General features: G+C 46.1%; 2 protein-coding genes across 3 annotated transcripts; both read right to left on the bottom strand.

Moving 5' to 3' along the window:
• Positions 1–30,781: 30,781 nt before the first annotated feature.
• On the bottom strand, positions 30,782–86,155 carry LOC144753138 (Golgi integral membrane protein 4-like). Of its 2 annotated transcripts, XM_078640916.1 has the most exons (6): positions 85,908–86,155; positions 72,942–73,016; positions 50,384–50,433; positions 44,530–44,583; positions 41,316–41,466; positions 30,782–31,293 (listed from the first exon to the last, which is right to left on the bottom strand). In XM_078640916.1, the coding sequence occupies exons 1-6, from the start codon at positions 86,095–86,097 to the stop codon at positions 31,187–31,189; spliced, it is 627 nt and encodes a 208-aa protein (XP_078497042.1). In that variant the 5' UTR covers positions 86,098–86,155; the 3' UTR covers positions 30,782–31,186. The 2 variants fall into 2 exon arrangements, with proteins under 2 accessions (XP_078497042.1, XP_078497043.1); XM_078640917.1 differs by lacking the exon at positions 44,530–44,583.
• A 50,410-nt stretch (positions 86,156–136,565) lies between these two features.
• On the bottom strand, positions 136,566–137,543 carry LOC144752463 (G-protein coupled receptor family C group 6 member A-like). Its single transcript, XM_078640386.1, has one exon. The coding sequence runs from the start codon at positions 137,541–137,543 to the stop codon at positions 136,566–136,568; it is 978 nt and encodes a 325-aa protein (XP_078496512.1).
• Between the last annotated feature and the right edge of the window lie 6,636 nt (positions 137,544–144,179).

The raw sequence follows: 144,179 nt of genomic DNA, 5'->3' as shown, positions 1-144,179 counted from the left end.
GTATCCCTGACCCTTTACTTACTTCCTGCCTCACAGTGCCCGGCTCGGCCTGGCTCTGCCTGCCAGTCTGCCAAGAGTATGTTATGATTCTAGTTATCAGTCCAGCCCTCCTTCTCTGCATTCCTAAGCTACTGAATCGCATCAATAGTTTCCGTCACAGTCTAGCTTTTATGTCTCCATGTAAGAGAAATACTGTATTAATGGTCATTTAATATTCCTCAACACGCACTACATGTAGAATAATGCATGCACCAGTCTTAGAGTCTGTTAGCCTTTACCCTGATAACTTTTAGTTTCTATCAACATGTTCTCTAAACATCAGATACTAGATAGTGTTTAGGTACATGTCGCTCTGACTCTCCAGACTTTAGTCTCTCCTTCTAGCGCAGAAGTCATAGCCCCCAGCTTCTCCCTAGTAATACGTCATTGCCAGCTTGCGCGCACCACTAGGTTAGAGGTCCCGGCTCCTTAGGTAGCCCCCTCCATGTTTCCGCCCCATTTATGACATATTCTGTTACGTTTACATCACATGTCTATGTTCACGCCTCTCGTTACACCTACTTTCTGCCTTATCTTTCGCGACTGCTACAGGCCCTGCCCACTGCTACGCCTACTGTATGTACTGCAATGTATTTTGTTTAACTATATATGTTTGTGCACTGTTATTAAAAGTTGCTAGCCATCCCAGATCTTGCCCGTGCAGGTTGTCCTGTTCCTGTCCTTTATGCTGTATTAAACCTGCAAACTCCAGCTACCTCGAATCTTGACTCTTATTTATTGAGCTATCTGTTATTGTATATCTAGTCAAAAATAGAGGTATTATTTATTTATTTACCACATAATGGCGCCCGAATAGGGACTTGCCCTTTCCCCACGCGCCGGAGAAGCCACGCAAGCCCCCTGATCCTCTGCAGTCGTGACGGAACCATCCTGCGCAGTGGCAGATATTTCTGCTTAAAGGATCCCTCAGGCCCACGGAGGAGACGGAGGTTGCGGTCCAGCATCCAGACGAGGCGGTGGAGGAACGCGGCGAGTCCCGACCAGAGCCCAAGCCGAGAGTCCAAGGTCCGAGGTATCCGGAGGCCCACCCGTAACTGAAGTCCGAAGTTCGTAGTCCGTCGTCGTAGCAGTCCAGTCCAGTCCGAGGCCTTCCGTTCTTGCTGCCCGGTGAGTACCGTTGCTGGGGTAGTATCTAGACAGGGTCAATTGCATTGTCTCTGGTCCGTGGGTTTGGGTACACAGATCCAACACGAAGTGTCCACTTAGGTGGATGCGGGTCCTGACGTGTCTCTTTATGAGACCGGTAAGTTTCGTACTGTTTTAGCAGTGCATCTAGTTTCTGTTCTAGTCCGTTCTGTTCTCGAGAAATTCATGTATTCTGTTTTCAGTATTCCAGGTAGTATTTTGTCCGAACTGTTATCCTAAATGTCATTCATGTATTTTAATGTCGTGGTATGAAAGTGGTGTTTCTTCAGTAATTATCGTGTTTATTGTGTATTGTATTGTGTCTAGACTCCAGCCCAGTCATGCCATTGTTTTCCAAGTTACGTCAGTTAAAAACTAGAAAAGGTCTGTTAGAAGAAGCAGTTCCTGTCCCGCCTAGGGACAGTCCAGGTCATTTTATGTATCAAAAGCATGGCATAAGTGCCATATTGTATCTAGATTTATGGGTGGAGTACACCAAGGAATTAGAAGAAAAGTATAGATGGCCCGTATCAGGTACGTGGGATGCCGAGTGCATCATGCGAGTAGAAGAAGCATTATGGAAAAAGAAAGCCAGACAGTCACAGAAAGATGCCATCGAGTTATGGCGCAAAGAATCTCATAAAAGAACCGAAAAAGAAATCAGAAAGTCAGAATTAAGTAGAGAATCCTCAGAAAGAGCCCAAGAAAGGGAACTAATCGAGATAGGTGAACGAGTTAAAACCGAACAGTCAGACAGACAGAGAAATGCCCTTATTAAGGGTATGTACCCTCTTCTTGCCGAGGGCTTGCCAAAAGCAACCCCGGAAGCATCCAGTAGTTTTCCACCACCCTTAGTTCCGACCAAGCTACGTCACAAACCGACCGCAGCTGATATTTTTCTCTCGTCCTATTTGGACGACACAGTTCCAGAATATGCAAATCCTGTACCACCAGCTCCTGTAAATAATGTAATTCATGGTCCTCCAGTCACCGGGGCACCTGTTACAGTACCTGTTACGGTACCCCCGGTCCAGCCCGTAGTACAAATTCCTGCCACATCAGCCACTCTGCCGGCACGAAGAGTATCAGTCGACAATTCCAGTATGGGGGCCGCGGGAGGAGGTCCTCCTGGTACCCCGCCGCCAAGTAAACGTCTAGGGGTAGTCGAGTTACATGAACGTGCATTACAGCGTACGCCCAAATATCAGTCCATTGCAGAAATCAGGCGAGCTCTTACTGAATGCTGTTATGATCCAGTCCCAGGCGAGGATAGTATGGTTATATATTCCGTACGTATAAGGCAGGTGTCCGAGTATTTGGTCACCCTACCGAATATGAAAGAAGATCTAGACAGAATGTATCGTTTCATTCGTACAGGACAAGATCCAGAAAGTATTGCTGAAGTCATGTCTCACAGAAAATCTGAGATCCAGTTCATGCTATTAAAGTTTCTGATCAATTGTTTAATACGGGAACAAGATTCCCCGACTAAAGATCCGACCGAAATGAAAATTCTGACAAAGTGGAGTGATAATGTAGCCGAGGGTAAGCACAAGACACTCAATAGTATAGAGAGTATGTACAAGAGAATACGTAAAGAAATAATAAGGTTACACGAACAACGCAAAGAAGCTCTAGGAAGCGAGAAAGAAAATGACTCTCCTACTGAAGAGGTAGACGACGAGAATACCGCCAGAATAGCGTATGTAGGTAAATCTAGATTTCCAGACCGACATTTACGCCTAGAACACAAGAAAGTCTTTCATCTTCCAGCACCAGAACAAGGCTCTCTAGAACAAGTATTTCAAGCTACCGATGAAATTCTGAAATCACGAATCGGTTATAGTGAGTTAAGTACTATGCATGAACAAGAACTAGCCCGATCAGCAGTCCGATGGATTACTGATTCTACCACTTTTCCAGACGAAATAGTGGCACAAATGTTTCTGAAACTGCCCCCAGCCGAGCAGCGACTGGTGGGTATGTATATGATCCAGCACCTCATTACTCTGTATGAGGGTCAACATTCTGATCCAGGTCCGTTACATGATGTCCTGAACGAGTTACTCCAGTATAGATGGAAAGGTTTAGGTACCGATTTAATTAGTGTCATTCTAGAACAGCGCCATAAATATAGAACGTTTTTGAACCCACATTTTGTTCATGTCTCACCTCCAGAAAGTAAACCGTTTTATATAGACAGACAGAATCCGTTACGAGAAGTACACCCAGTTAGGACAGCGGGTGGTGAAATGCAACGAGTATTTGTTTACACCCCAGTTACAAAGATGGAACTCTTAGAGATGAAGAAATTAATTCCCTGTCACGACAAAGATCCAGCAGGGTTCCACCGAGAATTAAAAGACATGCTCCGTATGGGAGAATACACGTATCCAGATATTATTAAAATGTTAAAAGTCCTGTTGCCTGCGGGCATATATGAAAAACTCAAGGAAAAAGATTGGGAGGTGGGAGAGAAAAAGATCGATTGGACAGCTCTAGAAGCTGAAGACAAGATACGAGTACCAGGTACCGGTCTTGGAGACAAATGTAAAGAATTACCAGAATTATTAATACAAGTTTTACCTAGGTTATTAGCCACTAAAAAGGAAGACTGGGATGCGATCTCAGCCTGTAAACAGAAACAAGACGAAGACACTAGTGATTTTTATTCCAGATTCGAGAAATGTTTTATAATAAACAGTGGTTTAAAGACGAGTAGTGAGTCATACCCTCATCTTTTTGTTACTAAATTAGTCGAGAATTCAAGCCCACAAGTTAAAAATCGAGTTTTGAAAGTCGAAAGTACATGGCAAGCTAGTACTCCGTCCCAGATGTTACAGATGCTTCAGTACCACCAGAATAGAATCAGGGAAGAGCAAGAACACGAGAGAAGACGTATGAAAGACACGAAAATGAAAGTACTAGTTGCACAATCTGTTCCACAAGACAGTCAGAAGAGGGGTCCGAATCAAGCCAGTCATCCTGCAGTTCCCGTTAAAGGGACCTGCAATTATTGTAAACAACCAGGTCATTTTATAAACGAATGTGCAGTTCTGAAACACAATATAGCCACCGGTAAAACTAAAGAAAGACCACGTCCGCCTAGACAAGAACAAGTTTCACAGACTTCTAAGCCACAGAATGCACAACAGACAGTTACAGCACCGCAGCCTATCGCTGCAACACAGCATGTTACACAACAGATGTACCAGTATGCACAGTCCGAGTATCCAGAGTATCAAGCGTATTCATGAAACAGCCTAGAGAGGGAGGTAGGCTTGCCTCTCATCGAGATTCCTGTAGATCAAGAGGGTCCCTATGTTCATAGTCAAGTATTAGGGAAAGACAGAAAGTTTCTGATTGATACAGGGGCAAGTAGGACGACTATTAGTCATGACGAGGTTCCAGGGGCTCCGCTCTCAGGCTCTAGAAATGTTTCCATTGGATTTTCCGGAAAGCCTATTGTAAACGAGATATCAAAGCCAGTTACTCTAGAAGTTGGTCCATTGTCCCGAACTACTGACCTATTACTTACGAAATCATGTCCAGAAAATTTGTTAGGCATTAAGACATTGAAAGAATTAGGTGCAGTTATATGTTGTTCCCCAGAGGGAATACGTTTGTTTTTACGTGACTTCAAGGGTCACTATGTTTTACGAGATTTTGATCCGAGATTGTCTAATGTTCCGCAGCATCTATGGGCGCAAGGTCCAACTGATGTTGGTTTTATGCAAATCACACCCCATCGTGTGACTCTCAAGCAAGGTATAGTCCTGCCACGAATCAGACAGTACAGATTGCCACCTGAGGCTGTAGCAGCCTTATCCAAAATTATTGACGAGCTCATGGCTCAAGGAGTTGTTGTAGAAACTGACTCCAATGTATGTAATTCTCCTATCGTTCCAGTCATGAAACGTACTGATCCAAATGCACCCCCAGTGTATCGATTAGTGATCGATCTTCGAGAACTTAATAAATGTATTATTCCCCAGTACCCAGTTGTTCCAGATATCTCATCTCTGTTGACAGCTATTGATCCTGAGGCAATATTCTTTACCGTAATCGACCTCAAGAATGCATTTTTCAGTGTTCCAATTCATCCAGACAGCCAGTACCTTTTCGGTTTTTGTTTAAATGGAAGGAGCTATAAATTTACACGAGCTCCTCAAGGTTTCACAGAAAGTCCTAGTATTTACAGTCAAGCACTTAAGAGACAATTAGACAATATTCACATGCCAACTGACACTGCCCTGCTCCAGTATGTCGATGATCTACTGATCACAGCCCGTTCTGAACGAGATTGCGAGCGAGCATCACTTACGGTCTTGTATTTCCTAGCCGAGATGGGGCACAAGGTGTCCCCTTCGAAGCTTCAATTCTGTGTCCAGCAAGTGATCGACTTAGGCCACTTACTGTCCAAGTGGGGTAGGCAGTTGACACCCGACCGTATCCAGTTAATAGCGAGTCTTCCTCAGCCCAAGACCCAGAAGGAGGTACGTGATTTTATCGGCCTCACTTCTTATTGCCGACAATGGATTCCTCAGTATGCATTTCTAGCCAAGCCACTGATACAGTTAACGACACAGGAGGCAGCCGTATCGACTGTTCTCCCTTGGACATCTGAACATACACTTAGTTTTAATGAGCTAAAGAAAGCCTTATGCCAAGCACCTGTTCTAGCTACACCAAACTACAGTAAGCCTTTTACACTTTTTGTCACAGAACGTGATGGTACAGCATTATCTGTTCTCACACAAGATCAAGCAGGACAATACAAGCCCTGTGCTTATTTTTCGAGCACATTAGATCCAGTAGCCCAGGCTCTGCCTGCGTGCCTCAAGTCAGTTGCAGCCACAGCACTAGCTATCAGACAAAGTGATTCCATAGTATTAGGACACTCCTTGACAGTACAAGTTCCACACTCCGTGGAAGTTCTTTTAAACCGAACACAGACTCAACACTTGACAATTGCACGTTTGACAGGTTATGAATTGACACTGTTCCAGCCACACATAGAAATCAGACGCTGCAACATTCTAAATCCTGCTACACTGTTACCGTCAGTTACTTCAAATCCTGCCACACATGACTGTGTGGAAGTAGTTAACACCATGACCAAGCCAAGACAAGATCTGACAGATATTCCATTACCAGATCCTGACCTGACACTTTATGTGGATGGTTCATGTATGAGAACGAGTACAGGAGAACTAGTAGCCGCGTATGCAGTGACTACTGACACTGAAGTTATTGAAACACACCGTATTGACACCCTGTCCGCCCAAGCAGCAGAGCTAGTCGCTCTGACTCAAGCCTGCATACACGCCAAGAACCTGAAAGTTAATATTTACACAGATTCACGTTACGCATTCGGAGTTGTACACGACTTTGGAGTGCTCTGGCAAGAGAGAGGTTTTATGACTTCTCATGGAACCAAGATTCAGCATGGTTTCCTTATTCAAGCTCTGTTAGATGCAATACATTTACCGACAGCTATCGCTATCATGAAGTGCAAAGCACATACGAAAGTTACAGACATTATTTCTCAAGGAAATGATCTAGCAGATCGAACAGCCAAGCTCACAGCTCAGACTCCAGACACTCCAGTTAGCAAGACACCGACATCCACTCTAGAACAGACTACTTGTATGACAGTTAAGGACCCTACTCAAGATGTCATAGACATCCAGTTACATGCTACTCCCGAAGAAATCAAGAAATGGTCCGAACAAGGAGTGGTCCAGACAGATCAGGGATGGTTGACGAAGGGAAAAGCCACATGGTTTCTCCCCGACTCTATGGTTCAAGTCATTATCAATACCGCACATAGTCCAGCACATTTAGGAGAAAAAGCTATGTTAGACAGTATCCAGAACATTTGGTTCAACAAGCATTTACGAGCTGCAGCCAAGCAGAAAGTCCGTACCTGTATGATATGTTGCCAGTTCAATCCAGGTAAAAGTGTCCCGGTGGAACAAGGTGGATTCCAGCCCCCTGACCACCCTTTTGAGGTCCTCCAGATGGATTACATTCAGATGGAGCGATGTCGAGGTTTCAAGTATGTCCTTGTAGTTGTATGCGCTTTGTCCAGGTGGACAGAAGCATATCCAGTCCCAGATTACACAGCCACGACCACTGCCAAGCAGTTGGTTCGTGAATTCTTCCCCCGCTATGGACTCCCTAGGGTCGTGTATTCTGATAACGGCCAGCCATTCTCATCTGAACTCATGAAGCATGTTTCCCTTTTGTTAGGGTACCAGTGGAAGTTCCATTGTGTACGCCATCCTGAAGCAGCAGGTCTCGTAGAGAGACATAACCAGACCCTAAAAATCCGCATCGCCAAAATATGTAAAGAGAAAGGTGTGGACTGGCTAGTAGCTCTGTCAGTTGCCCTATTTTATATGCGCATGGTCGCACATTCCAGATCAGGTCTGTCCCCTTATGAGGTCGTATTCGGCCGCCCCCCGAACATGTGGGGTACACCTAGACCCCGAAGTATTACAGATGTTTCCAGTAATATGCTGACAGATTACCTAGCTTCCTTGATGTCTGCCCTACACTCTTGTCGTTCACAGGTTGCCGCTGCATTTCCCGACAATACTGAAGTCAAGCCACACGAGATCCTTCCCGGCACCCTGGTTTTAATCCGGAATTTTGATCGTTCAAGTCCGCTGGAGCCTCGCTGGAAGGAGCCGAAGTTAGTCCTTTTGACCACCCGTACTGCCGTCAAGTTGGAAGGCAGGAAGGGGTGGGTGCACCTGTCACATGTCAAGAAATTTCACGGACTCCGACTAAAAACTGTTTCCAAGAACATTTCCAAGGATTGTCAAGATTTTAAGGACTGCCAAGATACTATTCTTAAGGACTGTCCCGCAAATGACATTGATACCAAGCCCTCCCTGTTAGAGAAAACTCCGCAGCAGGAGTATAAAAGTAAGCTCCGGTCTAGTAAAATAAGTCAGCCAGTTTAATTGTCTAAGTCCTCCCCTAGGTGAAACGGTTAGACAGGTTTCTGACATGTATGAGATAGACCCCCATAGTGAGAGAGTTAGTCAAAACTCAATCCGATGTATCGTTTTTCTAAGTTTCATATTATTTTTAAGCTTGATGGTTACCTGCACAAGTTATGCATTTCATTTATGTTTTCCAATTTCTCATGTAAATATGTTTTCTAATGCTACAGTAGAGCACACGTTTAGTGATCTGCCTCCTCATGAACTATCTTATCGTCTTGCTATGCGCAACAATTCATTTATCCGTATGTTACATTATTCACACCAGACCAGCAATGCCACTAATTGTTGGGTGTGTGGTCGACTCCCCCCTTTCCAGACACCGAAGGGAGTTCTGCCACTGTTTCCTTATCCGTTTTCACATAATGGTTCATGTGGAGCCTGGTCCACGTTAACGTTATCCTCAACAGATATGTCCTTTCTGAACAGTACATGTTTTCCAGACAAGCAAGGTCTTCCCCACAGAACAGGGTTAGATCTAGAAAATGAAGTTTATAATTTAGGTAATTATTCTTCGAATTTCATGGTCCTGAATGTTCAGTCTGATCCTACTCCAGACTTACCTGCTATTTCAGTACTACCAGTCAAAGGCGAATTATGTGTTAGAAATAATGGTTCCGTACATGTAGGACACAGTGATTGTACTACTATTGTCAAGTATAGTGACAGTGGGAAATCTATTTTCAAAGCCTCACGTCATTCTTATTTTGTTTGTGGTCAGACCGCATATGTTCGTCTGCCCCTCGATTGGGAGGGAACCTGTTATATTGCCTTCCTACTGCCACCAGTTTTCCTAGCCCCATCTGATTATCATAGAAACACACATCTAGTACACATTAGACATAGAAGGGAGATCGAGTCCCCAATTGTCGATCAAACTGAAACTGCTCTAGAACAGTATACAGATTTCAATAAAGGATTCTTCTTCTTTATAGGCCCTATCCAAAATAGTAAGCTAATCCGTAGGTTAACCAGAACCCTTGAAGCAGTAGTGAATGAGACTGCCTCTGCTCTAGGTAACTTAACCGAAGAGCAATCTGCTATGAGATTTGTTGTGCTCCAAAATCGTCTCGTTCTTGACGTCATACTGGCCGATAGAGGAGGAGCATGTAGAGTCATCGGATCAAGTTGCTGCATTTTTATTCCTAATAACGCGCCGTCTGTTTATTCAGCTATAACCAGACTTCATAAAATTGCCCATCAGTTACACCAGAATCCAGGCACCTGGACATGGTCCGGTTGGCTCTGGAGTATTATATCTGCCTGGGGATGGAAAGTATTGTCATTTCTAGGTATTGCAGTAACGATCATATTCAGTTGCTGCCTCTGTATACAATGTGGCCCTGCGATTTGCGGCATTTGTGCTACATCCTGTATTCCAAGTCCCCGTCCTAAGTCCCGTTCCAAGACAATTCGAGACGAGCAAATGATACTGTATGAAATGATAGATGGTATCATGAATATAGATGTTTCCTGATGGAAACGAAGTGACAAGGAGGGAATGTGGAAAAGTAAATTTTGCCATGTTCTGTGCCCCTACGTGTTCCCCATCTTATGTTATGTGTGCATGATTAATATGCATATGTATTCCCATGATCGATTAAAGACGCAATTACAGTCGTGTCCATCTCTAGTATGCCAGTTTCCAGTTCTCGTGAAAGCTACGAGTATTAGGCCTATGTAAAGTTATGTTGCCACGTTTCACAGTGTGCACGTTATTTCATTGTAAAGTCCCCGTTTCTAGGCCTCAAAAGGGCCCGGACTCAGATTCAGCTCCTGTCTTCTGAACCCTCTTCTAGGAGCGATACAGCCCCCACCTGTATCCCTGACCCTTTACTTACTTCCTGCCTCACAGTGCCCGGCTCGGCCTGGCTCTGCCTGCCAGTCTGCCAAGAGTATGTTATGATTCTAGTTATCAGTCCAGCCCTCCTTCTCTGCATTCCTAAGCTACTGAATCGCATCAATAGTTTCCGTCACAGTCTAGCTTTTATGTCTCCATGTAAGAGAAATACTGTATTAATGGTCATTTAATATTCCTCAACACGCACTACATGTAGAATAATGCATGCACCAGTCTTAGAGTCTGTTAGCCTTTACCCTGATAACTTTTAGTTTCTATCAACATGTTCTCTAAACATCAGATACTAGATAGTGTTTAGGTACATGTCGCTCTGACTCTCCAGACTTTAGTCTCTCCTTCTAGCGCAGAAGTCATAGCCCCCAGCTTCTCCCTAGTAATACGTCATTGCCAGCTTGCGCGCACCACTAGGTTAGAGGTCCCGGCTCCTTAGGTAGCCCCCTCCATGTTTCCGCCCCATTTATGACATATTCTGTTACGTTTACATCACATGTCTATGTTCACGCCTCTCGTTACACCTACTTTCTGCCTTATCTTTCGCGACTGCTACAGGCCCTGCCCACTGCTACGCCTACTGTATGTACTGCAATGTATTTTGTTTAACTATATATGTTTGTGCACTGTTATTAAAAGTTGCTAGCCATCCCAGATCTTGCTCGTGCAGGTTGTCCTGTTCCTGTCCTTTATGCTGTATTAAACCTACAAACTCCAGCTACCTCGAATCTTGACTCTTATTTATTGAGCTATCTGTTATTGTATATCTAGTCAAAAATAGAGGTATTATTTATTTATTTACCACAATTACATGAACAAGAAAAAATATTTTTGAACATGGCAGAGAAAAGAAGGGAGAGTTTCCAAAGAAAGGCAAATGACAAAAGACAGAAAACCCCAAAATGGGCTGAGGACATGGAAAGCACCTCAAATGGCGGGGGAGGGCCTGCTTTGTTGCCGGATTTCGAAAAGAAAGGGAAACTCTGTCTTCATCGCGAGAAGACTAGTTATTATAATAACATTTTCATTGGTTCCAGTCAATGTGAAAACAATTATAAGGTAATTGGAGGTTGGGGTTTCAAAAATGGGTCAGAACCTGTGTTTCCCGGAATTTATTATGTATGTGGAAACAAGGCTTATTTCAAATTGCCGGATCACTGGTATGGAAGCTGCTATTTTGGCATTGTTTTCCCCAAAATATACCACGTGAATGAAATTGCTGGAAGCAATGAAAACACTAATGGCTTAGTGCGTAGTAAAAGAGAAAGCGTAGGAGAAATAATGGGTAGTATTTTTAGTGCACTGATACCTGGAGTGGGAGTGGTTCTGAACACTCACAGAATTTGCAAATTATCCACAATAGTGGATGTGTTGTCTACTGACACGGCTCATGGATTTCTGCTGGTCAATACCGAGATGGTTGCGATCAGATCAATGGTTTTGCAGAACAGACTTGCTCTTGACACCTTATTAGCAAAAGAGGGCGGAGTCTGCCGGATGTTGAAGGCGCAACATTGTTGCACTTACATTCCGGACAAAAGTGTACAACTCAAAAGGTATGTGAAAAACATTACTAATTTGGAAAAGGAACTTAAACCACTCGAGGTTGACAGTGCCTGGAAGAGACTGGTTGATGGTCTCTCCAATGTAGGTCATTGGTTTGCTAGCTTAGGTAAGAGCTTATTGTTTAAGGTACTGATGCCAATTGGAGTGATAGGGTTTATCTTATTTCTCATATTCGTCTGTTGCAAATGTCGCAAACACACAAAGAAGTACCAAGTGAATGCGAGAGGAGTGAAACGGAGTGCGGATGAGCTTGAATTGGAAGAAATGAATAATCAGATTTACAAAAGGGTGAAAAATTCTCACCCTACCAAAAACGAGAAAGAGAAACTGAATCGCCTATTGGAAGAGATTGAGATGTACAAAGTGTGAGAAAAAAGTTGGCATCTGGTTCCATTATTTTTGTGATGATAGTAAATATCATCAAAGAGGGGATTGATAGAGCAAGGTTTCGCATCGCGACTTGCTCGAGTCATGAACCTCGAATCTGTTGTAACCCCATAAACAAATTGTACGTGTTACTAATCTCTTTTATTTTGATATACATGTATATTAGTGAAGCTTGCCTAGGTGTTTTACTAATACGAATAACCCTTGTCTTTAAACATGGACGCTGCTCGAAATTTGATTCTGCGCATGCGTTAGACATAATCACGTGACATGACGCAGTCACAGCTTGGAGGGAAAGGGTGCGCATGCGTAATAGCCATAAAATGGCTGCGCTTTGTAATAACGAGGTGAAGCTTGCACCGCTGCTCTTGTGATTTTGTCTGTTGCACTTACCCTTAATTGCATAGTATAGTTTTATGATGATAAACCTGAAGTGTGAGATCATGACATGTAATACATTCATTCATTTCTATGTTTTAATTTGTTTTCGCTTACTTTTCATGTACCATGGTAAACGGGGGGTCCAACTGGGTCGAGAGCCATCTTGAGGGTCCTTTCTGCGCATGACCGCGCAGCCCAGGCAGCAGTAGCCTTGAGCGGTGGAACTCAGCCAGCTGGCAGTCACAGACAAGATGCTCCTGAGAACGCCACCTCTGACCCAGGAGGATAGAGAAATTGTGTTCCTAACTTGTTACAATGATATTATTCTTATTGTATTCTGCATATTCTCTCATGGGAACCCCAATCTTGCTAGGCGGTCCCTTAGAATGCAAAATAGGACTTGAATAAGTCTGTTCTGATTGGTGTGTTAACCCACCCTATCTTAGGACCAATCGAAATTGGGGATTCTGACACTTTGCAACATTTGGGGGTGGTACACTGACCCAAAAAGAGTATATCTAGCCTAGGTTTAGCTATAGAATTCGTCCGACTTGTCCGAATAGCTGACCTGTCACTGACCCAACGCACTCAATAGGTGACTGAATATACAGAGCGCTGCGGAGCACTCTGTCCGAATTTGACCATAGACTAAGGTTTTACTAAACCTTAAGTGCTGGCGGAGCACTTTGCTGGGGAGTTCGCTAACCCAATCGGGGTTCCGACTGATAGCTGCAGAGAGGGTGGAGCGCAAGCGTTGCTTCCGAACTGCGGGTGCTGGTCGTATCCTGGTGGTCCTGTCCTGATCCTAATCTGGGTTTCCTGTCCTGTCCTGGGGTGTCCATTCTGCACCTGCTGTCATATTGATGACTGCTATTCCTTGGGGTATTTCCTGTCCTTAACTGACCCGTGGCCAGGGTTGGTTTTCACACCAGTCTAGGTAAATATCTTGCCGAAAACTCTAAAACTGCACCTTTCTATTTTCTGTCTTTGCTTCAATAAAGACATACCTTTGCATATGATAATTTTCCATGCTTTTCCGCAACCATTGCATATCATAAAGTTATTTGCATTTAATTTCATAGCGTGTTCCTATGTTACCCTACCTTTTAGAAATCATTTTCTCCATTGCAGTTTGCAATTTCCTGATGTGGTCTATAATTTTCTCTTATAACATTAACTGAAGTACTCTACTAGAGTTATAACGTGTTTCACTTTTCACCCTTACTATAGCTATTTAGGATTCCTAATTTCCCTTTTATATTCATGAAAACTGTTTCCATAGTATAAATTCTGACTATTGACTGTTTTTACTGTAAACATTATGATTTTCCAAAACTGAATTCTAGATAAAATTCTTAAAACTTCCCAGTTGTCCGTGGTCAATTGATGATATATCAAAGTAATTTTATGTTGGGTTTTGTATTCTGCTGCCTTTCCTTTTACAGCTAGCTCCCTGACCCATCGTGGTCATAGGTACCCATAACGGTGGATGGTAAGTCGGGTACACTGGAAATAATCGAAAGGGACTCATGATTATTGGTAGTGGATTGAAAGGTCATCTGATCAAATGTGTATGATGAATTGGAGTATATGGGCCCGAAAACATAAGTGGTGAAATTATTGGTCGGGTGACCTGCGATCTTTATCAGTAATTTTCTGGTAGCGCAGAGGATGGTTAGGGAATAGCTAAAGGTTAGGTAGGACTAGTTAAGATTAGCTAAGTTGGATGCTGCTAATGAGAGTAGGCAATTCGGGTGATCTGATCACTCACTTGAAATGTTTGCTTTTGAAAAATCATGAAATGTTTTAAAATAATTTTTCTTGTTATTATACTGTTATATGTATTAATCCAATCGTTTGTAAACCGTTTATTGTGTTGTTGGAAATCCCCGGGGAATTAAATAGTGAGTGGTGAATAGAATCCACTTGCTTTGAGGTCACTGGCTTTCAAGGAAAGTTGGTGCGGGTTAGGCAGAACTGGAAGCACTAACAAGGGTTTTCTGAATGCATGATTGAATAAATGTTAGTAACGAGGTTCATTGGCAAAATTCCTATTGTGGCATAACGTAGTGAGGGTCACACCGGAAGAGTAGCAGGTTCATCGGAGCTTGGGTGAAAGCAAAGGGGCTCGCTGGTGAAACTTTAGGCTTAGATATATCCCAGAAAGGTGGATGAGTCTAGGGAAGTAGCAGGTGCTCCAATGCTAGTGTGAAGGGTAGGCAGAAGAGATCCACCCATAGTGTGTGAAAAGTAAATGGAAGTAGTTTACTTGCAGTAAAACAAAAGCTTTCCTGTCTAGACACTTGAGCACAGTGGCGAATGTGTATTCGTTGTTAAATAACCAAGCACTAGCACTTTAGAAAGAAAGAAAGTTTCCGTTACCTTGTAAAGGAGGGAGTCAGGCGCGAAGCTGCTCTGACGTCACTCTTTGCCGCGCTGGGATTGGTAGACGCAGCGGGTGTGTAGCTGAGCTGGAATTGTAAAGGAGGGGTGAGTGCCAAAGCGTGAGAGCTGCCTCGCGAAAAGGCCGCGCACCCATTGGTCGAAATTATTTGAAATCGTGCATTTCATTGGTCGCACGAGAATAAAAGACGCACTTGGATTGGAAGTGATTTTATAAACAAAGTCACTCGTAGAAATCGTATGTGGCATTCGTATAGACCGCATACCAGACCTGATCCACGGCATATGGGATTTGAGAACGATCAGTGGAAAGGTGTTAAAAACGACATTATGTACGGAAATAAGAGAAAATTGTCTCTTGTAAATAAAGTGAAGAATTATTTCAAAAAGGACAAGCCGATTAAAACTAGAGAAGGTGTTGTCATACCGCCACCCAACACTCCTGCATCTTTTATGATGTTTGATAAAGGGTACAACACATGTGTATGGTTGGAAAATTGGGCGGAATACACGAAAGATGACGGAGTATTGGCTTTTCCGTTAGAGGGTACCTTTAACAGTAGGATTCTATTCAATCTAAGAACCCGAATGAATGACTTACATCCCAGACCTAGGTTAACGCAGTATGAAGCACTAGAGGAATGGGAAATTGAGGCTTTTGAAAGAGATAAGCCCCGAATGGATAAAGGGTTAACTAAATTTTATCCAAAATTGAAGCAGGAAGCCCGAGCCAAAAAGATGAAACAGTGGAGACAGAATATGATTGTAGAAGGATTGTTTCCCATGATGCCAGCAGGTGGTCCTCCTGGGGGGGAGAAGAAAACAGAAAAGTGCAAACATTGGGTACCTATTGGAGAGTCGGATGATGAATTATTAGATGACCTGTTTATGAGAAGTCCGCCTCCTTATAATGAAAGAAATAGACCTTCCAGTGAGGGGGATAATTCCCGAAGACTTCATCTCCATGATGAGGCCCGATCTGCCAGTGTAGGAGGGGGTTGCCCCATACCTCCTTATACCGAGAGTTTGGGTCCCGTAGATACAAGAGATATTTATCCAAGAATACCAGCTAGTGGGGATGCAAGATACTCCAGTGAAAGCGATTTTTCCCCGAGACCTCCCTACGAGGGTGAGGCGAGACCATCAGGTTCAGGAATGCCGTTCTTACAGCCTCTATATGAAAGAGAACCAAGGTCCCTAGGTACAGGAAGTTTGTTCCCAGGACCTAATTATGGTGAAGGACCAAGTGAGACCCATCCCACTGCCCCGAGTTATGCTCCCACTCTGACCCCGCAGGTGTTACATGACAAATCCTTAGAGAGATTATTGGAAGAAAAGGAGCGAGAAGTTCTAGCAAAGCAGAGAGCTGAGATAATTCAGAAAATTTCCCAGTTAAATACCAGTCCTGAAGCATTGACAAACCCAGTAACAATCGGACCCGTGGTTCCGTTGTATGGGGACCGACACGAAAGTCCAAAACCTCCAGTCATTACCCCAGTCATAGCCCAGCCAAGACCAGAACCCTTAATCGTAGATGAACAGACAAGCGAGTGCGAGTCTGAAGTCTCACTAATGGATCTGCCCAATAGAAATACAGGGAAAAGGATGCAGAAAAGACATAATCCTTTTAATACGAGGGAGATTCAAATGGAATCGACTTCGGGTACTAGAAGTGTCACCTTGGTTACACCTGAGGAAATCGAAAGATGGAGCCAAGAATTAGAGAAACAAACTCCGCAGACGAAACCTTTAGATCTCTACAAACTGAGAGTAGAAATAGAAGAATTAATGGCAGGAAATGTAGGATTAGACAGATTAAATACCTACCATGAAGAAGAGCTGCTGTTTATTTGCAAAAGTCTTACCCGAAATGCCCGAGTACTTCATGAAAAATTGATAGATACTGCTGCTAGCATGGGAATAGATATTTCAAAATCAAAACCCTTGCAGAAACCATACAGAGCAGAATTTTCAGACAAAGATTTGGAAAACCTGAATATATCAGGGAAAAAGGCACAGGTCAAGGAACTATTGACAGTGTTAGAGAAATGGGGAGACGTAGAAAGATGGAAAGCAAGGTGGGCCCGAAAGAAAGATGAGGCCAGGTCTAAGCAGGTAACCCCAGAATTCGTTTTAAAAGAGGCAGACAAACCAGAACAGTTATGCCCTATGCGCGAAGTGCCAGGAGGAAAATATGTACATGTTCCATGGTCCAGACAGGATTATTGTGTCCTTTACTAATGACTTCCCGAAATTAAGAGAGAAGCCTGTGGATTGGTACCGGCAGGTAGAAAGATTTGTAAAGGTGCAAAAATGCTTGTGGAAGGACCTGGATGGGTTCTTCGACATAGTGGTCCCTGTAGATCTGTGGACTGAGTGTAAAATAGCCATAGGTTGGCCTAGTGAGGAATACCCGAGGGACTCAGCAACAGGAGAACCCTCTAAGGAAGTGATGAAAAAATATGATCAGGTAATTCAGCATCTAAAGCTAAAAGTGCCCGCAAAGGAAACTGATTGGACCAAGATAGATAGAACCACGCAGGAAAGGGACGAGACTGTGCATTCCTTTTATGAAAGGCTGTTGCAGGTGTTCAAAACGTACAGTGGTATAGATAACATCGAAATGAAGGACATGACGCATTTCATTTACAGGTTTGTAAACGGTTTAAGACCCGAAATTTGTCAGTGGATAAAAGATAACAAAATCTGTTGGCAGTCCAAGAAAATGGACGAGGTCCTACGGTACGCAAAGTACTGTGAGGACGAGATGGCAGAAAAAAAGAAGGCCCTGAAGGAGAAAGTGATGTGGGCTCAAGTAAAGCTCGCAGAACAGCAGGAAAAAGAATTGAATAAGTTAAATAAAACTACTCAGAACCAAGGCCCTGGGGGTGGGGGTGGAGGAAAGCCCCGAGCAAAAATGAGCAGAGAGGAAGCCAAAAAGAAATTTCCCTGCCACCAGTGCGGGGAAATTGGACATTGGAGAGATGAGTGTCCGTATTTACAGCCTGATAATACCCAAACCCCTGATTTAACTCCACAGACGCAGAATGAAAAGCCAAGAAAGACCCAGCAGCAGGTAAAAACTATTCAAATACCCCGAGCGCCAAAGCCCACTTTTAAGGGAAAATCACCGCAGGGAGATGATGTAGAGATCTGGGGGGGCAATGAGAACAGAAATGCAGCAACTTCGCAATATTTGTTAAGTGACACCTTTTTCTGTGACGACGAGTGCTGACGGGGCCTGAGAGGGGAGGACAAGGAGTGTGTACTTGGTGCCTCCTTGCCGGTAGACCAGTCAGGGCCATACATTGAAGGAAAGGTTGATGGAAATGATGTCACCTTTCTGTTGGACACTGGTGCTACCCGTTCTACTGTGAGAACAGCAGACGTTCCAAACCTACCCCTCTCGGGAGAAGCAATCCAAGTAGTGGGTGTATCTAATCAATTGATTAGTACCCCCGTTACCGAGCCCATGGAGATATCAATAGGGAACTTCAAAGAAATGCACAGATTTGTCGTCTGTGATACCAGTCCAGTGAACTTACTGGGACGTGATTTGCTGTGCAAAATGAACTGCACTATCTTTTGCACACCAAAGGGCGTTGAGATTCAAACCCCAGATGAAGATGGTATTTACAAGCTAATGTTAGTCAGACCTATACAGGACTTACCTGAAGAACTCCAACAGACAGTGAAACCAGAAGTATGGGACTTTACAGGAAAGGATGTAGGATTAATGGCCAATGTAGACCCAATACAAATAGCCATAAAAGAAAATGCAGCTTACCCCAATACTAAGCCTTACAGAATGAGTGCCGAAGTGAGAGCAGGAGTTGCCATTGAAATACAGAAATTGTTAGAAGCAAACATCATACAAGAGGTGATGAGCAGCCCATGTAATTCTCCCATAATTGGAATCAAGAAACCTAGTGGCAAGTACAGAGTAGTGCAGGACCTGAGAAAGGTAAATAAAATTGTGGTTCCTTGCTGTCCTATTGTCTCAAACCCCGCAGTGATCCTGTATCAGATTCCCTGGGATGCTGAATGGTTCACCGTGATAGATCTATGTCACGCATTCTTTTCAATCCCATTGCATCCAGACAGCAAATTTATTTTCTCATTTGCTTTCAACAGTCACGTGTACGTTTGGAACAGGGTCCCCCAAGGGTACACAGAAAGCCCCTCTATCTTTAATCAGATCTTGAAAAAATGCCTTGAATCTTTAGTCTTACCTAGAAAGTCTGTTTTGGTGCAATACATTGACGACCTCTTGGTGGCGTCCAAAAGTCACAGGGATTGCGTGATTGACACCATTGCCCTACTGAATCACCTAAGTGAAAAGGGACATAAAGTGGCCCCTGAGAAATTGCAGTTCTGTTCAAAGTCAGTGAAATATCTGGGGCACCAGATAGAAAAGGGAATCAGAAAAGTGACCTCAGAAAGAGTTAGAATAATTCAGAAGATGCAGTTACCCCGTACTCAGAAAGAAGTCAGAATGTTCCTTGGAGTTGTAGGTTACTGCAGGCAATGGATTGTGGGATTCGCAGTCCATGCAAAGCCTTTGATAAAAATGACAAAGAAAGGAGCACCGGACCCTGTGGAATGGGATGATGAAAGCTTAACAGCATTTACTAAATTACGGGATTGTCTGTGTACAGCCCCTGCTTTGGGAATGCCTGATTATTCCAAGGAGTTTGCTCTATTCTGTGACACACAAGACAATTGTGCATTGTCGGTCCTAACTCAGGAACATGGCTTGACTAGACGCCCAGTGGCATATTTCTCTGCCACTTTGGATCCAGTGGCTGCTGGATTACCTGGATGTTTGAAAGCAGTGGCTGCAACATGCACAAGTTTAGAACAGAGTGAATCTATTGTCATGGGACATCCTGTAACTGTGTATGTTCCACACGCAGTTGTGATTTTACTAACGAGAACCAAGACTCAGTATCTCACCCCTAGTCGGCTGACTAAATACGAGAGGATTCTCGTGGGTGCTGCAAATGTGGCCATCACTCGGTGTAATATACTGAACCCAGCCACTCTACTCCCTGACTCAATGGTTTTAGAAGACCAGGGAGAGAACGAGCATGACTGCATTGACCTGACAGAATTCAGTACTAAACCCCGCCCAGACATTAAAGAAACACCCTTGCCTGTACATGATGAGGAATGGTTTGTGGATGGTTCATGCATGAGACACGAACTTGTAGGCCTAAGTGCTGCCTACGCTGTGGTTGCGTTAGACAAAGTTAAAGAAGCATCCTGGTTATTTGGAGTAAAGTCTGCACAAGTAGCCGAACTAATTGCCTTGATACGAGCTTGCAAATTGGGAAAAGACCAAAGAATAACAGTGTATACTGACAGCCAGTACTATTATGGGGTTGTGCATGACTTTGGCCAATTATGGCAACAAAGAGAATTCCTGACTTCATCAGGTACTCCCATTAGGAATGGAAAGGTTATACAAGACCTTCTAGAGGCAATCCAATTACCAAAAGACTTGGCAGTGGTCAAATGTGTTGCTCATAAAAGGGGCCTTGACCCTGTGTCATTGGGAAATGATTTTGCTGATCGAGTGGCAAAACAATGTGCTATGGATCGCATGTCAATAAATATTAAACTAGGAGGGACTGGAAACAGCTGCCAACTTATGATGTTTGAAGAAGTGCCTACCTGGGATGAAGTGAGAGAATGGCAGCATGCTGTGCCCTGGGAAGAGAAAGAGAAGTGGAAGGAACTTGGTTGTCGACCAAGACGTGAGGATGGTGTCATTGTAAGCCCAGATGGTATGCCTGTGTTACCTAGAAACCTGCTTGCCCCTATGGCCAGACTGATACATGAAGGATCACACATTGGTAGGGATGCCATGGTTCTGGTATTTCAACAGACCTGGTACAACCCGAAATTCAGGAAGGTAGCAGAATCCTTTTGCCAGAGGTGCATGACGTGTCAACAGTTTAACGCTGGCAAAAGAACAGTAGTTGAACTGGGGAAAATTGGGAAGTCAGGGGGTCCCTTTGTGAGAATACAAATTGACTTTATCACCATGCCACGCTGCGAGGGAAAAAGATATGTCCTTGTCATTGTCTGCCTATTTTCAAAATGGGTGGAAGCATACCCTGTCCCACAGAGTGATGCCTTAACAGTAGCCAAATTGTTACTACGAGAATTGATACCTAGGTTCGGGGTGCCAGTCACTATTGAATCAGATAGAGGCGGACATTTTCAGAATGAGGTGATGGACCAACTCTGTAAAGCATTTGGAATCACACAAAAGTTGCACTGTGCACATCGTCCAGAGGCTTCTGGAGTGGTAGAGCAAATAAATGGCACTATAAAATCGAGGTTGGCCAAAATGTGTGACTCAACTGGAATGAATTGGATTACTGCCTTGCCTCTTGTTCTGATGGGACTCCGAAGTATTCCAGATCGGAGAACAGGCCTGAGCCCCCATGAAATCTTGATGGGAAGAGTGATGAGACAAGCATGGGTACCGGGAAACAAACTGTCAAGCATTTCTGATGATTTGGTACTTGAGTACTGCAGGCAACTGGGTGACCAAGTGCGTTCTATCTCTCGCCAGATTGGGGAAGACGCCGTCGCCAACCCGACAACTCCAGTTCACAAATTGGTTCCAGGTGACTGGGTTAGAATAAAGAAGCACACTCGTTCGAGTTGCCTTGCACCGAGGTGGGGAGAAAAACGCCAAGTAATACTGGTAACCACGACAGCAGTGAAGTGTGCAGGCATTCCCAGGTGGATCCATGCCAGCCATACTCAAAAGGTAATTCCAGACAAGGAGCGTGGAGCTGAAGGTTGTCCAGCTGAGGGTCCTGCAGACGTTGGTCCGGAAGTAGCTGATGACGAGCAACCGAGCACCAGCCAAGATGATTGGATACCTATAATCGATCTCATTGAAGACCCAATCAGAACAAGAGAGCGAATATACGAAGATAGAGAGTGGAATAGAGAGGTCGAGATAGGCAAAGGCGAAGACCCTCAGATCACTGAGATTCACATCAAATCTGAGGACGAAGAGGGAGGTCAGACAGGGACAGAACAAGTGATCGATACTCCTCCACTGACTCCTGAAATTGAAAAGGGACAGACTAGAACTAGTACAAAAGTTCGAGCAGAAGAAAATCAAGAGATCGAAGTGCTTGAACAGGATCAGATAGAACTAGAAAAACGTGTTCAGGACACAGACACAGAGACATTTGAAAGCCAAAACCAAAATTCACCTGAACCAGGCCAGCTTAGTAACCAGGCAGAAGAAATAGATACAAGACCTGGGACTAGTAAGACAGGAAGGGAAGAGACAGAGGAAGTGCCACAAACGAATGAAAACAAAAGAGCATTAGAAGAAAGTCAACTGACAGTGCCAACCAAAAGACTCAAGAAAAAGAAAAATATCGAACCAAGATACATTAAGAGACTAAGATTGAGAATAAAAACCGTAGAAGAGAAACTTGCTGACAGAAGAAAAAGCATACGAATAGCAGAGCAAACTGGAGAAAGCTCCAAAAGAAGGAGTGATCGAATAAAAAGACTGAATGAAAAATAACAGGATCCTGAATGGACATACCTGATTCTGGAAAATTTGGAGGATCTTGATATTACTGACGAAAGCGACGGGGAACCGATTGCTGATTACTCTGCAGAGGAAGAGGACGAACCGCCGTGAAATTGCTCAGCATAAAGATACCTGGGCAAGGCCACAAAGAGGGGTTGAAAACTTCTTCTGAGCCAAAATGTCTGATTCAAGCATGAGTGGTAGACCTAGCCGCAGTTGTTGCAAAACGTGCTGCAAAGTATGTATATGTAGTATAGTTATAGTTATATTAGTTTGGATAGGACTAACAGTTTTCATTCCTTTTATGGTAAGCAAAAACACTAATATTGACCCTACTCAGACTACTGACACTGAAGAACTGACAACACGAAGTGTAGAAAGACGTGAAAAAGCACTCAGACAAACTAAACGAGACTTAGAAGCATCAGATGAGGAAGGACTACATTATCATGGAGATAAGAACCAGACTCATTTAAATGTTTTCGCAAACTTGTTAGTGCATTATGTAGAAACTATGGAAATAGAAGATTGCTATGTCTGCATGAAGCTACCTACTTCTGTAGCTGAAGGCGTGACTTATCATCACCTACCTCTGACTTATGGAATTTCCTGTAGCATTTTAGCAAGCTTATTTTATAAAAGAGGACCATTACAGTATTACTATTCTAATTCAGACGTGATATTTTCTGAACTTCCCATACGTGGAAACTTGAATCCTGTACATACTAAAAGTGACGTTACACGGTATATGGGAGAATACTTTCTGACTATAGGTACCATAGACTTAAATGAAGCACACAGAGACAACTTGACCTGTTCATTACATGAACAAGAAACAATATTTTTGAACATGGCAGAGAAAAGAAGGGAGAGTTTCCAAAGAAAGGCAAATGACAAAAGACAGAAAACCCCAAAATGGGCTGAGGACATGGAAAGCACCTCAAATGGCGGGGCAGGGCCTGCTTTGTTGCCGGATTTCGAAAAGAAAGGGAAACTCTGTCTTCATCGCGAGAAGACTAGTTATTATAATAACATTTTCATTGTTTCCAGTCAATGTGAACACAATTACAAGGTAATTGGAGGTTGGGGTTTCAAAAATGGGTCAGAACCTGTGTTTCCCGGAATTTATTATGTATGTGGAAACAAGGCTTATTTCAAATTGCCGGATCACTGGTATGGAAGCTGCTATTTTGGCATTGTTTTCCAGAAAATATACCACGTGAATGAAATTGCTGGAAGCAATGAAAACACTAATGGCTTAGTGCGTAGTAAAAGAGAAAGCGTAGGAGAAATAATGGGTAGTATTTTTAGTGCACTGATACCTGGAGTGGGAGTGGTTCTGAACACTCACAGAATTTGCAAATTATCCACAATAATGGATGTGTTGTCTACTGACACAGCTCATGGATTTCTGCTGGTCAATACCGAGATGGTTGCGATCAGATCAATGGTTTTGCAGAACAGACTTGCTCTTGACACCTTATTAGCAAAAGAGGGCGGAGTCTGCCGGATGTTGAAGGCGCAACATTGTTGCACTTACATTCCGGACAAAAGTGTACAACTCAAAAGGTATGTGAAAAACATTACTAATTTGGAAAAGGAACTTAAACCACTCGAGGTTGACAGTGCCTGGAAGAGACTGGTTGATGGTCTCTCCAATGTAGGTCATTGGTTTGCTAGCTTAGGTAAGAGCTTATTGTTTAAGGTACTGATGCCAATTGGAGTGATAGGGTTTATCTTATTTCTCATATTCGTCTGTTGCAAATGTCGCAAACACACAAAGAAGTACCAAGTGAATGCGAGAGGAGTGAAACGGAGTGCGGATGAGCTTGAATTGGAAGAAATTAATAATCAGATTCACAAAAGGGTGAAAAATTCTCACCCTACCAAAAACGAGAAAGAGAAACTGAATCGCCTATTGGAAGAGATTGAGATGTACAAAGTGTGAGAAAAAAGCTGGCATCTGGTTCCATTATTTTTGTGATGATAGTAAATATCATCAAAGAGGGGATTGATAGAGCAAGGTTTCGCATCGCGACTTGCTCGAGTCATGAACCTCGAATCTGTTGTAACCCCATAAACAAATTGTACGTGTTACTAATCTCTTTTATTTTGATATACATGTATATTAGTGAAGCTTGCCTATGTGTTTTACTAATACGAATAACCCTTGTCTTTAAACATGGACGCTGCTCGAAATTTGATTCTGCGCATGCGTTAGACATAATCACGTGACATGACGCAGTCACAGCTTGGAGGGAAAGGGTGCGCATGCGTAATAGCCATAAAATGGCTGCGCTTTGTAATAACGAGGTGAAGCTTGCACCGCTGCTCTTGTGATTTTGTCTGTTGCACTTACCCTTAATTGCATAGTATAGTTTTATGATGATAAACCTGAAGTGTGAGATCATGACATGTAATACATTCATTCATTTCTATGTTTTAATTTGTTTTCGCTTACTTTTCATGTACCATGGTAAACGGGGGGTCCAACTGGGTCGAGAGCCATCTTGAGGGTCCTTTCTGCGCATGACCGCGCAGCCCAGGCAGCAGTAGCCTTGAGCGGTGGAACTCAGCCAGCTGGCAGTCACAGACAAGATGCTCCTGAGAACGCCACCTCTGACCCAGGAGGATAGAGAAATTGTGTTCCTAACTTGTTACAATGATATTATTCCTATTGTATTCTGCATATTCTCTCATGGGAACCCCAATCTTGCTAGGTGGTCCCTTAGAATGCAAAATAGGACTTGAATAAATCTGTTCTGATTGGTGTGTTAACCCACCCTACCTTAGGACCAATCGAAATTGGGGATTCTGACACTTTGCAACATTTGGGGGTGGTACACTGACCCAAAAGAGTATATCTAGCCTAGGTTTAGCTATAGAATTCGTCCGACTTGTCCGAATAGCTGACCTGTCACTGACCCAACGCACTCAATAGGTGACTGAATATACAGAGCGTTGCGGAGCACTCTGTCCGAATTTGACCATAGACTAAGGTTTTACTAAACCTTAAGTGCTGGCGGAGCACTTTGCTGGGGAGTTCGCTAACCCAATCGGGGTTCCGACTGAAAGCTGCAGAGAGGGTGGAGCGCAGGCGTTGCTTCCGAACTGCGGGTGCTGGTCGTATCCTGGTGGTCCTGTCCTGATCCTAATCTGGGTTTCCTGTCCTGTCCTGGGGTGTCCATTCTGCACCTGCTGTCCCATTGATGACTGCTATTCCTTGGGGTATTTCCTGTCCTTAACTGACCCGTGGCCAGGGTTGGTTTTCACACCAGTCTAGGTAAATATCTTGCCGAAAACTCTAAAACTGCACCTTTCTATTTTCTGTCTTTGCTTCAATAAAGACATACCTTTGCATATGATAATTTTCCATGCTTTTCCGCAACCATTGCATATCATAAAGTTATTTGCATTTAATTTCATAGCGTGTTCCTATGTTACCCTACCTTTTAGAAATCATTTTCTCCATTGCAGTTTGCAATTTCCTGATGTGGTCTATAATTTTCTCTTATAACATTAACTGAAGTACTCTACTAGAGTTATAACGTGTTTCACTTTTCACCCTTACTATAGCTATTTAGGATTCCTAATTTCCCTTTTATATTCATGAAAACTGTTTCCATAGTATAAATTCTGACTATTGACTGTTTTTACTGTAAACATTATGATTTTCCAAAACTGAATTCTAGATAAAATTCTTAAAACTTCCCAGTTGTCCGTGGTCATTTGATGATATATCAAAGTAATTTTATGTTGGGTTTTGTATTCTGCTGCCTTTCCTTTTACAGCTAGCTCCCTGACCCATCGTGGTCATAGGTACCCGTAACGGTGGATGGTAAGTCGGGTACACTGGAAATAATCGAAAGGGACTCATGATTATTGGTAGTGGATTGTAAGGTCATCTGATCAAATGTGTATGATGAATTGGAGTATATGGGCCCGAAAACATAAGTGGTGAAATTATTGGTCGGGTGACCTGCGATCTCTATCAGTTTCACATAAATCTCTCTCAACCATCAGTAGATACCCCATTCATCTGCAACAGGGGAAAGGCCAGCACAAGAAGCATAATGTGCAAAAGTTGTGACTTGTGCGGTTGCACAGAAATATAACAGAATGGAAAAAAGCTTTTTTAGACAACATCAGCCTTGTGGCAAACACTTCCCCAAATGTGGCTTAAGTCTTCCTCCCCATAGCAGCTATTCGCCGAGAGCAAACTTCGGAAAGAGAACATCTCCCAATTAGCTGACTTACAACCTTAGTTGGTTTGTGTCACACTGTTGCCCTCTTTTTTTTTTAGGTATGCACATGAAGGGGGAGTAGAAAGGGATTTTAGTGCAGATAAATTACAAGCAAGGTCCGACACTGGTCTGAGGGAGGCCTCATCTACAGTGGGTCACAGCCACCTTTTAGCTTGATACTAGCAACTGGGCTGGCACCTGCTTACTGGCCACTATGAGGCTAATTCTATTTGAAAACCGCCTAAACCCAAAGGTATCCAGGGGCAGGCACAAAGTCCAGCTCCGTGTAAGCAAAACTAGAAGAGAATAGTTTTTAGGCATTTTCTAAACTTCTCTGTACACATGGCAGTCCTTAGAAAAACCAAACCCCACACCATTATAGTGCCCTTAGTCAAAGAAAGCGAAGACCATGAATATTATAGGGCTTCAGGGCCCGAGTAATGAATAGTTGGTTCCTAGAAAACCATCAGAGGCGTTAGCAAAGCCACAGCACAGACTGCCACCCATCTTTACACGCACAGTTAATAGATTAGTCCAACTGAGTAATTTAAATCTCTTGGACTATTAAGTCCGATAAGAAGTCTAAAGAGCTGGGAGGACAACTATGGTATGAGAGATTTGATGCTACTACTTTAACAGTTAAAAGTATCTGAAAATCCTCTTTTTACCTGGTGCTGTTTGCATGTTTCTACGGACTCCAGCTTTCGTAATCTAAGGATCTGACACAAACGTTGTGAGAGCTCTCGCTTCAGAATGTGTGTAAATCTTGCCTCTGCTGAGAGACCAGACGCACCCCCATAAGAGGACACTGCAGATGTCACTGTCTTTTCAACATTGGGCAAGATATCTATTGGCCAACCGGATAATCACCATGCCTGAATGACTTGTGACTAAAACTTTAAGCTTTACATCATCTCCCTGGTGGCCGACTGTTCAGATGTGACACACATAATAGGTGTATTTGTAGGGCGCTCATTCACTCCAGAGGAGGTCTCCAAGTGCTACTGAGAGTAAAGGAATATTTGTTACCCAACTCACTGGTACTCATTTTATCAAACTTGGAAGGATGAATGGCTGAGATGAAGGGCTGGGATTTCTTCTTGACAAGGTCCTGTAGAGGATTTATTTGTCTAATGAGTGGCAAGCCTTGGCCCATAGTTCAGAGCTGACTGGTAGTGTTCCTCAAAAATAAATAAAGCATTTCTAGCTTTTGCCTTGAGTAAACCTTTAACTGAATTTGTTCATTCATTTGTTCTGCCAGGCTGAAAAGCAAATGTGCTGCTAGACAACATGGCTAAAAGACATTCACAATAACAAGGCTAATAGCTCAGGCATTGCAGCGACCTATTAGCGTTGCCGATGCTTGTTGGTTCTGTTGTCACCCAAGACCTTTTGTATTTCCATTCAAGATTTCGTAAGGAATACATAGATAAGCATTCGTACACACAGGGACTTTCAGTCAGCCGTCCTCATTCATTGGTCTGTTTTATTATCAATCACATTTTGCTTCTGCCCACCACAGCTTACAACAGACCAATGGGTCAGCACACTTCAACCATTGGCTCCCCTCACTTTGAATGACAGCATTTTTTCCTGTGTACAATGTGCACATCTGCAACAAAAGTAGCCTACGTCAGTGCCATGTACTAGAGAACCAAAGTGTCAAAGAAATTATTTTACCCTTTTAGGTTTTTATTTCCTTTTTTTTGTTGATGTATAAATCTATACTCGGTAAAAATTCTCACCATAAAAGAATACATTTTATACAATTATACATTACTTTTTGTTAAAAAAAGAAAAAAAAAAAAAAAAAAGAAGTAAAAAACATTGGGTAAAACCTAGCAACGATAAAATTCCCTTATTAAAAAGTGAAGGCTGCACATTATACAGTACATTGGATGATTATTATGAGGGCCCAACCAAAACATCCTTATCAGTACACTATTGCGTGATGATTAGAATGACTTCAAAAGCCACACCAATCATCAACATAACGTCCTGTCAATAGGGGCCTGCTAGCTATTTGGCGGGGAAGACTGTTGCTTCATCCTCCTAATACGAGTCAACCATGCACTACTCAGATATTTAGCCACCCCGCATACCATGGCAGGGGAAGACAGGTCAGTGGAGAGAACTCGTAGGGCCATTCTATGGCACCTTAAACCCAACCCCATGCATACTGGTTTCAACCAAACCTTCCTGGCAACTTTATAAGCGGGGCAGGCAAAAAGTAAATGCGCCACGGACTCCTTTGGAGCCGCACACCCGGGGCAGGGGCGCGGAGGACCACCAACATTAGTCCACCGAGGTGAACTCGTGCACCGGAAGGGTCCCATACCTGAGTTTTAAATAAAGGGCTCTATCCAGAGGCTTGGCTATGAGGTCGAGGAAGGGTTCCAACTTCCTAGACCATTTAAACTCTAAGAACCGCTCTGTGAGTAAACCCCCAACCCCACTGCGTATTGCCTCTGCCTGAACCCAGTCCCAATATAACTTCTTAATCACCGGTTTGGGGGGTGGCATTTGACTCGCCCACACATCCCTCAGGCCCAATTGCACCACCAACTGCCTCACGTTGCTCAACCACCCGATCTAGTTTCCGATGTCGAGCAAAATTAGTTCATCCAGCACAGCAGCATAGTTGGCGAGCTCCCTGGTCCTTCGCAACCGAACCCAAAACAATAAAGGGCGCAGCCGCACTAGATCTTTAAAGGATCGCCTGCCCAGATCCAGCCGCAAAGGAATAAGCGGGGTAGAAACAGGGAGAGCCACCAAGTCCCTCAGAAACTTGTTTTCCGCTGCAACTAGCTCTGAAACATTTTCAAACCCCCACAGCTCAGAGCCCTATAGTGCGGCCGGGAAAATCTGGCCCGCATAGATTGCCATGACCGGTGCCACAGGTTTACTCATTGACTCCCGATGCTCTCTCAAGGTCACCCCTGACACTCTTTTATGGCTGAGTAACATTTTAGCTAGGTGGTCCTTCCAATTCATCCGACTATTTACCCGCACCCCCAAATAGTCGAATGAATCTACCAACTCCAAGGGTGCCCCATTGAGCGTAAAATTATTTCTAAATCTTTTGGAGGGTGAAAGAGCCATGAGCTTAGTTTTCGAGGTGTTAATGGTAAGTCCTCTATCTGTGCAAAAGGTGTTGAATCGGTTCAGAAGCTTTTGGAGTCCCACCGGGGATTTAGAGATCAGTATGGTGTCGTCCGCGAAGATTAGAGTGGGGATTCTTTCCCCCGCCAGGGATGGTGCATCCGCCTCTTCCTCTCTCAGATGATCCACCACTCCATTCACAAACAGAGAGAAGAGGGTCGGTGCCATGACACATCCCTGGCGTACTCCCCTCCTCACGGGCACCCTATCTGTCAGCTGTCCCTGGGTGCCCTCATCCATTTTAATCTTTACTTCACAGGGAACCGGTAGCCTCACAGACATCTTAAAACGAGTTTGGTTATAATTTACCACTAGCATGCCACACCAAAATGCACAACGTGTTAGTTTCTTGAAAGAAACGATAAATAGAATACTAAACTATTGCAAATGAAACAATCCTTGGCAGAGCCAGACATACTAGCGTTGCCAACTACACTTCAAAACAAAATTCGAATTGGGAAGAAATAGTTTCAGGCCGAACTTCAGGAAACTGCGCCAAAGTGCACAGAGCGCTTCAGAAAGTGATGTGGAGAGCAAAGGGTTTGTGTTCTTCACGCCAATGCGCATGGAAGGTCGCCAAGGTAAGAATACATTTCCAGTTTTTGAATCCTTGTTATTCTTTCTTTTTGCTGTTGGCAGGTGAAAAACGCTCTCCATCCTTCTAAAATAAGAACTAGGCTGCCCTACCAAAGCGTGTAGCGCCTGTTATTGTTCCTTGGATCCTAGGGGACTCCAGAGTACTAGGAAACACTTGTGACCAGCATTGCCTGTGTCCTCTACCAGCCTAGAAGCTGGGGTTCTATGGTGCAGCTCGTTGAAATGTCAAGAAGCTCTTCCTGGGATAAGACTCTGCAGCCAGAGAACCCTTAGAACCTAATTTAGAGTTTGAAACTCAGATACAGTTTACACAATCAAAACGTACAATTACAGGACAGTTCAGTCAATGTTAAATCTTTTTTTTAATGAATTTCATTATTATTTACATTAAGATCAAACAGTAATGTGGTAACACACAAGTCACAATACCTGCAACAAGGGGCTTTAGTGTTCATCATTCATATATTAGACTCTCGCTAGTACTTGCAACAAAATATAGTCTCAGGCTCAGAAGACATTAGGCAGAATTTATTTTATCAAATCTTCCACGGATATTTTAACAATCCTTCAAAGAAGGTATAGTCCGAAGTTCCCAGCTGGAAGGTGCCATGTTGGAAGGTGGTCATTTTGGCCATAATGAGACGGAACATCCTGGTATGACCGGTCAGAGCAGGTTTGTATAGAACTAGCCCAACACCTTGGTCAGACCTACAAACTTCAGATCTGGCTGGTATAGGAAACCTTTTTTGCAAAGTCAACAAAGGGCTGCTAGTTTCTGAAGTCCCAAAGAGACACCAGCTTGTGCAGATATGTGCCTTCATCTGCAGGCCACACAGCTTACCTGGGCACTGTGCAGCTTAGAGCGGACCTCTTCATGTGCATTGCGAAGAACCATACTTTCTTCTATTAGTTTCGATATCATATCTGTCAGAGAAGGAGGGAAAAGCAGAGTCAAATTCAACAACTTTGGGAGCAACATGATCTCAAAACGTTCTGGCACCTGAGCAAAGATTGTTATGGGATACCTCAAAACAACTTCCCACATAAGCCCAAACCCTTTCTTCTAAATGTTAACATCCCTCTAAAAAAACTGAATTCAATATTCAATCTGCTCCTTTCTAAGCGCCATCATTGTGAGCAAATAAGAGTAACAAGGTGAAGAAGGATACAATGATTGGTCCTTGGTCACACAATCTGTTAAAGAGGAGGAAGCGGGGGAACTGAAAATGGGTTTGCTCATTTGAAAGCGGATCCATTATGAACTGTCCAGCATCCTCTAAACAGCATCCTCACTCTGGGGATGCAATGTAGTGATGGTCTCTTTGTAAATTGTGGGCCGACTATGCTGAGCCCGAAGCCTGGTCCAGTCTCATAAAGCAGATGTTTAGGTCCACAATTTCATTAGCTTATGTGCTGGAGGAGACATTTGTCCTGTAACAACCCCTGAATATTCAACTAAAGATTGGGCAGCATCCTTAACGTATTTTCAAAGAATCCTTGTTCATGAAATCTGGGAAGCAGCCTCTAGGCCTGTTCATTCACTTTACTGCCTCACTACATAGAGGAGGGCTGTGATTTGTCTGAATTGCACTTTAAATGTAGGACAGTTGCTGCCATAGCAACTCCCCAGAGTGAGTGCTTTCCGGGGATCCAACTGGTGTAGACAATGCTCCTCTGCACAGCACAGTTCTGGAGAAAGAACAATTTCCTAATGCCCATGGAAACACAAGGCAGCCTTTGGAAACCCCCAACCCATGCCTCACAACCAATCTCAATGGGAATATTTAGGGGTTGTCTCTCTCGATGAATATTCTGACGTAGGATGCTCTGGTCTCTGGCTCATTAAAGATCCAAATTTTCCTAATCTTGTCTGCATGTTTTTGAAATAAAGTGCCTTAATAATGATGCAGAAAACACACAGGTCAGGACAATGGCAACCCCTCAGAAGACAGGTGGTACATGATTCTCTCTCGCTAAGTGCATGTGAGGGTTTCCTAATGTCTTTGATAGAGCACCACTGCACCTTCAGCCTTGAGGAGACTGGCCCAGATCAAAGACCTTCTACAGAAATAGGAGTATCTGATACAGGTCATAATTACATGGCTTCATTCCACCATCCCTGCATCCCGTTTAGAATGTCATGCAACAATGACTACAAGTTTTTAAGGTGGAGGACCATGTAGGCGCCCATTCAGGTCTGGTTAAACTACTAGACATACATACATGTTGGAGACACAGGTCTATAGTTTTAGGCATCAGTTAGCCTGAGAAATTGGACATCTTAATGCTGTCTCTTTCAGAGCTATAATCATCCCATTCAACTCCCTCACAATTCTACCAGAATAAGTGGGGCCTTTTGCCTCCTGATATTTTCCAGAACATCAGGAATCAAGGGTAATGCCAGAAATCTACATCTCTGAAAAGAGAGGAGGTAACTTTTGCATTAGTTCACAAATATTGAAAAAGACAAGGAGTAACAGAAGAGGACTAGAAAAGGACTGATCAGTTCTGCCCAGGAACAGATGTGCATTACTCAGTCACAGAGGGCTCTGGACTTGGTGTTTCGCTTCATAATGCATCGTCCAAGCTCCACCTCACACCATATGAGACCTGCGGCATCCACTGTCAGAAAAATGGAGCTAGGAGACACAGTGGAACCCCTTTGGCCAGTTGTCCTGGTGCTACAAACCATTTTAAAGTCTGTTGGCTTTTAAGCGAACCCAGAATCACTGCATCAAAGAGCTGAGAGTGCGGACTCCAGTGTTGGAGGTGTGTCTCACTAAATACAACAGTTTTAGTCTGGCCCAAGGCATGACAACTACTGAAGCAGATAACCGAGCAACACAAAATCCCATCTGTCAATCATTCAATATCGAATGAAAAGAACCAACTGGGCCACTAACAATGTCTTCTTGAACAAGACACCATTCAATGGCTGCAGCAGAGTGCTATTGAAGGAGGTGCAATAGCTGCTGCTGCATCAATCAGTATGGCCAAATCTCTGGAAGGAAAACTAGTTCCATGCCCATCCTGAAGTGAACCCAATGAGTAATAGATAATTGCATGGGTTCATGTGGGGTTTGTCTCTGTGAATCAAAAACCCATGGATTCACCACACATCCCTAAGATTCCGCCTTAAAAGGACAGGTGGCAGTTCCCTGGCCTACATGGCTGCGGTGGCTAGGAACACACTCCCATTTGACTTACGCAGTTTGCAAGATCCCAAGCAATTTAGAGACTCAAAACTTTTCTCTTTAACTATCTTTCTCTCCTTTTTGCTGAATTTTTACTCTGCTCTTCCTCTCTAGGGCTCAGTCCGGGACACTCATTGATTAGCTGTGCACGCTACAAACCTCAATATCTTAGTATAACACATCGCAAACCTCAGTTGTAAATGTTTGCGTCCATGCAATGGTGTCTGAATATGCTATACAGTTGTCTAGGTGTGGTTGGGCTTCAATTCCCCTGACATGAAGGAGCCACATCAGAAGTGCCACAACGTTTGATTCGAATGTCTAGATATCCATGGATGCTAAAATGCAGAAATATTTGGTAATCATTTCTTGTGAGCATATGTACAGAGACATCCTCTAAGTCTAGGGGAAATCAAAATTCTCCCTCCCTCCGCAACCCCCCCCCCAAAAAAAAACCATCAATTTAAGTTGCTTTAAAGTCTCCATCTTGAAATACAGTCTGCACAATCAGGTGGACCTTTTTGAGGTCGAGGAGCACAAAGAATCACCCTAGTGCCTTCCGGGCCAGAATCACTCATGAGCAAACATTCTTTCTGCTGGTTTAAAGCAATGTCAATCATTTTCAGAAGATCCTGGGTCTTCTATTTGGTTGCACCTGTTTGACAATGTACACTACAGAGCAGCCCTTTCCATTTTGTCCCTGTGGCACATCTGAAAATTATTCCACTTACACAACCATTTTCTCTGAAGCATACTCAGTGGGGGTTTCTGAGGGGGCAAAGCAATATATTTCATAACGGAGTTTGGTAAATTTCTATTTCTTTACTGATTCTTGAGCAGATCTGAAATATTGTGGCTAATTGGTTTTCCTTCATTTAGATGTGTTTTTTGGATGGGGAACAGCTGTTAGTTTAAAATAAATATTCATGAGAATGTCTGTTATTCGAAAAGCACTGTATCGAAAGGTCACATTTAGGTAGATAAAGATGATTTCCCAGGAAGGCGGTGAGACTCCATCTGCTTTTTATATGCCCTCCAACTTCAAGTCTAATCAGGCTAATGGAGGATACACTTTAAAGGACAGCATCTGCTTACTCCAAATGACTGAGTTTGGACATGAACTAGAATACTGTATCTTATCCAAATCCCTCTACTTATACATTTATTCTTGTGACAGGATGCTTGAAATATGTTGAAAAGGAGGCTCAAATTATATTTTAAGTTGCCATGACTGCTGTTACTTTGACGTTCATGAGCTGAATTGAGGATCTTTCCATGACAATAATATGAGTAAAGCAGGCACTACTGGCATATCTTTCTTCCTAATGTATTTCCTCATTGGACAAGGGGGTCCAACTCTTTTTCCTCCTTTTGTGGGTATCATACACTGGAGAAAACCTGGATAAAGAGAAGAGGTCATTGAATTGGGAAAAAGTGGAAAAGATCTGTAAATGCTTATTTTTCCAATTTGGCCTTTTTTTGGGCCACCTAGAATTTAGGAAGGAATCATTCATGAGGCTTTAAGCTGTTCCTTTTAAATGGCTGCAGAAAAGTTGTTTCAGTTTCCTCTCCCTCATCTTATGAAGTATTCAAGTCTCTCTTGTATTTCTCTCCATGATCCATCATCTCCCAAAAACACAAACCAAGAGAAGATTCCTAGAACTGCTAGTTTTTATATGTTCAGGAGAAAACAACAATTAGTGTCCAGCTAGATTTAGACTGTTGTCCTAATGTTGTACTTTGAGCATGCATTAAGAAATATATAGCTTTCCTAGTTAGTGACTGTACTTTAAGACTACTAGCGGAAAGGACATAGTGTGTAAAGTGAATTCTGTAGTGGCCACTGCACATTGGTTGTCTTGAGACAACCCTAAGATATCAAGGCCACCAGATTATCTCTTTGTCTCCTTTGCAAGAGAGAGAAAGGAAAATCTTGGGAACGTGCCAAAGCAGCTGCAGAATACACTTCTTCCAAATATACTGGGAGTGATTGCTAGTGCTCTACACTTTTTGCCATCTCAGGCCAGCACTTGACTAGTAAGTCCAATTAAGTCTGGAAAACTCAGTTGAACAGCATTCTATTGCTTTTCAGTGCACAGTGTAATGCCATGAAACACAACACCTAACTCAGCAAATTGTGATCAAAGTGCTCCTAGACAGATTCTACCACGCACACCATTGCACCATGGGCTTCATATTATCATCACATTACTTAAACTTCCGAGGTACCTAGCCATAGTCGATGATGAAGAGCCATAGGCGCAAAACGCTTTGAGCACGCAATGAGTGTACTTACAAAATCAGCTTTAAAACATCAATTGAACCAAGCACTGTTACAATAACTTAACTACAGTTCTGAGCATTAATAACGAGTAGTTCTTTTTAGAACAACTCTGTACATCTTCAGAGGTTCAATGACATGTTTGATCGGACAAAAGAAACAGGATTATCTCTTTTTAATGCCACTGCCATGGAAGAGGGGTCCCTTAACAGGGCATATTCACAATATTAAAAAGGCTGCGTGGTATAATAGGCAAGTGGGGAGCCAGTTGTGTTGTGTTGCTCTCTCCGTTATGAATCGAAAGGGGTGAGGCGGAAGAGAAAGAAAGATCAGGTAATGAGGGTTGGAAAAGCAGACTATTTTCTATGCATGATGTTGATGAATGGCTATCTGCATGCAGGAGCGTACCCCCATGCTTCAAATAGCCTGGTTAGGGTGCCTTCAGAGACCCAGATTGGATGATGCTCACTTTATCCGACACATTGTGAACATGTGATTTTGCAAAAGTTTGTGGAGGTAACCAGTGTTTGTTTACAATGAAGACAAGTAGAAAGAGCTAAAACACAGATGTCAAGCTGAATAAATTTTTTCTCCAGTGATGCTAATAAGGAGGAATGTGAACACATGCAGTATGGAACGTGTCCTACAATCCTCAATACTGCTGCCAGACAAGACATTACCTCTAGAACGTTAAAGACCAACCTGCCCCCGTCTGCATGTCTACATTGTCCTGATGAGCTAAGAACGGACCAGTAGGCAGTGACGTGAAGCAATGGCGATTGGTTATTGATTAAAGAGCCTGATAAGTGCAACAATACTAATAAAAACAATAAGTGTTCAAGAGACTTAAAACATACTTTAAGACAGAGGAGGAGAATTACCAAACATGGCCGGATAGTTTAGGACTACCATAAACCCATCAGACTAATCTCAAACACTTTCTCCCCAGCAAAACGACAAAAAGATTAACTAATACAAGTTTAACACTGTATTGAATCAAAAGCCATCTTAGAATAAGCACAACTAAGAGTCACACCTGAGCAACAAACAAAAAAGCATATGTGTCTCTCTCTGAGAAGACCTCTTTTAAAGACACCCTGGCAGGGGTAGAGGCTTAATGCTTATGGACATTTAACACAGTCAACCATTGCATAGTCACAAACACACTACAAAACATAGACAACAATGGGTTAGCTCTAAAATGTATCTCCAACTTCCTTTACAACAGAACTTAACTAGCCTGTGGGCTACCTTTCTACTGAAAAATAAAATCGAGTACAGATGCAAGGTTCCACTGGGTCCCTTCTATTTTTCAACATAAGATTGATAACTTTGGCCACTCTAGTCAAATGCCTCAACCTCATTTTCGAAACTATGCAGAAGGTACTCACATTATGATAAAATCTACAGCAATCCCAGAGAAAACTCCAACAGCCTCAGCACTTGAAACTAAACCCCCTAAGACAAAAACAAATTACGTTTTACAAAAAGCGGCGGCCGGCATAAATCGGAAGTAGGGGGCAGGAGGGGGGAGGGGGGTTTTGATGGGGGGTGTTAAAAAAGGAAAAAGAAAAAAATCTACCTTCTCATCGCTTCCTCTCCACGTCTCACTTCCGTAGTCCCTCGCCCGGTCTGAACAGGAAGCACAACCAGGCTCACAGTCAGCCAATCACAGTGCTCACACGCTGACTCGGAGCCTGAGCATGTTCTCCAAGCAGGCTGTAAGGCATGACTGTGTGGCCGGCCCAAGAGGGTCGGCCTAACAATCATGCGCACTTAGGAGGGTGCTACCACTCCTCCCCTGCTCTGTGAGGAGAACAGCCCCGTAAAGCTGCCAGAAGCAGGACAAAATAAAACTATATAATGAGAGTTATCATTTTATTTTCCCTTTCTTTCACTGCTAAAAAGCAGTGAGGCGACGCTCCTCTGCCTTAGCAGAAGAGCAGCCACTGTATTCAAAGCTCTAAAAGTCAGCGTACCTTTCATGAGGCTGCTTACAGACGAAACCCTGTCCTGGCTCCCAAATACAGTAAAAATCCAAGTTGTCCACATGCTTTCAGAACTCATCCGCATAGCTGACGCCAACTCTACAAGCTGCATTTCCTCCACCTCAAAAGACACCACTACATTCATGAATAGACTATAAAAATGGCACTACTTGCATACCACATTTTCACACTTCAACAGAAGCAACCTACACCAGCAACCCTACTCCTACATGTCAAGAAAATATGTCGCCCAGAAACTATGCTCCAACCATTAACCACCATTAGCCACCGTATGAAAAAAGAATCACATTTAAAGCTTTACATGCAATACAATAATGGCCACGGTTTCCTATACACACAAACTAACTGAATACCTGAAAGTTTGAATAGTAAAATGCACAGAAGTCACACTCAAATGATCTAACTTCAGGTAATCATTAACAGAAGGTACATCAGTCTCAGCAACAACCCCCTTCCCGTAACATCAAGAAAATGTCAGACTACCTCGCCATAAGTAAACTACTGACAACACTGCTATTCAAACACAAATATCTAGACCAAACAAAGAATAATTGCCTACCTCCAACTTACACCAGCACCTACACAAAATTTCTGCTGGAAACACACCACCCAAGACCAACAAAAGCACCACAGAGACAACCACTTGTACACGCACTATACAATCTCACACTAACATGATCACTACATCTCTTCAGACAGTAGCAACCAGGCAGATCCACACTACAACAACGCCTACAAACAGTTCAATTTCTCCTTTTCCACAGGCCGAAAGTTCTACAAGTGCAACTACTCACTGGCACTCACAAGGCAACTGCATTCGGAAAATACACTGATAAATATACCCTTACCAATACCACTCAGACAACCACATACCCCACCACATGTTTACATGCGCCACCACCAGACCACTGAGAATGTCAATAAGACATCCATACAATGACATCCAGAGGCACCGGGTCTGAAAGATACACACTTAAAACGGCGACACAGTCACACACATGAACATGGAGACTAATGCAGCCCTGTCACAAACATCAACATCTGGAAAAAGAGACATAGGCACTGAGAAAAGTGACATGGACGCCCAGTCATTAAGCTATTAGGGTATGAATACATAACACAGAAACTAGGGCTCAATACATCTTCCTTCACCAAATGGCACTGTTCATTTCTGCATGACTTAACCAGCACAGAGCTAGAGACTAATCTGGAAGCACACTCAAGTCACGCTTTACAAAATACATACATGAACTGAACACCAATGGGGATATGAGGCAATAGAATAACGGCAGAAGGGGGTCATACATAAATTGCTAGTTTGCATGAAAAGAGATACTATTTCTATATAATAAAGAACTAAATTAAGGAAAGGGACTTTGAAATATCAGTTTCTTTCCTGACTGCCCCTCTCCAATCGTTTAATGGGAGCATGAAAAGTACTCCAAGAAGGGTCATTAACCCCTTCACCAATTTGTGCTGTTTATGAACAGAAAAGAAAACAATATTTCTAACATCCACCCTCTATTTAAATTGGTCTCATCTGCTCTTGTGATACCGGTTAGAGGCACAGACCTTATCCAGAACATAGTGATTTTCCCTTCATATGGGTTAAGAGGGAGGAAAGTGTACCATGTCCAGAGCCCAGCACCAAATTAGAGGTTGCTGGAGGTCGGAACCAGCACTAATTCTTTACGGGTCAGGGAGAAAGATGCATGAGGGGGTAGATGGAATAATGTCAACAAAGGAAGAAAGATGAGATGAAAAGGAACCTGCAAAAATTAAAGAGAAAGGAAAGGTAGGGTAGTAACCGTACAACTAGGCGACTGAGGTAATCGGTTGCCCCATGGTGGGCTACAAAGAAAATCTTAACAAATTAAGCACTGTCCTAGACCTCAGCACCTACTACCTGCTGGTGGAAGTCAGGCAAGTGGAAATGCAGAAAACATATTTTGCCTTTTTATGAATGCGTGTAGTTTTCCATATTTGAAGTGAAGGAGCACAAATGTATATTGTCAAAAAATGTACTAGTGGTGTGTAGGTATTTAGGGGACATGAGATATTGTCTCCTAGCTAATCAGAAGCATATAGAGATATTAGAGAGGACACCTCACCTACTAAAAATCGTTCCATCCTTTATCCTTGGTGCCCTCTCCACACCTAGGTTGGTAATTACCACCGAGATGAACTCGCCTGTCTACATATCAGTGAAAGGTTGGTAGACAATATTTCATGTCCACTCAAAAGCTACGTATCATTAGTGTATGTTTGTGATTACCAGGGAAGATTGTATGATGTGAGCTTTCTTCACAGCCCCAATTGTGTGTTTCAAAATGTATATTTGTTCTCACTTCAGAAGATGCTTTTGTTACCAGTAAAGGAAGAAACATTTTCATGTGACCATCCTTCAGATACTCGGGGGCAATTACCTCTAATGGTCTTTATTTGGCTTGGAACTATTAAAACATGCATTTACGCAATCCATTTTAATTGAAACTATAGGCTGCATTTGGGACTTAGGTTGTACAATTGCCATGCGGAATGCACTTGTCCCAGTGTAACTGCTTGTCCTTGTAACTCACTTCACGCCTTATGCAGGTAGCGCTAAATTACTGTATTATGACAAGCATAAATCCACCTTCTCTCTCAGAACACAGCTACCTCTCCAATCACTCGTCGACTGAATCTTTCTCACACACAAGTCTCTCCACGACCTGGGCCCCAAGTACCTCAACGACCGCCTGACCTTCTACACGCCCACCCGCCAGCTACGGTCCACCAGCCTCGCCCTCGCAGCCGTACCACGCATCCGAAGAGCCACCGCTGGAGGAAGATCCTTCTCTTACCTGGCTGCCAAGACTTGGAACTCCCTCCCCATCCACCTTCGGCTGACCCAGGACCATCTCGCCTTCAGGAAACAACTCAAGACCTGGCTGTTCGAGCAGTAGCATACCCCTCCCCCCAAGCGCCTTGAGACCCTCCCGGGTGAGTAGTGCGCTATACAAATGGCATGATTGATTGATTGATTCGTCCAGATAGAGAACTCCACTGCCTTCTCTCTAGGTTCGTGTCATATAAATAAAATAAATATACATACACCTGAGTGAGTGGAAGGCTCTAGGGGGGGTGCAATATGCATAAACATCCCACATAGAGTGTCAATAGAGATTTAAAATGTTCTAGTACCAAATTACCACTCAAAAACAAGTACAGTGAACCTACAAAGGGAAATGCAAGTACAAAAATAAAAAAACTCATACGATATGGAGTTCCATCTGAGATTCCTTTTAATAAACTAGCTTCCCTCTTTCACTATCAGAGTGTCAATATTTGGATCCACTACTCACTTAGTTACGGATGCCTCACAATTATGAGCGTGTGAGTATATGTTTTAGGATCAGGGGAGCACATGGCTGCTTAGCCCAAGTTCAAGTCTGAGCAAGTCGGCTACCTCCCTGTACTCACTCAGCAGCATCTCCATGTGCTTCTCATGCTCCCGCTTCAGCTGGGCATATTTCTGGTTGTGGCTCTCCAACATTCGGCGGTTTTCCAGCTTTAGAGAGTTATACAGCACCAGCAAGTCCTGGAGCTTCTTCTTCGCTTCTTCATGCTGGTTCTGAACATGAGAGAAAGTGGAGGTTAAGGCGCGGGTGTGCGACTGCCCAATTATCCATGATTCACTAAGGGTAAAAAAGTCTGTGATATGGGAGTCTCTAATTTACTTATGTGTGTAACTTATGTAGATGTCGTTTTTTGCTCATGTGACACTTGTCTTTGTTCCTAAAGGTTTGTGAGAGGAATGGTAAGCAAAACTGCATGCAAGTGTGGTGAAAACACTCCCAGTTCTGGCTGTAATGGACAAATTCCTAGGCCATACGGAGAACAACCACTCAATAGTAGTCAACATGACATCTCTCAACAATGGGTGAAGGATCTTTGCGCCTACCTCATTCTGTCTCTACCTCATTTATAGCCTTAACAACTTCTTGGTCCCAACAGCAGCACCCAAGGTCGCTGCAGGGTCAATGACCATGAGCCGGTGGTCAACAGGATCACTGGCTTATCGACCTTGGAAGGGTGGCCCTATGTAACCCGGATTTTTGATGCTGTGGTACCTGTCCATGGCCAGTATTAAAGGTATGGGGATCATACACATGGAAAAAGCAACAATGATATGCAGGCACTTGGAGTTAACTCCATGCGACTCAGAGACATTCATATTTTGATTCTGATAACAAACCATTCCATTGGGAATTTTATTATGGAAAACAAAAAAAAATGTTAGCCAAGCTGCTGAGACAAGGCAGCTTGGCTGAAATAGACACTTTTGTTGTAGGTGCCCCAACCGAGTTAGCAAAAGCACATCAGGATAACATTCTCCATCTGTGCAGCAGGGAACTTTAAACATAGTCGGCGGGCTGCTACAGTGCCTCAGTGTACGGTCAACCGAGGCCCTTATCCTGCATGTAGTCAAGAGAGTCAAGGAATTATCCCTCCATAGACTTACTTTCTTCTATTTAGACTGTCATTATATTCAAGCGTTTCCTAGCAACCCTAAGTTTGCAGATTGGCATACAATGCTTTAACGGATATTAATAGGTTCTTTTAGACAACCTAAAAATAATTAACTGAATTCATAACACTTTTTGCTGTACAGTCTTGGATTCATCTTCAAGTGTTAGTTATTTTGTCACTCTGTATGCTGCGTCGTAACACTCTCTCACCACCTCAGGCAGGAGCTCAGACGTGTTACTGTAGATGAGGCAGGGTTGCTTAGAAACCTTACCTACCCGATTAAAACCCTCATCACTAATGGCTCGTAAATTACGATAGGCCCAGGAAATGAAATTCCAAGTTTTGTATTTTTACTAGAAGATTTAGTTGCTGGAAGGAGCCTAAATATCTGTGGACTGGGGAAACATGTGCAAATCAGCAAGAAACACAGCCCCCCCTCCCCCCCTCATGTTATGCCCCAAAAATGTCCACCCTCCATTATTTTCTTACCCCTCGTATCTACCAAGATCCCTAGTAATGGTAATCGTACTCGAGGTTTTTGACTTGAAAAAGTGCCCGGATACAGAGTGTTAATCTACTGACTTGCTGATTTGAACTCTTTATAATATTCATAATAGCAGGATGGAGCTATGGCAGAATTAACATTTCACTTCATGCATAGTTTCAACATGTAATAAAGGTGATTGTGCATTACTTAGATGAGTGCATTAAACAACCACAGTAGCACGCCATTGTGAGAGTATTTGTTTAAGGCGTTGGAATACAAAGTAATTTAGGAAAGTTAGTGCGTTGGCTGTCACCCACGTAGTGAAAAGTCTGGGAAATCAGCCAATGTTTTGGCATTTATCTTTCCAAAAGACATGTGCAAAAGTATTCTCCAGTACAAAGAACTATGAATGATTCTGGATGTGGTCCAATTGTTTGTCATTCAGGAGTGAGGGGCAATACAGGAAGGGAATGAATGATAGGTCAGTCCTTCTGGTGTGAACTGGTCTGAGACCAGAGGTCAAATTTAACAGGTCTCCATCGGTCTGAGATGAAAATATATATTTGTAGATCCATCCAATTGGCGTAATAAGATCAGCCTTATTGAAATCCAGGTGTGGTAACATTAAAGGCAATCACGTGCAGGTAGGTGTTGTCGGAAGGAGTGGTCTTCAAGCGCTTTATAAGGCCATATTTTTTAAACTAAAGGCGAGAGCTCGGAGGACTGAATGCGATGCTACCGATGCTTCTGGACTGATGCCAAGGCCAGCATCTGTCCATAGCCGCCATCTTTTTAGCTCATGTGAGTGGAACATCTCAAGGAATAGGAATAGGAACCATAGGGCATCTCAAGGGATCGATCAAGCCAATTTCATGAGATATTAAAAACCTGGGATTTTGGTCTGTAATGTCAAACCAGTCCACCTGCAATTTCCAAGGTACCTGCAGGTGTAATTGTGTATGTGTTGAATAGAATGTTTGGTTTGAAAAACCTTGTGCAACATTACTGACACGTGACTAAGAATTAGATCAAAGTCTAGTTAGAAAAGAGCTACAATGTATTATGATAAAACCAACTATTGAGTGGTTCTTGAATCTAATGACAAATGTTTCACTTTTTTCATTTTATTATGCCCACTAACGGGTACCATTTCTGCCACGTCTCTTGTTAGGATATGAGGTTACAGATATTGTCTAGAACTCTCAGACACGGGTAACTAAAAACAATATATAAAAAAAATATATACATTTTTGTCTTACTCTGACAGATAAAATATCCCGATCAAACATGAATGTGTAATTCATATATATGCATCGTCGATCATATGTCTGTGAGTTTTACTTTTTACATTGTGAAAATAGCGGTCAATGTCTGACTTTCGTCTTGGGCTAAGAAGCATAGCCGTGGTGTGCCCTCTTACCTAATATGGTTATTCGTGGTCTTGGGTAATAACATGTCCACCCCCTTGCACTAGCCCATCCGTGGTCGAACACATACACAGGGTCATTAAAATGTGAGTGATATCAAGATATACGCCACCAATCAATGGATGCCCAAGCCACCCTCCCCTCTGTTCTGCTGCCTCAATTAGGAGGTCTGCCTCCGAGTGCCAAATTCACATGCTTTAGTATAAGCATCACCTAGGCTTCACCTGAGCACTTGTCTTATGTTGCATACCTTCAGGATCATGTGCCGAGAGGGGAGGGCGACGTAGCGGTTAATGGCGTCTTCCTGCAAGACAAAGCAGAGGTGTCGTATGTAGAGCAAAACAAAACCAAACAGATGAGCCTTGCTCAGAAATGGAGCGAAGGTTTGTGTAAGTATTTGTATACGTTCAAGCATATTTTAACAAGTATGGGATGACAAGATGGATGAAGGTTAGAGGTGAACCTCGCCACTGGGTCAAACCATCATTGCAGGTCACTTTCTACAAAATCAAAATCTAAAGTCTTAGAACCCAACACCCTTCTATTCTGGCTGGGGGGCGGGGGGTGGTCATGTCCTAGAACGGAGCTTATCACACCCAGTAATTATAGGGTGCAGTGCCGTATAAAGTGTACCCAGTCACTTGCAGTCGAGACCCAAGGCCCTTCTTGTTAGCGGAACACCAGAATCCTACTGTTATTGACATCCTCCCAATCTGCAACTCTGAATCTATCGCCCAAAACCCCATTGCATGCCCAGTCTAACTGAGAGACCTTGCTCTGAGCCACTTCTAAGTTAGAGGTCTGTGCCACTCCTGTCTGGATGGGGATCCCACTCTGAAACCCTCTCAATTTCAGAGGAAAAGGTCTGGAGACATTCCTAACGTGAAAGAATCGGATTAATACCCAGAAAATATAATGGGGGGGTTAAATGTTCGACCTTCCTTCTTAGAGGCGCTTTGATTTGGACTGATGCTGTATCAGGTCAATAGGCTTAGATCATGAGCGCAGTCTATACTAAGGCACTTTGTCTCCCACAACTTTCTAGGATTCAGGACCCGGTGTGACAGCCTTCTTGCCCCAAGGCCTCCTCCTCAAGACCCTCCTAGGCACAAGGTCTATGACTGCTTTCCTTGACTGAACGGCCCTATTTCAGAGACTCTTCCAGTCTGAGTACATCTAGGTTTGTCACTTTACTAGTTTCAGGGCACTGGTTTTGACTGTGACCCTCTCCGAGTCTGCGAGGCTCTGACAGTATCCGTGATGGTTGTATGACTCAATAACTACTGCCTGAACCACGACTGCCTGAACCACGACCTCCTAAATCACGAAAGTTTTAACAACGATCTATTCGTTACTACTACTTTTTTTTTTAGAACGACTTCTTGAACAACGAAATTCCTTTAATTAGTCTTTTTTTTGGGGGGGGAAACCCCCCACACCCCTCAAAAATCCCTTTATAACGTGTTGCAAGATTTGAAAGTGTTTACACGTCATATTTAATACAAATGTAAAACAACTCATTTTAAAAATTATACTTATTAAAATAATTTTAAGTATTAATAAAAATATTCATTTAAATTAATGACCTACCTTTGACGGCAGCCAGGGTGCATACGAAACAATACTAATGTTAACTTTTTTTCTTAACCTATTGCGGGAGACATTTTGTGATTGGGCATAGATGAGTGACGTATCACTCCAACAAAGCCCAATCGTAGTGAGCGTAAGGTGATGGTAGGCGGAAGACAGCGGAGAGAAGTGATGTGGCCGTCAAGTCGTGGTTCCGGCCGTCGTGGTTCCGGCATTCGATGTTGAGCAGTCTTCGTTGTTCTCTCCTCGTTGTTCAGGTGAGTCGTTGCTCAAGCATCGTGGTTTAGGATGTTTCCCATCCGTGATACCCTCCTGGCATGTGGGGCTCATACACTGTGGGGCTCTGATACGGACTGTGACATGCTCGAAGACTGCGGGATCTGTTGCCAACTACAATACTCTTCCTAGTCTTGGGGTCTCCGACACAGAGTATGATACTATGAAGAAGGGCTTTTAAAATGGATTGTGATACCTACAAGTCTGCAGGACTCGGATACCAAGGACCCCATCACCGCCAAAGCCAACCTCCATGAAGGAATGAAGGCCGTCGCCGACTGGATGAAGACCAGCCATCTGAAGCTGAACTCGGACAAGACGGAGGTCCTCATCTTCGGCTCCAACCCTTCAGCCTGGAATGACTCCTGGTGGCCGACGGCACTGGGGGCAGCCCCGACACCCACCGACCACGCACGCAACCTGGGAATCATCCTCAACTCAATGCTCTCAATGACCAAGCAAGTCAACGCCGTCTCCTCCTCCTGCTTCAACACCCTCCGCATGATCCGCAAGATCTACAGATGGATCCCGACAAATACAAGAAAGACAGTCACCCAGGCCCTAGTCAGCAGCAGACTCGACTACGGAAACGCCCACTACGTCGGAGCCACAACCAAGCTCATCAAACGACTACAACGCATCCAAAACGCCTCAGCACGACTGATCCTCAATGTACCACACCATGGCCACATCACCCCCACCTGAGAAACCTGCACTGGCTCCCCGTCAACAAGAGGATATCCTTCAAGCTCCTCACCCACGCACACAAGGCACTCCACAAGACCGGCCCAGCCTACCTCAACAGACAGCTCTCCTATTTCCCCAACGACCAGCTACGCTCCGCCGACCTCTCACTCGCCACCATCCCGCGCATCCGATTGGAGATCCTTCTCCCACCTCGCCGAGGCTCTGATACTGATGATGATACCTTCCTAGTCTCTGAGGCTGTGACAGAGACTGGTACCCTACTAGTCTGTTGGATCTGATAGTGACTGTGAACCCTTAGTAGAAGGTGGGGTTCTGAAGCTGAAGTGATATCTTCCTAGCCCGTGGGTCTCCGACGAGGACTGCAATACTTTTTATCAGTTGAGCGACTCGGATATTGAAGGTGGTACCCTCCTTGCTGGAGGGGCTCTGATACAGACTGAGACACCCTCGTAGTACGAGAGGCTCTGATACAGACTAGGATACCCCCTGGAGTGTAGTGCTCTTGATGAGGATAGTGGTACCCTCCTGGTCTGCAGGGCTCTCAGACTGACTGGGACTCAGCCTTAGTTCAGAGGTGCAGACTCTGACTGTGATACCCTCCAGGGCTGTGAACTCTGATACTGACTGTAATACCCTCCTTGTCTATCGACTCTTATACTGACTGTGCTGCCCTCCTAAGTCTGTTGAGTTTGATACTGACTGTGATACGTTCTTCGTCTGTTGGCTCTGAAACCAACTATGCTCTTCTCCTAGTATGTGAACACTGGTACAGACTGTGATATCCTCCTAATATGTGAACTCTCTTACGGACTTTGATACCATCCTAAAATGTGAACTCTGATACAGACTGTTATGCCCTCCTAATATGTGAACTCTGATACAGACTGTGATACCCTCCTAATATCTGAACTCGGATACGGACTGTGATACCCTCCTAATATGTGAACTCAGATATGGACTGTGTTACCCTTCTAATATGTGAACTCTGATACAGACTGATACCCTCCTAATATGTGAACACAGATATGGACTGTGATACCCTCCAAATATGTGAAATCCGATATGGACTGTGATACCCTCCTAATATGTGTACTCTGATATGGACTGTGATACCCTCCTAATATGTGAACTCCGATACGGACTGTGATACCCTCCTAATATGTGAACACAGATATGGACTGTGATACCCTCCAAATATGTGAACTACAATATGGACTGTGATACACTCCTAAATTGTTAACTCTGATACGTACTGCGATACCCTCCTAGTCTGTGCACTCTAATACTGACTGTGATAAAAACCTAGTCTGTGGACTCTGATACTGAGGATGATACACTCCTAGGTCTGTGAACTCTGATACGGACTGTGATACCCCTCCTAATATGTGAACTCTGATACAGACTGTGATACCCTCCTAATATGTGGACTGTGATACCCTCCTAATATGTGAACTTTTGATACGGCTGTGATACCCTCCTAATATGTGAACTCTGATACGGCTGTGATACCCTCCTAATATGTGAAATCTGATATGGACTGTGATACCCTCCTAATATGTGAACTCTGATATGGCTGTGATACCCTCCTAATACGTGAACTCCGATATGGACTGTGATACCCACCTAATATGTGGCTCTGATACGGACTGTGATACCCTCCTGGTCTGTGCACTCTAATACTGACTGTGATAAAAACCTTATCTGTGGACTCTGATACTGAGGATGATACACTCCTAGGTCTGTGAACTCTGATACGGACTGTGATACCCTCCTAATATGTGAACTCTGATACAGACTGTGATACCCTCCTAATATGTGGACTGTGATACCCTCCTAATATGTGAACTTTTGATACGGCTGTGATACCCTCCTAATATGTGAACTCTGTTACGGCTGTGATACCCTCCTAATATGTGAACTCTGATATGGACTGTAATACCCTCCTAATATGTGAACTCTGATATGGCTGTGATACCCTCCTAATACGTAAACTCTGATATGGACTGTGATACCCTCCTAATATGTGGCTCTGATACGGACTGTGATACCCTCCTAATATGTGAACTCTGATACGGAGTGCAATATCTTCCTAGTCTGTTGGCTCTAATACATCCTGTGATATCCTCCTAGTATGTGAACACTGATACTGACTGTGATATCCTGCTAGTATGTGAACCCTGATACTAACGGAGATACCTTCCTCATATGTTGGGTCTGATAAGGACAGCAATACCTTCCTCGTCTGTTGGGTCTGATACTTACAGCGATACCTTCCTCGTCTGTTGGGTCTGATACTGACAGCGATACCTTCCTCGTCGTTTGGGCCTGGTACTGACTGAAATACCTTCCCCGTCTGTAGGCTCCGATACCAACTTGGATACCCTCCTAGTCTGTGGACTCTGATACAGACTGTGAAACCCTCTCGGTATGTAGGCTTTTCATACAGACTGTGTGTGACACCCTCATACTCTATGGGCCCTCTGATATGGACTGTGATCGCCTCCCAGTCTGCTGGGCTTCAGTTCCGTGATCACCCTTATGTGAGGGGCTCAGGCACCGACTCCCAGACTCTTCTAGTGCCAGGTTCTCACCATAGCATGGAGAATGTCTGATAGGAGCAAAACACAAAATTTCACTTACAGCACAGCACACCACACCAACACCCCTCAACAGGTGAACACCAAATGGTGTAACATTCATTTGGGACTGTTAAACATATTTGACAGAGTACCACCTTTAGCGCACAAACGCATGTTGTGTCCTTCAGATCTTTCTATTTTGCGCTTTTTATTAAACTCAATTAAACCGAAGAGGTGTGAGTCTTGCTGTGAAAATGAGGAACATAAGTACAGAATTTCTGGAATCCTTATTGTGGCTGTGCCCTGTATTACCCTGAGAAATGCTCATTTTCTACAGCACGTAAAATATAAAATAGGTAGCAGAGGAGCTTGCAGTAAACATGTAAAACAACCCTTCAAAGTTTTCTCAAGATCGCCTCTTCCCTTCACAAGGTGTGCATGTAACATTCATTGGAGAGGGTGCAAAGGTACTAAGGAAAAATCTTTTCTATACAGATTTCCTGCAAGGCGGCCAAACAGTGCCTGCATGATTGAGATCGTCATCCCATTTCACAAAAAAAGAATTCGCAGAAGCAGGAGGCTCTAACAATTGGTCGCAGCACATGTAATCCGCCGTGGAGGTATGGCCAAAAGAAAAAGGTTCTAATAATCAGCTGCCATGTTCCATCAGCCAATCAGCCCCCTTGTTCCATTTAGTGCATGGCAGGAGCCTACCTCCACCAAACATGCCCATCATCACCATAGACTAGTCATGTTGCGCATTCCACTCACCACCACATAAACTAGCCCATATCTCAGCCTGCAGCTAAGGAACTATTACCCAGTGATGGCGGCAAATCTGTAATAGCAAAAGTAAATGGAGCACACTTAACTGGGCACCTAATACATAAAAGACCCCAGCCACCACCAAACTTAGTACCTCACTAAACAAGATCACACACACACACTCACCTTCTCTTTGTTCAGGGCTTCTTCAAATTCTAATTTAAATAATTCAAATTCTGTTGACCAAAAGAGGGGAGAAAACTTTAGTGAAAAATAGCCTTTAATCGTCAGCTTATAAATTATACAGTGGTGGAAGGTATTTAAACACTGAGAAAGTCAACAATTCTGGCTTTCACACAGTGCAAGGTTTTGAGATTGATGCAGCTGATAAGCAGCTAGAACCTGTGACACATATCTAAATTGATTATGAGACATCTTGAATAACACATGAATAAATGTGCACTAATCACACGGTAAAGAGTCATGAAAAATTAAATGTGGGAACTTATTTGCTGCATCATAAAAGCATGCAATTATATTGTAGGATAGATTAAATCATATACTTAATATAGGTTCATATGTCATCAAGCAACTTTAATTGTCATTTCAAAGTGTATCAAAAAAGTTAAAGTGATGTACTGTAGTGCTAGAGGCACTCTTGTGGTCTGACACCCTGTGAGGACCTTTGACAACCATCATTTTAATTGACCTTGGTGCGTTATTTTATCCTAGCCTGAATGTACGATGTCCTCCACATGCCTTGTTTCTCTTAAAGGTTTCTTTCTTGTAATCTAGCAGTCTTTCAGTGGGAGCGGTCACGGAGTAGAACAGCCTTGCCAAGAACAGAACGTGTGGGATGTGCATTTGAAAGCATGAGAGAAAGAGGCGTGGAATGTACTTTTGGTCTCGAAGTGCAGTGCTATGAGCAGTGGTGCACAAAGTATGTGATGCTATAAGCGGTGGTGCTTATAGCACATTGGTGGTATTATTAAGTTCTTATTTTTGGCTCGAACCTTCTAGTGTGTGTTTTGAGATTATAAAGCTGAGGTTTGTTGACAGCTGAGTTGGGAGCTCACTTACAGAGTAGACATACTGCTGTAAGACAAACGGAACTTGAGTCCCGGTCGAGAGTTCAAGCCAGCTGTGAATGGGCCCCCAAGTGGGAATTGGCAAGGAGTTCGAGTGAACGATCGGGTGAGGTGACTTATTTCGGATTATTGCCATTGTGATGTGTGGCTCGTAGCTTTGATCATTTGAGGTGTTTTCTTTGTGATGTGTGAATGATTGAGGTGCACATCCAAAGTAATACATTGATGCATCTAGTGTATATATATATATATATATCTTTCTGATCTCTTGCAGGACATCCCATATTATATTTTCTTGAGTGTTATCTCATATTATTTGCTGCTTGTTTATTCATTAGTATTACTCATACATTTAACTGTTGGATTTACCAAGTGTGTTATTATTGCTTGCTTATAAATATATATATTATATATTTAAATATATGAATGTTGAGCATTTGTTATCTAAGAAAGCCTTTCTGTTAGAGAGCATTGCATATATAAACCCCAAGCATTATTCTAAAAAGAGCCTTTTTGCATTGAGTAAAATAAAACTCTTTTCTAAAGGTGTTGGGTTATGTTTCCTGCTTCGCTGTGTGTTTGAGCCACTGTGTGGGAGATTCTGTATTATCTGAAATGGCGAAGCAAGACATGTACTCATGTGTTATTAGGTTTCTAACCATCCTTATTGAAATAATTAATGTGTGTGATGAATTAATGTAATCTAACATGATTTTAGATAATTTCACATGTGATATAAGTGGTTTTCATTCTGAATTTCATCATTGCATATGTGAAAATCTGCACATGTGACAAAAGAAAAAGTGGTCTTGCATAGCAATCTTTAGTGCAACTGTTCTGAAGCCTTCAGCTTATGATCTTCATATATGTACTAATGTAAATCATTTAAAACTATATTAATATTTTATGATTTGAGATTATTTTACACGTTAATACTTTGAAATGCATTAATATGACATAGCTATATGTAATCTTTATATTACAACTAATAATGTATTCTGAGTGCTTCACTCCTGGGAACAAAATCCACTGTTAAGAACAGACATGAAAAATTCTGCCCAGAACACTCGGTTTTTGCTGGAAATTTGACAAGTCAGACAATAGAGAATATCTCAAGGCTAGACTGGAACTCGTAGTGGCAATTCTAAGAGTGACCACTCTGAGAAGATGCAGCAAGACTGCCTCTCAAAACCCTGCATGTTGAGAATTATGAAGAGATGAGTCTTTACCAACCACAGTGAAGCTGAGCGAAGGCGAATGTAAGAGTCTAGAGACCAATGAATGATATCAGATTCTACCAACAAAAGGGATAATAAAACCGGGCGGGGCTGGGCAAGATGGCCGAGCGGACGTAATTCGTCTCGGCTCTCGGTCCACGCTCGAGTCTCGGGAGCATACCTGTTGAAGCACGACGCTGCCGTGAGCACCGTGTGAGAACCCTAAGGCTGGTGCATGTAGGGAATCCAGGAATCTGCAGCATGCTTTCCGCAGAAGACCATAATGAAGCCTCAACAGTCCGGCCGCGGAACTTCTCAAAATGGCGACCACCACTCTCTGAGCTGACAAGGGGCCTGCCTGACACGGTGGAGACCACGAAGATAAAGTGGCTTGGGATCTCCGCTCCCCTCATTGAATAAAACACATTGATTAACACACCTGCCGCCCTTGCCGAAGCGGAGAAGTACGAGGGGAGGCTTTCAGCTGCAGCCGGCCCAGACATTACGCGTTACATTGCGGATGCAATCAGGTGCGTTGGGGGCCCCATATATACAGAGATAAGGAATAGGATGTGCTACACAAGCGGAGAGATACAGGCTTGAAGTGTCCTACCTGGGCTGGGGGGAGCGCCATACAACCTGTGCCTGACTTCAAAATGGCAGACAAGACACAAAGGAGCAGCATTATAGAAGCTGCAATCAGCGCCCTGTAGGGCCCGCAAACATGCTCTGATTTCCCGCGGCCGGGGTGAAGCACTGCGACTGTGTCACAGCACAGGGCCCGGGCGCTCTGGGGAGACCGCAATCGCTCCTGGCTACTGAGCTCCCCCGAGAAATACTAAGAACCGGCGGGACCCCTGACGGTGTGAGGTTGAGGGGAGCGTCCGACAAGCTTGCACACACATTGCGGCCTGTCCCCCAAGGGGCTGATATAGATCCCCACCGAAAAACTCTAGCAACCTGCGGCGGCTGCCGACAGCAGAGATGAAGAGGGGGAGGTAGAGGTTCTCCCGTAAGGTTGAAGTGGGGATATCACTGGGCCCATCTCTATGCCACCAAAGAAGACGCTGACCAAAGCCACAAATAAAGTTTCCAACTCCTTTCCTCTAGCGAACAAAGATTTGCCATCAGAACAAAACGACAGCACAAACATGGCCCTCACGAAGGATGATCTCATGGCTTCCCGACGGGATTTCAAAACGGAACTCCGAAAGGAGTTTAGCCAGGACATTAAGGCCTCCATTGACCAACTAAAGACCGACCTCTATGAGAGACTGGCCACCCTCCAACAGAACGTGGAATCAGTGGGAGTCAGAGTGGTGGGTTTGAAGACGTAGACTCAGGAAGTCGACAAACAAACCTCTGACTTGCAAGACAAAATGCACGCCCTCCGAGACCAACTACTCCAAACCCAATTGAAAGCTGAAGATCCAGAAAACAGGGCTCAGAGAGACAACCTACAGATTCGTGACCTAGAGGAGAGGGCGAAAGGACCGGATCTTGAAGCTTTCCTTGAAGGCCTATTTGCAGAGATCCTAAACCCACAAACTCTTAAAATCAAGTAGGATCGGGTGCATCGAGTCGGAGGACCAACAACTGGAGAACGGAGGTTAACAAGGGGCGTACTGGCAAAATTTCACTCTTATAAGGTGAAAGAAGCAGTCCTGCCGGTGGCCAGAAAACAATGCGGTCTCCTTCCATGGTCATACCTGCAGCATCTTCCAAGACTTGGCAACTGCAACCTTAGCAAGGTGGCAGCAGTTTCGACCCATTACTTCAAAATGACGCAACAACAAAGTCAGATACCGCTGGACATACCAGTTTGGCCTGAGTTTTGAGTAAAAAAACAAGCAACGTCACATTACAGAATTGAGAGAAGGGCAGGACTTAATAGGACTCTCTGCAACCGATCTTGAACCGTCACAAAGTACAAGGGACAAATCGAACTGGCTCATCTCCGTCACAATGGTCCACGAGATCAAGGGGGGAATCACAAGTGATGCTTGAGACAAGAGACTACAGGATGTGACTCCACAAGGATTAAAGAGCTATGCTCTTTCCCAAGTCGGACATTTGTGCACAGTCGGAAGCTAAAATACAGCTGCTCAACTCCGGAGAGCCATCATTCAAGGCAAAATTTGCTACTTTCAATCTCCTGGGACGTGCGCGGATGGGGACATTGGTCATGCGTCCAGATAGATGGTTACATCTACGGACTGAGACTCACCATCGATCTGACACATGTTACTGTTGGTAAAGTTGAGGGTTGGGATTTTCCAATTTTTTTTTTATTTTTGGAAGGGGGGAGGTTAAAGGAGTGGTGGCAGCTTCACTCAGATAGGCAACACACCGTACTTCTGGTCAGGGAACACCCAACAAGACAGGCTCAATGGGGGCTCTATGCATGTTTGCTTGTGAAACTGGTAACATCGTCTTACACGAGAGGGATGTGAGAAAGGGGGAGGAGGTTACTATGTGAAGATGGTAATTACCATAGGGTCCAGGAACGTCAAGGGACTAAATTCATCACAAAAGAGGCACAAAAAGCTGGAAATATCTCACTGACCACCACTTTGACATAGTAGCGCTGATGAAGCAAGATTTCGCACATTACGCGACTTGCTGAAATCAAGAACCTCGATTCATTTATAACTCTGTAATCCAAATTTGTATGTCTTACTAATTTCCTTTATTTTTTGATATACATGTATCTTAGTGATGCTTGCCTATGTGTTTTACTAATACGATTAATCCTTGTCTTAAAATGGCCGTCGCTTGGGAATTTGCTTCTGCGCATGCGTTAGTCACACTTACGTGACGTGACGTAGCTGTAGTTGTGGTGGGAAAATGTGCGCATGCGTATTTGCCTCTAATATGGCTGTCTGAATACTCACATGGTGAAGCTTGCGCAGATGCTCTCGTGTTATTGTCTGTTGCACTAATTCATAACGGCATAGTATATTTTTATAGTAAGAAATATAAAGTAACTACTCATGGTATGTAGTACATTCATTTTATTTCTATGTTTTAATTTGCTTTCGCTTACTTTTCATGTACCGCGATATGGGGGGGTCTGAATGAGACGAGAACCATCTTGAAGGTCCCTTCTGCGCATGTCGCGCAGCCTGGGAGAAGGTAGCCTTGAGAAGTGGAACCCAGCCAGTTGGCAGCCACAAGTCAAGATGCTCCTGCGAAAGCCACCTCTGACCCAGCGAGAGGGATTTGAATGTACTGAAATTGTTACAATGAAATCTTTCCTATTGTATTCTGTGTATTCTCTCATGGGAACCCCAAATTCACTAGGCGGTTCCTTAAAATGCAAAACCGAGCTTGTAGAAGTCTGTTCTGATTGGTGTGTTAACCTATCTTATGTGGGGACCAATTGAAATTGGGGAATCTGACACTTTGCAACATTGGGGGGTGGTACACTGACCCGAAAACAGTATAACTAGCCTAGGTTCAGCTAGAGAAATTGTCCGACTTGTCTGAATAGCTGACCTGTCACTGACCCAACGCACTCAATAGGTGACTGAATACAGAGCGCTGCGGAGCATTCTGTCCGAATTTGACCATAGACTTTAAAGGTTTTACTAAACCTTAAGTGCTGGCGGAGCACTTTGCTGGGGAGTTCGCTAACCCAATCGGGGTTCTGACTGATAGCTGCAGAGACGGTGGAGCGCAGGCGTTGCTTCCGAACTGCGGGTGCTGGTCGTGCCTTGGTGGTCCTGTCCTGATCATAATTTGGTTTTCCTGTCCTGTCCTGGGATGTCCAATCTGCACCTGCTGTCCCATAGATGACTGTCCTTCCTTGGGGTATTTCCTGTCCTTGACTGATCCGTGGCCAGGGATGGTCTGCACACCTTTCTAGGTAAATATAGTGCGAAAACTCTATACTGCATCTCCTATTTTTCTGTCTTTGCTTAAATAAAGAAATTTCTTTGCATATGTTAATTTCCATGCTTTCCGCAACCTATTATAAAAGTCATTCAGTATATTTTCCTTAGAATGTTCCTACGTTTCCCTACCTTTTAGAACACATTTTCTCTCCATACTGTTTATGAAATATAACTGTGGTATATAAATTTCTCCTGAAAAATCTGATTTTGCGTTAAGATACTAGAACTATAGCGTGTTCCAATTTTCCCCCTCCTATAGATGTATAGGATTTTCCAATCCTTACCTTGCAGTATTTTTCCCAAACCTGTAGAGTCTAGTTCGTGATTCAAGTTCTAAAATCTATTTAGTAGACCGCATTGTTATAACTTTCTTATAGATGGTTGCCCTGACCCTGTTCCTCTATGGCTATGTTCTTTTCGTTATCTTGATTATTGATTGCCTTCTAACTGTAAACTTGCTAATTTCCGAACCTGATTTCTAGATAAACTTTTAAAACTTCCCAGTTGTCTGTGATCATTTTAATGCGAAATAGAAATAAGTTGGGTTTGTATTTTGCCTGCCTTTCTTTTACAGCTAGCTCCCTGATCCATTGTGGATCTTAGGTACCTGTAACGGTGGATTGGTAAGTCAGGTACAATAGAAATAAATAGGAAGGAACCAGGGTTATTGGTAGAAGAATTGGTAGGTCACTCGATTAATGTATAGGATGAATTTGAAGAATATGGGCCTGGTACGTGTATGGTGAAAAATTATTGGCCGGGTGACCTGCGATCTCTATCAGTAATTTTCTGGTAGCAGAGGTATGGTTAGGGACTAGTTAAAGTTAGGTAGGACTAGTTAAGCTAGATAAGTTGGATACTGTTAGAAATTATTGCTGCTAGTCGAGAACATCATTGCTGCTAAAAAGATAGACTTCTTTTCCGTGAACTGATCACTCACGTGAAATGTTTGCTTTGAAAAATTATGAAATGTTTTAAATTGTTTCTTATTATTATACTGATATATGTATTAACCCACTCGTTAGTAAAGTGTTTATATGTTTGTTGGGAATCCCCGGGGAATTGAATAGCGAGTGGTGAAGAGAATCCACTTGCTTTGAGGTCACTGACTCCAGGAAAGTTGGTGCAGGTTAGGCAGAACTGGAAGCACTAACTAGGGTTTTTTCTGAATGTATGTTTGAATAAATGATAGCTACGAGATCACTGGCAAAACTTCTATCGTGATATAACCTAGTAGGGGTCACAGCGGAAGGAGTAGCAGGTTCGTCGGGGCTTGAGTGATAGCAAAAGGGTTCGCTGGTGAAACTTTGGGCTTAGAATATATCCCGAAAAGAAGTGGATGAGTCAAAGAAGTAGCAGGTTCCCTAATGCTGGAATGAAGGGTAGGCAGAAGAGATCTATCCGTAGCGTGTGAAAAGTAGACAGAAGGAGTTTACTTGCAGTGAAACAAATCTTTTCTGTCTAGACACTTGAGTACAGTGGCGAATGTGTATTCGTTGTTAAATAACCAAGCACAAGCACTTTAGAGAGAAATTAAGTTTCCGTTACCTTGTGAAGGAGGGAGTCAGTCGCGAAGCTGCTCTGACGTCACTCTGTGCCGCGCTGGGATTGGTAGACGCAGCGGGTGTGTAGCGGAGCTGGAATTGTAAAGGAGGGGTGAGTGCCGAAGCGTGAGAACCTGTCTCGCGAAAGGCCGCGCACCCATTGGTCGAGATTATTTGAATTCGTGCATTTCATTGGTCGCACGAAAAATTAAAGACGCACTTGGATTGGAAGTGAATTTGTAAACAGAGTCACTAGCAGAAATCGTATGTGGCACTCGTATAGACCACATACTAGACCTGATCCTCGACACTTAGGGTTTGAGAACGATCAGTGGAAAGGGCATAAAACCGACATTATGTATGGAAATAAGAGAAAAATATCCCTTGTAAATAAGGTGAAGAATTATTTCAAAAAGGACAAACCGATTAAAACCAGAGAAGGTGTTGTCATTCCACCACCTAATACTCCCGCATCTTTCATGATGTTTGATAAAGGGTACCACTCGTGTGTATGGTTGGAAAACTGGGCGGAATACACCAAGGATGACGGAATTTTGGCTTTTCCGTTAGAGGGTACATTCAATGGCAGAATTCTATTTAATTTGAGAACCCGAATGAATGACTTACATCCCAGACCTAGATTAACGCAGTACGAAGCTTTAGAGGAATGGGAGATCGAAGCTTTCGAGAGAGACAAGCCCCGAATGGATAAAGGGTTGACAAAATGTTATCCAAAGTTGAAGCAGGAGACCCGTGATAAAAAGATGAAACAGTGGAGACAGAATATGATTGTAGAAGGACTGTTTCCAATGATGTCTATGGGTGGTCCTCCCGCAGGAGAGAAGAGAACAGAAAAATGCAAACATTGGGTGCCCATGGGGGAGTCGGATGATGAATTATTAGATGACATGTTTATGAGAAGTCCGCCTCCTTATAATGAAGGACACCGACCCTCTAGTGAAGGGGATAATTCACGGAGACCTCCTCCCCAGGAAGAGGCCAGATCAGTAAGTGTAGGAGAAAGTCGTCAAATACCTCCATATAACGAGGGTTTGGGACCTCTAGGTGCTAGAGAAAGCTGTCAAAGAGCACCATTTTGTGGGGAGTCAAGATATTCGAGAGAAAGAGACTTCTGCTCTAGACTCCCCTACGAGGGTGAGGCAAGGCCTTCCACGTCAGGACTTCCGTTCTCAAGGCCCCCATCTGAGGAAGAACCAAGATCCCTAGGTACAGGAAGTCTGTTCCCAAAACCTAATTACGGTGAAGGACCAAGTGAGACACATCCCACTGCCCGAGTTATGCCCCAACTTTGACCCCGCAGATATTACATGACAATTCATTAGACAGGATACTGGGGGGCAGGGAACGAGAGGCATTAGCTAATCAGAGAGCCGAGATAATTCAGAAAATGTCCCAGTTAAATACAAGTCCTGAAGCCTTGACAATCCCGGTAACTATTGGACCCGTAGTTCCGCTGTATGGGGATAGACAGGGAAGTCCGAAGACTCCAGTTATTACTCCAGTTGTAGCACAGCCAAGACAGGAGCCCTTAATTGTGGATGACCAGACCAGTGAATGCGAGTCCGAGGTCTCGCTAATGGATCTGCCCATGAGGGGTGCAGGGAAAAGATTACAGAAAAGACACAATCCTTTTAACACAAGGGAGATTCAAATGGAATCGACTTCGGGTACCAAGAGTGTCACGTTGGTGACTCCTGAAGAAATTGAAAGGTGGAGTCGAGAATTAGAAAAACAAACTCCTCAGTCGAAACCTTTAGATATTTTCAAGCTTAGAATAGAAATGGAGGAGCTAATGGCAGGAAATGTAGGGTTAGACAGATTAAATACCTATTCTGAAGAAGAGTTGCTGTTTATCGGCAAGAGTTTTACCCGGAACACCAGAGTGCTCCATGAAAAATTAACAGACACTGCAGCTAGTATGGGAATCGATATTTCAAAATCAAAGCCACTGCAGAAACCCTATAGAGCTGATTTTTCAGACAAAGATCTGGAAAATATGAATGTGTCAGGGAAAAAGGCGCAGGTTAAAGAATTATTGACTGTGTTGCAAAAATGGGGAGACGTAGAAAAGTGGAAAGCCAGGTGGGCAAAGAAGAAAGATGAGGCCAGATCTAAACAGACGACTTCTGAGTTCGTTCTAAAGGAAGCTGACAAACCTGAGCAGTTATACCCTATGCGTGAAGTGCCAGGTGGAAAATATGTGCACGTTCCATGGTCCCGACAGGATATTGTGTCCTTTACAAATGATTTTCCAAAACTACGAGAAAAGCCTGTGGACTGGTACAGGCAAGTGGAAAGGTTTGTAAAGGTGCAAAAGTGCTTGTGGAAAGACCTGGATGGGTTTTTCGACATTGTGGTTCCTGTGGATTTATGGACCGAATGCAAGGTTGCCATTGATTGGCCCAACAAAGAGTATGATAGGGACCCTGTAACAGGTGCTCCCTCTGATGAGGTAATGAGAAAATATGACCAGGTCATGTTACATCTGAAAAAGAAGGTGCATGCGAAGGAAACTGATTGGACCAAAATAGATAGAACTACGCAGGAAAGGGATGAGACTGTGCACTCCTTTTATGAAAGACTATTGCAAGTGTTCAAAACTTACAGTGGAATAGATAACATCGAGATGAAGGATATGACCCACTTCATTTACAGGTTTGTAAACGGTTTAAGACCCGAAATTTGCCAGTGGATCAAAGACAATAAGATTTGTTGGCAGTCTAAGAAAATGGATGAGGTCCTACGGAATGCAAAATACTGTGAGGACGAGATGGCAGATAAGAAAAAGGCTCTCAAGGAGAAGGTCATGTGGGCACAAGTGAAGTTAGCAGAACAACAGGAGAAGCAGTTGAATAAGAATACCCAAAATCAAGGCTCTGGGGGTGGAGGGAAGCCTAAGGTAAAAATGAGCAGAGAAGAAGCTAAAAAGAAATTTCCCTGCCACCAGTGCGGAGAAATCGGGCACTGGAGAGACGAGTGTCCATATTTACAGCATGATAATACCCAAACCCCTGATTTAACTCCACAGACGCAGAATGAAAAACCAAGAAAGACTCAGCATCAGGTAAAGGCAAGTCAATTGCCCCGAGCGCCAAAACCAAATTATATGGGAAAATCACCACAGGGTGATGACGTAGAGATCTGGGGAGGCGATGAAAATAGAAATGCAGCAACTTCGCAGTTCTTGTTGAACGATACCTTTTTCTGTGACGACCAATACTGACGAGGCCTGAGAGGGGAGGACAAGGAGTGTGTTCTTGGCGCCTCCTTGCCGGTAGACCAGTCAGGGCCATACATTGAAGGAAAGGTTGATGGAAATGATGTCACCTTTCTATTGGACACTGGTGCTACCCGTTCTACTGTAAGAACAGCGGACGTTCCAAACCTACCCCTCTCGGGAGAAGCAATCCAAGTAGTGGGTGTATCTAATCAATTGATTAGTACCCCAGTTACCGAGCCCATGGAGATCACAATAGGGAATTTTAAAGAAATGCATAGATTTGTAGTGTGTGATACCAGTCCAGTAAACTTACTGGGACGTGATTTGTTGTGCAAAATGAACTGTACCATCTTTTGCTCACCAAAAGGCGTCGAAATCCAAACCCCAGATGAGGATGGCATATATAAATTAATGTTAATCAGACCTGACTCAGAGATTAAACGAATGACCATACAAGACTTACCCGAAGAACTCCAAAAGACAGTGAAATCAGAAGTATGGGACTTTACTGGAAAAGATGTAGGATTAATGGCCAATGTAGACCCAATACAAATAGCCATGAAAGAAAATGCAGTTTACCCCAATACCAAGCCATACAAAATGAGTGCCGAAGTGAGAGCAGGAGTTGCGATTGAAATACAAAAGTTGCGAGAAGCAAACATCATACAAGAAGTGATGAGTAGTCCGTGTAACTCACCCATAATTGGAATCAAGAAACCTAGTGGCAAGTACAGAGTAGTGCAGGATCTGAGAAAGAGAAAGGTAAACAAAATTGTGGTTCCTTGCTGTCCTATTGTCCCAAACCCAGCAGTGATCCTATATCAGATTCCCTGGGATGCTGAGTGGTTTACCGTGATAGACCTATGTCATGCATTCTTTTCGATCCCATTGCATCCAGATAGCAAATTTCTTTTCTCATTTGCTTTCGACAGTCACGTGTACGTTTGGAATAGGGTCCCCCAAGGGTACACCGAAAGTCCCTCTATCTTTAATCAGATCCTGAAAAAATGCCTTGAATCTTTAGTCTTACCTGGAAAATCTGTATTGGTGCAATATATCGATGACCTCTTGGTGGCGTCCAAAAGTCATAGAGATTGTGTGATTGACACCATTGCTTTACTGAATCACCTAGGTGAAAAGGGACATAAAGTGGCCCCCGAAAAATTGCAGTTCTGTTCAAAATCAGTGAAATATCTGGGGCACCAGATCGAAAAAGGCATCAGAAAAGTCAGCTCAGAAAGAATCAGGATAATTCAAAAGATGCAGTTACGCCGTACCCAGAAAGAAGTCAGAATGTTTCTTGGAGTGGTAGGTTATTGCAGGCAATGGATTGTGGGATTCGCAGTCCTGGCAAAGCCTTTGATAAAAATGACAAAGAAAGGAGCAAAGGACCCAGTTGAATGGGATGATGAAAGCTTAACAGCATTCACAAAATTACGAGACTGCCTGTGTACAGCCCCTGCTTTAGGGATGCCTGACTATTCTAAGGAGTTTGCACTGTTCTGTGACACACGTGACAATTGTGCATTGTCAGTCTTAACACAGGAACATGGTCTGACTAGACGACCAGTGGCCTATTTTTCTGCCACTTTGGATCCAGTAGCTGCTGGATTACCCTGATGTCTGAAAGCAGTAGCTGCAACTTGCACAAGTTTAGAGCAGAGTGAATCCATTGTAATGGGACATCCTGTCACTGTGTATGTTCCTCATGCAGTTGTAATTTTACTAACCCGAACTAAGACCCAGTATCTCACCCCTTGTCGGCTGACTAAATACGAGAGGATTCTCGTGGGTGCTGCAAATGTGGTCATTACTCTGTGTAATATCCTGAATCCAGCTACCCTACTCCCTGACTCAATGATTATGGAAGCAAAGGGAGAGGATGAACATGACTGCATAGATTTGACAGAATTCAGTACTAAACCACGCCCAGACATTAAAGAAGTACCTTTGCCTGTTAATGATGAGGAGCTGTTTGTGGATGGCTCATGTATGAGACACGTGCTAGTAGGCCTAAGTGCTGCTTATGCTGTAGTCGCTTTAGACAGCATTAAAGAGGCATCCTGTTTATATGGAGTGAAGTCTGCACAAGTCTGCACAAGTAGCCGAATTGATTGCATTGGTAAGAGCCTGCAAAATTGGGAAAAACAAAAGAACAGTATATACTGACAGTCAGTACTGTTATGGGGTTGTGCATGACTTTGGCCAATTGTGGCTACAGAGGGAGTTTCTGACTTCTTCAGGTACTCCCATCAGAAATGGGAAGGTGGTACAAGATTTACTGGAGGCAATCCAATTACCAAAAGAATTGGCAGTGGTCAAATGTGCTGCTCATAAAAAGGGCCTTGACCCTGTATCTTTGGGAAATAATTTTGCTGATGAGGTGGCCAGACATTGTGCAAAAAATCGCATGTCTCTAAATATTAAACTGGGGGGACTTGGAAACAGCTGCCAACTTATGGTGTTTGAAGAAGTGCCTATTTGGGAAGAGGTGAAAGATTGGCAGCATGCTGTGCCATCGGACGAGAAAGAAAAGTGGAGGAAACTTGGTTGTCGACTAAGAAGTGAGGATGGTGTCATTGTGGGCCCAAATGGTATGCCTGTGTTGCCTAGGCATCTGCTTGCTTCTATGGCCAGACTGACACATGGAGATTCACACACTGGTAGGGATGCCATGGTTCTGGTTTTCCAACAAACATGGTACAATCCGAAGTTCAGGAAGGTAGCAGAGTCACTCTGCCAGAGGTGCTTGACATGTCAGCAGTTCAACGCTGGCAAAAGAACAGTAGTTGAACTGGGGAAAATTGGGAAATCAGGGGGTCCCTTTGTGAGAATACAGATTGACTTCATCACCATGCCTCGTTGTCAGGGAAAAAGATATGTCCTTGTCGTTGTCTGCCTGTTTTCAAAATGGGTGGAAGCCTACCCTACTAAACAGGGTGACGCCATAACGGTAGCCAAATTGTTACTACAAGAATTGATACCTAGGTTCGGGGTTCCAGTCACAATTGAATCAGATAGAGGTAAACATTTTCAGAATGAGATATACGATCAGCTCTGTAAAGCATTCCAGATCACCCAAAAGCTGCACTGTGCTTATCGTCCAGAGGCTTCTGGAGTAGTAGAGCAAATAAATGGCACTATAAAATTGAGATTAGCAAAAATGTGTGATTCTACTGGCATGAACTGGATAAATGCATTGCCTCTTGTTCTGATGGGACTCAGAAGTATTCCAGACCGAAAGACAGGCCTGAGTCATCATGAAATCCTGATGGGAAGAGTGATGAGACAAGCATGGGTACCAGGATACAAATTGTTAAACATTTCTGATGATTTGGTACTTGAGTACTGCAAGCAACTAGGTGACCAAGTGCGTTCTATCCCTCGCCAGATTGGGGAAGACACCGTCGCCAATCCAACAACTCCAGTCCACAAATTGGTTCCTGGCGACTGGGTTAGAATCAAGAAACACACTCGTTCGAGTTGCCTTGCACCGAGGTGGGGAGAAAAACGCTAAATAATACTGGTGACCACGACAGCGGTGAAGTGTGCTGGTGTTCCAAAGTGGATCCATGCCAGTCATACCCAGAAGGTGATACCCGACAAGAAGACTGAAGCTGAAGGTTGTCCAGCTGAGGGGTCTGCAGACGTTGGTCCTGAAGTAGCTGATGACGAACAACCGAGCACCAGTCAAGAAGATTGGATACCCCTAATCGACCTGACCGAAGACCCAATCAGAACAAGAGAGCGAACCTACGAGGATAGAGAGTGGAATAGAGAGGAAGAGATAGGCACAGGCAAAGAGCCTCGGATTATTGAGATTCACGTCAAATCTGAGGAAGAAGAGGAAGGTCCGACAGGGACAGAACAGGTGATTGACACACCTCCACTAACTCCTGAAATTGAAAGGGGTCAGACTAGAACTAGTGAAAAGGTTCGAGCAGAAGAAAATCAAGGGATCGAAGTGCTTGAACAGGATCAGATAGAAATAGAAGAACGTGTTCAGGACACAGAAACAGAGACACTCGAAAGTAAAACCCAGAATACATCTGAACAAGGCCAGCTTAGTACCCAGGCAGAAGAAACAGAGACAAGACCTGGAACTAGTCAGACAGGAAGGGAAGAATCAGAAGTGCCACAAACAAACGAAAATAAAAGAACATTAGAAGAAAGCCAAAACACAGTGCCAACTAAAAGACTCAAGAAAAAGAAACATATCGAACCAAGATATATTAAGAGACTGAGACTGAGATTAACAACAGTAGAGGAGAAACTTGCAGAAAGAAGGAAAAGTCCTCGTATTACAGAGCAAGCTGGAGAAAGTTCACAAAGGAGGAGTGAACGAATAAAAAGACTGAACGAAAAATACCAAGATCCTGAATGGACATATTTAGTGTTAGAAGAATTCGAAGATCTTGATATTACTGACGAAAGTGACGAAGAACAGACAGCTGATTATTCTGCCGAGGAAGACGAACCAACCTGAAGTTGTGCAGGGTAAACTACCTGTGCAGAGTTACAAAGAGGGGTTGAGAAATCTTCTTCTGAACGAAAATGTCTGATTCAAATGTGAATGGAAGGCCTAGACGCAGTTGTTGCAAAACATGCTGCAGAATATGTATATGTAGCATAGCTATAGTGTTAATAATTTGGATAGGAATAACAGTTTTCATTCCTTATATGGTGAGCAAAAATACTAATATTGGCCCTACTCAGACTGTGACCCTTGACACTGAAGAACTGACAACACGAAGTGTAGAAAGACGTGAAAAAGCACTCAGACAAACAAAACGAGACTTAGAAGCATCAGATGAGGAAGGTCTACATTATCATGGAGTTAAAAACCAGACACAGTTAAATGTTTTCGCTAATCTTTTAGTGCACTATGTAGAAACTATGGAAATAGAAGACTGCTATGTCTGCATGAAGCTACCTACTTCTGTAGCTGAAGGCGTGACGTATCATCACCTACTTTTGACCTATGGAATTTCCTGTAGCATTTTAGCTAGTTTATTTTACAAAAGAGGACCGTTACAGTACTATTATTCTAACTCAGACATGATATTTTCTGAACTTCCCATACGTGGAAATTTGAATCCTGTACATACTAAAAGTGACGTTACACGTTATATGGGAGAGTACTTTCTGACTATAGGTACTATAGACTTAAATGAAGCACACAGAGATAACTTGACCTGTTCATTACATGAACAAGAAAAAATGTTTTTAAACATGGCAGAGAAAAGAAGGGAGAGTTTCCAAAGAAAAGCAAATGATAAGAGACAGAAAACTCCTAAATGGGCTGAAAACATGGAAAGCACCTCAAATGGTGGGAGTGGTCCTGCTTTGTTTCTGGATTTCGAAAGGAAAGGGAAACTCTGTCTTCATCGCGAGAAGACTAGTTATTATAATAACATTTTCATTGGTTCCAGTCAATGTGAACACAATTACAAGGTAATTGGAGGTTGGGGTTTCAAAAATGGGTCAGAACCTGTGTTTCCCGGAATTTATTATATATGTGGAAACAAGGCTTATTTCAAATTGCCGGATCACTGGTATGGAAGCTGCTACTTTGGCATTGTCTTCCCGAAAATATACCATGTGAGGGAAATTGCTGGAAGCAATGAAAACACTAATGGCTTAGTGCGTAGTAAAAGAGAAAGCGTAGGTGAAATAATGGGTAGTATTTTTAGTGCACTGATACCTGGAGTGGGAGTGGTTCTGAATACACACAGAATTTGCAAATTATCCACAATAGTGGATGTGCTGTCTACTGACACAGCTCATGGATTTCTATTGGTCAACACCGAAATGGTTGCGATCAGATCAATGGTTTTGCAGAACAGACTTGCGCTTGACACCTTATTAGCAAAAGAGGGCGGAGTCTGCCGGATGCTGAAGGCGCAACATTGTTACACTTACATACCGGATAAAAGTGTACAGATCAAAAGATATGTGAAAAACATTACTAATTTGGAAAAGGAACTCAAACCACTGGAGGTTGACAGTCCCTGGAAGAGACTTGTCGATGGTCTCTCCAATGTAGGTCATTGGTTTGTTAATTTAGGTAAAAGTTTATTGTTTAAGGTACTGATGCCAATTGGAATGATAGGTTTCATCATTTTCCTCCAATTTGTCTGCTGCAAATGTCGCAAACACAAAAAGAAATACGCTGTGAATAAGAGAGGTGTGAAACGGAGTGTGGATGAACTTGAATTGGAAGACTTGAATAATCAAATTTACAAAAGGGTGAAAAATTCTCACCCTAATAAAGATGTTTCTATGTTTTAATTTGTTTTCGCTTACTTTTCATGTACCGCGATATGGGGGGGTCTGAATGAGACGAGAACCATCTTGAAGGTCCCTTCTGCGCATGTCGTGCAGCCTGGGAGAAGGTAGCCTTGAGAAGTGGAACCCAGCCAGTTGGCAGCCACAAGTCAAGATGCTCCTGCGAAAGCCACCTCTGACCCAGCGAGAGGGATTCGGATGTACTGAAATTGTTACAATGAAATCTTTCCTATTGTATTCTGTGTATTCTCTCATGGGAACCCCAAATTCACTAGGCGGTTCCTTAAAATGCAAAACCGAGCTTGTAGAAGTCTGTTCTGATTGGTGTGTTAACCTATCCTATGTGGGGACCAATCGAAATTGGGGATTCTGACACTTTGCAACATTGGGGGTGGTACACTGACCCGAAAACAGTATATCTAGCCTAGGTTCAGCTAGAGAAATTGTCCGACTTGTCTGAATAGCTGACCTGTCACTGACCCAACGCACTCAATAGGTGACTGAATACAGAGCGCTGCGGAGCATTCTGTCCGAATTTGACCATAGACTTTAAAGGTTTTACTAAACCTTAAGTGCTGGCGGAGCACTTTGCTGGGGAGTTCGCTAACCCAATCGGGGTTCTGACTGATAGCTGCAGAGAGGGTGGAGCGCAGGCGTTGCTTCCGAACTGCGGGTGCTGGTCGTGCCTTGGTGGTCCTGTCCTGATCATAATTTGGTTTTCCTGTCCTGTCCTGGGGTGTCCAATCTGCACCTGCTGTCCCATAGATGACTGTCCTTCCTTGGGGTATTTCCTGTCCTTGACTGATCCGTGGCCAGGGTTGGTCTGCACACCTTTCTAGGTAATTATAGTGCGAAAACTCTATACTGCATCTCCTATTTTTCTGTCTTTGCTTAAATAAAGAAATTTCTTTGCATATGTTAATTTCCATGCTTTCCGCAACCTATTATAAAAGTCATTCAGTATATTTTCCTTAGAATGTTCCTATGTTTCCCTACCTTTTAGAACACATTTTCTCTCCATACTGTTTATGAAATATAACTGTGGTATATAAATTTCTCCTGAAAAATCTGATTTTGCGTTAAGATACTAGAACTATAGCGTGTTCCAATTTCTATCAGCGCTTCAGGAGACACACCTTCGGAGGGCTGAAGAATCGAGGCTTAAACGCAAACAATACCCCCTTATTTACAGATCCTCAGCACTCACTAAACACAGTGGGGTTGCACTCCCATTCCATGTCTCGACGAAATTTCAACCACTGGCCATCCAATCAGACAAGGAGGGTAGGATGGTTATGGTCAAGGGTACACTGCAGGGTAAACTTAGCACTTTTATCACAGGTTACGCACCAAACACCGGCCAAACTAGCTCTTTAGCTACCCTACAAGACAAAATAGATGATTTTGCGGATGGGCCAACGATTCTAATGGGGGATTTTAACCTCACCTGGCAGACAGATTTAGACAGCACACACTCACACCGAGCTTAAGCTAGCTCATTTACTGCAGACATGAAGCGGATAATATATGACTCTGGACTTTGCGATGCCTGGCATACTATGTACCCTCAGTATAGAGACTATATGTTTACTCCCACGTACACCACACCTACTCCAGATTGGATTATATTTTTCTCTGTCAAATCCTAATGGGCACCCTCAAGGAGCTAAGATTTTCCCTCTCTCTCTTTCGGATCACTGTCCCGTTTCAAGTTGTTTACAACCGGGGGATGGCCTCGGCGACCACGCCTAAATGGTATTTCCCGATCACCCTTACACGAGACATGGTGCTGCGCACCGAACTGCGAGAAGCGATCACAGACTTTTTAACATTAATTAGAGCTGAGGACACCTCTTTGGGCAATACATGGGACTCTTTTAAAGCAATCATAAGGGGAAATGCATAGAGCTCAACTCCACACTAAACAGACAACGAACTAAAGAGAGGGAAAACCTAGTGACGGAACTGGAATTGGCAGAGTAGGCACACCTTTTTCTTCCGCACGCTAACGCACCTCGGTTTCGCAGATAAATGTATTCAAATAATTAAGGCAACTACACACATCCCCGCTCTAGGGTGCAGGTCAATTGAGTGCTCTCGGCCCCCTTTTCCCTTATGATAGGCACTAGACAAGGGTGCCCATTGTTGCCTTTACTATTTCCACTTAGTATTGAACCACTGGCAATGACCATTCAAGAGACGCAGAATAATAAAAGGAAACCCTTCGGAGGTGACAACCATAAAATCTCACTTTTTGCAGATGATGTACTCTTGTCCCTCGCAGAACCCTCACTATCATTTCCCGCACTGCAATCTGAGCTGGCCAAGTTTGAGGCAGTAGCAGGCTTTAAGATTAACCTCGATAAATCACTTATACGCAACCTCACGGTCCCAGATGACAAGGCTGGCGACCTACAGTCTCACTCCCCACTACAATGGACTGACAACTCATTCAGTACCTGGGGATTAAATTGACGCAACAGGTAGAAGGACTTTAAAAAGCTAACTTCCCAACTGCTCTTCTTCAACTCCAAAATGATTGTAAGCGTTGGAAGACTTTGTTCATTTCCTGGTTCGGCCGAATACAAGCGTTCAAAAAGACAGGTCTTACCAAACTGTTATATTTCTTTCAGGCTCTGCCTATTGAGCTGGACACACCATTCCTACCTAAAATTAAGTCCATGCTTATACAGTTCATATGGCAAAGAGGGAGGGCACGATTATAGTTTTCAATATTGCGATAGCGCCAGAGTAGAGGGTGAAGTGGGACTACCAGATCTAGGCCTGTATTATAAAGCCGCTCAGTTGTGAGGAGTGACGGAGTGGTTTAAAAGGGAATCGGAGAAACATTGGCTCCATATGGATAGCGCTATTGCGGGGAGGACAATCTGGGACCTAATATGGTAGCCCTCGAAAGAGAGACCCGCGAATGCGTATATCAGCACCCCCACGAGAACAACTTTGAGAGTGTGGGACTCGGTGACGGGGAATGAACTGTCGGCCACATTCCCCTCCCCCTACACACCAATCCATTTCAATCCGGCCTTTACACCGGCCATGCGGGAAGGCCCCTTTGATGCCTGGAGAGAAGGTGGCTGCCTTATGCTAGATTACTTATTTCATAGTTATGACATTCTCACCTTCGACAATTGTAGAAGAGACTTCAACCTAAACCAGGACGAACATTTCCACTACCTCCCACTCCGACACTGCTCTCTCACCCCTTACGTTCATGGTGCAGCTACAAGGGAGAAAAAGGGCTTTGAAACATTTGTGAAGGTGGTGGGATCCATGAAAGGGGCGATTTCCTTCCTATATAACTATCTGCTCTCCTCCACACACTCAGCACTTCCAAGACACATGTCTATGTGGGAGGGAGTGTTACAAAGAGAGATATTTGATTAAGAGTGGGCTCTCTGGAACTAACGGAAGCACATTTAAAAACACTGATGGACTGGTACCTATATCCCGCCAAACTTAAACGATTCTTCACGAACACATCAGATAGGTGCTGGAGGGGCTGTAGTTTGCTCAAGGATTTCCAATACATCTGGTGGGACTGCCTCACCATAAGACCGTTTTGGGAGGAAATCCTAGCACAAATTAAGACCATGCTAGACTACCCCATACAGACTACTATGGAGGGGGTCCTCTTAGGCATCCGTGATCCTTCTCTTCAACACCAAACCAAAGCAGATAAAGCCATTCTATGTGCATGCACAGGAGCTGCGAAAGTAACAATAGCAGCAGCTTGGAAGAAAACGTCAGCCCCCCCTCCCTTTCATTATAGCACTCGTGACTCTGGAAACTACTATGTCTTGAGAGAATGGTGGATATCTTTTGCGATAATTATAAAAGCTTTGAATACAAGTGGGGACCACTGGTTGCTTTTCTTTTAGGGGGCTTGCCACTGGCAGTATGTCCACCTTCAATCAGGGATATGCATGTCTTCCAATTTAAAACATCTAGCACATGACCAGATGGTGAAATACCATCCATAGTTAGAGCTGCCGCTACTGGGAGGGGGGTGGGTGTTTTTCTTTTTGTTGTTTTAGGATTTTTTCTTTTTCTTACAATCGTGATTTTATTGGGGGACCTTCCTGGTTGGAAGGGTAGAGCAAAATCCTGTCACAAAAGAAACACGGGTTGTTTTTTCACATTTTCATGAAGGGGATATCCTAGGCCTGTACACTACCGACAACTGTACAGGATATTATAGAATCCCCATAAAGGAAGGCTTGGATGTGACTGAATAAGCGAGTACAACCTCACTACTTTTCATGTAGCAATGCTTTGTACTTTTGACTTTGAAACTTCTTTTGCTATAATGTACGAAGTGTATGCCTAACAGAAATGCTAATAAATACACGTTTGACCAAAGAAAGAGGTAATAGAGAATGTAGGAGTCAAATTGTATCTCACATGGTTCAAATTGCACTATAGAGCTTGGGAGGGAAATATCCAGATGATGGTGTATAAGCAGTAATTAATTTGAGCCAGTGGATGCAGATGGGCCTCACTGGCACTCATTTTGGGGGGCCGGCACATAGTTTCCCTCATTAGACTTTAACCCAGAACAAGAGAGAGAAAAAGAAACAGAAACAGAAACAGAAAAAGTTGCAAATGGAGGATTAACAAGGCATGAGGTTCAATCAAGGCTCAGCAGCCTCGATTTTTCGGCAACCTGACCTTGGATAGCGCCGTAAACAGGCTTCTGGGCAAAACGTTTACCTCAGGAACATATTGTTTTACAAATTAGGTACAGTAATACAATTTTTTGACAATACAAAACCAGTAAACAGAATGGAAAACAATATTTTGGTCAATTTTTCCTTGATGGGGGGATCATGGATCAACCTAAAGTCTGAAATGTGCGTAGTCAGACTGTTTTTAGGAAAGCAGTCAGGAAATTTACAGACGTGCACCAGGGAACCGCCGCATTAGCTGAAAGATTAACGTATGAGTTAAGTCTTGTTGAGCTACCTTCTATGAGGTTTCCTGTCAATTGTTAATACAGTAAATGGAATGTCTCAATTTGTTTTAGTGGATATGTGTTCTTCTGGGTGTAATTGAAGTATGGTCACTGGAAAGATTTTCTAAGTGAACAAAAACTTGATTTATTCATTTTGACAGTAGCTTAAATAATTGTGTTGTAGATATGGAACGTGATCTACCAACTAGAGTTAAAATTCAAATGACCACAGTGGTAAATAAAATAAAAGCATAATGAATTTGTTTGCTCAAATCTCCACTGCATTTGTTGATGAAGAAAATCGATACATTGGGTGGCAGTTATATATCGACAGCGCCCATTCACCCCAGTAAATCCCGGGAAGGGCTGGCTCTCAAAGAGCCCTCAAAAATTTTCTAAGATTTAGATTTGGGGGCAACTAAAAGTACATGCAGTATTGCCTTCCCCACCATGGTATGGATTCATTAAATACCACCCCTTGTTCCACATGGCTCTCACCTTCCTTGGTCTTCTTGTGCTCCGCACGCTCCTTCTGGATGGCCTGCTTCAGCCAGGACTGGAGCTCATACTCCTCTGCAGAAACAAGAAGCATGGAGAGGTTACCACAAGTGCCTAGAGCTCCCAGCACCCACTGTTCACCTGGGAAATGTTTGAAGGAGTGCAGACACTGCAGGATTGTGCATTTATGCAAATGTACAGCCCAGCAAAGGTAATTAGTTTTTGCTTCATCCCCCTTGAGATTGTGTTGGTTTTGAACATGGAAATAACAATTCCTCTCAGAGCGTTGCCTGTTACAGTCTGGACATGATGGCCATATCATCCATTGGCCATTTTGTGGCAATTAAGTCTTACTGAAAGGCATTGAGGAACACGGAAAAATCTGTTCTGGGTTTGGACTGCAGAGGATGAATACAAGGTACCTTTTTCTTGCCGGCACATATACTCTGACACTTTTGTAAGGTTCCAGAGTGTCAAAACTGACCTTATCCTTTGCTTGCTTCTTACGCAACACTAAGATGGTTGACCTCATCTGGTGTAGCTCTAGATAAATAAATGACATACCTGCCGTTAATTGAAACATGAGATGGCCTACATTCTGGGAGGTGTTCTAAGAAGAGCGGAATGCTGGAAAAGGGACTATTACTGACCACAAGGGAGGAAGGTGCCAATGTAGAGAGCCGAGGAGGCCTGTCTCCGCGTATGGGATGTAGGCCCTGATGTGTGAAACAGTGTCCCCTGCTGAGTGAACGTACAATCAGCTGAAGGTTCCGGGAAGGTAACTCCAAACTGGTCTGGTAGACATGTTTTGTCCAGCTTGTGCAAACACTTTCAGGTCTAGCAACCACTGTGAGAAGGGGAGCTACCTGCTCGCAGGCAGGTCACTCCCCATGCTGCTGCATGGCTCTGCCTGCATTCTTTTTGCCTAATCTTGTATTTTTCCCCTGTGCCTAACTTGATTTCTTGCCCAAATTGTTTTTATTCCCCTGTGCCTGTACTTGCTTTCTTGCCCAGACTTGTTTTTATTCCCCTGTGCCTGTACTTGCTTTCTTGCCCAGACTTGTTTTTATTTCCCTGTGCCTGTACTTTCTTTCTTGCCCAGATTTGTTTTTATTCCCCTGTGCCTGTGCTTTTTTTCTTGCGTAAACTTGTTTTTCCTTCCTGTGCCCAGTTCTCCTGCGGCCCCCGCCAGTTTTTCCCACCGCTGCATCTCTGCAGCCCTGCCCCCCTGCAATCCCATTCGCCGCCCTGCTCCCGCCTCCCAGCTGCTCCTCCCTCCCACATCCCCTCATATGGAGGCCACGCAGTGGCCACGCCGCTGGCATGCCAAAGGAGCGCCTAAGGCATGCCCATTTGCGTTCTTCCGCACCTGGACCCCGCGAACGCCACGATGCCTGACACCGCTACGATGCCAGAACCCTCTACGCACTCAACACCGGACGATCACACACCTGCTTCCTGGCACCCCAAAGCGCACCCACGGAGCTTTCACCTGCTGGAACTGCAGCTTCACAAGCATCGGCCCCACCAAGCTGCCGACCAGGAAAAAACCCAACCAACTCAGATGCATCCTTCTCAACACCCGCTCTGCCTGCAAACACGCCGTTGAACTCTGGGACCTACTCGACTCAACCTCCCCAAATGTCGCCTTCCTGATGGAGACCTGGCTGAACCCCGCCTCGGCACCCGAAATAGCCATAGCCATCCCGGAAGGCCACAAAATCTCCCGCAGCGACCGCACCAACGGAGCAGGAGGAGGAATCGCCATCATCCACAGAAACACTCTCAGAGTCTCGACCAACACTGAGGACACCCTCAGCACCACTAAACACCTGCACTTCCAGATCCACACCGTCCCCAACACCACCCTCAGAGGAACCCTCATCTACAGACCCCACAGACCTCGACCACAGTTCAGCGACTCCATCGCCGACTTCGTCAGCACACAAGCCCTCCCCTCCACAGACTGCATCCTACTCGGGGACCTGAACTTACACCTCGAGAACAACAACAACACCAATTCCACCACCCTGATCGACAACCTAGCCAACCTTGGACTCAGACAACTCGTCACAACACCCACCCACTCTGCTGGTCAAACACTTGACCCAATCTTCTCCGCAAGCCCCCACGTCTCCTTCAACCACACCACCAAACTCCACTGGACCGGCCATCGCTGCATCCACTTCACCTTCAAGAAACCCACCACACAGCACCGCACCCAACAGATGCCTCGCCGCTGCTGGAGCAAAGTCACCAAAGATCAGCTAACCACCACCTTTGCCCAGACACCACCCGCCGACCCTAACACCACCGCCCACAGCCTCAGACAGTGGATCAACGACTGCGCCAACACCCTCACCCCGATCAAGAAACCCTCCAACAGTCACACCAACAAGAAAGCCAGCTGGTTCACTGAAGACCTCCGGGCCTCCAAGCAAACCTGCCGAAAGCTGGAGAAGGTCTGGCTCCATGAACGAACACAGGACAGCCACGCAGCCCACAAGAACACCACCTGCAGACACCATCACCTCATCAGATCAGCCAAAAAGGCCTCCTTCAAAAACCGCCTAGACAACAATGCGCACAACAGCAAAGAGCTCTTCAACATTGTGAAGGAACTCTCCAAACCCAGCTCCAACACCAATGACGTCCCACCCTCGCAAGACCTGTGCGACTCGCTGGCCACCTTCTTCCACCGCAAGATCGCAGACATCCAAGACAGCTTCAACACCAAGACCGCCCCGACAACCACTCAGACCTCCTCCCCCACGACCACCATCCGCACCAACTGCCTGCTCTCCTGGACCAACATCAATGACGATGACACCATCAAGATCATGGACACCATCCACTCTGGATCTCCATCAGACCCATGCCCACACCACATCTTCAACAAAGACAGCGGTGCTCTCACAACTGAATGAGGAGGGCCTAGACCTGCTGGTAGTCTTCCTTAGCAAGAGACTACTACCCAGGGAGCAAAGGTGGAGTGCCATAGAAAGGGAAGCTTTCGCTGTGGTCTCGGCACTGAAGAAGCAGAGGCCCTACCTGTTTGGGACTCACTTCCGGGTTCAGACTGACCACAGGCCCCTCAGGTAGTTAATGCAGATGAAGGGGGGAGAATCCAGAACTGCTGAGGTGGTTCATCTTCTTACAGGGAATGGACTTCAGGATGGAACACCATCCAAGGACAGAACACGCCAACGCAGATGGCCTGTCCCGGTTCTTCTTCCTTAGTGAGGAGAACTTCCAGGAGTGTGGGTAGTTCCCCCTACTTTCAGCTGGAGGGGCATGTGTTAGACTTGGCATCTTTTGGTGTGCTTCCCCTGAGTGTTTGCATTCTGTCCTCCCGGTTTTGAGGGTATAACGTTCCTGCGCGCTTTTCGCACTGCTGATCAGTGGTAAAGCGCTGGTGCTCCTGTTGTAAATTGTGTCATGATTGGATATGTGACTTACTTGTCAATCACCAGTAAAGGGCACTACGGGTGCCGTGGCTTGTGAGTCAACACCTACTCGTGGGCCTGCAGCAAGGATTGTGCCACCCACGTATGTAGCCCGAAATAGTTATAAGTGAAGGAAGTTAGGTATGCCTTTAGAGAGGGTGCCCTTTTCATTCAGAGTTCATAGAGGCCACTTTTAGAAAGTGGGTATTATTTTGCTCGGTCATCCATGTGCCTCTGCTGAAATGTGGATTGCCCGTCTGGTTTTTGGACGACAGATGGTTGGGGAGCATGGTGGCTCTCCATAGTCTAGGTAGGTCAGGAAAGGGCTAAATAGACCTAGGTTATGATGGGGGGGTGAGGGAGGAGATTTCCTTGCACCTCAAAGGACCTGGTATGCCTCTGACAAAGCAGTCTCCACCTCCTGCCAGGAATTCACGCCAGAGAAGGACCAACTGGTTCTGGCCGGAAACCGACACCCTCTGCCTGGAAGATCAAAGGATTTTTGTGTACAAATACTGGGTCCCATACCCCTGAACTTTAGAACTCATCTGGATAAAGAAGACTGCCCAGAAGAAGAGCCGGAGAAGCTGCTAAAAGGAACGACTGCTTTGCTGCGTGCTTTGCTGGGCTGACCTGCAGTGGCTGCTTCTGTCTTGGGCAATGAAAGGCCTGGACTGAACTTTCTGCAACCAAATTGGTGAGCCTCTCCAAGGGCTTGAGGTAGAGCTTGCTCCCTCTTCACGAAGTCTCAGAAACAGCAAAGACTTCAGGTTCTTCGACCCACAGCACTGAAGACTGTGTGTTTTGTGCTGCAACCCGAAGAATATCACTCGAAGAAGAATATGACGACCCTGCCGAACCCGGTATCCTGAAGACACCGCAGAGGGCACCCACCGCAACGCGAACCTGGTCTTACTGACGACGCCTGCTGATGCCATCACTGAGCCACTGCTCGCACCACGACCAGTGGGCACCACACTCCGCATCGCCGTGCTTCCCGTCGAAGCTTTGGCACCGCAGAGGGCACTGCCGCCATGCCACACCGCGATCCTGGTCTCACCGATGACGCCTGCTGATGCAATCACCAAGCCGTTGCTTGCACCGCGACCTGTGTGCCGACACTCTGCACCACCTTGCTACACAACTACGACATGGCCTTTCTGACGCCGCCACTTCCTGCCAAAATCAACGCAGATGCTTGCACCATGGTTCGGGGGCACCGCTTGTAAGTTACATGACGCAAAACCTTCATCCCGCACCGCAGCCTTGGCCTACTGGCACCATCCACTCCAGTTCTTCAACCGTCGACAGCGTTTCAGCATTGACACACCGCTGCTTGCACTGTGACCTGCGAGAACCGTGACGAGCCCCGCCTCCATCTCGCACAGCGACCCCTCGGCTCACGGACTACGCTATCGGATGCAGCCACCGTGTCGCTGCTCGCACCGCAACCTGGGGGTACCCTCACGCAGCACCGTTGTGCTTCACACCACAGGACTGGATGCCTGTTGGCGCGAGTGCTCTGGACTCCATCAGAAAGAAGCTCGACCTGCAATGCGAGTGACATCGCCCTGCATCTCTGAAAGGGACTGTTTGCGGGTCTTCCCGACACCGTAGTTGGCCTGCGACCCCGTGGTCAGCCAGAACTGTTTTTGGATTTATGTGCTCATGACGCCGTGGAAGCCCGGATGGAGCTATCCACACAAGGAACACTTTTTAATCAAAGTATTTTTGAACTGTGAACTTTTAAGTATAGTATTGTGGAGTTTCATAATTTTTGGTCTTGTTTTAATTATATAAAAATATTGGATATTTTTCTAAACTGGTGTGGTGTCCTTTTGTGGTGGGTACACTGTCTTACTGTGGGTTATGTACAAATGCTTTACACACTGCCTCTAAGGTAAGCCTGGCTGCTCCTGCCGAGCTACCAAGGGGGTGAAGCAGGGGTTATTTTAGACGTGTAACTCCCTTATTCTGACTAGAGTGGTGGCTTTTGCCTGGCTTTGGCCCGCGCCCTAGTCTACCAAAAATCCCATTTCTAACAGCCCACCTGTCTCCTGAGCCCTAACTTCCACTCTGGGCATTCAACATACTAAGACGAGTCTCTAACACCCACCCCCAACAGGGATCAACAAAAATGCCTTATTTAACAGAGACTTTTGGGAAAAAACAAGGGTCCCATACAAGAAGAATAGTTACAATAACACAATGTTTACAATCAAAAATTGGGACATAAGCATGTATTCACAGAATAGAAACATTTATTTAAGCGGTAGTTTATTTCTCTGATCTACCTAACCTTAATTTTGTTTTTAATTGTACTCTGCTGCTGTGACCCAATTGTACATGATTGTCCATGCTTTTTACTAATCCCTACTCCACTCTCCCTTCCTCCCTTACTTTTCCAAACCCCCCCCCACCCCCTTTTTTTTACTAATACCTGCCTAGGCAAACTTCCCAGGTACTCGTTCCATCACCTTGTCCTGATGAGATCCCACTATCGCTCAGGGATAGAAACGTTGTCGACACACGTCTCTAACTCTATATTACAATTTGTATCACAATATGGAGTATGAGATGCGAACTGATTTTTCACAAACATAAAAGTCACCCTTTTAAGTCACTTGCCTGTGGTAAGGAAATTGGCTGATTTCCTTGTACCTCGTCACGGTTTGCTCACTCACCTCTTGTATAATTTGTGCCGTAAACTATTGCTTAACTACATTTTTTCATTCTGTGAATACACGCTTATACCCCAATTTTTTATTGTAAAAACTGTGTTATTGTACCTATTATACTTGTATGGGACCCTTGTTTTTTTCCCAATAGATGTTTACTCTTGGTCCCGTCTGACTTCTAGGGTCTCCTTGTTTCTTCGTTTATTTTTATTTAACCCGTTGCGTGCTCCTGTCGGCTGTTGGCTGTTGGGAGCACTACATCCCTAGTGCTGCGAACGGCCAACGCAGCATCGCCCATTTCATCAAATGCCTGCACCCGCCGCGGTAAACGGGTTAACAGAGACAGCAAATCAAGATTTCCTATACCGTGAGCAAATGAGCTTTTCCATTCCTTCAAGACCATCTCAGCTTTCCATCTTTCTGGGGTCGATAAACTGAGTATCTTTAAATTGTGTACCTGCAACATTTGTCAATTAGAGCGCTTAGAGGCAACATACTGTTGAATGAGTGACTACATACAAAACAAGCATTTGCAATGCAATAGGTCTCGCATTTATGCAAGTTTAAGCTATTGGCATTGTAAATGACAATGCTTTTTATTTACATTTTAAAAACCAAAACATAAATAAAAGGCATTGTCATTTACAATGCCAATAGCTAAAACTCACATAAATGCGAAACCTATTGCATTGCAAATGCTTGTTCTCGGTGGGAGCAGGGAGCACCCCGCAGCCAGGAGATGGAGGCCAAACAAGTGTATGGGTGGAGAGAGGAGGCAGGGGAGGACGCACGTGCATGTGTTGATTGTGTTAATGTCCTCTGACTGGTGTCACGCGTGCCCATTCCCACTCTACAGGCCAATGTACTTGGGCTGGGGCCCTCAGTGCCCAATCACGTCTGGCACTGAGTTATATGAGAGAGGGAGGTACCACCTCTCATCCTGTGGGAGTGTGGTGTGAGATCCAAAAGCCCAGAAATGCACCTGGGCCTACTTACACAAAAAGAAGGCAGCTATAACACCTCTGAAAATGACTCAAATTACAGGCGCGCCTGTTGGCGCACTCGCCCGTGCCAACGGGTAGAGTGAACTGGGTTAAACATATGATAATAAATAATCTGTACTGATGCAGCTGTAGCGTGGTGTCCCCGTGGTCACTTTTCCAAACTCGAGCGGTTTGTAAATGCCTCAATAAAAGTATTTTGCTTCTTCATGTGGCGGAAAAGGGCTCTGAACACCAGCCTACTACTTGGAATTATGATGAAAAGTCCCTCAGAGTCTGCATGCAGTAAGGGAAATACTATTCAGAGCAGTGGAGGCAGAAAAAGGATTCATTTGAGGTTAAAGAAAAGGGGCAATTCACATTTTTTTTTCGGGTGTTCCTTGCAACAAATACATCCTTAATGGAGCTGTTGCGCCTTTGATTTGTGGGATTGGCTTTCGGCAGATCAGTGGTGTTTGGGAGAAGGGTTGTCAGAGCATGGACTTAAAGCTCTGAATTACAGGTTTGGTGAAGTGTGCTTTTCTGCAGCAGACAGGCAGAGAGCGCTTTGAGTGCAAAAGGCGCTAATGGCGGCTGGGGGTGGTGATTAATTTGGGTGGGGCGTGAGGGCTTCCACCCACCAGCCACCATTAATCACGCGAAGAGCCGCCTAATCGCTCACAAACCCCGCTGCCCCCATCCCTATTTATGACTTGCACTTTTCATTTGTGGTTTTAAAAAATGGTGCATATTGGTCGTCTGTGCCTCGTGCTTCCCTCCGGACAATGCACGTCATGTATAACTTATGTCAATTATGTAGCGCTTTAGGAATTTTGAAACAGAACTGAGATTTCCCTTTACAGCGGATAAAACCCCCTGTGTCTGCCCGGAGACTGTCCCCAGGGCGGGCTTTGACACCTCCTCCGTTGGCAGTAAAACACCCGAAGCTGCACCGAGGTATTGGCGTGAAACCCAGGCACGTTTAAAGCGGGCGGCTGTATGGACGAAGGCTTTCCTGTGGTGCACGGCGATTACCTTGCGGGAGCCAGCGTGATATTTACTAACATTTTGCACTGCTGCTCGCTCCCACAAGGCAATCGCCAAACGTGCACGAGGGTTCATTGGGAACAGTGCAAAACATGCACGAGTTCCCAATAAAGCCTGTAGAGATTCCAAAACGTCTCTAAAGCAGCGCTTCCGCGCTGCTAGGCGAGACCTAAAAAGGTACCCTTGTGTACGAAAGAAACAATTAATGTAAGTGAAGACACCAGGGTAAAACACCATTCACTGCACAGCTGCCCCTCACCTTCCAGCTGGGCAAAGAGCGTCTCCTGCAGCTGCTTGAACTTGAGGAGCAGGTTCTCGTAGCTGGGCACTTTCTCCTGTAAGTGCTTGTACAGGTAGAGCACGGACCACAGGCACAGCAAGGCTAGCAAGCAGAAGCCTGCCTGCAGAATCCTCTTATGCCTGCAAAATCCGCAGGCCCCGAGTCCCATGGCCGGAGAGCTTGGTTCCTCTTCAGCAAGGCCCAGGCCCTGGGACTCCCGTTATCATCTTGACAGTAATGTCCGTTTAACAGTCTCAGGAACCATGTGCGGGCCTATATAGCTCTGCTCAGCCTCGCGGATTATGACATTATTGTGACTTCATAGCGCCACACTGTTACGTCAAAGCGCTTTGCGTCCCATACGAGCATCAACCCTGGATGTCTATGTATGTCCGCACCCTGAGCAGTACAGCTTTGTCATCCCGGGTGTACATCACTGCACGTGCTGGGAGCCTTTCCTGCGGTACAAAAGGGGGTGGTGAGCGACGGAGCATCTGAATCAATCAAACACTCACACCCAGTCAAAAGATCTGGGTTTAATCCATCACCGTTCTTTAGCCCACTCTGCCACCCCAGTTCAGACATGGCTATATGCAAATCAGTCTGACCCTGTGCCTCATGGGAACAGTCCAGCCCGAACTGCCAAGCCATGTCTGCCCTGGACTGGAAACAAGCTTCCGAGGACCGGTTTCTGGCATTCCAGCCGTCTTCAGCCCGGCTTGCTTGTATCCAGTGGCAAAGTGAGCAAGGGACTCACGTCTGAGCATACCCTGCCACACTTATGGCGGCCAAAAGCGGTACAAAAGGGGGTGGTGATCGACGGAGCATCTGAATCAATCAAACACTCACACCCAGTCAAAAGATCTGGGTTTAATCCATCACCGTTCTTTAGCCCACTCTGCCACCCCAGTACAGACATGGCTATATGCAAATCAGTCTGACCCTGTGCCTCATGGGAACAGTCCAGCCCGAACTGCCAAGCCATGTCTTCCCTGGACCGGAAACAAGCTTCCGAGGACCGGTTTCTGGCATTCCAGCCGTCTTCAGCCCGGCTTGCTTGAATCCAGTGGCAAAGTGAGCAAGGAACTCACGTCTGAGCATACCCTGCCACACTTATGGCGGCCAAAAGCGGTACAAAAGGGGGTGGTGATCGACGGAGCATCTGAATCAATCAAACACTCACACCCAGTCAGAAGATCTGGGTTTAATCCATCACCGTTCTTTAGCCCACTCTGCCACCCCAGTTCAGACATGGCTATATGCAAATCAGTCTGACCCTGTGCCTCATGGGAACAGTCCAGCCGAACTGCCAAGCTATGTCTTCCCTGGACCAGAAACAAGCTTCCGAGGACCGGTTTCTGGCATTCCAGCCGTCTTCAGCCCGGCTTGCTTGAATCCAGTGGCAAAGTGAGCAAGGGACTCACGTCTGAGCATACCCTGCCACACTTATGGTGGCCAAAAGCGGTACAAAAGGGGGTGGTGATCGACAGAGCATCTGAATCAATCAAACACTCACACCCAGTCAAAAGATCTGGGTTTAATCCATCACCGTTCTTTAGCCCACTCTGCCACCCCAGTTCAGACATAGCTATATGCAAATCAGTCTGACCCTGTGCCTCATGGGAACAGTCCAGCCCGAACTGCCAAGCCATGTCTTCCCTGGACCGGAAACAAGCTTCCGAGGACCGGTTTCTGGCATTCCAGCCGTCTTCAGCCCGGCTTGCTTGAATCCAGTGGCAAAGTGAGCAAGGGACTCACGTCTGAGCATACCCTGCCACACTTATGGCAGCCAAAAGCGGTACAAAAGGGGGTGGTGATCGACGGAGCATCTGAATCAATCAAACACTCACACCCAGTCAAAAGATCTGGGTTTAATCCATCACCGTTCTTTAGCCCACTCTGCCACCCCAGTTCAGACATGGCTATATGCAAATTAGTCTGACCCTGTGCCTCATGGGAACAGTCCAGCCCGAACTGCCAAGCCATGTCTTCCCTGGACCGGAAACAAGCTTCCGAGGACCGGTTTCTGGCATTCCAGCCGTCTTCAGCCCGGCTTGCTTGAATCCAGTGGCAAAGTGAGCAAGGGACTCACGTCTGAGCATACCCTGCCACACTTATGGCGGCCTAAAGCGGTACAAAAGGGGGTGGTGATCGACGGAGCATCTGAATCAATCAAACACTCACACCCAGTCAAAAGATCTGGGTTTAATCCATCACCGTCCGACTCTGCCACCCCAGTTCAGACATGGCTATATGCAAATCAGTCTGACCCTGTGCCTCATGGGAACAGTCCAGCCCGAACTGCCAAGCCATGTCTTCCCTGGACCGGAAACAAGCTTCCGAGGACTGGTTTCTGGCATTCCAGCCGTCTTCAGCCCGGCTTGCTTGAATCCAGTGGCAAAGTGAGCAAGGGACTCACGTCTGAGCATACCCTGCCACACTTATGGCGGCCAAAAGCAGTACAAAAGGGGGTGGTGATCGACGGAGCATCTGAATAAATCAAACACTCACACCCAGTCAAAAGATCTGGGTTTAATCCATCACCGTTCTTTAGCCCACTCTGCCACCCCAGGTTCAGACATGGCTATATGCAAATCAGTCTGACCCTGTGCCTCATGGGAACAGTCCAGCCCGAACTGCCAAGCCATGTCTTCCCTGGACCGGAAACAAGCTTCCGAGGACCGGTTTCTGGCATTCCAGCTTTTCCTGGGCATGCCTGGCCCTTCAGAGCCCCTTCCACTGCGCCTCTGCGGGATGCTCCTCGAGCCCTGGAAATGGATGGATGTGATCAAAGATTCCCAGGCGAATATTTCTGCAGGAAGCACGTGGCCTTCGACGTACAGCTCATCACTTTTTCCGTGGAAGTAGGCACTATTTCACAACGCTGCTCTCTGAGCGTCCAGAGGGACCAGAGACCCATGGGGCAATCACCAGTTTTAAACCCAGTCTGCAGCCAAACGCTCCCACCAGATCTGACACCAGAACATCTCCTGGTACCGGAAACACACAAATGACGAGGTCCCGAGCCAGGTGGCATCCGAACAAATAGGAACAAACAAAATTTTAGGGCTTTCCATCATGAACACACAATCTAAGTCGCTCTCTATGTGATCAGGTGCTAACGCGTCTCCCACTGGCAGTAATTCACAGCCCTTGAATGAGGCTGCCTGCGGCCCACGCAGGGAGAGACCCCATAGTAGGGCGGCCACCTTAGTGCCACATGAGGGCACACCCGCCAGGCTAGTGTTTGGACCCACTGGGGTCCTGCGCTACCCATGGGGTATTTTCGACGCGCTATTGGGCTTGGAGGTAGGTATATAGACCTCCCCCGCCCATCTAATGGTGCTTTTGCGCGCCGGGACTCCATGCCATTTGGTTCCTCCTGGTCACGTGGGCTAGGTCGGCTCCGGCTGCCGTGTCGTTTTCGTGGTCAGGAGGGAGGGTCGTTGTTTTGTGAGGTGAATCAGGTTCTTTACATCTGGAACTTAAAGCCTGCGTTCAAACACTGACCTTCTGGAAGATACACAGAACTAGCAAATTAGCAAGTTAGGCTACTTTTGTATTGTTTTCTTACAATTGTAGTTCTGCTGTTATAGCAGCTAACACAACTACAAGTACCAGAATGGCAAGGAAAAAGCAGACTTGATGACCTACTCTGGTCTGACATGGGAAAACTTTTAAGTAGACGTGGGCTAATAATCCGATTTTCTTGTTTGTAGACAGCTACAAAGATAAATCATTATACATATCCTGATGCTTTAGGCAGGGCAATGGTTGGCAAGTAGCAGACAGAGTCTTGCCACAGACCGAAGCAGGCAGTGCAAGGCAGCAAATCAGAATGACCGAAGCAACTAGGTAATCTAACTGGCTGCCATTTAACCAATCACAATTGGCACCGGTGTTCAGGCTTTTCTAACTTGTTGTCATGGAATTATTCAGAAAGGCTGGAGTTCCCTAAATCTTTCTGGAAAAAACTGTAAGCCATGAAAGAATGTGGTACCAATGTGCTTTTGGATTTCAATTCCAGTGGTACTTAATGTACGAAAGGCTTTTTAATTACGTACTGTCAGCAGGGAAGAAACTTCTGTTTTCTATTCATTCCACATTTCAGACAAAAAGGAAACCCTTCTCTTATCATATAATCTTAGAATTACTAAAAAACCAATTGTCTCGTGAGCTCTAACTTCCACTCGGGCATTTAACATACGAAGACGAGTCTAACACCCCCTCCACCCAACACAGGGATAAACAAAAATGCCTTAACAGAGACAGCAAATCAAGATTTCCTATACCGTGAGCAAATAAGCTTTTCCATTCCTGCAAGACCATCTAGCGTTCCATCTTTCTGGGGTCGATAAACTGAGTAACTCTAAATTGTGTAAACAGCAACATTTGTCAATTAGAGCGCTTAGAGGCAACATACTGCAGAATGAGTGACTACATACAAAATAAGGTACCCCTGTGTGTGAAATAAACAACTAATGTAAGTGAGGACACCAGGGTAAAACTCCATTCACTTGACAGCTGCCCCTCACCTTGCACCTGGGCAGAGAGCGCCTCCTGCAGCTGCTTGAACTTGAGGAGTAGGTTCTCGGAGCTCTGCACTTTCTCCTGTAAGTGCGTGTACAGGTAGATCACGGACCCCAGGCACAGCAAGGCCAGCAAGCAGGAGCCTGCCTGCAGAATCCCCTTCTGCCTGCACCATCCGCTATCCCCGGGTCCCATGGCCGGAGAGCTCGGTTCCTCGTCAGCGAGGGCCGGGCCCTCGGACTCCCGTTATCATCTTGACAGTAATGTCCGACTTAACAGTCTCACGAGCCATGCGCGGGCCTATATAGCCTGTCTCAGCCTCTAGGATTGTGACGTTTTTGTGACTTCACAGCGCAGCACTGTTACGTCAACGCGCTTTGCGTCCCACGAGCATCAACCCTGGATGTCTTCCCGTGAGTACGTCACTGCACGTGCTGGGAGCCTTTCCTGGGCACGCCTGGCCCTCTGAGCCCTTTCCACTGCGCACCTGAGGGCTGCTCCTCGAGCCCTTGAAATGGATGGAAGTGAACAAGGACTCCCAGGCCCAACATTCCTGCAGGAAGCACGTGGCCTTCGACTTACAGCTCATCACTTTTTCCGTGGAGTAGGCACGTTTTCACACCGCTGCACACTGTGAGTCTGGAGGGACCAGAGACCCGTGGGGCATTCCCGGTTTTAAACCCAGTCTGCAGCCAAACGCTCTCACCAGAACATCTCCTGGTAACGGAAGCACACAAACCACGAGATCCCAAGCCAGGTGGCATCCAAACAAATAAGATACACAGAACTCGCAATATAGCAAGTTAGGCTATTTTTGTACTGTTTTCTTACAATTGTAGTTCTGCTTTTATAGCAGATAACAAAAAACTACAAGAACCACAATGGCAAGGGAAAAGCAGACTTGATGACCTACTCTGGTCTGACATGGGAAAACTTTTAAGTAGACGTGGGCTAATAATCCGATTTTCTTGTTTGTAGACAGCTACAAAGATAAATCATTATACATATCCTAATGCTTTGGGCAGGGCAATGGTTGGCAAGTCGTAGACAGAGTCTTGCCCCAGACCGAAGCAGGCTATAACTAGCGCAAGGCAGCAAATCGGAATGACCAAAGCAACTAAGTAATCGAACTGTCTGCCATTTAACCAATCACAATTGGCACCGGTGTTCGGGCTTTTCTAAATGGTTGTCATGGAATTATTCAGAAAGGCTGGAGTTCCCTAAATCTTTCTGGAAAAAAACACCGTGAGCCATGAAAGCATGTGATAGTGGTACCAATGTGCATTTGGCTTTCAAATTCAGCGGTACACGATGTGCGAAAGGCATTTTTATTACGTACTGCCCACAGGGAAAAAACTACTGTTTTCTATTTATTCCACATTTCAGACAAAAAGAAAACCCTACTCTTATATCTTAAAATTACTAAAAGCCCACCTGGTCTCCTGAGCCCTAACTTCCACTCCCGGCATTTAACATACTAAGACGAGTCTACCCCACACAGGGATTACAAAAAAATGCCTTATTTAACAGACAGAAAATCAAGATTTCTTATACCGTGAGGAAATAAGCTTTTCCATCCCTGCAAGGCCATCTCAGCGTTCCATCTTTCTGGGGTCGATAAACTGAGTACCATTAAATCGTGTAACCGCAACATTTGTCAAAGCGCTTAGAGGCGACATACTGTAGAATGAGTGACTACATACAAAATAAGGTTCCCCTGTGTGTGAAATAAACAATTAACGTAAGTGAAGATACCAGGGTAAATCACCATTCACTTGACAGCTGCCCGGCCTGCCCCTCACCTTGCAGCTGGGCAGAGAGCGTCTCCTGCTGTTGCTTGAACTTGAGGAGCAGGTTCTCGGAGCTGTGCACTTTCTCCTGTAAGTGCTTGTACAGGTAGAGCACGGACCCTAGGCACAGCAAAGCGAGCAAGCAGAAGCCTGCCTGCAGAATCCTCTATGGCCAGGGACTGTCGGAGGACCCCCACCCTTCCGTTAACCAACATAACATTATTAACAGGACGTGAGAGGGCTTTCTTTGGAAGGCGGGGGATCTTTCGACCCCCGGGCCGTATTTATGAAAACATACAAAAATACATCAAAATTGAAATAAACAATATTTACACAATCAAGCAGAAAATGTTACAATTGATATATACAGGTATTCAGATGGCTAACCTTAACATATTTCTAGTACAAGGTATTTCCTATCCAAAAACTAACATATCAATCACATTATACCATCTTTATTTTCTGCGTACCTATTTGGGCCCACGGCAAGGTCAATAACTGGTGTCAGATCCTTATCACTAAACCACGCCCTCCTGAAAGGAGTGCGCATGCGCATGGGGGCCCGTTTACCGTGGGGTTACACGCCCTCCCCGGTTACCCCCGTATACCCTATTAACCACGCCCTCCTGTTGGAGTGCGCACACGCAGAGCGCCCGTTTACCGTGGGGGCACACCCCATCCCCGGTTACCCCCATATGCCCTATTAACCACGCCCTTCTGTCGAAGTGCGCATGCGCAGAGGGCCCGCTTACCGTGAGGGTACTTTGGCCCCCCGGTTACCCCCGTACGCTACATTAACTCCATTAAAGGGGGCCCTTGCATCTCTGTGCCGTTTACTGGCGTCATTGTGCACCTGCGGGGTGGCCAACCAGCCTAGAGAAAGCGTGACTGTCTCCCCCGCACCCTTGTACCCAACAGGCTGTACCTGCCCCTGGAGTTCTATGAGAGACCACTTGGCTCTCCATTTGGGCGATCCCATTCGAGAATGGCGCCGCCCCCTAAGGACCTTAAATTAACTGCTCACCAATCTTTTTTTTTTTTTTTCAAAAGACCTTTATTACATAGTTCTGTAAAACACCGCTATATGCCTACAACCCAGGGGCCGGCAGCAACGGTTAGATCAGTTTCCACACAACCTAGCCCATCAGCCGACAACCCTGGGGTTTGGCGGCGTAGTAAATGAAGTTATGCTCAGAACTCCCATTTCCTTAAGGATATCATAGCGCCCATTTTCATTTTTTAAAACTAAAACATTGAATGAAACAAAAAAGCGGAGTCAGAAAACAGTGACACGCATTATATTGTCCATAAAGTCATACACCAATCACTCATATCCGAATCATCGTACATGTCGTCCCACAGGTCCATCACGAGACATGATTTACAACAAGGGGTGGTGATGGACAGAGTCTCTGAATTAAGCAGAGTACTCTCACCCAGTCAAGAGATCAGGGCTAGATCCAACACCGTTTTTTAGCTCATTGCACCATCCCAGTTTCAGAACCTGGCTGTATGCAAATTAGTCTGTCCCTGGCCCAGTGCATCATGGGAACAGGGCAGACCAGACTACAAAAGCCAATTCTTACACTGGGAAGGAAACAAGCTTCCGGGGACCGGTTTCTACCATTTCAGGCGTCTTCGGCCCGGCTTGCTTGAATCCTGATGGTGCAATGAGCAAGGGACTCACATCTGAGTATACCCTTCCACGCTTAGGGTGGACAAAATGATTTACAACAAGGGGTGGTGATGGACAGAGTCTCTGAATTAAGCAGAGTACTCTCACCCAGTCAAGAGATCAGGGCTAGATCCAACACCGTTTTTTAGCTCATTGCACCATCCCAGTTTCAGAACCTGGCTGTATGCAAATTAGTCTGTCCCTGGCCCAGTGCATCATGGGAACAGGGCAGACCAGACTACAAAAGCCAATTCTTACACTGGGAAGGAAACAAGCTTCCGGGGACCGGTTTCTGCCATTTCAGGCGTCTTCGGCCCGGCTTGCTTGAATCCTGATGGTGCAATGAGCAAGGGACTCACATCTGAGTATACCCTTCCACGCTTAGGGTGGACAAAATGATTTACAACAAGGGGTGGTGATGGACAGAGTCTCTGAATTAAGCAGAGTACTCTCACCCAGTCAAGAGATCAGGGCTAGATCCAACACCGTTTTTTAGCTCATTGCACCATCCCAGTTTCAGAACCTGGCTGTATGCAAATTAGTCTGTCCCTGGCCCAGTGCATCATGGGAACAGGGCAGACCAGACTACAAAAGCCAATTCTTACACTGGGAAGGAAACAAGCTTCCGGGGACCGGTTTCTGCCATTTCAGGCGTCTTCGGCCCGGCTTGCTTGAATCCTGATGGTGCAATGAGCAAGGGACTCACATCTGAGTATACCCTTCCACGCTTAGGGTGGACTGTATCGTTTTTGGCCACTATAGGTGTGGCGGGGTATACTCAGACATGAGTCCCTTTCTCACTGCTCCATCAGGATTCAAGCAAGCCGGGCCGAAGAGGCTGATATGCCAGAAACCGGTCCCCGGTAGCTTGTCTCCTTTCTGGTGAAGAATTGGCTTGGTAGTTTGGTCTGCCCTGTTCCCATGATGCACTGGGCCAGGGACAGACTAATTTGCATATAGCCAGGTTCTGAGCTGGGATGGGGCAGTGAGATAAATAACGGTGATGGATCAAGCCCTGATCTTTGGACTGGGTAAGAGTGGTCTGCTTAATTCAGACACTCTGTTCATCACCACCCCCTTTTCTGTATCGTTTTTGGCCACTATAGGTGTGGCGGGGTATACTCAGACATGAGTCCCTTTCTCACTGCTCCATCAGGATTCAAGCAAGCCGGGCCGAAGAGGCTGAAATGCCAGAAACCGGTCCCCGGTAGCTTGTCTCCTTTCTGGTGAAGAATTGGCTTGGTAGTTTGGTCTGCCCTGTTCCCATGATGCACTGGGCCAGGGACAGACTAATTTGCATATAGCCAGGTTCTGAGCTGGGATGGGGCAGTGAGATAAATAACGGTGATGGATCAAGCCCTGATCTTTGGACTGGGTAAGAGTGGTCTGCTTAATTCAGACACTCTGTTCATCACCACCCCCTTTTCTGTATCGTTTTTGGCACTATAGGTGTGGCGGGGTATACTCAGACATGAGTCCCTTTCTCACTGCTCCATCAGGATTCAAGCAAGCCGGGCCGAAGAGGCTGAAATGCCAGAAACCGGTCCCCGGTAGCTTGTCTCCTTTCTGGTGAAGAATTGGCTTGGTAGTTTGGTCTGCCCTGTTCCCATGACGCACTGGGCCAGGGACAGACTAATTTGCATATAGCCAGGTTCTGAGCTGGGATGGGGCAGTGAGATAAATAACGGTGATGGATCAAGCCCTGATCTTTGGACTGGGTAAGAGTGGTCTGCTTAATTCAGACACTCTGTTCATCACCACCCCCTTTTCTGTATCGTTTTTGGCCACTATAGGTGTGGCGGGGTATACTCAGACATGAGTCCCTTTCTCACTGCTCCATCAGGATTCAAGCAAGCCGGGCCGAAGAGGCTGAAATGCCAGAAACCGGTCCCCGGTAGCTTGTCTCCTTTCTGGTGAAGAATTGGCTTGGTAGTTTGGTCTGCCCTGTTCCCATGATGCACTGGGCCAGGGACAGACTAATTTGCATATAGCCAGGTTCTGAGCTGGGATGGGGCAGTGAGATAAATAACGGTGATGGATCAAGCCCTGATCTTTGGACTGGGTAAGAGTGGTCTGCTTAATTCAGACACTCTGTTCATCACCACCCCCTTTTCTGTATCGTTTTTGGCCACTATAGGTGTGGCGGGGTATACTCAGACATGAGTCCCTTTCTCACTGCTCCATCAGGATTCAAGCAAGCCGGGCCGAAGAGGCTGAAATGCCAGAAACCGGTCCCCGGTAGCTTGTCTCCTTTCTGGTGAAGAATTGGCTTGGTAGTTTGGTCTGCCCTGTTCCCATGATGCACTGGGCCAGGGACAGACTAATTTGCATATAGCCAGGTTCTGAGCTGGGATGGGGCAGTGAGATAAATAACGGTGATGGATCAAGCCCTGATCTTTGGACTGGGTAAGAGTGGTCTGCTTAATTCAGACACTCTGTTCATCACCACCCCCTTTTCTGTACCATCACGAGACATGGCCAATTCTTTAGTTGGGGAGTCGCATAGTCACCCCCCCCGATATGTATTCCAATGCCCCCATTTCTTGTCCCACGTCTTTGGGCATCCTCGAACCTTATAAACAGTCTTTTCAGCAATCATGCATCTATCCACTTCAGCAACCCAGCCCACCACCAACAGCCCGTCCGACGATCCCCACTTCATTGCTATAGCACGTTTAGCCAGAAGAAAGCCTAATGCTGCCCAACGTAGCACTTGATCATTCAGGTCATTCGCACCCCAAATATTAAAGACACATTCTCTGGGCCCCAGCAAGAGTGGCCCACCCAGGGGGTTGCTCATTTTCCGGAGTATTCTACTCCAAAACTGTTGCACTACTGGGCATTCCCATAAGATGTGATAGAAGGTACCGGGGAGACCACAACCTCGCAGACATAGCTCATCAGGGCGCCTCCCAATTTTGGCCACGGTAATGGCAGACAGATATGCTCTATGTAGCACTTTCAATTGGATCAGTTGAAACCTGTGGAAGATGGCTGGTTCCCTTGGAGACATTAAGGCCGAACGCCAGTCCTCCTCATCTAAGGGGCCTAGATCGGCCTCCCATTTGGATCTCAATGACTGGAAGGGATCAGGGAGATTATTACAAAGCTTGCGATATGTAAGGGAGATGGCCTTCACGGGGAGGGGTTCAGATAGGAGCCTGTCCTCCAGAGGAGAGGACTCAGGTATGGTAGCAAGATCTGGGACAGCCGCCATAATAGCGTGTGTAATTTACAAATAGCAGAAAAATTCTGTGGGTGCTAAAGCGTATTTAGTCTGGAGATCACTAAAAGTCAGCAGTTTACCCTTATGAACCAGGTCCCCGATCTCAGTGATCCCAATTGTATCCCATCTATCAAAGCCCCGACTGAAGCAGAGGGAACCCAAGCTTTGCGCCGACCATAGAGGAGTTGCCCTGGTAAGTCTGTTCGACCACCCCAAACACCTATTAGCTCTGTGCCAAATTGCTACTGTGTGTGCCATTGGCCCCAGATATTTCGCTTTAGTAGGTTTACTGTAGAGAGCTCCCAGGTATCCCTCACGACTGGTCTGACACCTGTCCAAGAGGAAGGCCGGGTTCAGGGGTGAACCGCGTAGCCAACGGTTCACCGCGTAGCCAACGGTTCACCGCCACCAATTGCGAAGCCCAATAATAGAGGCGGAGGTTGGGCAGGACTATGCCCCCGTCATACCATCCCTGGAAAAGTTTACAGAGATCAATACGAGCTGCGCCCCCGTTCCATAACAAAAGTCGGAGCTCGCTCTCCACAGACCGGAAATATGAATCTGGAATCAAGAAAGGGCAATTCTGCAGGACGTATAAAAAGCGCGGGAGCGCCAGCATCTTAAACAGCGCTGCCCTCCCCGGAAGTGATAGGGGGAGTGAGCGCCAGTGTGCAACGTCACTGCGGAGCCTGCGCAGGGGGCCCAATAAGTTGCGATCATATAAGAGTTTAGGATCCGGTTTAATGAAAATACCCAGATATTGAAAACCCTCATCGGCCATCGCGATGGAGAACCCCCGGGACAAACGGGTTGGGGTGCCATGTAACATGTACAGCACTGATTTAGTCCAGTTTATAGAGTATCCTGAGTACTTCCCAAAATTAATAAGAACATGAAACAGACTATTAATAGAGGAATGTGGGGATGAGACGTATATTAGGATATCGTCCGCATAGAGGGAGATTTTATCTGTTACGTCCTCGCTCCAGTGCAGCCCTATAATAGAGACGTCCGTGCGGGCCCAATGAGCCAGGGGTTCCAGGGTGAGAGCAAACAATAGCGGGAACAGGGGGCAGCCCTGTCTAGTACCCCGGTGAAGCTGAAACCTCCGAGATGTGTGATTGTTGACTCGGACTTGACCCCAAAGCTCTGTATAGAGGAGTCGCACCCAACTAATGAACTGAGGTCCGAAGTCGAATCGACGGAGAACCTCAAACATATAAGGCCATTCGATCGAGTCAAATGCCATCGTGGCATCGAGGGACAAAATGGCCGCGTCATGTTGCAGAGTGGAATAGCGGCTCGTTACATTAAGTACCCTCCGAAGATTCAACGCAGTGTTGCGACCCGGAAGAAAACCAGACTGGTCATCATGTATCAGGGATGGGAGCACCAAGAGAAGGCGAGTTGCCAGAAGTTTAGCCAGGACCTTAGCCTCTGCACTAATTAAAGAGATAGGCCGGTAAGAGCTGCAGTCAGAGGGCGGTTTAGTGGGCTTAAGTAGGACCACTATGGAGGCAAGCCTCTGGGTAAGCGGAAGGATCCCGACCTCCCGACTCTTTGTGAACATATTCTGAAGATGAGGGATAATGTCGGGGACCATGCCCTTCAAAAATTCGACAGGGACTCCATCAGGGCCCATAGCTTTGCCGGAATTAACGGCAAACAGTGCTGCAGTCAGCTCGTCTGCCGTGATGTCAGCATCCAGGGCCTCTCTATCCACATCCGACACCGTCGGGAGGCGCATCTCCTCCAGAAGTTGTCTAGATTCATCAGATGAGTAGCCATCGCCAGCCGAATAGACACGTTCCAAGTGGTCTGCAAAGGCCTCTGCAATGTCTTGGGGATCCACAATTGAGGAGCCATCCGGCTTGATTATGGATGATACCCACCTGGTCCCTTGGCCGCGATGCTCCAACTAGGCAAGCATCTTACCCGCGTTGTCCCCGAACTCATAGACACTATGGCGCGTGTGAAGCAGCCGCGCTTGCGCCCTTTCCTGCAACAAGGCCCTATAGACCAGTTGTTGGGCACGAAGCCCAGCTGCACTAGCCTCTGACGGAGACGCGTTATGGGATGCCTCGAGGAGGATGAGGTCTGATTCAACCCGAAGGATCTGCTCATCGTGTTTCCGCAGATAGCCCATCTTAAGGGCCAGCGCCTCCCCTTTTATCACAGCTAAGTAAGCCTCCCAGAGTGTGACCGGCGATTCCACAGACCCAACATTTTCAGCGAAATATTGTTCTGTGCGTTCTTACAGTGCCTCCCTGATATCCGGGATCCGATTCAACCAGGGATTGATAATAATTGGCCCCCTATCGAAGTGGCGGTTATATGTGAGATTCACACTAAGGGGTGAGTGATCGGAGATACCACGGGGGAGGCCCCTCGGGCGAACAAAACTACCGATGTCCGCAGTGCGTCAAAATAAATAATCAATTCGAGACATGCTATTATGCGCATTAGAATAGTGTGTAAAGTACGGCGTGTCTGGATAGTGACGGCGCCAAATGTCTTCCAGCCCCATGGCGTGTGCAAAGTCAGCCAGGTCCGAGCTACTACGATGGGAACCTCGCTGGGGCCTACGATCAATATCATCACACATCGTTACATTAAAATCGCCGCCAATCAGGAGAGTCCCCGGTGAAAGACTTAGTACTTGAGCGCCCAACTCCTTAAGGGAGTCTCGGACCAAAGTCGGCGGAAGATAAGCTGAGATAATGTTCAGTGGGCCCCCTTCCCACGCGGCCTCAGCCAGTGCAAAACGGCCGAGGGGGTCTGCCCAAGTCCTAGTGTAAGTGAGTGCAAGAGTCTTTTTGCCCAGAATCCCGGTACCACGGAGCCCGATGTGAACCCCGCATGGACTAGTAGATTGTACCCTCCCCTTTGGAGCGCACAACAGGTGTTGCCCACTAAGTGTGTTTCTTGTAGCAGAACAATGTCGGGGGAGTGGCGTCGAAGAAATTGGAGGACCACACTCCTCTTTATCTTGTGGCCCAGACCATTCACATTCCAGGATAGGACGGTAAGGGTTCTAGAGATAGACTGCGTCATGCTAGTGGAAGTAGTGGAACCGGAAGGAGGAATGACTGGAAGGGGACCACCCGTGACAGCGAGACCTCAGGATATCTCGTGGGACATGATTAATAGGATCAGGAGGCATGTGGACCTCTCGGGGACTAGATAGTGCCCAAGGTGGACAACCCGCCCTCAGTGGACCCTGGATGAGTGGGAAAATGTGACAAGAAAGGACTCCGCTGCAAATACAGAAATACATAAAACATCAACAAAACAAGCCCATACCAAACAGTACTGACCCCCCCCTCCCATCCCCCCTCCCTGCGTCCCTGCCCGTGGACTTAAAACTATCCACACCCCAACTAGGCAGAGTGCCTGTCGCCCTCCCAACCAAAACAGGGGTACCTGGTGAGCCGTTGAGGCCTCTCGCCTGAGACCTGCTATGTCGTGTTTGTCAGGTATTAATTATGCATAACAAAACAATATGCAGTACGCCTCTACAATTAATGAAAAGTACTGTCTGATGGATGTATGACATTACAACGCATACTTTTACATCGCATGCTTTTACAAAGTGGTTTTTACAACGCATACCATTACAACGCATAGTGCTTTTAGGCGCTGGATAGTGAATTGTTTAATTTACTATTCCAACTCCAGTCCCCGTTGATAGTAGGGAAGGTGTTGGATAGTACATTAAACATATTCCCTATCCTAAAGCGCCCCCCAGCGCAATGCGTTGTAATGGTTTGTGTTGTAAAAGTTGCGTTGTAAAGGCACTGCGTGGTAAAAGTTGCGTTGTAAAGGTTGTTTACCTGTTCTGATAGTCACCGAACCTGGACCATGCCAGGGGGAAGAACTTGCCGACATAATGGTAGGTGACGAGAGGCAATCATCTAGTCCCAAGCAACGTCGCACAGTGAATGCAGTGCCTCAGAGAGGACTCAGTGTTCATCTACATTGGTGGATGTGAACAAATCCTGGCTGCCTGGCGATGGATCATGGCCCGCGCGGCTGTCTGGCCCACCACAGGATTGCGGAGAACGTCCCACCTGCCGCCAGCCTTCCAACCACTTCCACGCCTCTTCTGGAGACAGGAAGAACCAAGCTTTACCATCGGATTCTACCCGCAGTTTTGCAGGAAAGAGCATAGAGTATTTCAAGTCTTTGTCTCACAAGGCTTTTTTAACTTCCAGAAAGCTGCGTCGCCGCGCCTGCATCCTCATAGTGAAGTCCGGGAACATAGTGATACGAGCATTCTCAAGGAGCAGAAGAGGCCCGGACCGGGCCGTCTGGAGGATAGTGTCACGGTCCCGAAAGTTGAAGACCCTCGCAATGATGGGACGGGGAGGGGCTCCTGTCCTCGGCTTACCCCCTGGGACTCTGTGCGCCCGCTCGATGGAAAAGTAGCTGGAGAGGTTCTTCGGCTGGAGGTGTTTTGTAATTAATTCTTCGACAAAGAGGTCCGCCGCCGGCCCCTCCAGCCGTTCAGGAACCCCCAAGAAGCGTATGTTATTACGCCTCGCCCGCCCTTCGTAATCATCCAGGAGGTCACCCATCTGTTTCTGTTGTTGCTGGAGTTAGGCCACCTGTTGCTGGAGGGTGGAAGTGTCGTCTATAAGAGCAGCAGTTTTGACCTCAACATCCTTGACTTTCGAGTCCATTTTGCGTAAGTCCGCCCTAAGTAGAGTGACCTCTATATTCACTGAGTCAATACGGGTTTCAAGGGAGGACCGGACTCCAGCGATCGCCTCCATTACATCTTCTAGGGTGAGAGCCTTCGGTCCTGAAGAGGGGGACGTAGTCTTTGGATCAGCGGACGCGGCATTGTCTTTAGCCTCACCCCTGGAACCCCATGAAAGCTTATTTAGCTGCCATTGGGTAGCCTTGTTCCCTTTGTTGGACGCCATCAGGCACGAGTACACCTGAAGTCAGGAGCAGCAGGCGTGAACCGGAGCAGGCAACAATGGGCAGGGCACCCCGGAGGACCAGTTGGAATCGACGCTCCCCCAAGTTAGGAACCGGACCGTGTGACGGATGCCCCAACAAGGAGGTGCTGAAACCCCATGCGTCCCGCCCGGGTCATTCACGAGGCCGATGACCGCTCCACCAACTAACGCGCTCCCCACCACACAGGCGGCAACCAAGGTCGCAAGGGTTCTCGAGAGTAGGCCCAGGCCCGCTTCTACATAGCCAATCCAAGGAGCACAGGGAAATGGAGTGTCCTCCGAGCCCGGGGCTCCAAAGTGCTGCCCACGTCCCACGCGGAGAAGCAAGGGGTGGGGGGGACCGCAGACAGACCGGGCCCAGGATATTAAATATGCCCTCCGAGGAGCACCAACAGGACCGGGTTGCAGTTGCCGTAGGCAGGGGGGGGGCAGGTACCCACCGCGCGGAGGTCCAGGAGTCCCGTGCACCGAACACAGGTCCCAGCCTCCGTCCGACCCTCCGAGGGCGGTGTGTCGCCGAGTCAGCCCCTCAACCCTCAGGGTACAGGGGAGGAGATAATAGGGCCCAATGTCCGCCGCTCCGTTCCCCCGTAACACAGCAAAATGTACCTGGAATCCGGGAAGACAGGGGGAGGAGGGGACAGCCGTCACCCCTCAGGGCCAGAGGTTGTGCCAGGTAGGCCCCAAAGCCAGGGAGACCCGTGAATGCAGCTACGGGTGTGGGGGCGCTTCGTGGCCGGTCCTCCCGCGTCACTCTACGGGCAAGATATGGCCGCGGAGGGCGTCCCGGGCACCGGATGCAGGGCCCAGTCAATGTCCGATCCATTTAGGGTAGGGCCAGAGGTGCGCCAGATGACCACCGGAGCAGGTAGGCCTCAAAGCCAGGTAGGCCCCAAAGCCAGGGGAGTCCCATGGATACAGCTCCGGGTGCGGGGGCGCCTCGTGGTGGGTCCTCCGTCGGCACTCCTCGGGTGTCCCAGGCCCGGGATGCAGGGCCCAGCCAATGTCCGGCCCGCCGAGGGCAGCGCGCCTCCACTCAGGGCCAGTGGGTGGTATCAGCGGGTGCGCCGGTAGACCCCCAGAGCAGGTAGGCCCCAAGGCCGGGGTGTCCCGTGAAGGCAGCTCCGGGTGTAGGGGCGACTCACAGCGGTTCCTCCTCCGTCACTTCGCGGGCCCCTGGACGGATCGGAGGCAGGATCCGGCTCTCAGAAGGCGTCCGCTCAGCTCCGGTCAAACTTCGGACGAGCAGCAGTTGCTCCAGCGGGGTAGGGCACAGCTCATGCTCCGAGGGTCCGCCAGTCGTCAAGCCGGAGCTCCACAGCAGGCGCCATCTTGAAGGCGCAGGGGAGTACACTTCTTTGGGCTCGCTCTCCCCCACAGCGGCTCTCATCACGTCGGTTCTCAACAGGGGAGATGCACAACAGGTTTAATAGTGGGGACACCCCGGTTTCAGAGGGATCCCCCAGCAACCACGGATATTAGGGACGGATTTTCAGGCGAGGGCTGGGAGCCACTCTAACAGGCGACCATTCCCTCCGGCTGCTAGCCACGCCCCCTCACTGCTCACCAATCTTGACCTTACTGCCTGACCAAGTCATAGCAATGAATACGACGATTGATGACCTGAAAACAAAACGTATTAATCAGACACTTTTGTCATACATAAACACTTGTAACAAAATCATGAAAACCTTCATAACACAATAACAATCATCTGCTTCAGGGGATGGTGGATGGGAAATTTAATTAGAGCCTCCTAGAGGCTGGAAGGGGCAGGCCGTGGCGCGCAGGAGTCAAAGAGGCCGACTCCCGCACTGCACGGCCTTTTAACCTTTCGCAGGCCAGACCGGATCTAACCGGCCTGGCCTTTGTTCCCTTCGTGACCCGGAAGTGACTCAATCACTTCCGGGTCGCCAGGGGATCCGGGGCGAGTGGAGGCCGGTGTGCCCCGCCATAAGTGCGGCAGGGCCGACGTCGGCCCCGCCTTTCCATATGGCCAGGGACTGCCGGAGGACCCCCACCCTTCTGTTAACCAATATAACATTATTAACAGGACGTGAGAGGGCTTTCTTTGGAAGGCAGGGGATCTTTCGACCCCCTGGCCGTATTTATTAAAACATACAAAAATAAATAAAAATTGAAATAAACAATATTTACACAATTACGCAGAAAATGTTACAATTGATATATAAAGGTATTCAGATGGCTAACCTTAACATATTTCTAGTACAAGGTATTTCCTATCCAAAAACTAACATATCAATCACATTATACCATCTTCGTTTTCTGCGTACCTATTTGGGCCTACGGCAAGGTCAATAACGGGTGTCCGGTCCTTCTCACTAAACCACGCCCTCCTGAAAGGAGTGTGCATGCGCAGGGGGACCCGTTTACCGTGGGGTTACACGCCCTCCCCAGTTACCCCCGTATGCCCTATTAACCACGCCCTCCTGTTGGAGTGCGCACGCGCAGAGGGCCCTTTTACCGTGGGGGCACACGCTCTCCCCGGTTACCCCTGTACGCCCTATCAACCACGCCCTCATGTCGAAGTGCGCATGCACAGAGCTCCCGCTTACCCTGAGGGTCCTTTTGCCCCCCGGTTACCCCTGTACGCTCCATTAACTCCATTAAAGGGGGCCCTTGCATCTCTGCACCATTTACTGGCGTCATTGTGCATGTGCGGGGTGGCCAACCAGCCTAGAGAAAGCGTGACTGTCTCCCCCGCACCCATGTACCCAACAGGCTGTACCTGCCCCTGGAGTTCTATGAGAGACCACTTGTCTCTCCCTAAGGACCTTAAATTAACTGCTCACCAATCATGACCTTACCGCCACAGGCCAGCGTAGTTGACCGACTATCTGCCCCCCCCCTACCCTTCTACACTGAAAGGTCATGCCCTAACCTTAAATTCTCACACCTAGCTTTATATGTTTAGTTCAACTATCGGGCCCTACCAACTCCTTGCAAGATCATACCTTGTCCCTATACTCACTTTTGTAGGCAAGCAAAAATTCTCTGCAATGGTTTCAACCCCAGACGTGTACAAACGGACGCTCTCTCTCAAGAAGCAAGACTCCCCCAGATGCACCCCTGGGCTATGGTCTGCAATTAGCGAGCCTCACTATTGTTGTTACTAGGTATTTGCTTCCATGGGCACAATGGTCTCACAGACTCGCTTCCCAACTTCGGTAGATCTGGAATGTCTGCACCAGGGTGTACCCAGAGTACGGACATGTCGACCCCCTTCTACCCAGGCGTCCTGGTGTACCTGTACATTCAGGCCCCCTCCCCCCCCCAAAAAAATGCGTGCTAATTATGCTAGGGCTGACTGATTCAGGGAAATTAGATGTGCCGCCATAGGGCCACCAGATGGGCTTAATTGGATGGCATTACGCTGCGCCCGCTAAGACACGGCGCTCATGACGCTGACACCCACTGTCAGTGCAACTGAAAAGGCTACCCAGGGAACCACAGGCCCCCAAAAGCTCCCACTGGCGTATTGTGACGTCCGTGAACCACCCACACCTGACCACTACACTCTGGGAAATGTTTAGTGTATGTCTATCTCCTTACTATGGAAGTCCCCAAACGCGCTGAGTCTGCTACAATGGTAACTGGGAGCTCGGGCCCCGTAAAGGCAGAGTCCTGCTTCCCGACAAGGGGTGCTGAGGTGTTGCATACGCCTATTACTCCTGGGTTTGGCGAAGCTGGCAAGGCACACCCCTGTGTACTGCCACATTACTACGACTGGCATCACCAATTAGTAACCTACGCATATACTATCATTACCACGATGGCCCTGCGAGCACAGGCGCCGTTACTGTAGAAATACTGTTTCCTGATAAGTATTATACTGCCATATTATGTGAAGTAACATCCTGCTACATTACTGTTGCCAGTCCAACCTATGGTTAACACACCAATAAACAATCAACCCAGTGTTGGCACCTCTTGAGTCCTTCATTGATCGCCCATCACACTCGATGTCGTTGCTTGCCATTCCTCTTCCTGAAGTATGGGTAGCCTTGGCTGTCCACCTGTTGTAGTTGTTGGGGTGTGGAGCACTTCCCAGGTATCCACCATGGATCCGGCCATCCATAAATGGAAAAAACAAACACAAACGATTAGTGTTTCTGGCTTCCTGATGAAAAATGCAGTACACGTGCCTGTATTACATTGCAGTCACATGCTAAGCCTTTAGCTAAGATTAGCACCAGATGCATTCCCATAAAACTTGCAACTGCAAGTGTTTAGCATAGCATCAGTCTGTGTCACATGCGGAGTTTTTGAATTAGTGTTAGAGAGAGGGTGCCCGGTAGTATGACCTTCATTAAAGAATAGACCTGGAGTCCACAGTGAATGCAATAGTGCCTCCATGACTACTTCAGGACAGTACACAGTGTGAAGTGCAGTGACACAGCGCATTCATGGTTACTAAAAAGTATGCCGCAGCCAAGCACATTTCTAGCCAGGCCGATGCTAATGGTACTCCCGAAGTCCGTCAACACGTACGTGTATGAGCGTATCTGTGTGACATGACACCCCACCAAAGCTTACGTGTACCAGCACATGGTGCCAAGAGCTTTAGACACAGGCCCCCAAACTTTTATGTACCGCCAAACTGTGCGCAGGGATACCCTTGAGGGTATGACCACAGTGCCTGGGGTGTACTGCTTTGACGTCATCAGTGTTGAGAGAGTACCTGGGTGACCCTCCCCAAGGCCATTGCCAAGTAGGATTTTGTGAGGTACCCTATTCATTGCGCTGCAATTGCACAGGATACAGATAAGGGTTTCTCAGGGGTTAAACTAAAGGTAGGAAGTGTGCCCTGCCGGCTAAATATGGAAGCTGAATACTTAGTGCCTGTGCCATAAGTACTAACGTCATTACCCTTTAGAGCATGACAACGTTTGCAAGTGGCCATCGCCTAGCTGATTGAACTTAGGCCCTCAATGAGGGTGCCTGGCATAAACCCAGTTGTATACCTTGGCACATCTTCCAAAATTACAACCAGAGATTAGCACCAGTTGCATACCCCTCGGACTATCCACTGTGAGCGCTTAGCATAGCAACGGTGTGTTACAGGAGGAGCTTTGAAATCAGGCTTACATTGAGGGTGCCTAGCATAGCACGAGTTGCAAACATGGGGACCTCTGCCTATTTTTCAAGAGTTCCGTAGCAGGTGTATATTTAACAATGTACCACAAACCCGGCCCCCCTGCAAGTGTACTCCAAGTGTGTGAGTGCCCCACTAATTAAAGAATGTAAGAGTTTACTTTGAAGCAATAGATAAAAGACCATTGGTGGCTAAGATCATGAAGTGTACAGTATAGCTGGAGAAACCTTAATATTTGGACACCTCCTAGGAGTGACACATGATGAAACACATGTACTACAATGCCATGATACGGTCCCTCGCAAGCTAATAAACTTTAATAGCAATGCAGCCTCCACTCTCCTGGAGGAGTGGGCGATGCTGCAAGCGGTGTTCCACAGCTCATGCATTCAAGCAGATATTTGTGCCCGGGGCAACACCAGTCACGAACTGGCACAGTTGGAGACTTCATATGGAGGCCTTAAGATGGCTATGCTGTTCGGCATACCTGACATATACAAGACGCTGTTTTATTCAATCAATCTTGGTGGTGGAAGATCAGCAGGAGTACAGACTCTGGATAGTATATAAGGGACTCCAATAAGTATTGTGTACGGGTACTCACTTCCAACTATAACGTGTGGCAGAATCATGAAAAGCCTACCTTAAAAAAAGGCTGCGTATTTATTTATTTATTTATTTTATTTATTCGATTTTTAGAGCGCACAAATACCCTGTCGGGTGTCTCGGCGCTAGTGTTACAGAACTCTCTTCATGAGGTGAGAAAGGTGGTGCCTAAGCTGAGAACAACCAGGTTTTCAATTTCTTTCTGAATTGCAGAAGTGTGGGAGCAGTTTTTATGTGGAATGGTAGCGTGTTCCAAAGCCTGGCCGTTGACGTAGTGAAGCATCTGTCTCCCCAGTTAGTCTTTCTTGTCCGTGGGACTTTTAGCAAGTGGGCAGATGCCGAACGTAAAGTTCTTGAATACTCAGGTGGGGCAAACGCCTTTTGTAGATAAAGTGGTCCTTGCTTATTGGTGGCTTTATATGCTATGCATAGAGCTTTAAATTTGATACGGCTCCTGATAGGAAGCCAGTGTAGCTGTCTCATATAAGGGGAGGTCGAGGTAAACTTAGGAATTGTTAAAAGGATCCTGGCTGCGGTGTTTTGTACGGTCTGTAGTCTGTTGAGGACTTTTTCTTGGGAGTTCAATAGGAGTGAGTTGCAGTAGTCTGTTCGAGAGAACACTAGTGTACTCATTAGCATTTTTCCCGCAGATGGAGGCAGGTATGGGAGTAGTTTCTTTATCCGTTTTAGGATGAAGAAAGCAGATGATACCACCGAGTTGGCGTGTTGGAGAAAGGTCATCTTGTTATCGAAGATTACTCCCAAGTTGCGAACCTTATTTACCGGTTGGGGGGGAGCACCCATCTGTGTAGGCCACCACTGAGGGGACCAGGTGGGTTGCAAGTTCCCGAATGTCATCACCTCTGTTTTGTCAGAGTTTAATTTCAAACAGTTGGATGACATCCAGGAACTTATTGCCAGCATTCCCTCTTGAAACTTTGCTGCGACCGACGTGCCGTTATTGTATACTGATAGCACCAGTTGGGTGTCGTCAGCATAGGTTGTCAGGGCAATTCCATATGATTTTATGGAATTAATAGAATGTCAGGGTCAGATAGCCGCACTTGTTAATAAAAATCATTTTGAGGCATCAGTGTCTTGTATATGTCAGGTATGCCGAACTCGAATACCTCTAATACCTGTGTGGCTAAACACGTACATTCTCGATTAAAACATCTGATGCTATGCATTTCCAGAACCAACCGCACTGTATTATTGGTGAGAGCAATCGCATTTGAACTCAATGTGTCGTACTCCCCCAATAGTCTAAGGTTTGCTAATTGACCTTTGTTGCGCTTCTATGATGCATTCCGCATACCGAACTGGTTGTGATTACATTTTTTGTAATTTACTTATTGTAGGATCGTGATCCCTACGAGGTCCCCCTTCTAATCTCTGATCGAGCTCTCCACACCAGGTAAATCGGGGCAACGTGTCCTATCCACTCTACAGCTATGACCTTTCTATGATTCCGATGATGCCCTGACCTTGTGTATGGTATCACGGTGCGGGCTGGGCCCATACTATATATTTCTTGTGTAACAACTGAATTGGCAAATGACCCTCTGTGTGGCGAGGCAATAACAACAACAGACCCTCCACCACTTTATAATTCCTTCCCCTATGTGGGTTGAGAGCAACTTTTGACCAACATTTGTTTAATGTATTCCTCCCTTTGATCTCATAACATGATTGTGTGTTCGTATTTTCCTTTCTCGGTCTTTTAATGTTTTAGGAGTAGTTGGGATCATTCGTGACCCTTATTAATATTAATTCATTAATTTCCTATACAGAATCAATGCCCCCTTCTGCGTCCCTTGTCCTGATGAAGACCCTCTAGCAAGGTTCCTACCACGCCTGCATTTGCTTGGGTCGAAACGTCGACACTTTTTCTGGTGTTCAGCCTCTTCCCTGATTTATCATTTGTGATTCTGTTCATGTTGAGGCATGTGTTTGTCTGAATCAATCAATGAATTGTTTTTTCCATTGTGTAAATTGATCAATTTCTCGTCTATTGAGGTCTTAGTGACCACTGTTATATTTCCCATTCAATACCTTCACTATCCCATCACTACCCTTCCCTGTCCATTCCTTTAGGGGCATCAAATGTGATCTACTATGTATTTATTTTATGAATGATTTTTACGGTACAATGTTGTTATAAACTTCTTGTATTTACTCAAGGTATATAGTTAAGGTGTATACGTTCTAGTATCTGGGACCACACTGTTTGAACCAGGGGCTGCAGCATATCTTATGCCACCCCTGGCTGGCCATCCAAACTGACACAACTGGCTGATCACTCACCTGGGACAAGGTCGTGTAATCACCCCTTGCTTAGGTATAGTATTCCTATACCTACCATTATATATAGGCACATGCACCTATAAGTCACTCCTATGGCAGGCCTTAACAATCCGGAAGGCAGTGGCTTGGTTTTATGTGAGATGGGGCTCTAGCATGAGCTGAGCCTGTCTGCAGCTTTCGGAACCATGTCCTTATAGCTATTCTATGATATAGCCATACGATATACTCTTAAGTGCATTATGAACCTCGCGGTTAAATTCTAACTTTGGTTTGGCTTTATCAAAACATGTCATGCAAGGTGTCATACGCTTTGGAATACTACCCCCTCACCAGTTCTGGCGACGGGGGTAGCATTCCACCCTTCTAAAGGGAGAAGACGTAGTGTTCCTTCTAATCCCGGTTAAGATTAACCAGAGCTTCAGCATCACAAAATGGATGCTGCTGCCACAGACACAAGTCTGACCTCCTGCTGCTGGGATTCCTTCCAGCGAGGGAGGCTTGGACAATAGGTTTCCTGTCTTGGGAGGTGCTAGCACCACCCCAGACAGGGTATAGTGTATTGGGGCAGAGAGGGCCGAATGAAATGAGACACTGCCTGGGGCACACAAGGTGTCCCATTCATAGTCCAGTTCAAACCGGTGCTGAGGCACTCCAGCCCCAGCTCTGGCGCGAAACTGGACAAAGGGAAAGGGGTGTAACCACCCCCTTCCTGGGTCCCACCCATAGGAGGGACCTAGCAGGTAATCCAGCCCCTATATTTGGTATATAGGTAGGAGCTGAGTCCCAAGACTTTAGATTTATGCCGACTGAAACTCTGAAACAAATCTCTGGACCTTCGACGATCTACTTTGCAAGAAGACGACTGAAGAATCTCCCTTGTGGTCAAGGCGTGACCACCCTGTGCAAGCAGGCACCATCAAGCGATCAACGGTTTGCTTTGTCGATGCTCCCGCTGGAGCCCGAGCACAGAGCCTGACAAGACTCAGACTTCCAGACATCCAACAGCTCGATCCACAGTCACAGCAGATCTGAGACCCGTGGAGGCGACGAGAGACGTGGGACCGGCCATCTTGGAAAGCCAGCTAATTGCTTTCTGTGCAACTTCTGAGGCACCCTCGAAGTTGTGCATTGGGGATTGAAAAGTCCCAGCCCCGAGCACCAACTGCACCGAAGATCAGCCCTCCACACTCCACGAGTTCTGCGTGAGGCCCTGCTGCATTTTCCTGCTCGACACGTCTGTCCGGTCACTTGCCCGTTGGCTAGTGGCCTCTGCAATGACAAACCTTTGAATTTATAATTTTGGTCTGGTTGCTCCAGATTGGCCCCTACTTCCCTGAAAAGGAGAAGCCCATCAGACCTTGCTGGTCTGATCAAGAAGCCATCTTTGATTCCTGCATGGGTTGCCTTTGCCAAGGCTTGTTGACTCCAATCCTGAAGCTGACACCGCCGACAGCGAGAGCCTTTGTGGGACAGTTGGTATACAGCTCCTGGTCATCGTCGATACCTCCTGGTCCACGTGGCTGCAGAGACAAGCTTCACAACATCACCTGAATGCTTCGCGACATCGCCTGGCTCCTTCCTGGTCACTGGCTAGTGACCCAGACTCTGTCCCCTCTGCTTTCAGGTACTCTTCATCCTCGATCCGCCCTTGGATCCACCCGGACACTTCTCTCCTGGTCGCCTGCAGCATCTTTCTCCAAGGCTCCATAGGAATCAGCGACGAAACCCGACACACTTTGACACCTATGCACCCGCTTCCTGTGGGTGAGGTAATGCGAGTATTTCGGTACTCCTGTGGGTAGTGACTATCCTAGTGTCCTAGTTTCCAGTAACTTTTCCCTAGTCCGTCCGGATGTGTCCTAAAAGAACTAGTTTCCAATTCTTTCGTTCCCATTCTAACTCTATGGTAACTTGCGTGTGTGTAAAGACACTGCACGCGCATCCCGTGGGCCTCCTCCTCCCTATCCTTTGGTAGTACAGCATAGCCCTAGCGATTCTCCAGGACCTAGGCCTTTCCTTTGTTCGTAGCGTGGTTCTTATACCACTATTTTAGTATATGGTTCGAAGTGCCCCTAGCGCATTACTGTATTTTGTGCAACTTATTGTATTTTAATTAAGTATCTTGTTATGTGCTTATGCCTTTGACCTCATAAAGAGTTCAGAGGATTGTGTTAGAAATAAATACATATATATATTGATATACAACCTGTGCGGTGTCCTTTCACTTAGTATTAAAGGGATTGCATATGGTAAAACAGCTGGCTTCACATGCCCTCTTGAGTTTAGCCTAAGACTGCTTTGTCCATGCTACCACTAGGATAGCTGGTCTATAAGGTTGACTTTACAACCATCACCATAAGGGTGGTTTGGACTGGTGCAAGGTGCTCACTAGAATAGTGAACATCATATACCAGGCCAACTTCTCACATTGGTGTGCAGCGGTTGGGATTTGAGCTTGCTGTTGTTTTACCAATTGTAATCTTTGCAATATTATTTGAAAGATCATACAGGTACCTATAGGTACATATAAAACAAGCCTTAGAATACTTAAATTCTACTGAACTTAGTTGTTGTAGACCAATGGGCCTAGCACACCCTGACTTCAACTCCTAGGGAGGTTCAGTAGGAAACACTTAGTGTAGGTAGGTGCACACACCATACCTCACTAGATCATGTCTGCCACAGGTGAGCCAAGTGTGCCTCTACCTGTGGGGAGTGACCCTCCAAGGGCACCCTCAAGATATGAAATACTCAACTTCCAAGAGCTGAGACACTTGTGTACCACAAGGAGGTTGAAACAGGGTTCTAACCCTACCCTTCCGCACCTGATGGAACTTCTAGAAGGTTATGATCTTCAGAAAGCCTCTAGCTCAGGTCCTACAGGCAATGTAGATGAGGTCCTGCCCTCAACAGAGGGTACCACTGATCCTACTATCATAGATAATGAGGATGATGTGGAGGCAGAGGACTCTGAAGATGGGGAGGGTAGCCAAGGCCAGGTTCAGGTTAGAATACTTAGCCAGGCCAACGTAAGCCTATTTGGGGCTGAGAATGAGACAGTCCCATTCAGGCCTTCAAGTGGGTTTAACCATAGGTATAGGAGGGAAAGATCTCACTCAGGCGAATCTCTCCATTCCAATGCCTCCAGAGGTTCTCAGAATAGAGAGGGAAGAACTTGCCCTAGCCAAGCAAAACTTGCTTTGGCAAGGGAGCAAAAGTTGAGTGGATTAGATTCCACTGGTGGCAGCAATATCCCTAAGGATAAAGACAGGTCCTAAGACAATAGACACCTGAGTAAGATTGTGCCCCCCTATAGAGATGGGGATGATATCCACAAATGGATAACTGCTTTGGAGAGGGCCTGCAAAGTACAGCAGATCCCCCAAGGTCAGTGGGCAGTAATCTTGTGGCTCTCCTTTGCAAAATAAGGAAGAGACAAGCTCCTCACAGTTAGTGATGATGATGCTAACAGTTACACTGTCCTGAAGAGTGCTCTAATTGATGGGTTTGGCCTAACCACTGAACAGTACAGGTTGATGTTCAGAGATACCCAGAAGACACAGACTCAGGACTGGACTGATTTTGTTGATTGTGCCACTAAGGCCCTGGAAGGCTGGTTGCTGGGAAGTAAAGTTAAGAACTATACAGGATTGTATAATGTGATCATGAGAGAGCAAATTCGTAACGATTGTCAGAACCAGTTGTTGCACCAACACATGATTGACTCAGACCTGACGTCTCCCCAAGAATTGGGAAAGAAGGCAGACAAATTGGTCAGAACCAGGGTTAAGCAGAAACCCCAGAACCAAGGTGGTGATCAGAAAAAGGCAGACCAAAAAGGTGGGGATCAGAAACAAAAAGACCAGAAGTCTTCATCAGGCCCCCAAAATTCTAATGAAGGGGGGGTCCCAAACTTCTAAGAAGAAGAAGAAAGAAGGTCCAAAGAAACCTTGGTGTAATTATTGTAACTCTGCCTCTCACTGGTTTAGTGAGGGCACCAAGAAATGTACATCCCCTACCACTGTGGTCCCTAAGGCATCTGCACCCCCTAGTACAGTTAACAGTGGTAGTTCCCAACCCAAGGCTATAGTGGGGTTAACCATGGGTACTGAGATGGATTCTGGCCTAGTCAGGATATCAACTCAGGCTGTTCTTGTCTGTGATGTGGACATGACTATGTTCACTACTGTAAGTCCCAGTACTGTGGGCAAGTACAGGCAAACACCTTTAATCAGTGACAAAGTGGCTCAGGCCTACAGGGACACATGTGCCAGTGTCACTATGGTGACACCTAACTTTGTGGATCCTGGACAGATTGTACTGGGTGATACTTACCTAGTAACCAATGCAAGCAACGTCACTACTACACATAGTGTGGCAGTTGTTAACTTCTCCTGGGGAGGGGTAACTGGCCTCAAAAGAGTTGTGGTAAGTGCAGACCTCCCAGTTGAATGTCTGTTGGGCAATGATCTTGAATCCTCAGTATGGTCAGAAGTGGAGTATAGGACTCATGCAGAGATGTTAGGCATATCAGCTCATGTCCTTGCTATGACCAGGTCACAGGCCAAAAAGTGCCAAACTGAACAGGGCTTGCATCCTGAAACTATGGACCAAGTGCCATCCAAGAGAAAGAGCAGTAGGGTTAAGGCAGTGCCTTCCCCCCTGCCTACAAGTGAGGAGCAGCCTTCTCAGAAAGCTGATTCTGAGACTCCTGAAGGAACTGTCCTAGAAGAACTTGAACCTGACCAGGTTGAGTTTCTTGGGACAGGGGGACCTTCAAGGGCAGACTTGAGGCAGGCACAGTTAGACTGCCCCTCTCTTGAACCCCTCAGACAGCAAGCTGCTTCTGAGGCTGCTGGGAATGCTACAGGTACCCATAAAGTTTACTGGGATGAAGGACTCCTTTATTCTGAGGGTAGAGACCCCAAGCCTGGTGCTTTCAGAAGGTTGGTCATACCTCAGGCCTTTAAGGGTTTCCTTCTTACCTTAGCCCATGATATTCCCTTAGCAGGACATCTAGGCCAGAACAAGACTTGGGACAGGCGTGTCCCTCACTTTCACTGGCCCCATATGTCAGAAGATACTAAGGAGTTTTGTCGCTCCTGTGTGACCTGCCAAGCCAGTGGCAAATCAGGTGGCACAACAAAGGTATACCACTACCTGTGGTGGGGGTACCCTTTGAAAGAGTAGGGATTGACATTAATGGACCAATGGATCCCCAAACAGCCTCTGGGCACAGATTTATACTGGTGGTAGTGGATCATGCCACCAGGTATCCAGAAGCTATTCCCCTAAGGACCACAACAGCACCTATTGTGGCAAGAGCCCTCCTGGGAGTGTTCTCAAGAGTGGGCTTTCCAAAGGAGGTTGTCTCAGACAGAGGTGCAAACTTCATGTCTGGGTACTTGCCTGCTATGTGGAAGGAGTGTGGTGTTAATTACAAATTCACTACACCCTACCATCCACAGTGCAATGGGCTTGTTGAAGGATTCAACAAGACCCTGAAGGGTATGATCAAGGGTTTACCTGAAAAGCTTAGGCGAAGATGGGACATCCTTCTACCCTGCCTTCTGTTTGCTTACAGAGAGGTCCCACAAAAGGGGATTGACTACAGCCCTTTTGAGCTTTTGTTTGGGCATCCTGTAAGGGGACCCCTATGTCTGGTAAAGGAAGGATTGGAGTTACCTCTCAAAAAGCTTAAACAAGACATAGTGGACTATGTACTTGGCCTTCATTCCAGGATGGCTGAGTATATGAAGACGGCTTCTAAAAGCCTTGAGGCTAGCCAAGAACTCCAAAAAGCTTGGCATGACCAAAAGGCTGTGCTGACTGAGTACCAGCCAGGACAGAAGGTATGGGTGTTGGAGCCAGTGGCCCCAGCAGCACTCCAGGAAAAATGGTCTGGACCCCACGCAATTGTTTAGAAAAAGGGAGAGCTCACCTACTTGGTGGACCCTGGAACTCCCAGGAGCCCCCACAGGGTGCTCCATGTCAACAGACTCAAAGCATATGTTGACAGGGCAGACATGGGCTTGCTCATAGCTACAGATGAGGGACAGGAGGAAGAGAGTGATCCTCTCCCAGACCTGTTGACTCATAACCCTGATGATGGTTCAGTTGATGGTGTGGCCTTAGCTGGCAGCCTCACTGACCAGCAGCAACAGGACTGCAGACAAGTTCTACAGTCCTTCAGACATATGTTTTCATTGACACCTAGTCAGACTAACTGGTGCACCCATGAGGTGGACACTGGTGACAGTCTGCCTGTGAAGAGTAAGATCTACAGGCAACCTGACCATGTCAGGGACTGTATAAAGACTGAGGTACAGAAAATGCTGGAGTTGGGAGTAATTGAGCCATCAGAGAGCCCCTGGACCAGCCCAGTAGTCCTTGTACCAAAACCTCACACCCAAGATGGTAAGAGAGAGATGAGGTTCTGTGTGGACTATAGCTGTCTCAATGCTGTCACTAGGACAGATGCTCACCCAATTCCAAGAGCAGATGAGCTCATTGATAGATTGGCTTCTGCCAAGTTTCTGAGCACATTTCATTTGACAGCTGCCTATTGGCAAATCAGGTTAGCCGAGGAGGCCAAGGCCAAAACTGCTTTCTCAACCCCAGGAGGTCATTATCAATCTGTGGTAATGCCCTTTGGTTTGAAGAATGCACCTGCCACTTTCCAAAGGTTGGTGAACCAAGTCCTCACTGGGTTGGATGACTTTTGTGCAGCTTATCTTGATGATATTGCTGTCTTCAGCTCCACCTGGGAGGATCACCTGATCCACCTGAAGAAGGTTTTAGAGGCCCTGCAGAAGGCAGGCCTAACTATCAAGGCCGCAAAGTGCCAGATAGGGCAGAGTAAGGTTATGTACCTGGGCCACCTTGTAGGTGGGGGTCAGGTTCAACCACTGGAGAGTACGATCCAGACCATCAAGGACTGGGCTTCTCCAACCACCCAGACACAGGTCAGAGCTTTCTTGGGCCTCTCTGGTTACTACAGAAAGTTTGTTAAGAACTATGGATCCATTGTGACACCACTTAATGACTTGACTTCAAAGAAGATGCCAAAAAAGGTTCAGTGGACAGTTAGCTGTCAAAAGGCATTTGATGACCTGAAGAAGGCCATGTGCTCTGCACCTATCTTGAAGAGTCCTGACTACTCCAAAGAGTTTATTGTCCAAACAGATGCTTCTGAGTTGGGGGTGGGAGCTGTGCTTTCACAACTTGATGTAGATGGTCAAGACCAGCCCATTGCTTTTATTAGCAGAAGGCTGACCCCTAGAGAGAAACGTTGGTCAGCTATTGAGAGGGAGGCCTTTGCTGTGGTTTGGGCCCTGAAGAAGTTGAGGCCATACTTGTTTGGCACTCACTTCAAAATTCAGACAGACCATAAGCCCCTCTTGTGGCTAAATCAGATGAAGGGTGAGAATCCCAAACTGCTCAGGTGGTCCATTTTCCTACAGGGGATGGACTTTACAGTGGAGCACAGACCAGGGACTGACCATGGCAGTGCAGATGGTCTCCCCAGGTGCTTCCACTTTGAACATGAAGACACAACTGGTCAAGGTTAGTCTAATGTCCCTGCGTTTTGGGGGGGGGGGTTATGTAGGAGAGTAGGGTCTGCTTTCCTATGGTCACCCCACTTTTTTGCTTTTTGCTTCACTGGTTTTTGACTTAATGTGGCTGTGCGCCTGCTAATCAGACCAGAGCCCTGCTGTTCTCTCTCTAAGTCTCACACCATGTACTTTAGGTACATCACCAATTGGGATTTGGGTCACTCTTGTGAGTCCCTCTACAGTGTACCATAGGTACCCAGGGCATAGGTGCACCCAAGGCCTACCAGGGGCTGCAGCATATCTTATGCCACCCCTGGCTGGCCATCCACACTGACACAACTGGCTGATCACTCAGCTGGGGCAAGGTTGTGTAATCACCCCTTGCTTAGGTATAGTATTCCTATACCTACCATTATATATAGACACATATGCACCTATAAGTCACTCCTATGGCAGGCCTTAACAATCCTGAAGACAAAGTGCTTGGTTTTATGTGAGATGGGGCTCTAGCGTGAGCTGAGCCTGTCTGCAGCTTTCGGAACCATGTCCTTATAGCTGTTCTATGATATAGCCATACCATATACTCTTAAGTGCATTATGAACCTCGCGGTTAAATGCTAACTTTGGTTTGGCTTTATCAAAACATGTCGTGTACGGTGTCATACGCTTTGGAATACTACCCCCTTGCCAGTTCTGGTGACGGGGGTAGCATTCCACCCTTCTAGAGGGAGAAGACATATTGTTCCTACTAATCCCGGTTAAAGTTAACCAGAGCCTCAGCATCCATCACAAAATGGATGCTGCCACAAACACAAGTCTGACCTCCTGCTGCTGGGAGTCCTTCCAGCGAGGGAGGCTTGGACAATAGGTTTCCTGTCTTGGGAGGTGCTAGCACCACCCCAGACAGGCCATAGTGTATTGGGGCAGGGAGTGCTGAATGAAATGAGACACTGCCTGGGGCACACAAGGTGTCCCATGCATAGTCCAGTTCAAACCGGTGCTGGGGCACTACAGCCCCAGCTCTGGCGCAAAACTGGACAAAGGGAAAGGGGTGTAACCACCCCCTTCCTGGGTCCCACCCATAGGAGGGACCTAGCAGGTAATCCAGCCCCTTAATTTGGTATATAGGTAGGAGCTGAGTCCCAAGACCCTAGATTTATCCTGACTGAAACTCTGAAACAAAACTCTGGACCTTCGACGATCTACTTTGCAAGAAGACGACTGAAGAATCTCCCTTGTGGTCAAGGAGTGACCACCCTGTGCAAGCAGGCACCATAAAGCGATCAATGGTTTGCTTTGTCGATGCTCCCGCCGGAGCCTGAGCACAGAGCCTGACAAAACACAGACTTCCAGACATCCAACAGCCCGATCCACAGTCACAGCAGAGCTGAGACCCGTGGAGGTGACGAGAGACATGGGACCGGCCATCTTGGAAAGCCAGCTAATTGCTTTCCGTGCAACTTCTGAGGCACCCTTGAAGTTGTGCATTGGGGATTGAGAAGCCCCGGCCCAGAGCACCAACTGCACCGAAGATCAGCCCTCCACACTCCACGAGTTCTGCGTGGGGCCCTTCTGTATTTTCCTGCTCGATGCGTCTGTCCGGTCACTTGCCCGTTGGCTAGTGGCCTCTGCGACGACAAACCTTTGAATGTACAATGCTGGTCTGGTTGCTCCAGACTGGCCCCTGCTTCCCTGAAAAGGAGATGCCCATCAGACCTTGCTGGTCTGATCAAGAAGCCATCTTCGATTCCTGCGTGGGTTGCCTTTGCCAAGGCTTGTTGACTCCAATCCGGAAGCCGACACCACCGATAGCGAGAGCCTTCGTGGGACAGTCCGTATCCAGCTCCTGGTCATCGTCGACACCTCCTGGTCCACGTGGCTGCAGAGACAAGCTTCATGACATCACGTGATTGCTTCGCGACATCGCCTGGTTCCTTCCTGGTTCCTTCCTGGTCACTGGCTAGTGACCCAGACTCTGTCCCCTCTGCTTTCAGGTACTCTTCATACTCGATCCGCCCTTGGATCTACCCGGACACTTCTCTCCTGGTCGCCTGCAGCATCTTTCTCCAAGGCTCCATAGAATCAGCGACGAAACCCGACACACTTTGACACCTATGCACCCGCTTCCAGTGGATGAGGTAAAGCGAGTATTTCGGTACTCCTGTGGATATTGACTATCCTAGTGTCCTAGTTTCAAGTAGCTTTTCCCTAGTCCATCCGGAAGTGTCCTAAAAGAACAAGTTTCCAATTCTTTCGTTCCCATTCTAACTCTATGGTAACTTGTGTGCGTGTAAAGACACTGCAAGCGCATCCCGTGGGCCTCCTGTTCCCTATCCTTTGGTAGTACAGCGTAGCCCCAGCGATTCTCCAGGCCCTAGGCCTTTCCTTTGTTCATTACGTGGTTCTTATACCACTATTTTAGTATATGGTTCGAAGTGCCCCTAGGGCATTACTGTATTTTGTGCAACTTATTGAATTTTAATTAAGTATCTTGGTATGTGTTTGTGCCTCTGACCTCATAAAGGGTTCAGAGGATTGTGTTAGAAATAAATACATATATATTTTGATATACAACCTGTGTGGTGTCCTTTCACTTAGTATTAAAGGGATTGCATATGGTAAAACAGCTGGCTTCACATGCCCTTTTGAGTTTAGCCTAAGACTGCTTTGTCCATGCTACCACTAGGATAGCTGGTCTATAAGGTTGACTTTACAACCATCACCATAAGGGTTGTTTGGACTGGTGCAAGGTGCTCACCAGAATAGTGAACATCATATACCAGGCCAACTTCTCACAGGTCCCACAACTGGTTCCTGTTCCACTGCTGCACAAGCCGCCTGCTAGGCAACCGGTAACGCCGTCTCTCATTCCCGTCAATGTCCGCGCCACCTGGGAAACATAACAGCCGCTCCTGCCCGCTCTTCCGACCCGACCTGACAGAGGGGAGACAAAAGGAGAAGACTCACCGACGTGTCCCCTGGCGTAATCCTTGCCAACCAGTCGACCCTGCAAGAAAAAAAGGGAAAATTAATTACAGCCTCCTAGAGGCTGGAAGGGGCAGGCCGTGGCAGGCAGGAGTCAAAGAGGCCGACTCCAGCGCTGCACGGCCTTTTAACCCTTCGCAGGCCAGGCCGGATCTAACCGGCCTGGCCTTTGTTCCCGGAAGTGACCCGGAAGTGACTCAATCACTTCCGGGTCGCCAGGGGACCCGGGGCGAGTGGGGGCCGGTGCGCCCCGCCATAAGTGCGGCAGGGCCGACGTTGGCACCGCCTTTCCATTCTGCCTGCACCATCCACAGGCCCCGGGTTCCATGGCCCGAGAGCTTGGTTTCTCGTCAGCGAGGGCCGGGCCCTCGGGCTCCCGTTATCATCTTGACAGTAATGTCCGACTAACAGTCTAACGAGCCATGCGCGGGCCTATATAGCCCGTCTCAGCCTCGAGGATTATGACGTTATTGTGACTTCACAGCACCGCACTGTTACGTCAAAGCGCTCTGCGTCCTACGAGTATCAACCCTGGATATCTACTTTATGTCCGCATCCTGAGCAGTACAGCTGTGTCATCCGGTGTGTACGTCACTGCATGTACTGTGAAGCTTTCCTGGGCACGCTTGGCCCTTCAGAGCCCCTTTCGCTGCGCCTGTAAGAGATGCTCATCGAGCCCTTGAAATGGATGGATGTGATCAAAGATTCCCAGGCCAATATTCCTGCAGGAAGCACGTTGCCTTCAGTTGTCGAAGTGGGCGGGATCGGCGGGGTACGGCGTGCGCCTGTTTCTTTTTTTTCAGTACATTCCATTCCCCTACTTTGTTTATTTTAACATTCATCCCAGGACAGCAAAGTTGCAAAGAAGGCTCGGCCATGATACGGAGAAGGGCGTGGCCGGCAGAGGAGGAAAAGGACTCTTTTCCTTCTTGCCCAGAGAAGACTAGGGCAGTGTGCACTTCTGTTCGGGCTTTGGCAGCTGCCCTTCTCTCTTTCTCTTATTCCCTCTCTTTCTGTCTTGCTCCACCTCACTTAGTGAAAACCGCGACTTCAAGAAACGTTTTTCACCCTCTCTTTCCTCCTTTCGTTTGTTTGTTCCCCAGTGAAATAGTTCTAAAAACAGAAAAAAACACTTTAGTTGCCTTTTTCTGACATTTTTGTTTTCCACAGTGCAGCCTCTGGAATAACAGGTTCAAACTTTAAAAAATAAAGAAAAAAAGCAAGACAGTGTTGGGAAAGAGGCCAGATTGATTTTATTCACACCCAATAACATTAGCGCCACTTTACGGAGTTTGCCAGTGAAGCACTACTTTTGTTTTCTTGTCTTTGAACATCATTGTTTTCCCCAGGTGGGGAAGTGCACCAATCTTGGAGGTACTGCAATGCCTGATTGATGGATGGATTGGTAACCATGTTGTTCCTGCTTACATTGCACCTGCTTTACTTTGCTTTTTCCAGGATGTTGGTACTTTTTTTGTAGGCAGCATATTGCTCTTGTCTAGTGCGTAATTTGAATTGAGTTACATCCAGGTGTTTATGGCAGGGCACAATTGGGTTGTAGTTGAAGGAAGTGCGAGTTTCTCTCAGTGGGGCAGTATGGTATTCAGTGGAGGAGAGGATGTGGCACTATGGTCAGAGCTGCCAAATTTGGAACTGGGGAACCAAGTTCAGCCTTCATGGCCAGTCCCCCAGACCACGCTCCAGAGGGAGCACATTCCTGTGCTGGACCATAGATGACCCTGTTAGACCTTAAAAGCCCTGGTGTCTTAGCACTAGCAGGTGGACCCTAGTGGTGGCAAGTGTAGGTTAACCTTGATGCCTGTCCACCACAATCTATACTGAAGTTCACCTCCAGTCCTGCAGGCAGGCCTATGCAGCAGCACACCCTAGAGCAACAGTGACTCGGTCACTGAGGTCACAGGGTCCTTGAGAAGGTCCGGCTCTATGGCGTTGCAACCGCACCGGGCATTGACTTTGGGTGGGGGCATCCTGTTTGAAAGTATATTATGGTTCTAAAAGCACCTGCTGCCTCCTTCCTGGCCTCCAGCAATTTTCAGAGACCATAAAAATGTCATGATAATGCTGGTGATTAATCTTCTTCCTAGAGAACAAGAGTGAGAGAGATCAGAGTTTTGTCCAGTGGAAGTTTTGACTCATGGAAAGGTAGCGCACAGGGTTAATGTTAATGTTGCTGCTGCAAAGAACATGTACCATGCAGATCACAAAGTGCACATAATGTAAATAGGTCAGTGGGTCACTGCTTTTGTCAGAGAGATCCTTTTGTTACTTGCAATTTATAAATTAAAATCCTAACATAGAACAGTGAGCTATTAACTGTCACCTAAGAGCAGCATGCAAACTGCAAGGTATAAATTAGAGTGTTATGTTTTTTCCCCCACTGTTTGATTATCCTAATGTTGCAAAAGATGCTCACTCAGAAATAAATCAATTCTGATTATTAAAGAGAACCCCCAACCACGGTATTACTTTTCAAATTCTCAATTTGTGTTTCTCTAGACCAATCACTATTAAACTATACTGCCTACTAGTATGGTTGTAAAGTGGCTCCTACACCTTGTAGTCCTTTGTCTTATGTAACATTTCCTATACAGTGATGTATACACGTTTAATTGATTGTCTCTGTGTAATGTGTGTGATGTAAAGTACTCTGACGCCATACACTGGTATGAGCGGCGCTGTAAATCAAATTAAATGCATATGAGAGAGAGTGTAGTTATGGAGACTTGAGGAGCACTGTTAAAGGGCAGTAGTGAGGGGATCCATGGCGGAGGTGGTCATTGGGGGCACCAACAAACATTGTTGCACAGGGCACCACCAGGGCTAAAGCAAGCCCTGCACTTGATGCCACCCATTGGTACCTCCATTGGCTTTCTTTCAGCAGTAGTAGCTACAACTCGCAAGGGATCAGCAATGCAGGATTTGCACACACACCATACTAAGTTTGCAAACTTCACAGTCTCTTTGCTTCAAGCACAAGCACTTTTAACATGTCCTGCCTGCATATGGGTAATTGGAATTATGGAGCAAAGGAGGACAAAATTATGCAGCAGTGTTGACTGCATTATGCAGTAAAAAAAGGCTGCAGCATAATGCAGTATATTTTCTGATACTATATTATTTGACATTTTACACAAGCTAACAGTCTGTGGAAAGATTTTGCTTAACTTTTGATCTGTTTGAGCTACAAACAATTAATGAGTTAAAATTGTCAGATAATGTATCAAATGTTTTGTTATGTGTCAACTATGGCAGAGTCATAATTATATAGAAAACATTTGCAAACTAGGATATTTTGCTATTCATGTTGGAACTGCTCTGTTGGAAAAAGGGAGGAGAAGTCAGTATGACAGAAACTGCATGGCTCCGAGACAAATGGCTTGTGCTTCCACTTCTAAGCATATTTGAGACATTCTGTGATTGGAAACATGTCCCACTTTGTAAATGTATTTTAAAGTCAATAACTCATGTTAAACCTTAAATAATCATGTGTATCCATTGGTTGAAATAAATAATATTATAAGCTGTAACTGGTTAGTGACATGCCAAATAAATACTAAAAATTGGGATGTTTTGTGCATTCTGGCCACACCTCTAACTCCACCCACTGATCCAATCCCAGGGTTATTCCTGTCCTCTGATTCTCCGCCCACAGTTCCCCTATTTTTTCCCCCACTTCGACCACTGGTGGCCTTCGACGTTCAGCTCATCACTTTTTCCGTGGAAATAGGCACGTTTTCACAACGCTGCACTCTGTGCGTCCGGAGGGACCAGAGACCCGTGGGGAATTCGCCGGTTTAAACCCAGTCTGCAGCCAAACGCTCTCACCACATCTGACACCAGAACACCTCATGTTACCGGCAACACACAAATCACGTGGTCCCGAGCCAGGTGGAATACAAACAAATAGGAATAAACAAAGTTTTAGGGCTTTCCATCATGTACACACAATCTAAATCGCTCTCTATGTGCGCGGGTGCTAACGCGTCTCCCTCTCTCTTTAATTCAAAGCCCTTGAAAGCGTCAGGACCTGGGATTAAATTTAAATTCATCCCTGTGTAGACCGATGGAAGGCGAGTGTTTGATGGCAAAATTGTTGTCGCGGAACGAATGCTCCCTGGTCCCCCCAGAGGCTCTGGTGCCCTTCCTTTCCTCCTACCACAACTTGCAACACTTCAAATAGGAAGCAGCAGCAGGCTAAGGTGACTGGGAAGGCAGTTGGCCACTGGGAGATTGGAACAGTATCAAGTTAGTCCCACCCCTTATCAAGGGGAAATGAATAGGGGGGAGAAATGGAAATCAGGTTTGTTAATGTAGTAGAGGTCTGAGAGGGGGCCCTCTGAGGTAGTGTACAGGCTTCCTATTAGTGTGAGTGCACAGACAGTTTATGTGTGTTTGCAGCAAGCTCACTCAGTGGCATGGAGCAAACAAGAAAGTGTGTGGATGCAGGGGTCAGTCTGCTCGTCTAACGGGACACATAGATGTGTGCGAGCCACCAAACGAAAGCACGAGCCAGATGCGTTGCTCTTGCTCAGCTCGGGGTCCTCCTTGACCTGCAAGCCCCAAACGAGCCAATCTTTCATGTGCCTTCTACAAGGGTTGCCACGTTTCCAGAGGTTAAAAAAATGGCAATTGGTTGACGTTTTAAGAATCTGCGAAGGTCCATACATGAGAATAGGTAGACCTTTCTATAAGATCGTCTGCATTTCATTTTTAACTTGTTTACTACCTTTGTTTATTCTAATTATCATCAGTGATCATGAAGGCAAACGTAGAACGCATTGTACGCGTTCTTCATACATGTTAAGTGTATTTTGTATAGCACACAGCCCAGCTGGGAGGGTAGCTGGTGCAGCAGCAGGAACTGTATAGGTTGTGCCAGGGTCAGGGGTCGGTGAAGAGCGGGGCGTTCCATAGTGCCAATATTGGCAACACGCCCCACTCGTAACCACAGTACCATGATAAAGAACACACAAGACACATTGGTTGTTGGAGAAAACATTGCTGCAGGGTTATTTTGCATAAGAAATATGCCAACATGGTGTGTCAACTTACAGGCGATCCAAGGGCAGGCAGCCCCTATGCTGCCTGCCCACCTGAAGAGCTAAATTGCACTGTTGCCTAACCAATCGGTGCTAACCATTTTGGGGGGGTTTCCCTTCCATCCTGTGGACCACTAGTCCACCCATTTTGTCACGCCCCTTGAGGGGTAGGAGCATATCCTGGCAAGCCCCTGGTTGCTCAGGTTAACAACCTCCTGAAGGACTAACGGGGTGCCGTCGTTCTTCCAGGGTCCTGCCGTAAGGAGTTCCTGGGGTTGTTTAGCATTTGCACCCTTCTTGTGCTCCTGAAGAGGGTACCCATATGTACCATTCCACCTCTGGATCGCCCTGTAACTCAGTCATAGCTCTGGGTGTGGCACCCGTCACACCCAGGGCCCCCACCAAGGCAGGCATTCTTACTTAAACACGCTGATTCTAGGGCATCACCCAGGCCAAACAAAAACAGGCCCATACCCTCTCTAGGCAAACGGACCCCCATCCACCTTGAAACCTCCAGTGGTATTGGCATGCAAGAGTCCACGTCTGATAAAGCCTAACCCCTCTGTTCCGTGAACATGCGCATGTTGCGATTTGCCTCCTGTGACCTGGTTCTGTGTATAGAGCAGTGGCGGCTGCCAGTTATGGGGCCCGGGGGTTGTGGGGGAAAACCGCTGCTGCAGAAACAGGTCCCCTGCATTTTGTTGAAAGGCAACCCTGCTGGAACAGTTGATTTGGCTGAACTGTAAAGTAGGGATTCTCCTGTGCTGTGACCCCAGGAATGGGACAGACAGGAGAAAGGAGAAACAGGCCTTCTCACCTAATAGTCAAAGAAGCTAAATATGTTATAAAAAGAAGTCACTTACCTGGCTTGCATGTCCTCACTTTTCATTGCCATTTTATTTTTCCTTTGAGGCTCGCAGCAGGTGAGGGGAGGAGCAGGGTTCAAAATCTACAGCGAGGCACTTTGCAAAAAAAAGGGTCTGTTTTCACAGTGAAAATGTGGTGTATCCATGTTGCATTTTGGGCCGTTTCCTGTAGCGGGCACAAGGCCTACCCACACAAGTGAGGTACCATTTTGATCGGGAGACTTAGGGTAACACAGAATTGTAGAGCAACTGTTATTACCTATTGACTTTTGATGCATTTCTGCCTTCTAAATGAAAGACAATGTGCAAAAAGGTAGTCACTTTGAAAAATGTCCTACAATTCTCAGGCCAGTATAGGTACTCACAATTTCGGACATATGGAAATACCTACTGTTTCTAAACTCTATATTTTGTTCCAAATTTCAGAAATACATAGGTGTCTTTCATCCCAATTTTCCACTGTATATTGTTTCCCAAATGAATTGCTATATAGGCAGTACATTATAAAAAACCATTGCAAGACGCTGCTCAGTTTGTTGGCTCTGGATTCGTAAGATTCTTGGTAAACCTACAAGTCTTATGCATTCCCACAACCAGAAAGGTCCAGTGGATGTAATGGTATATTGCTTTCAAATATCTGTCATAATTAAAAGAAGTTACTGGTTAAAAACTTTGGCACAAATGGCTGTTTTATTCCAACTCATTTTTAATTTTTCCTTTTTTCAACTGTTAGTTTCTATAAAGAAACCTTGAAGGATCTACAAAAATGACCCCTTGCTGAATTCAGAATTTTGTCTACTTTTCCAAAATGTATACCTTTCCAGGATCCATTATTGCTTTCATACCCATTTCTACCATTAGCTGAAAGAAGGTTGAAAGCACAAAAAATAGCAAAAATAGGCTTTGTCCCTGTATAATACCAAAACTGTGTAAAAAATGTTGGTTTCCTGGCAAAAGTCTGTCAGTCCCTGAAAGCTAAAATAATGGTGATTTCACCCCCACAAACCCTTTATTGACACCATTTGCAGGGGAAAAACAGACCCTTTCAATTGAAGCACTTTTTCCATTATTTCCAAAAACAAAACAAAATGTAGTTGTATTTTGACTAATTTCTGGGTCCCCTCCAGGGGAATGCACAAACCCCGGATACCTTTATAATCCCCGTAATGTTGGAAGAAAAGGACACACATTTGGTTTGGATACCTTATGTGGCCAAAAAGTTACAGGGGTCTAAGGCAACTACCCCAAGGGAGGGAAGGCCTAGCAGCGAAGGGGTTAATAAAACTATGCTCTGATTGCTGAAAATCATGCCGTGATGAATTATTGGTTACTACTATTGATGTTGTCCGCTTCTCTATTCATTTTGTTGCTCATTTGGTACTTAGAATTGTTTTGATTTTTCACTTTCTTTTATATGCCATATTTGGCATACAAAAAAGCCATGAAGAGACTTTATGGCAATGACTTTATGCTGACTCTGTATTGGAATTCTTTTGAATGTTTGTAATAAATCTTTACATTTATTCCGCTGATCCAGAACTCAATTATTGAATGGGCCTTTTACCTAATTAACTGTATTTTTGTTTGTCTTTAGGTGCCTAACCTCAGAGTCTTATTGTCTAATGAAATTGTGGTTTAACATGGTCTCTGATTCATCAACCTCTGGGTGTTCTGTTGAGGTAAAGTTTTGGAGTGTAAACTTTTCAGGGTCCCCCCGCCCACAGTAAGACACAAATAAATAAGAAATGTTCAGAGGTGTTTATTGCTGTTTATAAGGGATACAAGTACTGCAGAGTTCCCTTATAATTATCCTTTCCTTTCAACATAATTTAGTCAACCCTGCCACATAATTGGGTGCTCCATTGCAGCCTAAAGTCAGCGACACTGGTGTATTGGACAGTGTCCATGATAGGTATATGTATGTGGCCTTGAGAGTAAGATATGTGCATACGACAGTGAAGAGGGAGGCAGGAGTACATTGCAATGAAATGTAGTTATCAGTGTACGACAGCAAAGTGGAGTAATACCCATGGAGAGTGAGAGGAAGGGTATATGACACAGAGCCTGGGCAAAGTGTGTGGTTTGGGCAATGACACACGGCTGTGTAACTAGTGGGAGTGCATATGCATAGTAGTAGGACTTTACAGATGCACATATAGTAAATAGGAGAGAAACTGCACATTTCAAGAAGTTTGGAAATTCTATTTGCAAGAAGAAAAGTCTGCAAAAATGTGTCACAGGGAAAAAAACACACAACTACTTTTTTGCCAACTTTTTACCCCAGCTTAATAATTGAATTAGCATTACTTACTTTTCCATTTATTTTATTTTAAAATTTTAAAAAAGTAATGGAAAAAACACTAAAAACGTTGTAATTCGGGAAATGGCTACATGATGTGCATTCTCAAATTATGACTGCAAAAATTACATTCTGCTCTCTACTAATGAACAGGGGTTAAGAATAGTAAGAGAGAGGGCATTGAATGAGTACTTAGTAGAGATTTATGGGTGTGAAGACAATAAGGGAAGAGAGGATTGTAGGCCCGAAAGCCCCCCTCCCTGCCCAGGATTAGTGTGACCCTGATTCATGACTGTCAGGAAAGACTCTGTAAGTGAGAAGAATAACATGGGGTATTGGGCAATAGCAATTCTATTACAAAGAAAGGAGGGTATTTCTAAAACCAATAAACATGCCATAGTCTTGAATCTGGTGGGCATGCTATGTTTCTGAACCTAGACTCAATGTTTTTTTTTTTATTTATTTAAAAAGGCTTTTATTGGCATCAGCGCGAATAAACAGGAACATACAAAAAATATATACATAGGTGGAGTGTACATTTGCGGTTTTTTATATCTACAGTCCCTTTGTGGATGCGCGCTCTTTTTCGTTTGTTTTCCCTCAATTACGAGGAGGGAGAAAAAAAGGAAGAGAAAGAGGGGGGAGAGAGAGAGGGGGGGGGGCGCAGGAGGGGCCCTTTATTGGGGTTTCCTCAGGTGGTCGTCGAGTATGTATAGGCATTTATATAGCGCACTACTTACCCGTAGGGTCCCAAGGCGCTTCGACCGCTGCGAAACCCTTCCTGGCTTCCCTGAGAGATGGTCCCTTAATGGGTATCTCCAGGGTGAGACCAGGCATCCCCGGCGGTCTGGTGGGGCCGTTAGTGAAGATGAGGCAAGCTAATGCCCAGAGTTGCCGAGTGTGAACGCTGATCAGAGTGGGCACCGAGGCGAGAGAAACCTGCCACGCCGGGAATCGAACCCTGGTCCCGGGCCGTCCTCTGCTCTCGGGTCTGCCGCCTCTAACCAGTGAGCCACACTACTTCACTACTTCACGTCGAGTGGGCCCCACATGTGTAGTTTGGCGTTGTGTTCTTTCGAGAAGTTGCCTGTGATGTTGTCTGCCCCTCTCAGGAAAGTGACCCAATTAATCCATGTTTTAAAGTTTGCTTTGGCTGTGTTCTTCCAGTTGGTCAGGATTATTTTGAGGGCTGCTGTGAGGAGTAGGTCTAGTAGTTCTCTCTCTTCTCTACTTTTTAGGTTCGCGGTCAGGTGTTCTGTCGCCAGGCTTACGAAGCTGAGTGTTAGGTCGGCTTTGAGCATATCGTTTATGAAGTTGTTGATCTGTGTCCAGAACCTCTTGACTTTCACACAGGTGAAGATGAGGTGTTCGAGGGTGCCTTCTTCTTTCTGGCAGTTCCAGCAGTTGCCTGATTCTGCGATGCCGACCTTGTGGAGCTTGGATGGTGTCCAGTAGGCCCTGTGGAGTAGCCAATACTTTGTTTGCGCTAGTTGTGGGGTGACTTTGTTTGTTGACGCTGAGCTCCACATTTTTGCCCGTTCTATTTCATTCATTTGCCTGCCCAGGAGCGTCTCCCATGCGTTGGTGGCTTTCTTGTTCTGCGCTAGCGTGGAGGGGCTTAGGAGCTTGTAGATCTTTGCAGTTTGGTGACCTGCTGAGTTGAGGAGTTGCAGGTACTTGATGATGCTTGGCTCCCCTCTGTGTAAGTTCGCTTTCGTTATGGCTGTCTTGATCTTTAGGAAGTTGTAGAGCTCTTGGTTTGGGAGGCCGTGTAGCTGCTGTAGGTTCTGGAACGTCAGCGGTCCTTGCTTGGTTTCTGTCTGGTTAGGGAGGCTGATACCTTTCTCGATCCATATGTCGTTGTGCAATGTCGCTCCATGATAGGTTACTTTCGTGTTGAACCAGATAGACTCCCATGCTGTGCCTTTCAGTTTCTGCGCCATGCGTCTGTCTACTTTCATCAGTGCTTCCCTCGTGTGTTTCAGTATGGCGTTAGTCTTTTGTGGGTGTCTGTTTGCTGTTAGAAGGGCTATTGGCTTGAGCCCTCCCAGGATGTCTTGTTCAACCTCTAGCCATACCGGTTTGTATGTTTGTGTGTCGTCTATCCAGGCAATCCCCTGTCTCGCCAGGCATGCCGTTTGGTATGTTTTGAAGTTTGCCAGGTTGAGGCCTCCAAGGTCCCTTGTCAGTCTTAGTTTTTGTAGGCTTATCCTGGGTTTTTTGTTCTTCCATAGGAAGATGTTTATGAGTTGGTCTAATTTTTTGTGGAAGGCTTCTGTCATAGGGAGTGGTAGCATTGTTAGCGTGTAGTTTATCGCTGGGGTTATCATCATTTTGATGGTTTCTATTCTTCCCCACCAGCTTATGTATTTCGGCGACCATAGTTCCAGCCTTTCTTTTATTTTTTTCAGTGTGAGGTCCTCATTGTGTTGGAGCGTTGATGTGAGGTCTCTTCCAAAGTGCAGTCCTAGGTATTTTAGTGGTTTCGTCTGCCATGCCAGTCCGGAGTCGCCTAGGACCTCTCTTGTGGTGTGGACATTCATTGGCTTGCACTCCGATTTCTCCTTATTGAGTTTGTAGCCTGAGGCTTCCGCGTACTCTCCTATTGTGGCCATGAGCGCTTTTATTGACGGAGAGGGGTCTGCTGTTGTGATTAGGATGTCGTCTGCGTATGCCGCTAGTTTGACTGTCTTCTCTTTGATCTTGACGCCTGTTATACCTGTGTTGTCTCTTATTCTGGCTAGGAGAAGTTCTAAAGCCAGCAAGAAGAGGCCGGGGGAGAGGGGGCATCCTTGTCTGGTGCCTCTTCCCAGCGTGAGCGTTTCGGATGCGCTCCCGTTTACCACTATTTTTGCTTTTGGTTTGTTGTAGAGGGCCATAACCATTGCCGTGTATTTTTCCCCCAGTCCGAATCTCCCCATGCAGTTCCTCAGGAAGGGCCACGAGACTCTGTCAAAGGCTTTTTCCGCGTCCAGCGCTATCATGACTGCTTGTTCATTGCTCCTCGCTGTGTGGTTGATCAGATGGCACAGTAGCCTTGTGTTGTCCTGCGATAGCCTGTTTTTGATGTATCCCACTTGTGAGGTGTGGATGATGTCTGGCAGCACTCTGTTTAGTCTATTGGCCAGAACCTTTGCGTAGACTTTGCAGTCGACGTTTATTAGCGAGATTGGTCTGTAGTTCTGGGGGTATTGTGGGTCTTTCCCCTCCTTGGGGATTATGGTGATATTGGCCTCGCTCATGGACTCCGTCATCCTCCCGTTCTGGATGCATGTCGAGTACGTTTGTGCCATTAGCGTTTTAATGTGTTTGCCGAAGGTTTTGTAGAACGATGTGGAGTATCCATCTGGTCCTGGCGCTTTGTTCTGTTTTAGCTGGCTTATGGCTGTTTCAATCTCTTTTTTCGTTATGTCGGCTTCGAGCGACTCCCTCTCCTCCTCCTTGAGTTTTGGCAGATTGGTGTCATTGAGCAGATTTAGTCCTGCATCTTTGCTCAGGTTCTTATCCTCGGCATATAGCTCTTGGTAGAATTGTCTGAAGACTTCTAGTATTCCTTTGTTCGTTGTTTGGGACTTGTTCGTTTGATCTGTTATTGCTGCTATCGTGTGCTGCCTCTGTTTTGCCTTTAGGTAGGATGCCAGCTGTTTCCCTGCTTTGTTTGCTGCGCATAAGTTGACTGATTTGAACTTTGTTAACCAGGACCCTGCCCTCTCGCTTAAAATCTTGTTCAGTTCATATTTCTTTTTTGTGAGCAGGGTGAGCGTGTTCTTGTCTGTTATGTTTGCGCAGCGACCTCTCTCCAATGCTGTTATCTCCTCCTCTATCTCAGTGATTTTCTTGTTTCTGCTTCTGTTCATCCTGGATTTGATGTTTATTAGTTTCCCCCTTAGTGTTGCTTTGAGGGCGTCCCATACTGTGTCCTTCCCTACTTCGCCATTATCATTGTGCTTGAGGTACTCTTTAATTGTGGCTTCAATTTCTTTCACGTTCTCTCTGTTCTGGAGGATGTCGTCGTTGAGCCTCCACCTTCTCGTTGGGCTTTCGTTGTGTTTGCCACTTAGAGTGAGTGTTATGTGAGCGTGATCAGAGATAGTTATTGGAGCTATCTCCGTTTCTTCAATAAGGTGCGTGTGGGTGTTGGACATCAGTATGTAGTCAATCCTGCTGTAGGAGTTGTGTGGGTGTGAGTAGAAAGTGTACTCACGCGCCGTTGGGTGCTGTAGCCTCCATGGGTCTGCTAGATGCTGTTTGGTGCACAGGTCTTTCAGGGTGTTGTTGTTGTTGTTGGAGTTATGGCTTGGTCTGTTTGGGTGTCTGTCCGTTGCCTGGTCCATTGTCCTGTTCATGTCCCCGGCTATGATCAGGAGGTCCTCTTGGGGCAGGCCGGATAGTTTGCTGTCCACTTCCTGCCAGAATTGTTTGTTTTCAGAGTTGGGGCCGTATATGTTGACCACGTGTATTCTGTCGCTCCCTCTCTGGACGCTCGTTATTAGCATGCGGCCGTCCTCGTCTACTTCCGTTGTTTGTGTTTTTAGGTTGGCCTTCTTGCTCAGGATCGTTATCACTCCTCTTTTCTTCCCTTTTGCTGGTGAGCAGAGTACTTCCCCTATCCATCTAGCCTTGAGTTGCTTAGCCTCTTCCTCTGAGAGTTTGGTCTCTTGCAACGTGTATACGTCTCCCTTTAGTTTGGCCAGGTGCTCTAATATTTTCCTTCGTTTGACCGGGTGGTTCAGTCCTTTAACGTTCATGGATACTATCTTCAGGTCAGTCGACAGGCCTTTTGTTGGGTCTGTCATGGTGGAGTTATGGCTTGGTCTGTTTGGGTGTCTGTCCGTTGCCTGGTCCATTGTCCTGTTCATGTCCCCGGCTATGATCAGGAGGTCCTCTTGGGGCAGGCCGGATAGTTTGCTGTCCACTTCCTGCCAGAATTGTTTGTTTTCAGAGTTGGGGCCGTATATGTTGACCACGTGTATTCTGTCGCTCCCTCTCTGGACGCTCGTTATTAGCATGCGGCCGTCCTCGTCTACTTCCGTTGTTTGTGTTTTTAGGTTGGCCTTCTTGCTCAGGATCGTTATCACTCCTCTTTTCTTCCCTTTTGCTGGTGAGCAGAGTACTTCCCCTATCCATCTAGCCTTGAGTTGCTTAGCCTCTTCCTCTGAGAGTTTGGTCTCTTGCAACGTGTATACGTCTCCCTTTAGTTTGGCCAGGTGCTCTAATATTTTCCTTCGTTTGACCGGGTGGTTCAGTCCTTTAACGTTCATGGATACTATCTTCAGGTCAGTCGACAGGCCTTTTGTTGGGTCTGTCATGGTGGTCTAGTGTTGTCGCTGGTGCTTTGCCTTTTGCGGCCCCCCCTAAGGTTTTGGATGGGAATAGAGAGAGGGAAAAAATAGAGGATGTATGCAGAAAAAAGAAAGAGTAAAAGGATTTTGTTCATTACACAGATGGTGGCTGTTTCATGTACTGTCCTGTCCACCTGCCCCACTTCCCCCCCCTGCCCGCCCCCCTCCCCCCCACCCCCCGTCAGTAGTAACTCGGGTGTGCGACAGCAAGGGTCCTCACACTTCCCCCCCCCCCAAGTCCTTGCTTAGTCTCTGCTGTTGGGTTGGCCCCCACACCTAAGGGTCTCTTCGTTCGTTCGATCATGCTATGATTCTAAAAAGGAGGGGGTGCTTCAGAGACATATGGGCACATCCTGATTGTACTGTGCTCCAATACGGAAAGCATAACATATTTGAATTGATGTTATTTACTTGCTACATTAGCTGTCAGGTGATTTACGACATGGATACAGATTGATATATGTTATTTGCTCTAGTGATCGATATAATGTTTTGAATAATTTGTTTGAAGATTGCCTACTGGTTCCATTGACGAGGTATTTGTCTGTCAATTGTATTATGTGAGAAGTTGGCCTGATGTATGATGTCTCCAGTTCTGGGGGCACCTTATATCAGTCCAAACAATCCCTTATGGTGGTGGTTGTAGGTCAACCTTATAGACAAGCTATCCTAGGGGGTAGCATGGACTAAGCAGCCTTAAAGGCTTAACTTCAAAAGGCGAGTAAAGCGAGCTGTTTTACCATATACAATCCTGTAATATCAAATGAAAGGACACCACACAAGTTATATATTATCAAAATATATGTATTTATTCTTAGAATAATCCCCACTACTCTTTATGAGCAATGAAGCACAAGCATTTAAATAAAAGCACAGTTAAACATAGACAAGTTGCACGTTTTGGATGAGGCCGGTGGCCACTCAAACCATATATCAATAAAGTGGTATAACAATCACTAATCGGTCTGGGGTAAGGCCTAGGGCCTTGGGAATCGCTTGGACTACGATGCACTAACAGCAGTTAGGGCGGGAGTAGCCCGCGGAATTCGGGTGCAGTGCAGAAAGCACAGGCATGCACCAATGCAAAGTCAATGGTGCATAAAAGTTATCGAGTTACAGTTTTAAGAGTCTTCCGACTGGACTAGAAGGACAAAACTTTAGACTTAGACACTAGAGGTGTAAACACTACAGGAGCACCGGCGTTCAAGAGTTACCTCACCCACAGGAAGCGGGTGCACAGCTGCAAAGGTGTGTCGGGTTTCGTCACGAAGATCTAGGGTGCCCGGAGATGAAGATGCTGCAGGTGTCCAGAAGAGAAGTGTCCGGTGCGATCCAAGGGTGGATCGAAGTTGTAGAGTACCTGGAAGCAGAGGGGACAGAGTCTGGGTCACTAGCCAGTGACCAGGAAGGAACCAGGAAGGAACCAGGCAATGTTGGGCGCAATCAGGTCGATGTTGTGTAGGTTCTCTCCGCTGCCACGTGGTCTCTGGGGCACCGAGGATGTCCTGGAGTGGATCACAAGCTGTCCAACAAAGGCTCTCGCTGTCGGCGGTGTCGGCTTTAAAATCGGAGGCAACAGGCCTTGGCAAATGCAACCTACGCAGGAATCGAAGATGGCTTAACACTCGGACCAGCAAGGTCTGAGCGGGTGCTCCTTTTCAGGGGAGCGAGTGCCAGTCTGGAGCAACCAGACTAGCTGTGTAAATTCAAGGTTTCGTTGGTACTGGGGCCACTAGCCAACAGGCAAGCGACCGGACCAATGCGTCAAGTAGAAAAATGCAAAAGGGCCCCACGCAGCACTAGTCAAGTGTGGAGGGGTGAGCTTCGGTGCACAAGCTGCTCTGGGCTGGAGCTTCTCAGACTCCAATGCACAGCTTCGAGGGGGCCTCGGATGCTGCACGGTCAGCGCTTCATTGTTTCTCCAAGATGGCCGCTCCCGCGCTTCAGGTCGCCTCCACGGGTCTCAGCTCTGCAGGGACTGTGGATCGGGCTGTTACAAGGCAGGCACGCTGGGTCTTGTTGATCTCTGTTGCTGGAGTTCTGGCAGGAACTGCAACAAAGCAAACGTCGAGGTGCTGGATGGTGCCTGTTTGCACAGGGTGGTCACTCCTTGACCACAAGGGAGATTCTTCAGTCTTCCACGAGGAGTGGGATGTCGAAGGGTCCAGAGTTTCATTTCATAAGTTTCAGTCAGGATAATCTGATGTGCATTGGCACTGCTCCCACCTATATTCCAAATCTGGGGGCTGTACTACCTGCTAGGTCCCTCCTATGGTTGGGACCTGGGAAGGGGGTGGTTACACCCCTTTGCCTTTGTCCAGTTTTGCGCCAGGACTGGGGCAAGATGGCCCCAGAACCGGTTTGACTGGAATCTGCCCAGGGACACCTTGTGCGCCCCAGGCAGTATCTAGTTTCATTCAACCCTCCCTGCTACAATCCACTATCTCCTGTCTGGGGTGGTGTGACACCTCCCTGTGACAGGAAACCCTTTGTCCAGGCGTCCTCTGCCGAGTTTCGGTCAGCAGCAGGAGGCCAGACATGTGTCTGTGGCAGCAGCATCCATTTTGTGATGCTGGGGCTCTGGTTAGGATTAACCGCGTTTTAGTAAAGTGACATGCCTGCACCCTCTAGAAGAGTGGGATGGTATCCCCATTACCAGGACTGGCAAGGGGATAGTATTCCAATGTGTATGACACCAAACACGACATGTTTTGATAAAGCCAAACCAGAGTTGCAATAACCGTAAGGATTATAATGCACTTAAGAGTATATGGTAAGGCAGTATCACTGGAACAGCATTAAGGAATTGGTCCCAACACTGCAGACAGGCTCAGCTCATGCTAGAGCACCATCTCACATAAAAACATGCACTCTGCCTCCAGGACTGGAAAGGCCTGCCATAGGAGTGACTGATAGGTATAGATGTGTCCAGATATAGGTTTAGACATAGGTATACTACATCTAAGCAAGGGGTGAGTACACCACCTTGCCCCAGCTGTGGGAACAGCCAGTTGTGTTGATTTAAGTACCAGCCAGGAGTGGCAAAATATATGCTGGAGCCCCTGGTAGGCCTTGGATGCAGCAATGCCCTTGGCACATAGTGTGCACTGGAAAGGGGCTGACAAGGTGTCCAGTACCAAATTGGTTATGTACCTATAGTACATGTCTGTGAATTTAGAGAGAGAACAGCAGGCTGGGGGTCTGATTAGCAGGCCCACAGCCACATTAAGTCGAAAACCAGTGAAGAAAAAAGCAAAAATTGGGATGACCATAGGATAGCAGACCCTACTCTCCTACATATTACATATGCAAAAATCTAATAAACAGATCAAACAAAAAAGAGGTGATCCCTCCACCTTGAAGGCAAGATGGCATTGTTAAGTCTTGTACACAAAAGGGGAGCAATGGAGGTAGACATTAGGTTCATCCTCCAGACTGTGTATAGTTAATAACAAATCTGTAAATGACAGATCAGAGAACGTAACCAAGGTTGCAGCACGCCCCAGACAGTAGCTGTCTGCGATGGCCCCAATGATGAAGCATGTCACCTAGGGGCAACCCTTGGTAAGTGAGGGGACTCAAGAAGAGAATTTTCTCTTCTTAGATTCGGGGCGTTGTTTCGCACATTTAGCAGGAGCCCTTCCCTTTGGTTTGGTTCTCTGGTCTGTCATTTACAGATTTGTTAATAACTATTGTTAAGACTTGGACAGGCAGGTGGGTGGCAGTTAGGGGAAGAGAAGGAGGAGGTGATGAGGCCCACCATATGCAGGCTTTCCAAACAGTAGAGATTTCCATAAATCGGGCATTGACTTGTAAGATCGTTTAATTATCCTGGTATATTAACCCCCCAAACCGACCTCAACTGGAAACAAATAACCCAGCTCTTCCAAAGGGTTGCTGTTTTCCCCAAAACGTTACTGCCGTGTGTAGGAAGGTGGAATCTGACTGCATGGTTACCCCCACTTTTTTCCTGGTGTTTTGCTGGTTTTCGACTTAGTCTGAGTGGGATCCTGCTAATCAGGACCCTAGTTTATCTGCTTTCTTCCTACATAGGTTGTGCATGTACTTTAGATACACTCCAGATTGGATTCTGGGATACCCTTATCAGTCCATAGTATGTGATATACTACGTACCGAGGGCATAGGTGCCCCAGAGGCCTCCCAGGGGCTGCAGCATGTATTGTGCCACCCCTGAGAGGCCACTCAAACTGACACCACAGGTCTGCTACTGCAGCCTGTGTAAGGTGGTGCATGCACCCCTTACTTAGATATAGATTCACTATATCTACCTTATATCACTGCACATATAAACCTATCAGTCACCCCTATGGCAGGCCTTATCCATCCTGAAGGCAGGGTGCTGGGTTTTATGTGAGAGGGTGCCCATGCATGAGCAGGAACCCTCTGCAGCCTTCGGAATCTATTCTCCGGGGTTGTTCTGTGATGCAGCCAACCATATACTCTTAAGTGCATTATAACCTTGCGGTAAATGCTAACTTTAAAACAGCTGCATGGAAACATGTTGTGTTTTGTGTCAAACACCTTGGAATCATACCTCCACACCAGTAACTGGTGTGGGAGGTATGATTCCACCCGCCTAGAGGGAGAAATATGACAACACTTGTACACCCGGTACCAGCTTTACAGAACCTGGCATCACAAAATAGATGCTGCCAGCCATAGACACAAGTCTGCCCTCCTGCTGCTGAGCGGTGCTCGAGCAGGGGAAGGCTTGACAATAGTCTTCCTGTAACAGGGGGGTGTAACCACTTCCCAGACAGGCTTTAGTGTAATGGGGCTGGGTGGGTGCACTCTGAGAGTGCTTTGTTGTCTGCACTGGGGGCACATTGTGTGTCCCTGTGCATAGTCCAGTTCAAACCGGTTGCAGGAGCCATTGGCTCCTGCTCCGGTGCGAAACTGGAAAAAGGACATGGGTGTAACAACCCCTCTGTCCTGATCTTCCCATAGGTGGGTCCCCAGAGTTTGTCCTACCCTTCCTTGGGTATAAAGTAGGAACCCCTGACTACAGGATTTTAGATTTACCTGGACGAAACTCTGCTACAGAAACCAAGTATTTCGACGATCTACACTGCGCTGGATGACAGAAGAATTTCCCTTGGAGTTAAGGAGTTACTCCCCTACAAAGCAGGCACCTTACACGCATCTGACCGGTTTGAATCTCCTGAGTTCTTGAGGACTCTAAAGATTTCTGCAGCACAGGAGGTGGGTTCCCAAGTGTCCCCGAGGTTGACTAGTGCTCTCAGCAATCCTGAGACCCGCAGCCCTCATGGGAACCATGCAACCCGTACCCCTAGACACCGTGTCCATTTGCAGCAGCATATGCTTTTCGGTGATTCCTGAGGCTGTGCTTTGGGCTTCTTGTAGTCCTGACCCCGAGCAGTAATTCCACCAAAGATTTCCATCCTGCACTCCTTGAATGTTCCATGGGTTGGTGTTTTGTGTTTCCGCTCGAGGTCCCCTTGCGATCCCTGGTCCGTTGGCCTGTGGGTCCCTGTGAAGGCAACTTTAATTTTCAGTGAGCTTTTCTGGTTGCTCCAGATGTGCCCTAACTCTCCATTGCTTGGAGAGTCTCCAGGACCTTGCTGGTCTTCACAGAAGCATCTTAACTCTGACCGTGTGGGTTGCAGTTGCCAAGGCTTGTTGGTGTTGGTGACACTGATCCCCAGCACTCGACATCCTTCATGGGACAGCTCACCTACAGACTTTTGTCATCCTCGACATCTCGTGGTCCCCGTGGCTGCAGAGTCAATCTTCATCTCTTCTCACCTGAAGCACCTGACATTGGTGGGCATTTGTCTATCGTGCCCCTGGTTGTTTTTCATCACACAGATATGATGATAAAGATTTTAATATTTGTAAGATTTGTTAAAGTTTATGCACATGTATATATAAAAATGAATGAGAAAACATGATTATCTTCGCAGCCTTGAGAAAGTCACTTGATGTGACGAAACACGTGTCGGCTGTCGCTTACCGTGGACCACGACGAAGAGGACACAACTACTGTTCTTAGTCTTTTGAATGTTATTTCCCATTGGGGGATACTTTCCTTTCCTGGTCTATGTTTTTGAAAATAACTTTGAAACTGTACTGTATGTCTGACATTTTGGGATTTGTGATGTCTCAAATAAAGTTTTGAATTAAAATTCATTCAATTTTGAGAACCTAAACTTGTTCATTGCCAGTGATATTTGGGTCAACACATAGAGTATCTCACTTTGATTAACATCAATAAGGGTTGTTTGGACTGGTGGCCACTTTAATTAGTGGACAGCATATACCAGGCCAACTTCCTACAGCGTGGTCCAGTAATGAGAAAAGAGGCAAAGCCTTCTCCTTGTCAGTTAATTCTCTGCCCAGATATAATCTGGGTTGAATACATTATGTGATAAGGTAGGAATGCTATTCTTATATGCTTATCTTGAGATGACATGTCCGGGAGTTATCGGATGAACTTATCCTCACCCTCGTTACCTAACCAATGGTGCATTTCCGCTCCCACCAAGCTGTGTATAATACCCCACCTCCCAGCCTTTTGAGTTTAGTATAGCACAGCATGTACATTTGGAGCATATTACTTATTTCACTGGATTGGGATTTTGGTTGTTTGTGAGAATTATATACAATTCAAGAATTTACGAACAACGTAAACCCACAAAAAATCCATAAGGTGGGTACTACATCACTTTCATGTAAAGCGTGTGGTTGGCTTTTCACTAACACCAACAATGAGACAGACTTTTCTGTGCCTATGTCGGATTTCCAGCACCATCCTGTTTCTTCCTTAGTACAAACCCTCTCTCTGATCCACAGGCTTCTCATAAACAACAGAAAAGCCAGGACTCTACTACTCCTTGACCTGGCACTTGGAGCGTATGCCCTTTTGGCCTAGGCTGCCCAGTAAATATGTGGCAAACAATTCTGGTGTATTGAGTTCTGGCTTGAAGAGCAAGATAGAGCACTTGGGCAGGAAGGCCACGACCAGGACACTAAGACAGCTGATAAGTGTGATTGCAGCCTGGATCAGGGCCTTATCCTGGCCAGTGACGCTGGCGTAGCATGGGATGAAGACAATCCAGGCAGAGAGGAAGATAAGCATGGCAAAGGTGATGTCACGTGCCAAGTTATATTGGTGCACCGGCTTTGGTGACAGAAAGAAACACATGAAGGACATAAGTACTAGCAGGGCATTGTAACCAAACATGATGGAAAACTCAATAATTCGATCAATAGAGCAGCTGAGGCTGATGGTCAATGTCGTGATGTTCATGGTAGTCAATTTTTGCGATAGCAGTGGAGAAGCCCGTACAAACATGGTGCAGAACAACACTTGCACAAGCAATAGTAGAAGGACCAACAGCCTGCCTCCTTGGGTTATTAACCAATGGGTACAGGAGCCAAGTTGCTGTGGAAAGGCTGTGCATGCTACAATGCGGAGTGACTTGACCAGAAAGCTGGACAGGCAGGTGGACAGGGCGCCGGTAAAGAATGGCTGCTGTAACTGACAGATGAGATCACTGGGATGTGCAACAAACAGGAATACGCTACAACACATGGTAGCCAGGCCAACCAGGGCTAGGATACTCAGACTAGCCCCGCAGGCCTGCAGCATGGGCGTCTGTCTCCGAGCCAGGAAGAGTAGGGCCACGAACACCACTATCAATACCAGAAAAGCCTTGACCACCATGAGGGTGATGACGAAGTTGTTGGCCCATGGCAAGGCCAGGTAAGTCGCAGGGCGGCAGACCGTGCTTCCAGGTGTGGACCACTGATGCTCCAGGCATGGCAAGCAAATTTCAGGAACAACTAGAGGAAAGAAAGACATTTGAGGCTGCAGAATCAAGGAAAGGGAAAAGCAAGAACACTTCACAGACAAACCCATGAGAAAACAATGGCTGAGGAAAAAAAGTAAAAGCCTGAAAGCATTCACTTCTGTGGGGTTATTTGCACGTCTCAGGGTCTTATCCACAGACCTTGAAATCTGCAATAGCTAATGAGTTATAACTTTGATAGTTCTTAAAACTCACTGAGGTTAATTGTGTATCTCAAAGAGAGATTTCTGACCTCAGGAGGGTTAAAATCACTTTCAGGGTTAGATATTTCTAATCTCAGGGTTAATAATGCATATGAAGCAGAAATGTTTCCTAACCTCAGGGGTTAAACTTCCATCTCAAGGACACCTTTGCTGCATCTGAGGGAAAGAATGCATATTCTTCACCCAGGAACAAGTAATCAGTTTCAGGTACACTCTCTACTAATCTCGGGGTTTGATGATTTGTTTCAACACTTTGACTACGTTTTTCATTTCAAAAACTCAGCTTCACATTTGCCATAGTGTTACAGAAAGTAAGGGGCTGACTTGGAGGTCGAAAGATGGAGTAAAGGACCTTACTTCTGCATCCATGACTTTACTCCCACAAAATTTAGAGTTCACCACCTGCTCTGCGGTAAACTCCATTGTGTTTGTATAAACTGCTGCTACGGCGTTTCATACAAAGCCATTTAAGAGATCGTGTGCGCCCTTCATTGGTAACTGCAAAAAGAACAATTGATGGACAGAATGCAGAACAATGTCATACATTCACCCATATGGTGAGCAAAAGAATGATGGTTTTAACCTAGATCTCTTGACTAGGGGTGAATGTTTTGATTTGTTCTGCATTCTGCCCATCAATTGTGCGTCTTTTGCTCCATTGGTAACAGCAGTGCTTAATTCAATCAATCAATCAATCAAGTATTTGTTAAGTGTGACTACTCATCCGTAAGGGTCTCAAGGCGCTGGGGAGAAGGGCAGGGTACAGGTTCCAGTCCATTAAGGAGGAGGTCTATTGAAGAGCCATGTTTTGAGGTTTCTTGTGAAGATGGGGAGTGATGTAGTCTGTCTGACGTCTGTCTGAGGGGGTGGTTTCCGTTGCTTGGCACCGGCACTTAATTGTAGACGCCTACACTTGTGACAGTCTGCCAAAAGGTGGCGCTGTCTGGTTCATTTTAGCAATGACCACAAAAACAGTTATTATTAATTCAATATACATTAAAAATTACTAGCTTACCACCCAATCCCTTCTTATAGCTTTGGGGGCCTGAAATATTACGAATTGTTACACTTGTAGGAGTGTGACGGTTAGTAGTTGTGTTGTAACTATCATTGGCAGCGTTGTCAGGGGAAATTTGTGGTGCAAGGAGCAGTGGATTCCTGACGGGAGCCCTGACACTTATTTTTTTTTACAAATTAGGCACTGGATGGATGCTTACACAAAACTCTTTAACCCCTTCGACGCTCATGAGGTACACCTCTCGTACACTCATGACGACCTGAGCTCGTCATGAACCGCGGGTTTTTACAATCTTCAGCGCACCGTGGTAAATCTGACCGCGTTGATGGTGTTGAAGTTTTTACTTTACCAAAAACAAACTCCCAAAGTGGGTGTTTTATATTTACTGTCCCTCACTGTGGGATATTCCTGGTGGTGATAAACAGCAAAGAAGAAAAGCCTTCCGACTGCCTACTCTAAACAGGGGAAACTGTCAGATGGCTTACCTCTGACAACCCATACTTCCTTGGGCCATCTGACGAAGATTTATGTTGAAAGCGTAAATTTCACTCTGTCGCTGAAAACCTGGTGGTCCGCCCAGGGCTTTATGTGGGTTGAAAAAACTGGGGGTCTCTCAAAGGGGCGTGGCTCGTGTAATTAAGGGCATGGCTTAAAACACGTAAGCTAAACATCGCCGCCCCACTTGTATATTGCTGTTTCTGTCATTGCATCCAGATATATGATACAACAAGTAACATCATACCTACAACAATTCAGGACTATTGGCTTTATCACTGGTTGTTAGTTGCATAAGATAAATAAGCAGCACGCTCAGTGTTAAAGGTCAAAGCAGGGTCGTATTGGAGCAGGCTGCCTGTGGTCGTCTCTCCTAATCATCCCACGATGTCAAGGCTGGCACTACGACGACGTTTCTCCTGCGCTGCAAAAAGAGAAGGGAAATCCTGAGAGAAAATGTCTCTCTTTAAAGGATTTCCCTTCCTCCTACAACGCGGCTCACCTGGCATGACGTCATGCCCTGACCTCCACTACTCAGTAGTGAGCAAAATGAGCATGCGCACATCAATGTGCATGCACTCACTGCAGTTCATGGGAAAAAAAGAAAACTGACTACTTTTGCGAGGCCCGAAAATAGAGCCCGATAGAGACCCGTTTCGAGGCCCTCTGAAAATAACTGCCGGTTCTCAGACCCGGACAGACCCGTCCCACTTAAAGCCCAGGGTCCGCCCAAGTCTAAAGTGGGTGGGCAGACAGAGTGTGGTGGCCAGGTTACTCTGTCGCAAATCAGTCTCTATATAGCATGTCATCTTGAATCTATCACAGGCACATCTCTTCCTTATCTTAGGGTTTATTTGTCTATCACAGACACAAATTCTCCTCGCCTCAGATATTAACATTTTATTGAGATCTAGACATTCCTGAGCGCAAGTAATTCATCTTAGCATCTCAAATACAGTCTTGAGACTGATTCACAAAGCATTGTCTGTAAGTTGAGTCTTACTTCAGACTTGTGGCCTGATTTAGAGTTTGGCAGAGAGGGTACTTCATCACAAGAGTGAGGGAGTATGTTTTTCGCCAAACTTGCGGGTCACCCACCCAATTTTGAATTGGGCAGACTGCCCGGTTTACATCCTCTGATGGCCCATGGGATTGCAGGTCATCAGAGATAAGCCATCTGACCATCTGTCCTACTTAGAGTGGACAGTGGGAGTTTTTTTTACTGTCACTGCAAAGAATATCCTGGGAGTGAGAGAAATTTTTTAAAAATTGTGAATCAGGCCTGCCAATTCAAGTACAGTACACACCTAGTAACGTTATTTCAATACAGTGCTCATGAAACAAAAATAGAAGTATAAAGTCTGATTGTCGGTACTCATTATATCAACAGACAATGACAGGCCCTCTTTGTTTATGTCAGGACCAAATGTTTTATACCTTGAACTGAATAGAATGTTGTAGCAAAACAAAGGTGTTAAAAGGAATGGTTATGATAAAACTAGGTAAATTCTGACGTGTTCTCCACTCTTTGGGGCACTTAGATCAGCACTTCGCTGAGATTTCTCTTTCTTGCAGCTCCAATGTTTCCTGAACTACAGTTTTTCACTGGGTGCAGGATTTTAGCACATCGGTTTTGTTATTATTACGCCCTGTCCATTTCTTGACAGTAACTTCCTTCATCATCAGAGGAGGAGCCATAATACTCCCTTCAATCCTTCAATCCTCATATCCATACTAAAGCTGATTTTTTTTAGCCCTGATTACAAGTATAGGTGCTTTTCAGCGCACCTGATAAATAACGATACCACAGGTTACATAGTATGAGTTTATGGGGAATAACATGAAGAGTTTGGTGTTTAACGCACCAAAATTTGCACTGGGCGGTAAATAATGTTCATATTTCCACTGGTAAATTTCGGCAGAATAGATCTGCTGAAATGTAATGAAGCTTGAGGTATTTAACGCATTTGATAACTATTGGATGTCTTAAATACCTGCAAACTTGTAATTCCGACCCCTGCATAAACAGGGGTTTATGCAGGTGTCAGAATTAACCGACCAACTCGTAACCAGGCCCTTAGTCTTTATTGCTGCATTTTCCCTTCATCACACATTTTAAATACTCTGATGCTCAAAATAAAAATTTGCACATACCTCTCTTGTTTGATTTTGGCAAGGAGGTCGTCTTGCATTCTTGGAAACATAAAGAATTTTCATCAAGGCATTATTGGCTTCAAAAAGGGTAGCATTTAATCTATGGAAATATTCTAATGAGCTCATTGTGAGTCCTGTGTGTAAACCAATGCAGTAGCACTGGACCAGGAATTACCAATACAGTGGGGAATGGTATATACTGAGTATAGGGTCATGGTACCATGAGAAATTGAACACTTAGAATAAGTATTATCTCTGTAACTCAGTAGTCGTGCTCTTGTTTCTGCATTTTCCCTCATTCTAAGCCTTTTACTCCAGATACATTTCACCTGCTTTTCACAAGTGTTTGTGTCCAGGGGAAAACACAAGACTTGATTCACAAAGGGCCTCATACTCATGGCGGAGGCCCCACAGTCATGGGAGAGTCTCCACCCTTGTGGCGGAGGCCCCTCATTTGTGGGGGAGTCTTCGCACTCCGGGTGGAATCTCCGAAATGCAATGTATTACTGAGATTCTGCCCGAGTGTGAGGACTCTCCCATAGCTGCGGGGGGAACAGCCATTACAATGCGGCTGTTTCCCTGCAAGTCATTACATCGCATGAGTTACAACGCATGCGATGTAACAACGCGTAGCCATTAATACACATGCCATCACATCGCATGCGCTTTTACAACGCATGCGATGTAGTGGCAATCCACATCGTTGTGAGGGAACTGAGGCTGTTCCTTTTTCTCACAGCAACGTGCACTTTGCACCACCCCTTAGACGACGCTGGAACCAGGAGAGAATAACCACAAGGAGAGAGAGGTAAGGGGGATTGAGCTTGGGGTGGGGGTTACTTTTTTAGGGTTTAGGGTAGTGTTGAAGTAGTGTTGTAATGTGTTTGTAGTGTAGGGTTGTGTTTTAGGATTTAGGGTAGTGTCGGGGGTTGTGCAGGGTAGTATTCGAGTGTAGGGACCGGACCGGGGGAAGGGGAGGGTCGTGCTGGGGGTAGTGTTTTAGGGTTTATGGTAGTGTTGTGGGTTTGTGTAGTGTAGGTTTGTGTTTTAGGATTTAGGGTAGTGTCGGGCGTCGTGCAGGGTAGTATTCGAGTGTAGGGACCGGACTGGGGGTGGGGAAGGGTTGTGTAGGGGGTAGTGTTTTAGGGTCTAGGGTAGTGTTGAGGTTTTTGTGTAGTGTAGGGTTGTGTTTTAGGATTTAGGGTAGTGTTGGGGGGTCGTGCAGGGTAGTATTCAAGTGTAGGGTCAGGACTGGGGGAATGGGGAGGGTCATGCTGGTGGTAGTGTTTTAGGGTTTATGGTAGTGTTGTGGGTTTGGGTTTGTGTAGTGTAGGTTTGTGTTTTATGATTTAGGGTAGTTCGGGGGTCGTGCAGGGTAGTATTCGAGTGTAGGGACCGGACTGGGGGAAGGGGAGGGTCGTGCTGGGGGTAGTGTTTTAGGGTTTATGGTAGTGTTGTGGGTTTGTGTAGTGTAGGTTTGTGTTTTAGGATTTAGGGTAGTGTCGGGGGTCGTGCAGGGTAGTATTCGAGTGTAGGGACCGGACTGGGGGTGGGGAAGGGTTGTGCAGGGGGTAGTGTTTTAGGGTCTAGGGTAGTGTTGAGGTTTTTGTGTAGTGTAGGGTTGTGTTTTAGGATTTAGGGTAGTGTTGGGGGGTCATGCAGGGTAGTATTCAAGTGTAGGGTCAGGACTGGGGGAATGGGGAGGGTCGTGCTGGCGGTAGTGTTTTAGGTTTTATGGTAGTGTTGTGGGTTTGTGTAGTGTACATTTGTGTTTTAGGATTTAGAGTAGTTCGGGGGTCGTGCAGGGTAGTATTCGAGTGTAGGGACCGGACTGGGGGTGGGGAAGGGTTGTGCAGGGGGTTGTGTTTTAGGGTCTAGGGTAGTGTTGCGGTTTTTGTGTAGTGTAGGGTTGAGGTTTAGGATTTAGGGTAGTGTCGGGGGGTCGTGCAGGGTAGTATTCAAGTGGAGGGACAGGACTGGGGGAATGGGGAGGGTCGTGCTGGCGGTAGTGTTTTAGGGTTTATGGTAGTGTTGTGGGTTTGTGTAGTGTAGGGTTGTGTTTTAGGATTTAGGGTAGTGTTGGGGGGTCGTGCAGGGTAGTATTTGAGTGTAGGGGCTGGACTGGGGGTGGGGAAGGGTCGTTCAGGGGGTAGTGTTTTAGGGTTTAGGGTAGTGTTGCGGTGTTTGTGTAGTGTTGGGTAGTGTTTTAGGGTTTAGGGTAGTGTCGGGGGTCATGCAGGGTAGTGTTAGGACTGGGAGTCGGGGGAGTGTCGTGCAGGGATACTAAATTAGGGTTCAGGGTAGGGAAGTGTAGTGTCACTTACCTTTCATACTTTTACCATGAGTATACCTTTTCCATGCATGCCTTTGCGTTGTAATGACATGCGTGGTAAAAGTATGCGGTGTAATGGCATGTCGTTGTAATGACAATGCGCAGTAATACCCACGTTGTAATGGCACGCGTTGTATTACTATGCGTTGTAATGAGTCATATTCGGCTGCCGGGCCTCCGCTACGAGGGTGGAGAGTCTCCCATGACTCCGGGGCCTATGCCACGAGGGAGGAGACTGTCCCATGACTGCGGGGCCTCCGCCACGAGGGAGGAGACTCTCCCATGACCGCGGGGCCTCTGCCACGTGGATGGAGACTCTCCCATGACCACTGGGCCTCCACCACGAGGGTGGAGACTCTCCCATGACTGCGGGCCTCCACCACGAGGGTGGAGACTCTCCCATGACCACTGGGCCTCCACCACGAGG

The sequence above is a fragment of the Lissotriton helveticus genome, chromosome 5_1, assembly GCF_964261635.1.
Source record: "Lissotriton helveticus chromosome 5_1, aLisHel1.1, whole genome shotgun sequence".
NCBI classification, from domain to species: domain Eukaryota; kingdom Metazoa; phylum Chordata; class Amphibia; order Caudata; family Salamandridae; genus Lissotriton; species Lissotriton helveticus.
The sequence above is the reverse complement of the archived record's forward strand: the minus strand, read 5'-3'. Positions and strand labels throughout refer to the sequence as shown.

What these genes read in the sequence shown, in the direction of transcription:
- LOC144753138 (XM_078640916.1), bottom strand. Translation starts at nt 86,097, where the DNA reads ATGGGACCCGGGGATAGCGGATGGTGCAGGCAGAAGGGGATTCTGCAG. An exon ending in AAGCCCTGAACAAAGAGAAG is followed by an intron (nt 44,584 to 50,383) that starts GTGAGTGTGTGT and finishes TTTGTCTTGCAG; the next exon opens with GAAGACGCCATTAACCGCTA. An exon ending in GCACATGGAGATGCTGCTGA is followed by an intron (nt 31,294 to 41,315) that starts GTGAGTACAGGG and finishes CTTCTCTGACAG; the next exon opens with ATATGATATCGAAACTAATA.
- LOC144752463 (XM_078640386.1), bottom strand. Translation starts at nt 137,543, where the DNA reads ATGTCTTTCTTTCCTCTAGTTGTTCCTGAAATTTGCTTGCCATGCCTG.